Genomic DNA, 121,896 nt, shown 5'->3' with positions numbered 1-121,896 from the left:
ACATCTCCTGTAGATGTTCAGATTTCTCTGTGATTTTTTTTCATTTTTTCCTTCAGTTCTTATGAGTCATCTCTATTTCCTATCATCTCTTAATTATTAATTATTCTTCTTTCCCCTAACCTGAGCTGAACCATTGCTCTGGTCACAACCAATTTTAACAATAGATCCTTCAAAAGAACTAATGATCTCATAGTTTATCTTCATCTTTGCTGAATAACATCTAACCTGGACATGATAATAACTTCCTAATTGATCTTGCTCTTTCCAATACTTCTATTTTCCTTCTGAGCATTTTCTACCAAGCAGCTGGAGTATAAATCATGTCATGTCACTTTCCTGCTTAAAACTTTCCAGTAGCCTTTTGGTAAATTTAAAATAGTGCTCAAACTCTTTCTTGTGCACTACATGAATTAGATCTGTATTTTTCAATGTATTTCCTAATCTTTTTCTCACTACTGGTTCACTCTTGGATCTTTTTAATATGTGCCCTTTCCTCAACCACGACTACAATGATGATTTTCCACCCACCACCTTCCAACTCTATTTTTTAATAGTATCTATCAAGACCTGATATTATATTGTTTGTCTATTTTTATATTTCCACTTTTTCACCAGAATGTATGCTCGGGGGAGCCGAGAAAAGTGCACAGAATTATGGATAAAGCATAGTTGGTGCTCAGTAAGAATATTCTAACTGAACCAGGTATTTTACATACTTACTGTTTTTTGTTATAATTTCCTGGGTTTTTTTAAAGTTAAAAACTCACTTTACTCAGTTTACTTTAAATATATTGTCCATTTTGTTGCTGTTAGTTATTTAGTGCCAGTTGGTATGTCCAAGCCCCAGAGGAAATTTTTAAATACTTCTAAGTACAGTATAATATAAGCTCATGCAATTTTCCACTTGTTCTTAATGTGATTGCTTTATTAGAGTATATGGATCCTTACATACAGTTATTCTCCAACTCTTACATATACAGACAATGTTAGTTACTCTATACTCTTAAATTTACTTTTTAACAACTACCTAGAAACTTCATATTTATGATGTACTATGTCATATAAATAATCTATCCTATCCCGTACTTATTATTTCTCTATGGTGAAAACAGTCATACTCTCTCTAGCTTGTTGGAACTATACAGAATATTACTGTCTTCCATAGTTATACTACTATGCAAGAACACATCAGAACTTCTTACTTCTATCAAATTTGACACACTGACTCAATTCCAGTAAAGATATAACCAATGTTGAGACTGTTGTATTATGTGGAAGTTCTGGTTTAATTTTTTGAGGAACTTTCACACTGTTTTCCGTAAGAGCTGCACTAATGTACATTCCCACCAAAGGCTTACAAGGGTTTTCTCTTTTCCACATCTTCACCAAGACTTGTACTCTGCATTTTTTTTATAATCATCATTCTTATTGAACTGAGATGATGTCTCACTGTGGTTTTGATTTATGATGTTGAACATTTTTAGCTAATCTGTTGGTTATTTGTATGTTTTCTTTGAAAATGTGACTATTTAGACCTTTAATATGTCTTAAATCGGGTTATGTGATGTTTTGCTATTGAGTGTTTTAAGTTGTGTAGAAATTCTGGATATTAGCCCCTTGTCAGAACAAATATTTTCTCTCATTCTTTGGTTATTTCTTCACTGTGTTGTTTCTTTGCCAAACAGAACATTTCAAGTTGGATGTAAGCCTCTCTGTTTATTTTTGCTTTTCTTCCTGGGGTCTTGTGCAAATACTGCTGCCCATACAATTGCAGTGTCCTGAAGCATTTAGCCAGTATTTTCTTCTAGTAGTTTCATACTCTGATAACTCACATTTAAGTCTTTTACCCATTTGGGGTTGATTTTTGTAACTGGTGAGAGATAGAGAGGACCCATTTTATTTTGCATGTGGATATTCAATTTTTTCTGTCCAATTTATCCTTTTTCCAATGAGTGTACTTAGAAGTTTGTCAATAATCAATTGTTTATAGCTATGAGGGTTTACTTATAGGTCTCTACTTTGTTTCATTGGCATATGGGTCCCTTTTTATCATGAAGAAATTTTCTTTTTTTATTAATTGTATTGGTACATTTTAGATATACAATACAATGACAGTAATCATTGGAAATTTGTACTTTTACACAATATATCTTGGTTGTTATTTTTTCCCCATTGGCCTGGCCTCCCTTCAACCCCCCCCTCCCTATTTACAAAGACTTTGTTTCCATTTTTTCCTTATCTCATATTAATTCCATTTATGGGTCCCTTTTTATGTCAGTACTATACTTTTCTGATTTCCAACTCTTTGTGTTATATTTTGAAGTGAGGTGATGTAATGCCTTATGCTGCCCTGTGGAAACTTATAGAAGCAAAGGTGGAGAAGAGATTACAGCAGCCACTGCTGTTGTTTCTCTTGACACTATATCTAAAATACATTCTTTGTCTCCTCCTCAAATACCTCTTTTAGGTTCTTCTCATCCTAACCAACTATGGCACTTCTATACTATCCAAGTTTATTGAGGCTCTTCTGAAAACTTCTAGATCTACTCTTTTACTTGCCTTACTTCAGTTTAATTGAAAATCTATAAATAATTATTAACTTAATTTTATACAAGCATCGTGCTACTGTGCTAGATTCTGGAGAATTAATGAATCTTCTTTGTCATTTTATTATCAATTTTACTTTTATAATACTGCCTAACTAAACTGTCAACTTTAAAGCTACCAATACCAAATCTAATACTAATTTCCTTGAAACTCTTGCACTTCTTGCCCTTCGATTTTTATAAAATAATTATTGATAAAACAAATATGCATTCTATGTTTTTCACAGTAACCATTGAAAGCAATTTAATAAGAAGAATAAATAATAACAACAAAAAGCAGTATAGGAAATACATAATATAATGAGAGACGTGATTAGTACAAAATGATTAAGAAGAGGGAAAATAGAACAGATTAAAAATGCAATGTAGTGTGAAAGAGCTAGACATAAACAGGACATAGCAGATGATGTCAACTATAGGAAATTAAATTCAAACAGAGGCAAAACAAATCAATGATTTTGGTGGCAGGATAATAGTCCCCTCAGAGAAGTGGCCTGTATAGACTGGGTCCTCTGGAAGTGATATTCTTGAATATTGTGTTTTTTTCTCAGAGATGATTAGGTTGAGGTAAAAGCATGTAAAATTTATGTAGGTGGACATATAATGTTTGTATGCTTTCCTATCTATAATTACTTTACCATATTTGCTATGCTGAGACAGGTATTGGGCTTTTATTTACCTTTACAACACAAGTTTTTATCTGAAGGTCACAGTAGTGTTCCTTCAGTCAGTGTAATCACTTTTTTTTTAATTCATTAATTTTATTGGTACATTTTAGGTATACAGTATACTGATATTCATTATTGGGAATTTGTACCTTTATGTAATCTCTCTTGGTTCTTATTTTTTCCCTCATTCACCTGCCCTCCCTTCAACCCCTCCACCCCTCCCTATTTACAAAGACTTTGTTTCCATTTTTTCATTTTCTCATATTTATTCCTTTTCCTTTTTTCCTTTCCTCTACCCCTCCCACTTCCTTTTCCCCTTTGGACATTTTCTTCCCATTCCACATTATCTATTACACATTTTGACCCTTATTTACACTTTCAGTTTCTAACACTAGAGAAACTATTCAGTATTTACATATGTGTCCTATTTATTTCACTTAAGAGTATGGCTTCAATGTACTTCCATTTAGCTATAAATGTCTCTAATTTCTCATTCTTTATGGCTGAGTAGTACTCCACTTTATAAAAAATCACATTTTCTTTATCCAATCTCCAGTTGATGGGAAATTGGGCTGTTTCCAAGATTTAGGTATCACAAACTGTGCCATTATGAACATGGGTGCACATATATTGCTGTGATATGATCGTTTTAATTCTTTTGGGAACATACCCAGCAGGGGAATAGCTGGGTCAAATGGGACTTCCAGTCTTAGTACTTTGAAGTATTTCTATACTGATTTCCACAGTGGTCTCACCAGTCTACACTTCCAACAACAGTGGTTCCTTTTCCCCCACAGCCCTCTCAGCATTTATTAGTAGTTGATTTCTTGATAGCAACCATTCTTTCTGGGGTGAGGTGGAATCTAGCACAAAGAATTAACAAATGGGATCTCATCTTATTAAAAAGCTCTGCACAGCAAGAGAAACCAACAGCAGTGTGAAGAGACAACCCACAATGTGGGAAAAAATTTTACCAGGTGTTCCTCAGACAAAGGTCTGCAACGTAGAATATATAAAGAACTTCAAAAAATCAGACCTCCCAAATTTAAAGATCCCGTCCAAAAATGGGCATCTGAAATGAACAGACATTTCTCAAAGATGTAGAAAAAGCAAATAAACATATGAAAAAATGTTCTACATCACTGGTTACCCGAGAGACACAAATGAAAACAGCACTCAGATTCCACTGTAATCACTTTAACCTACTGCCCACTGCCAAGGGCAGTCATCCAGGAACACACCCCAAGGTGGAGCAGAAACTTCCTGGTGGACTGGTGGACGCCAGAGCTGCAGCAACCCATGAGCTTTGAAGGGCAGAGAAATCAACACTGCAGTGACACTTCACACTCATGAGATTGGCTGTTATCAAAATAAATAACAACTGCTGGCAATTACCTGAAGAAACTGGAACACTTATAAATTGCTAGAAGGAATGTCAAATAGTAGAGATGTAGAAAATACATGGTGCTTCCTCAAAAAACTAAATATTAAATGTCTACCTATTATATTTCTAGGATATACAAAAAAGCACTGAAATCAAGGCTACGACAAATCATCCTCAAAGTAACAACATTATTTAAAAGCAACCCAAGCATTCATCAGTAAGTGGATAGATAAGCAAAGTGAGGCATATATATATATATATATATATATATATATATATATGCAATTGAGTATCTCTGAGTCTTAAAAAGGAAGAAAATTCTGACACGTTACAACAGTGATAAACCTTAGAGACATTAAGCTAAGTGAAATAAACCAGTCACAAAAGAAAAAAAATACCGTATTGTTCTAGTGAAGTACCTGGAGTAGTCAGTTACACAGTTAGATAATAAAATGGCGGCTCTCTGGTAGGAATGAGGAATGAGGAATTACTATTTAATGGCTGTAAATTTCATGTAAGGAAGATGAAAAGTTCTGGATATAGATACTGGTGATGATTGTACAATATTGTGAATGTACTGGATCCCAATGTATTACACACTTAAAAATAATTAAATGGTTAATTTCAATATATATATTTACTACAATGGCAGAATTTCAAATTTTAAAAGTCTATGTTAGGATAATTTAGATCAGCTGCATCCCCCATGCATTCCAAAAATATTGTACTATTCTTAAATAAAAAGCAAGGAAAGAAGTGTATAGTAATTAATAAATATATTGGCACAGTTTAAAAAATTAACTTAATAAATCTAAAAAAAACCTGTCTCTTCTTCCCTAATCTCTTCAGCATTCCTCTTGGCAACATTTCTATTGCATATTATATCCAACAAGGGACCAGAATGTACTAGTGATTCAATAAGACTTTAATAAGAAACAGTTTCCTATGTGCTCAGTTTTGTGTTCTGTGCCTTGGATGATGCAAAGACCTAAAAATGATTGTCTGTAATGAGTGTTAAGCTTTCTACAAAATACTTAAGTATCACCATCCTGTACATGGTAGAGTTCACAATTCAAAGTGGACTAAACCTTTCCTGTTGCTTGTTAAAAGTTTCCCACAATTCATGTGCAAATCCTTTCTTCTGAGGATTGACAGCACATTTGACACAGTCCTGTAATGCTGTCATTCTTAATTGATTGCTTTCAGTACCTTTATAATTGAAGTTGATCCTAAACAAAATCAATTGAAATTTAAAATTGATGTTGTGATCAGGACTCTGGGTCATATGATCTAATGAAACAAAGACATTCTCAAGTTTATATTTATATTTAAATGATTATATTTACATTTAAATTATTAGAGTGACATACTATCAAATTCTTTAGTCTCTAAATCCAAACAGGAAATGTTATCTCTGGATATATGAATATATATATATATATGTGTGTACATTTATCTGCTTTCTGGATTTTTACCCTTAGGTGTCAAACGACAACATTTTAATTTATGTATGCTTCCAGTAGGAAAAGAAAATATCATCTAGGAAAAGGGTCTGAAAATTTTTTCACCTTAGTTGTCTCTCACCAGCCTACCAAACATACACTTCCTAATATTTCTTCTTAAAACAATCTTGATTCTGTCCATTCTGCATAGAAACTGTCCAGAGTTCCCAGCCACCTGCCAAATAAAGCTCCAGACCTCAATCTAACAGCCCAGGGTCCATCTAAGTCTGTAGTCTCAAATTACCCTGAAATGTCTGTATTCATCCTCCTCTCTAAACAGTACTGACAACTTGCCATTCCTGAATAAGCCCTAAAATGCCCTGGCTGTAGACCTGTGTTCATGCCGTTCTGGCTGACTGAAGTGCAATTCCACCCATTCTCTACTTTTCTATATCTAGGTAACTTAGAAGCTTCTTCATAACATTGCACTATGTGCTATGGGAAAATGATTCACACATACTGATGAGCTTCCCACCATTTGTTTTCACACTAATCCTAAAGGTCTCTTGCTATTTATTAAAACTGATAAAGAGAGATCCAGGCAGACATTTCAGCTTTCTAGGAATCTAGATATCTCTGTTCCACATGATTCTAACTAATTGTGTCTTTCTGGGAGTAAGGCACTTAATTAAAATTTAATTCTTTTCATTTCATTACTCCTTAGGTACTTCGACTCTCCAAGTGGACAAGAAAATTGTATATACAAATATTATTATTTTTACATTCCAGGAGCAGGTAGTAAATAACTTTTATGTACTTCAAATTATAGGCAGCAATCAGAAGTGATGGGAAAAATACGAGGTTAATAGTAATTTTCATTCTTTAAGGATAAAGAGGCATAACTATAACAAGAAGTAGAAAATGATACATTATGAAAACAGAGAAAGAGATGATTTTAGAGTTGAAAAGAAAGAAGAGATTATTTCCATTTGGGAGGATCCCAGGAACTTTCATGTTAAAATGAGATGTTTCCATTTGTCTTCAGCAAATGTCAACCACAATGGAAAAACATTAAGACAGCTAAGTACAAAATCCTTCAACATGGATCTTTTTCCATGGTGTCCGTTCTACATGTTTGTGAAGATATTTTTTGGTCTCATGAAGATTTTAATCAATGTACACACATATGCATTAAAAACCACATTTGCCACCAAATACCAAAGTTTTTAAATATTAGTGATTCTGAATAGGACTGGGTAGGTTCCTACCCTACACTACCAATATTTAAAGATTAGAATTGTTTTCAGACTATTCTGCCTTAGGAACTATTGCTGTTTCTTGCTTCAGCATGAAATAGTTTTCCTGACTAGGAATATAAGTGCTTATTTTGGCAGCTAAATTCTCTTTCACAGACTTGAGGGTTTAAAATTATGAATCAACATCTGTTTATCTCAGAACTACTCTTGGTTTCAATGTATCTCTGACAAGACATACTCTGAAAGCATGCTTTCCTTCTTTAAATGGATTCCTGTGGTGAAAGAAGCAATTAAAAAATCCTGCTCAATCAACTCTATGATGTTACTACTAATGAAGGATGAATAAAGCAAAATAGCAGTTAGAATGTGAAGGAAAGCAATAGATGTTTTAAATAACAAATATTTATTTAATTTTGACAAGCTGTCAAATTTCTAAGCATGATAGATATAGCCATTAAAAGGGAAACATCCATACTCTTAACGCATCTCATATTCTAGAGTTGTGCAATGAGGATTCTGGGGAAAGAAAAGGCTAGAGGTAGGCGAGAAGAGATCAAACACATATAACTAGCAAACTAATTTCAAAACATATTTTCAAACAATGTTAAGTGTGGGCCGGGGATTTAGCTCAGTAGTGCCGCCACCTGCCTCACAAGCATAAAGTCCTGAGTTCGATCCCTGGTACCAAAAAAAAAAAAGTGTTTAGTGTTATGAAGATAATAAGTTAGTGTGATTTGATAAAGATGAAATTGGCTGCAAACGTAGATTAGGTGAGCTGTGTGGCCTGAAATGTTGTGTCTCCCTAATATTTACATATTGGAATCCTAACACCAAGAGTAACGATATTCCGAGGTAGGGGCTTTTGACAAGTTATCAGGTCATAAGGGTGGAGCCTTCAGGAATGAGATTAGTGCTTTCATAAAATAGGCCCAAGGCCTCTCCTTCACCCTCCCCACCAGGTAAGGGCACAGCTCTCCACAAGACTACGAACCTGGAAACAGACTTTCATCAGACTCTAAATCTACGGGTGCCTGGATCTTGAAAGTCCCAGCTTCTGTAAGTGTGAGAAATAAATGTCTGTGTTTATGAGCCTCCCAGTCTTTTTCGCTAAAGCAGTCTGAGCTGACCGTGACAGTATGCAAAGGAAGGGACATAAAAAAAGTAACAGTTGATCACGTATCTATGGTACTAACGTATAAAACAGAAAATTATATGAAATTCAAGCAACAAAGCAGCAAGGACAAAGCCCCAAGGAAAAAAACAAAGAATATTCTAGAAAACAAAACAAAACAACCAAGAAGTCCACGCTTATAATAAGCCTGGTGACCGAAGAAGGAGAAGCTACAAAATTAAATTTTAAGGACTGAGATCATATTCCATTTGTTGTTGCTGTGACTTAATATCACAAACAGAGTAAATTATAAAGAAAAGAAATTTAATTTCGTATGGTTTTTGGAGGCAGGGAAGCCCAGGGTCAAGGGCTACATCTGGTGAGAATCTTCTTATTGGTGAGATTTTCTAAAGAACAAGGGGATACATGTGGTCATCATATGGCAAGACAGAGCAAGCTTTCCAGGGAGCTTGATTTTATAGCAAATCCATCCCTTAGATAACCCACTAATCTCTTAACTCATGAATGGATTAATTCATTCATCAGGGCAAAGGCCCACATACTAAAGGCTGCATTTCTCAAAGACAATTAACATAATTCTGAGAATAAGTTTCCGACACATGAAATTGAAACCAAGGCAGATTGTAAGATCATGTAAGGAAGATCACTGGCTTGTTTATATAAACAGTTTTCATTTTATTTCTTAAAGTCTGATTTAAAATGCTAGTATGGATTTCATTGCCATATATTATGAAATGAAACTTTATTTTTGTATTGATCCAGAAAGCAGTGATTGAGGAGCCACTGTGTGCTAGGATCTGGAGTACAGAGAGAAAGTAGACGGAGAGATAGACTTGGTGGTCCCCAGGGTCCCTAAATTATAATGGCTTTGAGTTAAACTTTCTGATAGAACAAAAGTGAGTTGTGTTCAGTAGAAACTTTACTTTGCATTTTCCCAGGGTAGTGATATGCAGTACAATGCTGTCATGATGATAGGTCATGGCAACAAGTCACAGGTCCTGATTGCTTCATAATCACAAGCGCAATCATGAATCTACAGTGTACTGTGCTGCTCAGCTGCAGTGGTACCCAGTAGGTTGGATATATTAAACACATTTTCAACTTACGATATTTTCAATTTACATTGGGTTTATCAGGACATATCCACTCATAAGTTAAAGAGTATCTTTATTTGTCCTTAAATTGGAAAATGATGCAAGAAAAAGTTGTAGATATCACAATGAAATTAAACTTGTAAAGTATTATAGGTATCTTGAGAACTGATACACCTTTTAGCAATAAGGTCTTTGTATATAATACAGTATGAAATGATACTTTCAATGGAAATATGATTTGAGGGTATGGAAATGGAAAGCATAGGGGCATTGAAAATGGATCAAAGACAGAAAGCAGCCCCCTCTCAAAGGCACATGTGTTGAAGGCTTGGTCCCCAGAAGGTGGCTCTATTGTGAAGTGTTGGAAACTAGGGAAAGTGGGGGCCAATTTGAGGAAGTAGGTTGCTGAAGGTGTTCATTGAAGAACATATTGGGGCCTTGGTCCCTCTCTCTCTCTCTCTCTCTCTCTCTCTCTCTCTCTCTCTCTCTCTCATGTTAGGTGAGCAGCTTTCCTCTGCCCTTCTGCCATGATTTTCTCCTTAATATAAGCCCAGAAACAACAGTGTCAAGTGACTATCCACTGAAGCCTCTGAATCTGTTAGCCAAAATAAACCTTTCATCTTATAAGTTGTTTTATCTCAAGTGTTTCATCATGGTCATGGACAGCTGACTAACACAGCAGTGATAGTCTTCTCATTCTACCTTTACATGGCTGAGAGCAGAGAAACCAACATGTTGTCTCCTCCTCTTTTCACCAGAGCATTAATGCTACCATGAGTCCTCATTGATGGAATCTAATTTTAATTACTCACCAAAGATGCTGCCTCTGAATGCCATGACGTTGAGAATTCGGATTTCAACAGATGAATTTTGAGGGGACACAGACATTCAATGTATGATGGACAGAGTAAGTTTGCGATGACAACGTATAATTAAGTGAAGAGTTTGAATAGACAACTGGATGCGTGAGTCCAGAATTCAAGAAAAATACATGGGCTGGAAATAAAAATCAAGAAATATCTGGAGATAGTGACATTTAATGCCTTAGGACTGGATTTTGTGAATTATATGGTAAGTCTGTTTAAAAAAAGAATACCCAAGATTGTGCCTTGAAACATTGCAAAATTTAGAGACCACAGAGGAGAGAAACACAAGAGAGAGGAGTGGCAGTGAAGAATAAAATAATAGGGTAGTCAAAAGAAATCAGTGTCCCCAAAACTAAGTGAAGTAGAGAATGACCAACTCTGACAAAGGCTTTTACATAATTTAAGGACTAAAAAGTAGACATCTGGTTAAGCAATAAGAACATCAGCAAGCTCAATTTGAATGGACAGGTAAAAAATAAAACCTTACAAAATCATAGTCAAGAGAGAAAAAGTGTAGATGAATTAGCAAAAGTTGACTCCTTTGATCTATAAAGGATGGCAAAGAAATGAGACAACAGCTGGAGGAGGAGACACAGTCAAGAAAAGACTTGCTTGAGTTGGAAATAATCTAATTGTAAGCTGTTGGCAATGGTATTGTGGAGACAGAAATTGGTGAGATGAGGAGACGCAGGAGTAGTGCATGCCTATAATCTCAGCACTGGAGAGGCAGAAGTACCAGGGTCACTATGATTTTGAGGCCAGCTTGGGCTACATAGTGAGTTCAAGGCCAACCTGAACTGCATAGTGAGACTTTCTGTCAAAAGGGGGGGATTGAAGAAGCAATGTATGAAAAAGTCACAAAGGTAGCAATTTAGAGCCTTAAAGATGTTGTCATATGAATAGGAAAGAAAGTAGAATATGTTTGTCAAGTAAGTAGATACATGACAAACTTGTAGAAAATCTTTTCTAACTGAAAGAGAAGGCAATTTCACCAGGTTAGAGTGAAGCTCTGAAGAAAGTAGTTGTCATTGTTTTCAGAGAGAGAATATTTTTAAAAGTCATTTAAAGAAGGAAAAAATGTACCTTTCCTTAGGTGGAATGTGGGTAAGTACAAAGTATCAGTTTGAGATTGACAAATGTTCATTTTAGGTGATATCATCAGGCATAATATTATAAAAACATTATGACAAAATAGCACATGGATGGATTCTAAGCTAATTAGATACATGTGGGACATAAACATATTGACCATTAGAGTTTGAGGATGTTACAATGATTAGTACTTGATAAAGTCTAGTATTTATCAAAATGGGTAGCCAAAAGAGGATAATATCATTTCATTGAGGAGGCAATACAAATAAGATAAAATTATTAAATAAATACCACCAGAAAAAATAAGGAACACAGACTTAATCGTACAGTGTTTGGGCTGATTTGAAACTCCTAATAAGGAAAATAGCATAAGCAACACTTAGAAATAAGTAGTTAGAGAGGATCATGCAGAATGAATAGAGTCAAGTAGAGACTAGAAGCAGAAGACAAATACTAGTCTGCCAACGTAATTCAAAGAAAAGAAGATGGAAACAAAAACCAAGGAGAAGTATAGGGATTGAATTGTGCTCCACTTGTGAAAAAAAAAATACAAGAACAGGATTCATTGCTCCAATAATTTGGCAATCAATTAGAGGAGATAGTCATGCAGGTCAATAATTTAATCAAACATGATAAAAGCAAATATGCAGAAAATATTCCGTAGACATAAAGAAAGAATTGAGGAAGTATAAATAAAAACATGACTAAAGACATTTTAAGTGAAAGATGAGTAATAAATTTATATATTAAGAAGATATATTTGAGTTTACTAAGTAGAGAGAATGGCCAGGTATGGTGACGCACGCCTGCAATCCCAGCACTAGGAGGTTGAGGCAAGAGGATTGCCACGAGTTCAAGGCCAGCCTGGGAGCCATAGTGAGTTCATAGCCAGCCTAAACTACTTGGCAAGAACCTGCCTCAAAAAAAAAAAAAAAATCCATTAAATAAATAAATAAATAAAATGATAAGTATAAAGTCAAAGAATTATAATATGACACGTCAAATAGATGGTGATATTTTGTGTTAGACTAAGCACTGGGGAAAGAAGGCCTGTGGTGGAACAGAAGGATGGATTCATAAGATGAAGACAGATATCATAAGCTGAATATTAAGTTAAGGAATCTGGACTTTTTTCTGTAGATAAGAGGGATTCACTGAAAATGCTACGTACTTTGAAAAGTTTGTGGGGGGGTAGTCAGCACGTGCACATGTATCTGTTTATGACAGTCATGATGTTTCTTTGTGTGAATATGTATGTGTTTATTTGCCCATATTTCCATTAAATGAGTGACAATAAAAGGATAGATTGGAGTTACAATAGTTTCCCATTTAACAGGGTAAAATGAACCATCTATAATAGTAATTCAATTGGAAACATTGGCCTTATTCCTATTACAATTAAACACTTGGAGATAATCAACAGTTCTGTGAAAAAACAAATCCATAGCCAATATGATTCAAAGTTCTCTTTGAACCCAATTCTGCTTCTCCACAATAACCAGCTTAACAGGGTCGACCCAATAGCTATCTTGAGGTTTCTTTCAATGTCTAAAATGTGAGGGCTTTGCTAAGGGGGGAAAGAAAATCATAAGTAAAATGTCATGATGAACAGTCACATGTTAAAAATTAAACACTGTTATCTATTTTTTTCCACCTCAAGAATAAAATGTAAAATTCCAGTTGCACAAGTCAGAAGTTGGCAAAAACACTAATAGGTCAGCATCCAGGAGGTAAACAGTTATACTGAATGCTGCTGAATCTATAGTGACTTTCAAGACTAGCAGGGGCCATTGCTGACTGGCCTAGGAAACCTAATTTTACTAATTTTCATTTCTTATTGAATGTATTTTATTTTAATTCAGAGGAATAAAACCAAAACTTCAAGACAAAGCCACCAAGTATTTCCTCTGTTTATATGTTTATGTAATTTTTGTGACAAAATATTGTGACAAAACCACAGCTTTCAGTGGGTGCATGAGGTTTAAGTGGTTTCAGCTCAAACTGGAACCACATGTGAGAAGTGGTGAAGTTACCAAATGTCACATTACAAAACCAAAACAAAACCACTATTCAATGTCTTCATCTTTGCAAAGCACCAGAATGATGTGTTTTGAGAGTCAACAGGATCTGATTGAAACTTGCCTTCATTGGGAATTAGGATTTGTGCCAGGATCTGGAAAGGATTAAATCCAGAGATTTAGGTGAAATATTTGCATCATAAAATTCACAGGAAACTCTGTTCAATGTTGGCAAACTGAGGGGCCAGATCATTAATCATATTGAGATATTTTCACTGTTCTAAAAACACCCTGGTCATAACCACTTTGACACCCAACTGCTTTTGTGTCTGCTTTTCCCTCTTCAGTTTCATTACTCCTCATGACTCACAGTCCAGCTCAAATTCACTTTTAGCACAATATTTTCCCATGCACCCTATATTCCTTCTTTGGAGATCAACTAATACACAATTTTTTCATATTATGAATGATAAAAATGTGTCACAGAAATTGAAAGGCTTCACAATGTCACACAGTACACTTGAAGTTTATAATTCTTTCATGTCTCTACGGTTTTAACTCTGTGTAGCACAATATCATAACTGGAAAAGGGAACCTTCCCTGTCAGTTTAGGAACATCAAATGTGTGAACAATAAAATTGTGTGTTAAGTATTGGAAGAGATAACCATTAAAAACTCTAACATGTGAGAAATATTTCTTCAGTGTCATAATCTTTTTTCTACGTTTACATTGTCTTCATAGACCCAGAAAAATGAAAATGAATAATCCTCATATATTTGTGATGCTTACCTGTTGATCCAATTTCTGTCATTTTTTTCTAACTAGATATAGTAAATCTTGTTGGAAGATGAGAGGTGTGTGTTGTTTATTTTTTTCTATCATGTAATTATTTGAATTTGATAATTTTCTCACTTTTGTGCCCCTGGTGATTTGAAATTTTCATATCCTATTTCAAACTTTCAATGATTGCAATGAAATGTAAACTTTTTTCTATTCTTATCCATATTGTATGTAAACTTTTTAATATTCTTATCCAGACTGTATATTAATATTTTATATTAATATAGAATAGAATATATTAATATAGTACATAATAATATATTAATATGTATGTAAATTTAGATAAATAAAGTAGTAATGGTGAACCTTCTAGAGACGAGGGCCCAAATCGCAGTTCAAAACCCACTGATTTATCGCAAAATGCCAACACTGCAATTAAACCTGAAAACTGAGGTTTTAGTTTAGAAAAAAACTATACATTCACATCTTCCATCTTAAAAAAAAATGCATGTCATAAGTTTACCACTATTGATATAGATCATTTAAAACAAAAAACAAATCTCAGCTCAATTTATTTTTCTCCTCCTTCTTCCTCTAACCTTAATTACTTCTTGCTTCAGAGCATTTGGAAACTTAACTGTACATTACTATTTGTATTTTGAAATAATATTTTTCAGCAATTTATGTGAGCTGTGGTTTTACTTAGATTTAGGATTTCCTTACCTCAGAGTAAAGACAAATAGATTTTATGAGATACTGGCTCTGAATCCTTACTAGCTTAAAATTCTCATTTCTCTATAAGGATCTAGATAAGAAAGAGTGAATCTGAAGAACAATTGAGAAGGACATGGGGAAAAAAAGGAACACAGTGCAAATCCATCCAAATAATGATTCAGAGATCATCTAGCAACCTACAAGTGTGAGGACCATGGGCTGAGGGAAGTGACAGAGGGACAGCATATAATTTATCAAGTCTGTGAGGGTCTTGAGCAATAATTCCAGGACAAGATCCCAAAACCTCATCAAAGCAAGATAAAATTGTAGTTGTATTTCTGTTTATTGGATTTAGTGTTTAACTTTGATCATGTCACTTCATCCTCATAAATATCATCAATTAAAGAAATAATCTCAAATATTCTTTGTCTAGAACGACTGCAAAACTCCAGCTCATGACAAAACTTTTTTTGAGCCTGTATTACTTTTGTCATCTGGAGCAACATGAACTGGAAATTCCCTTGGAAAGGAGGCCAGAAATTAGGCTATTCTATACTTGTTTCACTTTATTGTCACGCTGTCCTACATTTGAGAGGCCAGAAAAGTACCTGGAATAGTAGTCACCATGTCCCGTTCCCCTCAGGTGACTTTAAAATGATTGCACCAGACACAAGTCACAAATCCTGCACAAGTGTTCAAACAATACAGCTGTAATTTTAGAAACAGCACAGAAGTTGCCCTGTTCTTGTTTTTCAATTAGCTAGAATGTTTTGGGCTGCAGATCTACTTGGAACAATCCTTCATGCCTCATTAGTTTTGCTTGTCAAGTTTATATGACAAGTCTCTGAATGCCAGAAGAACATGTCAACCTTGGAAAGTGATTTTATGAGAAGCCCATTTAATCTTTATATTTTCATTATATTCAAAGATTTCTAAATTGGCTTATGGTGTCAAATGTTTCATTTAGTGTGCAAGAGTTTTGATGGTCTTAATACTGAATAAAAGGGGTTAAAAATAATGCTGTGTATACAACTGTCCATTGAGCTGACTGGCTTTTAAGCATGACATACCTTTAAATTTCAACTCAAACTTGGAAAAGTAACTTGGACTCTCAAACTCTTGGGTCTGTATAATAATTTATAGACATCAGATTAGAATTCCATAGAGTGCTTTGGAAATTTATTTATGGAGACTTTATTCCAGGAAAATCTCATCATGTTAATTTGATAGCTAAAACAGTATGTTCAATGTTCCAGGCCATTGCCTACTAACTTGAAATCTTGTACACCCAATATGAAAATTATGACCACTGAATTCTCAGGAAAAAGGACAAGGTTTTGTTTTCTTCTTGAAATTATATAGTATATTTGTACTCTAAGCTCCTAGTTACAAAGAATTAAGAACAATAGAGGGTTCGGATACCATCTGATTCATACTATTTTTCACATATGATAATTAGGTTTAAAGGGGGAGAAATGGCTATTATAGTTACACAGATATTTACTACAGAGCTAAGAATAGAATTCTACTTCCTCCAACCAGTGTCCTTTCAATTTCACCACAGATCTTACTGTGTCTAACTATGCATAAATGTGTTAATGTCCAAGATTGTAAAGCTTCAATCTCCAAGTCTGGCTTACTAACTATAAAATGAGACAAATTCTCTTTTCATTCAAATAAGGGTTAGACAAAGAAATAAATTGTGCATATAAAACTCTTAAAAAGTGGCTCATCACTACAAATCAATTAATCACTTGAATTCTAATAAAATTGGAGTTTTGAAAGGATGATTCTTAAGCACAAAAGGAAAATAACTGGAAAAGAGAGAAACCAAGTATCTGTCTTGAAATATTCATTAAAATGTAATTCGTCACTCTAACATGCCACATCCATGCAGTGAAAAACTAGAAATGACAGAAGAAAATTTGTAACAAGTGGCTTCCTCACTGAATCATTCATGTTATCTTATATACTCTTGTGTTTTATTTTAAATGCTGTGTTGTGCAATTTATTAGGTAATCAAATAATTTTTTTATCTTTTAGAGTTAAACAAATTAAATGTTCACTTTGGAACATTTACTTTGCCCACAAATCATTCGGTATGTCTTGGATTCAACTTTATTCAAAGTTAGATCCATTACTTTGATAGCAAGGGCTTGAATATAGAACAGTTTAAATGCCACAAAAGACGCTATATTTTACCTGTTAAATGTATAAATCAATATTTTATTTCATTTTATTTCATCTTTGTATTACAATAAAATGAACAATCATAAATGGTAAGCAGTTATAACAAATTTAATCTCTTCCTACAATTTAAAATTTGTGTGCAGGCTATCTTCATAGTTATAATTTTAAAGACAATCAGCCCAAAAGAAAGTTTCTATAGCTCAAAATACAAGTTTTCAGAGAAATTTTCAGAGAAAATTACATCTTCTTAAGAAAGTGTTGCATGAGGGAGAAAAAAGGGGCATCTCAAAGTAGTCCCTCAAAGACAGTGAAAGTTTCTGACCTGTAGCTGTGCTGAGTTTCAAATTGTATAGCTCTATTTTCTATAATAGATGATAGTAAGGAGCAAAATAAAGAAAAAAAACCATGTTTAAGTTTTCAGATTCCTTTATTTTATAGGAATTATTTTTACTACTTGAAGACCATTCAGCTTCAGACTTACTGAACTTCATTTGGCACATCAAATTGTGATACCTAAATTGAAGTGATTTACAAATCATTTGCATATTAATTTACAAAGAGCAGAGAACAAATTTCAAATGCGTTCCTCTCTTTTCCTTTGTCTTTGTCTTTCACCTAAGTCACACAACTGAGGTAGAACCTGGAATATAACTGTTGCTCAAAAAAGTATATCTGTGTATTTTCATAAAAGTAGGAAGAAATTTGTTTATTCTCAAATTTAATTTCAGAGACGATATTTTTAAAATAATCAGTTATTATTTTTGTCAGTGTCCCTTCTAAATTATTCTTTCACTTTATGCCGTATAACTCATTCTTTTCAACCTAGATTCCTACAAATCAATTATGTCAGAGAAACAGGTAGAGCTAAGAAAAGAGTAATATGTAGAAAAAATTTCTACCGGTATCAGAGTGGTCAAAAATACAACCAGTGATTTACTGCACATTTGTCCTGCATCAATTCCTTCTTAAAATCCTTCCAATTTCTCACACCAGAGAAACTATTCAGTATTTATACATGTGTGTCCTATTTATTTCACTTAAGAGTATCACTTCAATATGCATCCACTTAGCTATAAATGTCCCTAATTTCTCATGTTTTATGGCTGCGTAGTACTCCATTTTATTAAAAAACCACATTTTCTTTATCCAGTCTCCAGTTGATGGGCATTTGGGCTGTTTCCAAGTTTTACCTATCACAAACTGTGCTGTTAATGAAAATGGGCACACATATATCACTGTGGTATGATTCTTTTAATTCTTTGGGGAAGATCCCCAGCAGTGGAATAGCAGGGTCAAATGGGACTTCCAGTCCTAGTTCTTTGAGATATCTCCATACTGATTTCCACAGTGCTTGCACCAGTCTACACTCCCACCAGCAGTGGGGCAGGGTTCCTCTTTCCCCACAGCCTCACCAGCATTTGTTATTGATTGATTTCATGATAGCAGCCATTCTTCTGGGGTGAGGTGGAATCTCAGCGCTGTTTTCATTTGCATCTCTCGAATGGCCAGAGATGTTGAACAGTTTTTCATATATTTATTTGCTATTTCTACTTCTTTGTCTGAGAAATGTCTGTTCATTTCAGAGGCCCATTTTTGGATTGGGTCTTTAAATTTGGGAGGTCTGATCTTTTTAAGTTCTTTATAGATTCGGGATAGTAGATCTTTGTCTGAGGAAGAGCAGGTGAAGATTTTTTCCCACATTGTGGGTTGTCTCTTCACACTGCTGGTAGTTTCTCTTGCTGTGCAGAAGCTTTTTAATAAGAAGAGATCCTGCTTGTTGATTGTGCTAGTTCACGGGCAACTGAGGTTTTGTTCATAAAACCTTTTCCTACACCGATATCTTCAAGAGTTCTACCTAACCTCTGTTCCAACTGGTTCAGAGTTTCTATTTTAATATTTAGATCTCTAATCCATTTTGATTTTAGTTTAGTGCATGGCCAGAGATATAGGTCTAGTTTTAATCTTTGGTAAGTTGAAACCCAGTTTTTCCAGCCCCATTTATTAAAGAGGCTATCTTTCCTCCAATGAGGGTGTTTGGCTCCTTTATCGAAGATGAGATGGCTGAGTGTGTCTGGTGTTGTTTCTGCATCTTCTAATCTGTTCCACTGGTCCTCAGGTCTGTTTCTGAAAGTGGAAATAAGGACTAAAATGTATAATATGTAATGTGAAATAGGGACAAAAAGGGCAAAGGGGAAGGAAGTGGGAGGGTTGGGGAAAGGATAGAAGGGAATGGGATTAATATGAGATAATGGAAAAATAGGAACAAAATCTTTGTAAGTAGGGAGGAATGGAGAGGTTGAAGGGAGGGCTGGGCAAGGGTGAAAAATAAGAACCAAGAGAGATTATGTAAAGGTGCAAATTTCCAATGATGAATGTCATTATATTGTATACCTAAAATGTACCAATGATTAGAATGAATAATCGATTATGCAAAATAGGAAGAAAAGGTGCAAAGGGGTAGGGGTAGTGGGAGGGGCAGGGGAAAGGAAAGAAGGGAAAGGAAAAATGCTGAGAAATGGAAAAAATGGAAATAAAGTCTTTGTAAATAGGGAAGGGTGGAGGGGGTGAAGGGAGGGCTAGGAATGGGGAAAAAATAAGAACCAAGATGCATTATGTAAAGGTACAAGTTCCCAATGAGAAATGTAATTGTGTTGAATACTTACAATGTACCAATAAAAGAATTTAACAAAAAAAATCCTTCCATAGATGATTATAATTAATCATCAAAGCCACCTCAGTAGGTGAGTACTATTAAATCTATGCATTAAAAACAAACTGGGAGCATTCAAGTAACTTTACAAATACAGTGGTGCCTTGGTTTAATAACTTAATTTGTTTTACGGTTTGGGGGAAAATGACTGGGTTTGTGTGTGCATGAGGATGACTGTGGTCGTGTTTGTCACCTGATGCCGAGTTTACCTATGGAAGCAAAATTTTGCCAAATGCCTTTGTTTGCACACCAAATTGTTTGCAAACAGGAGTGTTCATGAACCAAGGTATTGCTGTACAAGCTTACAGAATTGGTGACATGTGTCACTGTTAAGTAGCATATCTGGAATTTACACTTAACTAATGGGACTCCAGGGCTGTGTGCTTGACAACCTCAGACTGGTTTAGTTCCGAGGACTCAGTCTATTTAGGGGTGGTGAGCAAGCACATTACAGCTCTAGGTAAATGCCCTTACATAATATTTTGAATGCTTTTACCTGCAACTAAGAGACCCATGCAGATCATACCAAAGTAGACTCTAATAATATTTAAAGAGGATTAGAAAATGATTGCAGTGTCTAGTTAAGGCAATTATGTGGTTCAATTTCATTTGCTTACCAATACAATCACAACACTCTTGCCTGGCATTTTAACTTCCGTTCCTGCCACCATGGAGTCCCCTGCCCACAGGGCAACAAAATGATCTTTTTTGGGGAAAAAAAATCATACAATTTTTTAAATCCTCAATGGTTTCAGTCACAGTTAGAGTAAATTGCACTTTTTACCAGGTTGTCCAAGGCCTTACTTGATCTGACCCTTGCCTGTCTTGGTGAGATCAGTGCATCCCATTTGCTCCTGCACTCACTCTGGTCACTGCTCTTTGACGAAATGCTTCATTCGTGCCCTGCACCATGCTCTTCCCACAAATAATTACATAGTTTAAGTCATCAGGTCATTCGGTCTCCTCATACAGTATGACAGCGCCTTAGCCAGGTCTCACTTATTAACATTGTGGGTGTGTGTGTCTGTGTGTGTGTGTGTGTGTGTGTGTGTGCATGCGTGAGCTTTACTGGGGCTCAGACCCAGTGGTGCCCTCCCCCATTGGACCCTGAGATACATCCCTGCCGCTTTTCATTTTACCTTAAGACGGGACAGGATATAGCTAAACTGACTAGGCAGGTCTCAAAACTGTGATCCTTTCAAAAGTGCATTGGGCCTCATTTTATTTTTTCTTTTCTTGTGGTACTGAGGATCATACCCATGGGCACTCAGCCACTGAGCCACAGACCCAACTCTTTTTATTTATTTTTATTTTTTGTTGTTGTTGTTTTAGTCAGAGTCGTCCCAGATGCACAGGTAGCACTGGAATTCAAGAACCTCCGGTCTCAGCCTCCTATAGTGAAAAGTACTGGGACTGATAACTGGGGTGACCCACCATGCCTACCTATCACTAATTCATTTATTTCTGAAAAATACCAGGATTAGCTGGCTGTGACAGCCCATGTCAGTACTCTTCGCACTGAGACAAGAGGCTCACAAGTTGGAGCCCAAATAGGGAAACACAGGAATTTAGCAAGACACTAAAATAAAAAGTAAAAAGGATTACAGATGTAGCTCAGTGTGAAGGCCCTCGATTCAATCCTCAGTACAAGAAAAAAATTTTTAAAACTTCCCAATCTTATTGCTTCCCTTTTTCTTTCTTTTGACTTTCAAGGCCTTCACTGCCTACTCATATTAAACCACTGTGTATTTACATCTTTTATCTGTAAATTCCAAGAGGGCAAGGAGTTGAGCATAACGCTGATTATACCTGTGTTCCCTGTATACTGTCAATGGCTGGGACTTAGGGATCATTTGCTCATAGCTAATGTTGAAGAGGAAAATGTATAACTCTGAATTATTTTAAAATTATATTTCTAAGGCTAGGCATGCTTATGAATTTTAAATCATATTGAATGAAATTTTGAAACAAACAAACCTTTAGAAGGTAAATTCTTACAAAAACACATTTAAATCACTCATTAGGTCAAACTTCACATTTTCATATATTTCTTCTGGTGTACAATTTTGTGTTCATTATGATATTTAAAGGAGGAAAAATAATGGATAGACAATTAGATAGTGTTTTGGCTTCTATCTAGAAAAATAACTATATAATACAGTATTATTAATTATACTCAGCATGCTGTCCATTAAGACTACAAAACTTATTCATCTTATAACTAAAAGTTTGTAACCTATTATCAGGATCTCCCCATTTTTTCATCCTTCCAGCTCACAGAAAGTTCACTCTATATCTATTACATTTTTTTTTTTAGGTTCCACATATAAATGATATCACACCATGTTTGCCCTTTTGTGTATGCTTTATTTTGTGTAGTATAATGTCCTTCCTATGTCAGGATATTCTTCCTTGTTAATGTCTGATAACATTCCCTTCTATAACTATATATCTATATGTACACTACTTTCATTTTCCATTTATGACTAATAATGCCATGGGCATGGAAATTCTTTTAGCTCTTTGGGATAGGGATTTTATTTCCTTGAGTATATATCCAGAATCAGGGTTGCTGTATCATATAGTGTCTTAGTTACTTTTCTCCTTGCTGAGACAAAATATCCAACACTCAAAGTTAAAGGAGGAATGGTTTATTTTGGCTCTTAGTTTGCAGAGGTTTCAGTCCATAGTTGGCTGGCTTCAAGGCAGAGCCACATGGCAGCGGAGCATTGCAGAGGAAAAACAGTCCATGTCGGAGCAGGCCAGGCAGAAAGCAGCAAGCAGCAGCAGCACCAGCAGCAGCACCAGCAGCAGCAGCAGCAGAAACAAGCAAGGTTGCCTTTATATTTTATCAGGCTACCTGCCCTTTGGGCAGTGTCACCCACACCCAGAGTGGGGTACCCTTAATCCCAGCATCACTCATCACTCCCTAGATCCAGCAAGCTTTGAAAAGCCCCACCTATGAGTCCATGAGGCTTTGGGGGAGACATCTAGATATCAACCATAATATATTACCATAATACCGTAATATATGGTAATTTAATTTTTAACTTTTGAGAAAGCCGTTTACTATTTCCTACAATGGCTGTACAATTACATTCCTATCGACAATGTATCAGGGTTTCTTTTTTCCACATCCTTACCAATACCAATCTTTTGACTTTTTGATAATAGCTACTTTAATAGGTGTGAGGTGATATCACATTGTGGTTTTCATTTGAATTTCCCTGATTAGTGAAATTAGCATATTCTCTTATACTGGGCCATTTAAATGTAATTTTGGAGAAATGTTTATTCAGTTCCTTTATGCATATTTTACTCAGATTACCTGGGATTTTCTTGTTTCTTTGTTTGCTATTTGAGTTTTCTTCAATTTTTGAATTATTTTTGGTAGTTTTCAGTCTAAAATATTTTAAATGTTTTCAGCATAATATCCTTCAGAATGAATTTTCACTTCCTTGGTTAAATTTATTTCTAAGAAGTGTATTCTTGTTGTACTAATTTCCTTTAGGAGAGTTAATTTTTGGTATAAATTACAACTGCTTTCTCAAAGTTGATTTTGTATTCTGCAAATACATGATATAAATTATTTAATTTCAATATGTACATAATAAAGCACTTGACTAAATTTAACATCCTTTGAAGATACAGTGTGTGTACACACAAGACTATAGATGACCAGTCCACAGCTAATGTGACACTCCATGTAGGAGGCTGAATGTTTTTCCTTTAAGATCAGGAGCAAATCAAAGATGTCCACTCTGGCCATTGCTATTCAATACAGTACTGGATGTCGCAGCCACAGCAGTTAGGTAACAAAAACTCCTATTTTGCTATCTAGCAGATATAAACAAATTATAGCGCTTGAAAAGAATGTAAACTTAGAAATTGATACAATATAAAAGCATCTCTAAGTAAAAATGTAGATGACAAAACCATCCACAGGAGGCAGGAAAACTCATATATACCAATTCTTCACCTTTTATAAACTCGAAGTAACTGATGATAGTCAAATGTATGAATTAGAAATGGTTTTAAATTAAAAATAAATGCAATGAGACTATATCCACACAAATTACCAGAAAAAAACCCCATAAAACAAAGCACCTAAAACAGAACAAATGCAAACTATAGAGAAGATCAAAAGAAGCATGGAAAATGAACTGAAATATAAAACTAATAGTCAGAAATATTGAAATTTTGCTAAATTTTCAAATCCTCTTGATGATATTTTTAAATATACTTTCTAATTTACATTGCTCATCCTTGAGACATGCTCTTCTTTACTGGCCTAGTATCTTGAGAGCTGGTTTAATGTTTAATTCAGTTTTGTGTCCAGTTCCATGTAATGGTAGCCACTAAAAAAATAAATCCCCAAGTTGTAATGAATGTATATATTTAGAAGCCTTGGAAGCAATGGCAAAAGACTTTAAAATTATCTTCAAAGTTGATTAAATTTTACTCTTGGTAACATTATTTTGAGCAAAGTTGAACAATAACTAAAAATAATATATCAACCTTTAATTTATGAGTTCAGAGTGTCATTAGAGAAAAATATGGCACATTAAAATTTATTAAAGGATTTCATAAAGGGATTTTTGATGATGTTGTGACTCAGGTAGGGAAATTTTAAGAAAAAGCTCAGTACCCAGGAGCACTAACACTGTAGTACTTTTGCCATCCCAAGACCTGTGTGCAACAAAGTAAGAGAGTGGTTTTAGGGAGAGAAGTTCACCTGATAGGAGCTGTGACCTTCTATCTACAGGGCCAGATAATAGCAAGTCTTGAGAATGATGGGCTGGGGAAAAGACCTGAGACTAACTTTCTTTTCCACCTAATCTCCTGGAAGTACCTCTCATTATTTAAAATCAACATAATGCTAGAGGACAAAGGAACTGGCTGCCGCAGTTCACAAGGTCTGCTTTGCTGACCAAAGGCCAGGTAAAGAAATTTAAGCAGAAGACAAACAGAAGCTATCCCATCACCTCACACAGAGCCTTCACTTCCAAATATTGTGAGGGCATGGCCCAGCTCAATGTTTTTCTATAGTAGACATATAAATATGTATTGTGTGTTGATTCTGAGCTTCAGTTTGATCCATAATTACAACTTACACCATGTGCATTGAAAATCTTCTGAAAAAAAAAAAAAAACCACCCTGAAAATGGTGCTCTAAACATTCAGATAAAGGATTCTCAGCCACAGGTCTTATTTTATTTTTTCTAGTTTAGAAAATTGGAACTGTGATCTAGTTTCTGGTCTATAAAACATAAGTCATGAGTGACTGAGATAGTTTTCTTTTCAGCAAGAATTTTCTAACCAGGCAATTCTCACTGTAGCAAAGATGGATTTATTTCTCTGCAAAGCAGACCCAAAGAAATACCTGAACAGGATCTTCTCTGCTGGCTTCTAGGGTATTCAGTCACTGCATGCCAAATATTACATGAAGCTTTCTCTTGTGTGGGTAATAAGTGCAGATGTTTTGAATTGAGGATCACACAAAGGACAAAATATGCTCTTGACCTTAAAAGACAGCATCAAACTACTGTACTGCAATGCTTCTTCATGGAGAGATATTTATTTTGCTATGCGTTCTTTATGTTATATTCATGTCAAGTGAATTGAAATGTTTTCTTAGTCCCTTTCTTTCTATTAAAGAAACCTATCATGTATGACAGACAATTTCCATTTAGTATATATTACTAATATATACAAAAGCTGAGGCTGTGCCTGCCAACATCTGCACTCTCCCTAAATGCAAACATCATTTCACAAATATCATTACATATTTGATATTTTATTTTATTGATGACTTCTTTTCTTGCTAAAAGCACGTTGTACAGTATAGTAGGAAGCTCCTGACAAAACAGGAAGACAAGAGAGGTGACAAAATGGCCTGCCACACAGGAAAGGAAGGTAGCCACATGTGCTGTCAGTGTGAGATGTATGCATGGAACATGAAGTTGTCATGTGTGAAGGCTGCCTTGGGTGTGACAACTGAAGTAAAGGTTATTTCTGTTGCAGAGTTTTATTAGTATTTTTTTTTTTTTTGGTACCGGGGATCGAACTCGGGTCCTTGCACTTCCGCAGCAGGCAGCGAAACCACTGGGCTAAATCCCCAGCCCTATATTAGTATTTTTATTGTAGTTCATATAGGAATTTATTTCTGATATTATCTTTTAAGTTTTGTAAGCAAGTACAGACTCAATGTGAAAATGTTGATTATTCTAAACACACGATACGTATAAATCATTTAATACTTTATGTCCCTATTAACTATACATTATATAATATAATAAGAACCTCCTGAAAAACCAACAAGACCAGTGAGATGTCAAGTATGTCCTACAAAAAGGCTAGGAAAGCAAAACACGTGCAGTTAGTGTAAGCAGTATATGTGTACGGAACATGCTGTTGTCATGTGTGAAAATCCCTTAGGTGTGATAATTGAAGAAAGATATTTTTTGTAGAGTTCTATTGGTATTTTCATTGTAGTTCACATAGGAATTTATTTCTATTGTTATTTTTTAGACTTTGTATACCAAAAAACAGTCAATATTGAAAACTTTTTATGCTTTTTTATAAACACTAAATAAATATTGAAAATTCAATATTTTATTTTTCCTGTTAAGTACTCATTGTTTAATGTAATAAAACTCAAAATTAAATTTAATAATTCATCAATAGAAATATTTACAAGAATAAGTGTAAATATACCCACAATAATGCACCTATATTGCAAAGTTGGCATTTTGCCAAGTCTTTATGCTTTTGTAATTTGGGGCTTTAAAATAAAAATAATCTATTTCACAAATAAAATTTGTGATATTTTATTAAGAACCTGTGTATGGAAATTATTATTTAAAGCAGCAGTCTGCATTCTATATCCTTAAGGACAAATCCAGCCAGATCTTGTTTTTATAAATAAAGTTTTACCAAAACACAACCTCTCCTATTCATTGTTGTATTATCTGAGGCTACTTTAGCAGAGTTGAATACTGCCAATAAGATTTGTGACCCACAAAGCCCAAGCCACTTACTTCAGGTCTCTTTATAGAGAGATTTTGCCAAACCTGTCATAAAGATCCCATTATTTTTCAACTATATACTGTATATTGTGTCCCCTGAATTTCCTAGATATCCAAATTTTAAAAGATACAATGGATTCTGATTTTATAATAAAAGGAGAAATTATTTTTATTTGTGATGCTAAATTTGTCATTTGGATATTTGTATATTACTTTGAAAATCATAAAAGAAAATGAAATATCTCCATGAGAGTCTAATTACAAGATTAAACACCATAATGTTTATGTACACAGACAAAACATAATATAGGAATATGAATTTTTACAAGCTAAGTAACTACAAAGGAAGTGAGAAAGAACTCCTAGGAAGTCTGGAAGTGGCAGGTGCAAAAAAAATAGCTACTACCGCTCAGCTGACAAAGAGCACACAGAAACGGAGGCAAGGATTTTCAGTAAGACCCTTCCAGGACTGAAATTCAGACCCCAACTGCATGGCACAGCATGACAACCAGAGGAAACACACAAGTCTGCCCTTGGCCAGCAAACGTGCCAGAGTGTTCAGCCTAGAGTTGCTCTGTAGAAGGAGTCTGCCACTGCAGAGAGTGTAGACTGGCCAGAGCTCATCGTTTGCAGCCCCGATTGGCTTGCAAGCAATTTGTTCTGGGGAAATCTGGTGTGAGAATGAAGGTGACTTCCACCACTGAGGATTAAAAATAGAAGACCAGCCAGAAGAAAAGAGACTTCTTTCTTCCCTCTATCACCTTGTAGTTTCACTTTTGTGCCCTTTATTGATGAAAACTTACATTTTTTATGTCAAGAACCACAAGATCCAACTCCAGCACCCTAAAACAGGGCACAAATGTGCACATATGGATGTAAGAAACAGTAAGTTGATAACTGGTACATGCATGGAAGAAGAAACTACAGAATATAAACAAATATATTGTATTTCTCTGTGGAAAAATGGTTTCCATTAACATTTCCTTCATAAGATTAACAGGCTAAATTTATGGATCTAAGTTGAAAATAGGATAGTGTTTAGAAAATAGAAAACAGTAAGATATAAGGATGTAGTTTAGAATAAAGGGTATAATTCTAGTTCATTTCTCTGTACAGAAAAATAATCTAAAATTAAAAATGAAAATGAGTGATATTCTAATAACAGTACCAAATAATGCTGTCTGTTCTGTTTTACCTAGCATTTTATTTATAGGCCCCTTCAAATTCTACCAACCTGTGTTTTTTGATGTTTGCAAAGCGTGGTCGTATGTGTGACTGAAGTATAGTGCTTCTCAGTGATCGTGTATTATCTCCCATTTTTTCCCTCTACTTCTCCAGATAAATGGAAAAAGATTGCTTACTGCTGAAGTTGCTAAAATTACCACCAAGCCACAAAGACACTGCCAAAGCATCCAGTGCTCTCAGTGCCCAGGCCAAAATTGCTGGTGACTATACAAATGATGAGACGATGCCGATGCTGTAATCAGAAGTGCTCATAATGCAAAAAGGATGGCATCTTCCCCCACTACCATTCGGGCCCAGTTGCTAGGAAGTGCTAGGGACTTATGTTACAGGAAACTTCTGTAGTAGGCTCCAGTCTCCTGACCAGTGTATGATGCAGGGCTGAGGAAAAAACTACAAGACAGGATTAAGAGAGACAGAAAGCAGGGTGCCAGGATGACCAATACCGGTGCAACTGACAAAGGCACTGGCCAGGATGGTAAACAATTGGGGTAAAGGTGAGCTACATGCAAGGGCAGTACTATGTGCTAGGATACCCAGTCATGCAGTTTCTATGGAAATTAATATAAGCAGCCTTGTAAAGGGCAAGACAAAGCATACTTGAATTAGGAACAGAATAGACAAAATATATGGTTGTAACTAGAACATTGTCCTTCTAGCTAGAAGGTTTTAGTTGTGGGACCAGAATTTGGGTGTTAGTTATTCTGACCTTGGCATATATGGGCTTCGGCTGGACTCACTTCTATAAATAAGCCAGTTGTGAAGTTAGCTCTTTACAGCCCGCACTGCTTACGGACTGCTTTGGATATAGTCTATATTGCAGTCTCCCACAGGAGGCAGGGGAGTGTTGCCACTTGGGCTGCTGTGTTTACTACTCCCATGAATTGTCCATCTGCAGTATACCTGTATATGTTTAGTGGGTATTTTACAATTCAGGTACTTGCTTTTCTTCTTGCCTTAGGCCCTAAGCACACTTTCAAGAGGAAAGCTAACTAAAAGTTTCCACTTTACCTGAGATATGGACTCATATTTCTGTACATTTCATCCCATTCTTCTACATGGAGTTCTCTCCCATACAACTTTTGGATCTCTCACTTAAAGAAATTCCAGATGAGTCTCCACTGTTGAATTTCCAGACATTTATGAACATCTAAAAATCCTTTAGTTTCTATTAATGTTTAAATCTGAGTCCCTAAGTTATACAAATAAAATTTTCTATCCTCAAAAAATGGAGATTTAACATCAAATCATGAATTCTTCTAGCGTCCTTATACAAATCACCTTTTCATGTGTTTCTTTAATTGGCAAATTTCTTGAGTAGAATTTTTGTTCTATTTTTTTCTAATCTTTTTCTAAGCACAGTGCCTTCAACAAATAAGCATTCAGTTAATGTTTATTATTCAAATGTGTATGAAAATGAAGTGGAATAGTAATCAAATCAAAAGACTGAAAGGGAAATCCAATGGGTGTTCATATTCATTTTGGCATATTTTATGCCAAGCAATCAAATAATTCGTTTTCTCACCTGATTTTCATGTACTAACTTATTGAAGAAGATTACTCCCATTAATATGTGTGGGAATATTTCTTTAAACTTTTACATTTGCAAGATTTGGTCCCAGATGGAACAGGAAGAGCGAGTAAAGCAGTTGCTAATAGTAACGTATCTTGAGTACAAACAGGAGGTAGCATGGAGAGAATTGTAGAGTGACAGGGAGGATATCAAAGTAAAAATAGAATAATTTAGAAATCACCATCTTTCTTTGACTGGATACTCTGGCAAAGTCCCCAAACAGAAGCTACTTGAGCCAAGACTTCCTTTGAAACCACTTCTATTTCATGGAAACTAATTTTTAAAATGCTCAGTGGTTTAGGAACATGAAGAGTCAGTTTACAAATCATCATCTACTTTGTGAAAAGAAAAGGAAAAAAAAAGTCATCGAGAACCCAAATTTTAAAACCATATAACAGAGTTAAACATTAAGTCATGTGACAAATTAGAGGGGTGTTGGAGTAATTTCAACACAGTCAAATCATCAGCCTTCAGTCCTCATAGTGATTATGCTCTCAACTTACATACATCTCTGCCTTACTGTGGTATCTTAATAACCTCTGTTAAAAATCCTGACATGTCAGTAATGTGAGTAGAGGACATCTTCCAATGTACCTATGCCAATAGGCAAAATTCTGTTCTCGTTACTGAGACTTTTAGTGTTTCTGACTGTATATGGTTCACATGTCTCTAATTTCCTTACTTCATAATGGGGTATATTTAATACCTCAGTGAAAATAAGCAAGTCATGATTATTAATTTCAACTGATTCATATGTTGTTTGAAACACCCATGTCTATAATAAAATGCTCTAATAATAGACATGAGGCCAGTATGTGTTAAATCTGGACATGGGAGGAGAGGTATATTAATTTTATCTGAAATATGAGGCACTCATCTTGTTACTTATTAATATAGTATTTTAAGTTTTGCTTTGTTTTTCCATTCCTAAGACTAAAAGATTATGTGTCCAATTATTTTATTTTCTGGCCCAAATGTAGAATGGCTCACTTCTAAAAAATGTACTTTCATTCAGGAAGGCCTTACACATAGAATTTATTCATCACTTATTATTTTTATGTAACCTTCAAATCTGAACTCAAGTTATCACATTCTTTATCTTGTTCCTCCAATTCCCTGGGCAGGACTTCCTCTATTTCTCCCTGAGCCAACTGCAGCCTTTGTACTTGTTAAAATACTGTGTTTACTTTTCCATCTCTTCACTGAACTCACAGGGCAGGAGTGGCAAAACTGCTCTCTTCACACTTTCAATGTTTACCACACTTGCGGAACGTAACAGAAAAATAGTGATTTGCTAAATGACTGAACCTCTCTTCCAGATTTTATACCGGCATGCCTCACTCCAGTGCCCCACACACCCTTTATTATGCTTCGGAGGCACAGAACCATTCATTATTTTAAAACCTTTCACATTTTTTTTACAATAGTTTTGGTTCAAACGTTAAACCAGTTTATTTTGCTCATTCCATGGCTGAGACAGAAGATATTCACAGTTACACAATAAAGGAGAGGTGTTCACTGCAGTATTTTAAGGAACTCCAGAAAAATACATTGGCTGTCAGCACCTCTACCAAACAAGTCTTCATTTGTATTACCACACAATTCTATTTGAACCTTCCAACATTCATTTCTCTGCCTGTGAGTGTATCTGATAGTTTCCACTGTGCAAATTATCAGAATAGGAAAGAACAATCTGTTCAAACCTCAAGATAATCCCTGCACTTTACTGGATGTGTAACTTGAAGCAGAACATTTCACTTTGTCTCAAAGTCCTCAACCGAAAATTTACCATAATAATAACTACCTCAGCACATTATTGTCTATTTTATAAGATTCAATTGAATGTGAAATTGTGATGATAGTCACCATTTCTTGAATACATATTATGTGTTTATATTTGATTTAAATAAATTGTTAAATTTAACTATACCTATAGTCTTACAAAATAAACATTGGTCTCTGCCTTGAATGAAAAATTTACCAAAAGTCATGATCCTGGGCAGGGGGGGGCTTGTACTAGAGTAGGATATTGTGGAAAACATGAATAGTAAATTAATCTAGTTGAAGAGAATTGAAATATAACAAATGAACACACTGCAATGTGAAAGGGAGATTGAGCCATTTGATTAATAGGGATTTTTGTCAATTGTGTAATCCTAAGTTTGTTAAGATAATAAACAAACAATGTATTCTCAAATAGGAGCTATTATCCTACTATATTTAACAAAATAATTACAACAATGAAGCTATTTCAGCAAATACCAACAAGGTAACCTCAAGACCAGGCCATATAGTCCTGAAAACTAAAATAAATCTGATCATTTCCCTGATCTTAAAATGGCTGCTATATATAATAGCTACCTTCTTCTTCCCATAATACCCTTCTTTCTACCTAAACCCAGTTCCGAGATGGCTCCTATCCTGCCCAAACTGGCCTTCTCCTTCCCATAATACCCTGCTCCCCACCTAAAACCCAACCCCAAGATGGCTTCTCCCAACAAAAGACAAACTTCTTCTTCCCAACATGCCCCTTTTCCTGCCAAAAGAGTAACCTGATACTTGCTGTCTTCCTAGCAACTTGTGATGTTACAGGCTCCTTCAATCCCTGGTCATGTGCCTTTCAAACCCTCCAATCCCTAACCATCACATCCCCAAACCCCACTGTAGCTCCCATAAAAGCTCTCCCTACCCCAGCCATGAGGCTGCATGCCTTCATTCAGAGACAGCCTGGCAGATTGTCCCTGCAATAAAGTAAAGGCTTGTTGTGGTTCTGGTCTGGTCTTGTTTTCAGCTTTTTACCTGATATGTCTGGTGTCGAAACCCAGTAGGTAGGCAGTTTATTAAGTGAGGATCCTCCTTGGGTCAGGGTCAATTGGCCTTTCGGCCATCTCCTCCCGACCTCATCTGCTGAGTCTGGACCTTCTCAGGCCTCTCTGCCTTTGCCATTGCTGTCACTACACATCCACACCAGTCACTGATCTCTGGGTGAGTGGGCAGTTCAGCCTCACTCTCTTCAGGTCCTCTGTTTCATTCTCATTCTCTCCCTTTCAGGACTTCTCAAAAATCCAATCACTTGGACAGAGAGACGCCTCAGCTGCTGGGCCCAGGACCATGCTCCTGGGGAGATGCCCCATCGGCCCAGCTCCTCTTGTTCTCTCCCTCTGGAGACTCATTCAGAAAGGAGAAGACACTCTTCCCTTTTGCCCTGCTCCTAGGAAACTGCCTCCTCCTCACCCATCCTAACATGGGAGACCAACAATCCAACCCCCCCCCCACACACACAGTGGCTCTAGGCTGCCTCCTGGCACAACTCAGGCCCCTTGGATTGTTGGGACCAGACTTTAAACCAAAAAGACTCATTTTCTATTGTAATCAGGTTTAGCCTCAATACCAATTAGATAATGGGTCTCAATGGCCCAAAAATGGCGCTTTCAATTTTAACATACTGTGCAATGTATGCAATTTCTGTCAATGCAATGGCATATGGTCAGAAATCCCCCCCTACAAGTCTTCTTCTACCTATGCTCTTGACCCTCTCTCTGACAAACCTGTTCACCTTCTCAGGTACTTTTAGCCCACACTCCACTATCCACCCCTCCTGACTCTGATATGTTTGACCCTGCTGATCACTCACCACTCGCACTTCCCCCACCCTATGACCCAGCCAGCTATTCTTCCATCTCCTAACATGCTTCTTCACCTCCATCATTTTGTGACCCTCCCTCATCTCTGCCGCCTTGCACCTCCCAGCCCTCCCCTCCTCAACACCCACCTTCACCCCCACACTCCCCACCCTACACCCATTCTCGCTACCCCACCCTAGCAACATCTGCCTGGGGCACACAGATGCCTCTCTGAGAGGTCACTGGGACTGAGGGCATTGTTAGAGTACATGTCCCCTTCTCTTTCTCCAATCTTTCTCAAATTGAAAAATGCTTAGGGTCTTTCTTTTCCGATCCTCATGTCTATATTAAAGAATTCAGCTACCTTACTCAGTCCTATGATATGACCTGGCAAGATATTTACATGATTCTCTCCACCACTCTCTCCTCAGAGTAGAGCCAGAGGGTCTGGAGGGAAGCCTAGGCAGCAGCAGATGATTTCCATGCCACAGACCCTACCAAGCTAGTGGGCACACAGGTAGTACCAGATACCCATCCTGATTGGACTTACCAAGATGATGACCCAGGCAGGGACCTCTGGGACTATATGATTGTCTGTCTTATAGAAGGCTTAAATAGGATTTCCCAAAAGACAGTTAATTTTGATAAGATCAGGGAGATAACTCAGGGACCTCAAGAAAATCCAGCACAGTTTCTTTCTCGATTGGCCGATGTGCTCCAAAAATACACCAAAATTGATCCTACATCTCAGGCAGGCATGATTGTTATTATCACTCATTTTATTTCACAGTCTGCCCTTGACATCAGAAAAAAATTTTAAAAGGTCAAGGAGGGCCCCCAGGCCACGCAAACTGAGTTCCTCAATGTTACCTTTAAGGTGTTCTATAACCATGAAGAACAGGCAAAACAACAAAAAGTGGCTAATTACCAGATGCTGGCAGCAGCCCTACAGGGTAAACCACCATCCTACAAGAGGACATTCACTGGTGATGGGCCTGCTTTAAATGTGATCAAACTGGGCACTGGGCTAAAGAATGTCCCAATCTCAAGCCACTACCTGGCCCTTTTCCTGACTGCAAGCCGATGGGTCACTGGAGGGTTGACTGTCCCCTTCGCTGAAAAGGTAAGAGGCCATCCCCTCCTCAAGCCCAGGCAGCAGGTAAGGAGATGTGTCTGTCAGAGCTCATCAGCCTGGCAATGGAGGATTGATGGTCCCCAGAGTTGTCTGCAGCCCCCATGGCCATCACTTCCAATGAGCCCAGGGTAACTGTCAGCATCTCAGGTAAGCCTATCTCATTCTTGCTTGATATGGGGGCTACATACTTGGCCTTACCACAATACTCAGGCCCCATTTGTCCCTCCACAGTAACCATCATGGGGTATCAGGGGATACCTTCAAACCCACTAATCTCCCCACCCCTAGCTTGTTCCCTGTTAGGCAGCACATTTTCACATAGCTTCTTGGTTATTCTTAGCTGATCTACCCCCATTTTAGGAAGAGACGTTCTAACTAAATTCAGGGCCTCACTCATTCTCCACCCGTCCAATTCAGACCCTACTGGGGTCCTGGTACTACTGGCTGTCCCCCTGACAGACTCAATCTCCAACCCAATCTCATGTCCTTCTAAGGCACCTTATATTGACCCCTTGGTCTGGGACACCTCCACCCTTTCTGTTGCTAAACATCATCCTCCCATTCAGATCTCTCTCAAGGATGTCACTCAATTCCCAAATGTCCCACAGTACCCTATAGTCTTAAGACACCTAAAAGGACTAAAGTCTATAATCACTGGCTTAATCGATAAGGGACTTCTCAGACCAGCTCACTCCCCCTACAACACTCCTGTCCTTCCAGTCCTAAAAATGAATGGCTCCTACCAATTGGTACAGAACCCGAGGGCCATCAATTCCACTGTACTTCCTATACACACTGTTGTTTCCAACCCCTACACTCCGTTGATCCACATCCTCTCCTCCTTGCACCATTTCACCATTCTAGACCTCAAAGACACCTTTCTCACCATCCCCTTACACCTCAACTCACAAGACCTCTTTGCATTTACGTGGACTGACCCCAATATGGGACACTCTCAACAACTTACTTGGACAGTTCTCCCATAGGGTTTTCAGGATAGCCCACATCTCTTTGGACAGGACTTGGCTGCTGATCTCTTAAAATTAAACCTGTCTCCCTCTAAGCTACTTCAGTATGTAGATGACTTGCACTTGTGCAATCCCACCCTTGAACTCTCCCAACAACACACAGCCTCACTGCTCAACTTCTTGTGTAAAAAGTGGTACCAGGTCTCAAGGGACAAAGCCCAACTCTCCCAACCCACAGTACAATATCTCAGGGTTGAGATCTCATATCAACAACAAGAGATCACCTTAGACTGTAAGCAGCTTATTCGGGACCTTCTGGTCTCTTTCTCTAAAGCCAAGATCCTGTCTTTCCTGGGGCTTGCAGAGTTTCTTCACTTGTGGATAGCCAATTTCAGTCTACTTGCTAAATTCCTGTATGCGGCTTCCAAGGGAAACCCAAATGAACCTATAGATGACACATCCATCAAAGGACTGTTTCTCAAACTTCAGGCTGCCATCCTCTCTGCCCCAGCACTAGCTCTTCCAGATCTCCAAAATCCATTCACTCTCTATGTCACTGCATGAGCAGGACTGACATTGGGGGTCCTGGGACAAAACATCAGGTCATATTTTGTCCTGGTTGCTCACCTATCTAAACAACTCGACCACACTGTTTGGGGCTGGCCCATGTATTTATGCACTTTGGCAGCCACCTTTCTCCTAGCCAAAGAAAGCTCTAAACTAACTTTTGGTCAACCAACAGCAGTAAAGTCACCCCATCACTTGCAAGACTTACTCACTCATTATAGCCTCTCACATCTGTACCTCTCTTGGCTACAACTCTTCCATGCTTTCATAGAAAACCTGTCCTTCTCTCTTCAGTCCTGCCCCTCTCTTAACTCAGCCACTCTCCTCCCCAAGGCCATTCAGACACTCTCCCACTCATGCACCAAAACAATTGAAAACCTACTTCCCTCCCTTCCTAATTTCTCCTCAGGGGCCATCCCAGATCCAGAATTTACATGGTTTATTAATGGCAGCTCAATTCCTACCCATATGCCTGGCCAGAAGAGGGCAGGATATGCCATAGTTTCTTTGACACAGACCTTTGAGGCTAACACACTCCCACACAATACTACCTCCCAAAAAGTAGAATTAATTGCTCTCACTTGATCTCTTACCTTGGCCCACAAGAGGCAGGGCAACATTTATACTGACTCCAAATATGCATACCACATCCTACACTCTCATAATTTCACATGGAAAGAAAGAGGGTTTATGACCACAAAGGAAACCCCCATCATCAATGGGCATCTGATACATGCCCTTCTCTAAGCAGACATCCTTCCAACACAAGTGAGGGTCATTCACTGTAAGGGATATCAATCTTCCTCTTCTTCCATAGCTCAGGGAAACAATAGGGCTGATCAAACTGCCCACAAAATGGCACAAAATCTTACTTCCCCAAACCAAAACCAAATGCTAATCATTCCACCTCTAAAACCTAGCTACACCCTTCAGGAAAAGGCCAATTACATAGAAAAACGTGCTACACTGAGGGATGATTGGCTTCTGTATCGGGGACACCATATAATACCCAATGACCAAATAATATCTCTTCTCACTGACCAACATAACTCACTCCACATAGGGATTCAACCCCTCCTGCACCTTCTCAGGCTGTTTCTATACCAACCATCTCTAACAACACACACGCAGGCAATAACACAGGCTTGATCCATCTGCTTAGCTTCCAGGCCCCAAGGTGGCCTTCAGACACATACAGAAACTCGCCAGTCCCAGGGACAGCTACCGGGGGAAGATTGGCAAATTGATTTTAATCACACACCCCCCATCAAAAAGGTCAAATATCTTCTGACCCTGGTAAATACCTTCACAGGGAGGATAGAGGCCTTTCCATGCACATCAGAAGGAGCGGCCGCTGTTGTTCATATACTCCTAAGGGAGATCATTCCTCAATTTGGCCTCCCATGCTTCATCCCGTCTGATAATGGACCTGCCTTTGTCTCCCAGATCATCTAACAGGTAACTGAGGCACTCAACATACAAGGGAAACTCCACATCCCCTATTGGCTTCAGCCATCAGGCAAGGTTGAGCGGGCTAATGGGCTAATTAAAACTCAGTTATCCAAACTTTCCTTGGAATTAAAACAAAGCTGGGTCATGCTCCCTTTCGCTCTCATGTGGCTTCACTCAACTCCTTGAAAACCATTAAATCTAACCCCCTCTGAGTTAATGTATGGGTGACCTCTCCTGTTTTCTAACTTACCTGATCCCTCACCACCTCTCACTGAGTATAGCCCAACACTCAACTATGCTCGTCATCTCCTTCAGACTCTAGCAGATCAAACTTTTCCCTCTCCCGACTCATCAGGCACTCTACATCCTCCTCCTCTTTCCCCAGGTGACCAGGTATATCTCAAGACCTTTTCCCCAAAAGCCCTCCAGCCGCCCTGGGAAGTACTTTTCACTGTCTCCTTAACCATTCTCACAGTGGTAAAGCTTCAGGAAAAGGTCCCCTGGATTCACCTCTCCAGAATAAAAAGAGCCCCTCCGGCTTTCCAGGTAGATCAGCCTAAACAACAACCTAAAACTCCCAGATACTCTTCTCTTTTAACAGGCCCCTTAAGACTCAAACTCTCCTGGATTCCTGAAGAATGTCCCCCAGACCAATGCCCCTCAGTGACCTGACTTTGTGGTTCATGACATTTCTCCAAGTGCTTCAAGATGACCTCATATACCTTTTTCTCAAAGACAACAAGGGGGCGCAAGAAGTCTGGGTCAAGATTTTCACTGAGTGGATCACTGATTGCTATTTTCAGGAAACTCTAACTGACTTCCACTAAGAAGAGGTTTCTTTATATTTCTTTCTCTTACTCTGCTGGTTCACTTTACCCACACCAGACTCCTCTTTCCTAGATCTTGCCTTAGACTAGATCCAAACAAATCTCCTGCTATCACATGGGATACTGCAACACTCTGTCCATGGGGACACCCGCTGACATCCTCTGTCTCCTCCTGCTTGTCCTCTTTGGGCTCCCTCTCGGGGTTGGACTCACTGCCACAGCCCGGCCCAACTGGACACTTCAACACAAGTGTTTCATTGCAGCGGCCTATTATTCCATCGTTATCCTCCTCAGCGCTCTCGGTTGCCTTCACTAACATGTACTTACCTGTCATTTTCCCCTTGCTGATAGGGTTTCACCTCTCCATCTCCCAGCCTGCCTGCCCTCAAGAATGCTGCTGGGGTGGAAAAGTTTGGACAATGGATTGGAGTGGGGCCAAACTCATAGGTTATGGTCCCAGGGCCTTTTGGTCTCTCTCCTCCATGCATGCTTCCTGCCATAGGACTGCCTCCCTCTGCACTTATGATAACCACAAATTCTGGACAGGTAAAATCATCCATTCAGCCATCTTCCTACTGTGGAGGCAGCCCCAGTGAGACTGCCTGCTGGAGCTGCTTCCCACTCATTGGGATGAGTGATGGAGGAGGGTCCAAAATACAGCCTATAAAGAGGCAGTCAATAAACAGACACAAGCAATTCTGAGGCTTTTTAGGCCCACCACTCCACCTCCCTATAAAGGGATAGATCTCCAAGTGGTGAAACAGATAACCTAGTCTCACCAAATGCTACAACATCTGTTTAATACCCCCCTCCACAATCTCCCTGTCAATATCTCAGACTGTTGGATGTGCATGTCCATTTCGCCCTGCCTGTTTACTCCAGTCCCTATCCCCCTAGGATTTAACCTTCTTGTCTCAAACATTGGCAATCTATCCACAGTCTGCGACCCTTGGCAGTGGGTCTCCTTCCCCCACACAAACCACCAACCTAACATGCATACGGCAACAAGACAACATCACTCACCTTGCTTACTCCCTTTTTATCTCAGAGGAACACCTGGTCTGCCTATCCAACAGCCTCTACTTCATATGTGACCAAGAGATGTTCAGATGCCTCAACCAATCTGACATTTTCTGTTACATAGCATTTCTCAGCCCTCCCCTGACCATCTACACTGAATCTCAGATCCTTGAAGTAATCCTCCCATGGTCAAAAAAACTCAACAAGAGAGCCACCCCCTTCCTGGTCCCCTTCTTAATGGGAGTGGGGATCCTCACTGGCATGGTGACAGGTATAGCAGGTATCTCTACCTCTGCACACTTCTATCAGGCATTATCAAAGGAGATCTGAGGACATGGACAAATATGTCAATCTCTAAACACAGTTGAGGACCAGATTAATTCTCTAGCAGCTGTCATACTCCAAAATAGGTGTGCCCTTGACATGTTAACAGCAGCCCAAGGGGGAACGTGCCTGTTTCTAGGTGAAGAGTGTTGTTATTTTGTTAACCAATCAGGCATAGTCAAGACAAAGGTTAAGGAATTACAAGAATGCACTGAAAACCGTAAAAGACAGTGGGGTACATGGGGAATGCCCCAAAACTACTCCTTGCTCCAACAGGTTATGCCATGGCTGCTTCCCTTGTTGGGCCTGCTGGCCTGAGTGTGTCTTCTGGCCATGGTAGTTCCTTGTCTGCTTCGCTGTTTTCAAAATTTCTTACAGGAACACATGAAGGGAACTGCCAACCAGACAGCCATGGAATTTGTTATGGCAGGATACAAACCACTGCAACAAGAGGACAACACTTCCATCTGCCTTCAGATCCAGGTCTAGCCCCAATCTTTGCCCCTTTGTCAGCTGGAAGCAACTCCAAAAGAAGAGACTTTCTCCCAACAACCATAAAACAAAAGCCCAGAATGATAGATTTCCCTCACCTTAAGATGGCTGCTATATATAATAGCTACCTTCTTCTTCCCATAATACCCTGCTTCCCATTTAAACCCAGTTCCAAGATGGCTCCTTTCCTGCCCAAATTGGCCTTCTTCTTCCCATAATACCCTGCTCCCCACCTAAAACCCAACCCCAAGATGGCTTCTCCAACAAAAGACAATCTTCTTCTTCCCAACATGCCTCTTTTCCTGCCAAAAGAATAACCTGTGTACTTACTCTCTTCCTAGCAACTTGTGATGTTACAGGCTCCTCTAATCCCTGGTTATGCGCCTTTCAAACCCTCCAATCCCTAACCATCACATCCCCAAACCCCACTGTAGCTCCCATAAAAGCTCTCCCTACCCTGGCCATGAGGTTGCACTCCTTCATTCAGAGACAGCCCAGCAGATTGTCCCTGCAATAAATGCTTGTTGTGGTTCTGGTCTGGTCTTGGTTTTTGGCTCTTTTACCTGACAAAATCATCAGTTCAGTTAGGGGAGAATTTACCATTACCCTAAAACAAGTCAAGGGTCAGGCAGGGGAATGGGGAAAAAAATAAGAACCAAGATACATCATGTAAAGGTACAAGATCCCAATGATTAATGTAACTGCATTGTATACCTAAAATGTACCAACAAACTAAATAGAAAAAAAAAAAAGAGTCAGGCTGTGCTGCTGAGACAGATACATTGAGTAAATTGTTTTCACTCAAATTCCATGCATGCTTTTCTTTCTGACTATAATTACTCACTTCGTCCACATATCCTACTTTATCTTGGTAAAGGAAATTAGTAATTTCTGTTCCCACTTCAGGTAGAGTATAACTGAGAGTCAATGTCATTTAAGGCATGTTGCCTGGGACTAAAGTAGATTGCAAAAGTGGAATTTTATCTTAGTAATTTAAGCACATAAAACAGATACCATAAGCAATGCACTTAGATTTAAGATCTAATAGCAATTACAAAATTAAAAATCAAACCAAATAGTAAGATGACTAGTAGCAGTCAGTAATAAAAACCAACTGATGTGAAAAACAAGAAAAATGAAGGAAATAATTATTAGACCAAAAAAAAAAAGTGATCTGGTGGTTGCCTACCATGGAATATCTTCAGCAGCCAACCCAAGCTAGGTATGAATTTTGTAGGTCAAAAGAACTTCATGGAACTCTTAAAGAATCAAGATTTTCTCTATGATCCAAGAAAAGATTGTCATGGAAGAGATAATGAAGGTTTTGAATAAAAGATGACAGCAATTTTTTGAAAAGGGCTAATCAGAAGAAGTGATAAAAAAGACATAAGACCTTCAATACTCTCGCATGTGAGCATGTAATTTAATATCTTATACCCAAGATCAGTGTCTTAAGGTCCACTAAAAATATTGAATTTAATTAATCTGCTTGCTGTTTATAAAGGCTTAATTTTAAGGTATTCGATATAGAAAAGCATTGCCTTTTAATTAGTATACACAAGCCTAAATATTGCATGGTTTCTTTTATATGAGAAACCCAAAATATAAATAAATAAAGAGCAAAATAGAAAAGCACTTCTAATGGATACTTATTTCAGGGTAGTTAGATATGTCAACAACACTTGCATTTTAAATCCCCAATAGTATAAAGAGCTTTGCCCCTGGGATTGTTAATTCCTTGAGCTAAGGTGGCAGTGAATCAGATTCCATGGCTATCCCTCTAACTTCTTTCCTACACAAAAACAGAATTTAATGTGTGCATATAATCAGCATATCCTCTTCTGTAGACTTTCTCTGAATTGTCCTAAATATCTTTTGGCACACTAACAAAGGGTTTCTGGAAAATAAGAAAAATGATAGATATCTAATTCTAGGTAACATGTACCAATGAGAAGAGAATAACTAAGGGCTGGGAACATAGTTCAGTGGTACAGCTGTTGTACAACATGAACAAAGCTCCAGAATTTCAAATTTTTTAAAAGGTGACTAGAAATTCCTGACATTTCAGAAGGATACAATATACGTAGACAGAAATGGGGGCTTTACGTATATCAGTTTTAAATCTTACCTCTACTTCTACTAAGCTGGGTTACCTTTAGTAATAGCGATACCTGGCTCTTATAATTATTGTGAGGATTAAATAAGATAATGTAACGTGTATACATAAGTAGGAGAATGTAATACAATTTCCAGAATGCGGGCTTTGAGTAAGCACTAAATAAAAGTCTGAAATTCTTGTCATCTTCATCTTTACTAGTAATAGTAATCAATTCTAAATTTCATATTTTGGAATTATGGAATAAAATAATCCATTCTATGTTTTGTTTCCAGAATCACACTACAGTTTACAGCAATAGTAGCTCATGAAGTTGTGTAGATCTCATAATCATAACCAAATACATAGATTTTTTGATTTAGTGAAATAAGGATCAGCACTTCATGATTATTTAATAGGTTTTTGCCAAAGGATCCATGAATAAAATAATTCAGAAATATATTTTCTTGAAAATTCTCTTGCTTACTGAAATCAGAATCTTTGAAAAGTATTTTAAAATCTTTAATAATTGAAGAATTAGATCCATTCTTTTAAATTGGAATTAAATAAGTCATTCTAATGCAATAATATTTAAACCTTAATATTCATTGTTTTGGGTAAATTTTTTTACTTCATTCTGTGCATTTGTTTTATGTCAATAATGAGGCATGTTCTCATTCCTCAATTTGGTAGGTGAGTAAACTTTCATAACTTGGCAGATGTAGAGGTGAAAGTTTATCTCAGGCAATATGCAAGGTCAGTGAGAAGGCTGAGACAAAGTCTCAATGTGAAGAGGGGGAGTTTGATTTTATATTCTAAGAAATAGAGAGGATCAAGGCTAGGCAGGTGTGATTTCTATTCAAGGAAACAGTTCATGGTGATAATTGCAGCTAAGAACATCTTAAACTTAAACTTTGATTTATAGCTTACTACTCTTGATGTATCTTTATAATAATGTGGCCATTTTAGTCTTGGCCTGTGGATGATAAGATGCATCCTTATTTAAAAAAAAAAAATGTGTGCTCATACTTAATGCTTGGGTGAGATCTGTCACCACTCAGGATCTCTGGCAGCTAAACTAATATGACAGAAGGTAAATCTCTCAAATCATATTTAAAATATGTATCCATAAAAATTTATATCATTTGTATAGCACCAATCCCATTGAAATCCCATTATTTTTAAAATTAATCTTTCTTCTTGCATTATTTGAAGGTAGTTATCCCTTACAAATTCTTTATCCTAATCCATGACTTTTCTGAGGACTGGTACACAAAAAAGTTCGGCAAAGTTTTTGTGGAAATGAAATTCACCATAGTGTAGTCATTGTAGACACAGTCTCAAATTAGCAATTGCTTGACCTAGTAAATCAGAGACTTGAACCATGGAAAGGGCTTTAGAGATTGTACAGATGTCTATCTTATTCACAAATGAGGAACTGGAAACCTTCTTGATCCTAATTACACCAGTCTTGGTCCACAAACACTCCAAAGATGCCTAGGAGTCATTGTTCTGCTGAAGGTCTTGTTTCAAATCCACAAAGGGAAAAAGTATGAGATACTCCTAAATTATCTTAGGGCTGGCAGCCAAAAGTCTAGTTCTGGAGAAACATGTGGAATATAAAATTTCTGCATGAAGTAAAGGGTACCTTGGTGCCTCTGTTAAATATCTACTTAGTTTTAGTGCACAGAGTCAAGTTAGTCTTTGGTGCACAAAGACTAAAAATCCTAGTACATCTCTAAGAGAAAGAAAGTAAGTGAGGGAGCAAGCTGGATAAGAAAGAATTCCCCCCAATTATATAAAAATCTAATAATAAATACAGTCAAATTTAATTATAAATATTGACTTTAAAAAAATAAAAAGAAACATTATCTTCACTAATTCCTGACACGTTTTATGATGGCCACTTACTGCTATTCCAGCTAATTATGATGCTGGTCACCACCTTGACACAATGCCCTTCTCTGTTAATAAAGATTGACACCTAGGTGTCAGACATCTGAACCAAAAACAATCCATTGACTGACCACTGCATAGCTATTTCCCTATTTCAAAATGAATAAAATGAAAGAATGCACCTCGTAATGTCACCGTGATGATTTGCTAGCCTGGTACATGTTTAATATTTTGAGTATAACAATACCGTCTGCAGTGAGGACTCAAGAAACTTTTCTGATATTAACGACTGTTTTTAGCAGTTGGGATTGAATTATGAATTCTTTAATATGCCTTCTAACTTGAACTGTGAAAGGAAAGTTAAAGTTTAAAGAAATGATTTGATCCCTTGCGAATCATTACTCCTTCCTTTCCTAACTTTTTATTATCAAGACAGATAAACAGAAAACTAAGCTTAAAATTTTTGTGAGATAAAACAATGAATAAAAAGTGAAATAACTATAGAGCCACTTGCCTATGATTTTAGTGAATCACTGTATTTTACAATGTGGAGGTAATACACTAGAGAAATAAATGAAATCTGACAGAGAACATGCCTGACTAGGAATTACATTTATACCTATATCATCATAGTCCAATTTAAAAGGAAAATATGTATGATTTTTGTGAGCAAATATAGTGTAATAATGGAAATAATTATGAAGCAAGAAAGATGAATGATCAAATCGCACAGTCCATTTACATTTATTCAGAGTATATTTGTTTTAGTAACAATATAAATGGAGTATACAGAAAAATAAGACTTACCAAATGGACACTTATTTTTTTATTTACCTGATAACTTTCTGCAATCATGTTAGGATATGTGGTTTGTGATTTAAAACATTTTAAAGTAATGATTTTGATCAACACACAAAGCATTATTAAAATAAGCCACTATCAATTTAACATAATTATGTAACTAATTTTCAGTTTTCTTTATAGGATTACAATGTGTAGAGGATCTCATTTGTTCCCTAATCTCATTGTCCGGATGGGACCACCCTCTCTTCAGCACATGTGACAGATCTACTTTCATATAAATACCCTTTGATGTAAAAGCTCATTGTTCTTTGAAACTATTCCATTATCAAAAACTAGTACATAAAGATATAATTGAAAAATGTCTTTTGTTCCTCTTGAATTCAAGCTTTTTTCTGAAATTTATAACATAATTACTATTAGGACTCTCCATAATTCTTTTCATGATAGACATATACACATTTTTAATGGTCTTTAGGTTGACTGGTTTCACATTCCTATCCTATTCTGGGACCTATCTTGAGCACTTTAATTTTTCTACATCTCCCTCTTAAACTACGATATTTGAACTATGTTCTCAGAGATGTTGAGGTGATCTCTCAGGATCATTGGTGTAGTATGTCTGAGAGTGAGATCTAATATGGTTTAGAGAAGAAGTTTTAGAGTAGACTTTCATGCACACAAATACTAGTTCCGGTCTTTACACCTACATGATTTTTAACATATTCCAAACCTAGTTCCCTGTGACTTCATCTTGGATAATACTTATGTTGTAAGATGGCTTCCAGAATTAGACAGAAAGATAATATAATGTAGGTATTTAAAACTGTCTCTAATATCAGAAAAAAATATTGAATTTAGCTAAGCTTTATCTAATTTCCTCTTCATCTTATAGAAATGAGGATTTACTAACATAATTTTGGCATTTGGAACATTTCGATAAGTAATGTTGATTATTATACTGAGTATTAAAATTTAATATACTGATACCTCATAGTAGGTAATTGATAAGTGGTTATTTATTACTACTAAGCTCCATAATTACAATTTATTATAATTGCAACTTAATACAAATAGTAGTTGTAGATACAATGATGTTAGAAAACTTTCTAGAGTATTAGGTGAGATCCTTTAGGGAAAGAAACCCTGTAAAAATAATGCAAGTTCAATTCAACATTGAGAGTTGAATTCTTCACAGAGTAAATATGAAAGTCTTCCTGGAGTTATTTGAACTTAAATTTTTACTTTCTCATTAAAATATAGACTACTAGAATTGTGCAAGACCACTATTTCCACACAAGAAACAAAAAACACATCAAGTGGAAAAAGTAAATATCATTCTCTAAACTTGTTTTTCATCTTTCTACTGGTGTTTAAGAGTATTCAATCAAGAAGAGAGCCATTGCTGTTGTAGTGATATAAATCTTAAAAAGATTTATAAATTTTGATCTGCTACATGCCAATAAATGATTAGTTTTATTATATAACTGATTCACTGTGGGTAACTGATTTCCTGGGAAGACTTTTGTGTATACTCATTAGATCATTCAATGTTTAGGGACAGAGAGAGAGAGAGAAAGAGAGAGAGAGAGAGAGAGAAGAAAATATTCTGGCATGTGTAAGTGTTATGCATAATGCAACTGGGGATATATGGCCGTGGCTTCTAGCGTCCCCAGAACTTTCATGTCCTGAAAGTCAGTGATAAGCTGTTAGAAGATAAGTGGTCAGAGTCTGTAGCCATCCTGACTTGGGGTGATCTGAATGAGGGAAAGGTGGAAAGGGTGTAGGTATCAGATGGCACAGGCATTCCATCAGGGTCAGCAAATGGTGTGGCTGTAAAAACATTCTTGAAATGAGGCCACCAAGACTAATTGAAGTTCTACCTACCCCTGTAAAAATAAAGGTGAACGTTAACACGCTTGGGCTCAAAGGACATCTATAAACCTCTAGTCTGTTGAAAAAACTTCACATCAGCAAGTACATAGATTTGCAACATGCCCAGAAATGGAATATAAGGAAAATCAGTGCAAAACAGGCTAAAGGGAAGAGTCCTGTAGTGGTCGAGTGGTAGAAATTACTTTGTGACCATGGAGGTCAGGAAGAAATAAAAATGTAGCCTCTTGGACTTCATTTCAGCAATAAATACAAGGGAAAAATGAGGAGGCATGTGAATAGAGTTCTCACACTTCTGAATTCCACCATTAGAGTGAAGGTTTATACAAATGGAAAATGAAGTGAAAAGGAAAGATTTCGCTAAAATGCATGGTTTACAAGTTAGTACATAAAAATAGTCAAAATGTACCAACTAAACTTTGAGTTTAGATTAGAAGAGAAAGCATGAACTAGTGGTGTGCTCACTTTAAGACTGTTAGCACGTAATTTCATATGTTGACTAAAAGTAAAAGCTTGGAAAAGGAAGATATATTATGCCAAAAAATAATCAAAAGAAAGCTATAGTGAACAAATCAATGTCAGACAGACTAAACTTCAAAACAGTGATTTGCATTAGGGATAGAAAGATAAATTTCATAATGATAAAAGGATAAGGACCTGATAAATAGCTTAAGCTTCATGAAGCAAAAGCTAAACTTAAAACAGAAAAAAAAAACCCAGAAAAACAATTTAATATTATAGTTGGAGATATCAATAATCTTTTTTTAGCAATTAAAAGAATAAGCAAACAAAAATAACTAAAGTATAGATTTCAACATTGCAGATCAATTTAACATAGTAGGGATATATAGAATACTCCAGTCAATAAAATGAGAACCCAGGTAAAAAAAAGTCCACATGGAACTTCACCAAGGCATGGTATATTGTCAACCAGAAAACAAATATAGACAAATTTAGAAAAAGTTAAATAATACAAGTTATGTTTACTAACAATAAAACAAACTAAAAGTTCAAAACAGAAATGGAGGATCACTAAATATTGGACAATTAAATTTCAAATGTCTAAATAACCAATAGCAAATAAATACTTATAGAAAGTGAGAAAATATTACAAATGAAATAAAAAGTGAAAAGCACAGCATATTAAAATATGTAGAGAATACCTACGGTGATATTTTAGAAGAAAATTTGTAACATTGAATACCTATAATAGACAAAAATATGTAATCAAAATTTCAGCATTTACCTTAAGAAAATAGAAAATTATGCACAAATGAAACCCAAAAGAGACAAAGAGAAATAATTTGAAGTCTTAGTTAGAAACTTTCCCACACAGGAACAAATGGTTTAGGTGGATCCACTAATGAATTTTCCAAACTTGTAAGAAAGAAATGATACAAATTCCACCCAAAATTTCCAAAAAAAAGGGTGAAGGTGTAATTCTTCCCAATCATTTTATAAGACCCAAACTGGAAAATATATTTAAAGGAAGTAGAAGGCCTACATCCATTGTGAATAAAGATTTTTTAAAATATTACAGTAGCAAAAACACATATAGCAATATAACAAAAAATAATACATTATGATCACATGGAGTTCACCTTGGGAAGGCAAAAACTATTATTGACAGTGTAAGAAAAGAGACTAAGCACAAAACCATCTCAAAATTTAAAAAAATATTTAAAATCATGGATAAATCTTAAAAACATTAGTCTGGATGAAAGAAACCAGGCACCAAACCCAGCCTACTGTATATCTAATTCCTGCAGTTTCTGAGGAAAGGCAGAATCCCAGGGTCAGACTAGATCAGTGGCTGCCTGGGCTTGGAGGGAACGTACACATGGACTGAAAGGGGGCTTGAGGGAAATTTGGAGAGCAATAGAAAATTTCTCGACCTTGATTGCAGTGGAAGTTACAAACTCCCATCAAATGGTACAATTTAAAAGGAGCAGAATTTGAATTCTGTGTGTTAATTATCCTTCAGTAAGCTGACTTGAAAAAAAGTTAGGAGGTATTACATTACAATACCGGTATCTGTGGCATCTGCAGTCATGGTGGTCTTTGCAGACTCCTCTTTGTTTCTCCGCAGTTTTGAGTTTAGACAATGCGCTGGGTCTCTTTTATTCCCCGCTCTCTTCATTAATTTGCCAGTCGGATTCCACCAAAGGGAAAAGGCACAGGAAAGAAGTACTGTACAGTGAAATTTTAGTGTTTGTTTTACCGGTTCCCTCCCTCTCTAGTTTGCTCTGGATAAACTTTATCTTTTGATAAAAGGTCACACTTGTGCAAGATAACTTTCTCCACCTGGATGCGTGTGTCCGTGGGTCCCTGGAAACCTCATTAGTCCCTCGGGACTACAGAGCTGGAAATTTCTGGAGCCTTCTCATGCACCATCCCCCTGGGTCCTATACCCTCTGCCCAAGTTGCTTATTCTTTGATTTACTAAGTTTGAAAGTGCCTCTTCTTTATCACCAGACTCCTGACTGACAGATACCAAGGTTCAATCCCTGATCCCAACACTTAAGCTATGAGGACCTGGACTATGTAGTTAACAGATTTGAACTTCTCATATAAGTAATGCCTTGTTGGCAAAAATTTTTTGGGAATTAAATAAAAATATGCTAAAATATGCTAAATGACAAAGCATTCATCAATATTTATCCCCTTTTCAGCTTAGTTTTCCCCTTCTATCACAGGATGCTTACTTTCCATTTCTTTTATTTCTCTGCATGCTTCCATTTCTCCCCTCTTTTTATAAATATTTGAATTTTTTTCTAGCATGTACAAATGCATCAGTAAATCACTTAGCAGTGTATAATGTACGGAAGCCTGTATAAGTGGCTTAAATTTATTTACCATGGTTATGTTCCTGGAATAAACTGTTGCTATTTCTACTGCAGCAGAACAGTTAAGTCAAAGTTTTGAATTAGGTCAACAAAATCCACAAATAGGGTGGAATCTTTGGACTGTCTAAGCAGGGACAGATCTGGAATAAATCAGCCACAGATATCACTTGTCAGCATGCTAAGGGAGGCATTTCAAATAAGGGTAGAAGGTACGTCAAGAATATTGGCTACAGTAGCATTGAGATGCATCAGTTAAATCTATATTGAGAGTTTTCCATCATGTGGATTCAGGATACATAATAGTTTCATGGCAGTAATGTCTAAACAAGGGTCCACAATGAGGATGTATTTTTATCTTGACTTGTGAGCTATAGCTGCCAACTACTCACATTTCAAGCTTGTGGGGACATATGTTATCCCTCAAACCCTTCTTAAATTGAAGCATTTTACTGTCCCACCAATTCAGTGTGCTTTAGTCGGTTCTCCTCTCACGTTCCAAATTCACCATGTAATCGTTCCTACACTAGTGAGTAGTATTTTAAATGGCTTTTAAGCAAAACCCAAAAGAACAAATTTATTTCTATTTGTGCAAAAGTATGATCTGGTTTGGATTCTCTTTTCTAGCTTTTTAAGTAGCAAGACAAAATGCAGGCATGTGCAAAAGACCACATACAGGATTAAGGAGCTCTGTATTTGAAATCAGGCTCTGTTTTTATCCCCTACCTGCATGATACTGAGAAGTCATTTCATTTATCTTAGCCTCAGGCTCTGTGTCTGTTAAATGGGAACCTGCTGCTGGATCAAATAAGCCAAAAGGATCTCATGCCATCACATATTCCCCTTAGAATGTAAGGGTTTATTTTTAATAATTTGTGAACGTAAAGATACAAAGGTAATTAGTAGACAATGAGAAGGAGGGAAACCTTCACAAAGAGGCAGGAATGTTTTAGTCGAAAGAAAATTAAAATAGTGGAAAACAGGAGCAAGATAAGAATGACTACAACATCTGCATTTATAGCCTGCATGTCACAGTTCAGTATTTATAGGTTTGTTAGTGACAAGCTTCCCAGTACAGCTTGTTAATTACCAAGTAGCTGTGGGTTTCACTGACACAGCGTTGTGCACCTGACCGAGGAGGAGACACTTCATGATATCCTTAGATGATCATTTAATTTAAGGCTCCAGGGCCAGGGATTTAGCTCAGTGGTTCTACCGCCTGCCTCTCAAGCACAAGGTCCTGAGTTCAATCCCCGGTACCAAAAAAAAAAAAGAAAAAAAAAATTTAAGGCTCCAAAAAAGGCACCAATAAATCAGTTTGGGTTTCTGGTTATAATCTCTTTAAATCTTACTTTGAAATTCCCTGGTGATTTTAGCCAATTTTAGGGCATTTTATTTTCCAAGCACGATTTGTAGTACTCAGAGCTGGAGTAAAACTTCAGGAAGAGGTGATGTGCCTGAAGCTGAACACAATACCTAATGCATACTTAAATTTTCCACAGTTAAACTCTCACTGCTCTTAAATGCCATAAAGTCATAGATAGGGGAGGAAGGATAGAGGAGAGGGAGAGAGGGAAGGAGGAGGGAGAAAAAAAGTGGCAAAGAGAGAGGGAGAGAAGGGGAGAGAGAGAGAGAGAAGACTGAAAAGAGGCTTGGTAAAATGTTCAGTGGAAAATCTGTAGAAATGATGTAAGAGAAAGCAGAGGCAGGGATTGGAGTAAGGGACTATAAAAACTTCGAGAGAAAACTCACTATGAAGACTGGGTTTTGGAGAAACTACACAGACAGGACTCTATAGTTAGAATCTCCTGATTTATTACAAGGTAAGTACAAACTGATAAAGATTTAAGGATATTTTTTTCCCTCTTTACTGGTATATTTACTTTCACATACTTTTAAAATATATTTTTATATCTTGGTTTTGAAAATTTAAAAAGAGGTTTTTAAAGTAATTTTCCCTCTCTAAAATGATTAGATTATCCAAGATGCTATTGTATTTCAAATTTAAGGTGGGGTTAATTGTTTGCTCAGACACTTCACACGTTTTACATTGTTTTGTGCTCTTTTTTAAAATTTCAAAACAAAGGGAAAGGGAACTAAGACAATTATTCTATATTATGTTAATGGTATTACTTTGCTTTTATCACAAATGTCAATGTCAGGAAATTACTTAATGTGCAACACTAGTCTAGCTTAAATAATCTGTGTAGAAAAGAAACTTTCTTTTATCTTTATTTCTATTAAAAAGGGAACATAAGATCACGCCTAAGGTAATCAAACTATATTCTATAAATCCTAAAACTTCCTTTTTGATTATTATAAAATATAATATGTAAATGTGATATTAAAATGTAGTTGAAGTAGTCTTAAACCATATCTGTTCTTCAGTATTTGAAGTATTCTTGCTACTTAGTGATTGAATTAAGAATTCAAACTCTAAAACACAGATTTGAGTTGTATGAGAACAGTTTTGTTTCAAGTTTTTATCTATAAACCTAAGTATGCATTCAATAAATTCCACTTGAACAATGCAAAATATTGTCCCTCTGAATTATAATAGACCATAGGTTTAGGAATGTGGTTATTTGTTTCAAAGTTATACTTTTAGAAATGGATTATAGTGATTTTTAAAGCCCATAAAAGTTACAGAATGACTACTATCATTTTGCTGATTATCTACCCAACGTCATTAGGCATGTTTTCCATCTTCTCTGCTTTGGTACTTCTCTGATACAACTGTTTAAAAGAGAGCCTTGTGCAGCTGTGAGCTGAAGTTTCCCTATCTATGAATTGCACTGTGATTTCATTCAAGAAGTTAAAGTACTTAATGTTGACATTTGTTTTCTCCTTATTTCCCAAGGTTTTTTTAACTAACTCCTATAATGAATCAAGGGCAGGAGAGAAGCAGATGTCTAGCTGACTAAAGGGTCAGCTCAACCTCAGGGTATCCCATATTCAAATACTCTTTATGATTTGTACTACTGGTTGATAAATTAGATTAATTGCACTTGCCTCAAAGGAAAATAATTCAAAGTAAGAAATCCTAAAATATTGTCCTAGCTCTGCCAGTATATCTCCGTACTTGAGACAAGCCTTAAGCACAAATTAGAGCTCAAAAGTACTATATTACTGAAAGAGACAAAAGGAATGAACAGTGCCAGGCATGAGGACGAAAGAATGATCTGGAGAAGCTCTCTTATGAGTCAATTTTCTCCATGCAGCAGAAAAGGGACTCAGCTTCACAGAATCTAGAGGCTAATCTTTCAATGTTATCTCATTTAACTTTCTGTCAACTTTTTATCTAAAATGATCCCTACCCACCAGACAATTTTTGCTTAGATTGTGTTCAAAAGAACACGAGCTTTGGAGTCAGAAAACCAGACTGATTTCCACAGCTTTTTGACCCTAGACTAATCATTCAGCTTCTCTGAGGCTTTTCTCTACTCTTGGTGAAGCTGAGGGTCCGGGAGTGTGAGTTAGGGACACACAATTTCCCTCATATCCGTGGAAACCTCTCTAACCAGCGCCCCCCTCCCCCAGGTTAGATGATGTCTCTGATGTAAGGCATTTTTAGCTGAGTTTGTCCTCTGATTTCTCCAAACAGGTATCAGGATATCTTTATGGAACAATGACAAGCATCACTTGCCACTGATTGCTTAGTGCCCTGGTTGGCTTAAAGTGGCTGTTGCTCGTTGTCACCCTTCAGGGACACCCCTGTCAGCTCCTCCACCCTGCAGTAATAATCCCTCTGCCCCAGCCTCAGCTCGCTCTCCTCCTGTTGTCACTGTAACCCTTCCTTACCTCCTTCCTGAGCCTCGCTTTCAAGCAAAGTCTTTCTGAGTCTCACTTTTTCTGTCTATTGAGAGTTCTAATATTGCCTCTGACTTTCCGTGGTTCTATATTCCTTTGACACATGGGCTCTACACATGTGAAAACTGCCTTTAAAATCACTGCATAAAGTGATATGAAAAATTCCCTCTAGTTAATATGATTTGGGCTTGAAGACTAATTATGTTTTGAATGTCACTGAGTTCTCTTTCCTTTCGCATTTTACCTAGAAGGATATTCTCTATGGTTTGTATGTTAATATTTTCACAGGGCTGAGAATAATAATACAGTAATGCATCAAATGACCCTTTCCCAGGACGCTCTTTAGTGAAATTACTTTCCCTCTAGACTTTAATTTTATTAATTTTATTTTTCAGATGGCAAGGACTAATTTTATTACTTAAAATTAAGGAAGAAAAAGATATTTTTCAGAAAAATAGAAAATATTAGTAAAAATATTGTGAAAAGCTGTCACATTTGGAAACAATAGCTGGATAATATAAATATTACTTCTTGACTAGCAGACTTGTATGAGTCATCTTACCAGTATTATTTCTAATCCTCAATAAGCCTGAAAAAAATCCTTGCCCCATTTTCTTGAAAAGAACAGAGACTTTTCTTTTCTAAAAAACAGAGGCTAAATAACATGTCTGATCAAGATTCAGACCTAGGTCTACACAAGTTCATAACTAATGTCTTTCTACTTATTCACTTTGTTGTGTTGGAAAGTGTACAGCCAATGCCAGGAGAAAGAAAATCAAGGTTCTAAAGGAACTCAGATTATCTGTTTATCAATTTTATACAAAATAGAATAATACTTTCTGTATTAGATTGAGCATGATTGTTGTGAGGATTAAGGAAATAAATTTATTTTAAATTAATTAACCACTACGCAAATGATTTTTTAAAAGGTTATTTATAATAATTATGCTTGAAGGGATGCAATCATTCCAGCAAGATCAGCTGATGCAGGAAGAAAGTCCTGTAAGTGAACAGCTTGGAGGACAAGAAGAGTCTTCCTGACTTTTACCACCCTGGTACCATCCTGTGCTTGACTATTATACAATTTATATTTTCCTTCCTTTATTTGCAGGTTAGAGAGTACTATTTTATTGATTACATAAGCTTGAATAATATAAATTAAATGTAGAATTTTTATTAAATATTATACATGCATTCAAAGTGGGACAAAGTGTGAAAGGCGTAATGACATTCCATATCATCCTGAAGCCTATGTATCTTATATTAAACTTCATTTATCCAATTTTACCCTCTAAAAACCTTTTGTGTACCATATTAAAATTACCTATGCATCAAATGGCCAGCCAGTATATTACTTGGAACTCATAATTTTCCCTATCCATAGTTTTAAAGGTTCTTTTTTTCCCCATTAGTGGGCATTGGAATTAAACAACAAATTTTAACATAATTGTATAAGGCCACATGCCAAACTTCGTTTTCATTTAGAGGTATCATAGTTTTATATAAGAAAATGTTTAGCTATTCAGAAATCTAAGTGCAGGTTACTGTTTAATGAGAAGAAATCTTAAAACTCTAGACGGGTGATGACTGGGAAATGGGGTCACGTGACACTTTCATTAGAATGAGAATGGATCATGTGCAACATTAATGAACATGCCAGGATTCTAGCATGACCTTCCTCACATTTCACTGTAGGTGTAAAAACCTAGATCCACCTCTTCTCTTTTCTAAATTTAGATCAGATGACTGATATGGATTAGTGTACGCATTGATGTAAGTGGCACTGCCCTCCTGCTTAAGTAGCACAGGAGGCTGCTTCATTCATTCATTCAGAACTTAGTGCTGGCTCTATGCCAGGCATTCTCTTAGGCGCTAAGATGAATTCACGAATGTGGCATAGTCCCTGCTCTCTCAGAAGTTCACAGCACAACTAAACTTTGTTAAACAGACACATCTGACCTTTAATGGGATCTTTCTTTTGGAAGGCAATAGTATCTGAAAAAGAATGGAAATAGTGCCAAATAGAATAAAAGACAATATACATGCACAGGTAAATTATTCTTCCTGCTTTGTAGTATTCAGGGAAAGTGACACAGTAAGATCTGCACTGCATTTAAAGTCATTTAAAATTCAGGTGTCTATCACATTAGTAACAACTCATCCAAAAATTTCTTACTTTACTTGAAATTTGTTTTGGAGATGGAAGCATGTTTTATATTTATACACATAGTTTATACTTGAAAGAGCATGAAACTGGAAACCTGAAAATATAAGTTGTTATTATGGCTCTTGTAACTGGCTTCATGACTTCAGAAAATTTACTACTGTCAATTAAAGAGCAATAAGAAGTAAGAAAGAACACATTCCCCTTACTTTAATTTTTTTTGTAAAAAATAAGGAAATGTTAAGTTTCACAGTATCAATTTGCACTTTATTTTCAAAATTATACCCAAATCATAAGGCATAATGGCCATCATGTAATTATTAAAAATTAAATTTCATAAGGTAATTTTTAAATAAATAGCTAAGTACCATAAGTATTTTTCAGATGTACTGAGGAGGATATGAAATATATATAATATATAATATATAGTATGTATTATACATTATACATGTATTTATTAGCCAAAGAAGCTACAAGCTACAGTTCAACTGTTCTTGATTCAATTATTCCTCATTTTGAGTTATGAGAATATTAAAATTATTCCCTGTTTCCAAGTACCAAAAGCCACAGCTACACTCCATTGCTGTGTAGAAAGCCAATTTCTCCAAAATTTGTGGCCTCACAGTTCCAATAAAGCAGTGAACCCAATGATCCAAAGCTTTAGGTTAATGTTTCTTGGTCACTTCACTCATCAAAGAAAACCAGAAACAACCTCATTCAAAGTTCCATTAAAATATTGCTACACATTGAAATATTGAGATTATCTGTAGAATGACAAACTACAACTTCTCCTCTTGATTTTTTAATGTAAGTTTTCATATTGTGTCTATGAATGGTTCTCGAGATGGCTGAGTGAGTGTGAACTTCATGTTTCCTGGGAGAAGTTGGCTTCAATGATCTTCCTTCAGCTCAGTAACTGTTTCTTTATAACATAATCAGTCTCTTACATTAAATTATAGTTCATGACATGTTTCATGCACCATTCTTGAGTTCCCATGGTAAATGTTTTAGCTATGCTAAAATAATGAAAAAAATTATGTAGTCAGTTTTTCCATATATTTGTCCTATTTTCAGTAAATAATATTAACTATACAATTAAATAGTTTTATTACCTTTACTTAGTAACCATAAGCCCTGCGTGACTTTTGCTATTTGTAAACTAATCAAATCCCTAAAATTAAAATAAATTAAATATTGTTAATTAATGAAATAAGTTTTATTATACAATAAAGTATTTAAAAGTCTTACACAAAGTGACCGGGCCAATGAGAAGCGCAGCAAGGATATTTATTTCTAGTTTTCAAATCTAATCCTGAGTTTTTTCCTTACTATCACACAAAGAGTCCACTAAAAAAATGTATGCACAGTTCAGTAAAAGAAAAACTTGATAGATATTTGAATATTAAATTTAATGAGATTAATACACTTTGCTTTTGGCCTCTAAATTACAAGAGGTGCTCAAAGCGGTGGCCATGAGCTTCCAGACATTTATTACTACAGCTGACTGCTGCTTGGGTAACCTTGATCATTGAGATTGCAGCACATGCATTTTCAGTTTCTTCTCTCAAGGCCGGCAGTGTAGTGGGTTTTCTGAGATATACGACATCCTCTAGGGTCCCACATATGAGAGTAACACATCTGTGGAAAAAATCATACTATTTTTCTTTTTCTGAATTGTATATACATTTCTTTGGAGAACTCTGTAGTTTTCTGATGTTATTGAGTACCTACATAGGGAGCCAACCTTTTATTTTTAAAATATTTATTAATTCATAGGCAAGATTTTGGAGTAGCATATAAAAATATGTAAACTGAGGGTGTAAGTGTGGAATATTTGTGGAGGTTTCAGGTATCTGAAAATTCTTATTATGAAAATCACTTACCTTACATCCATTAATTCTGTATCCACCAAGGTTTGTGTTTATTGAGAGTACATTCATGTGATCATCTTATTCTGATAAGCAAACTATGAATTCTAACCGTAAAGGAATAAGACACAGTCGATTCTTTAAAATCATTAATATTATCTGTTTTTAAAAATTTACATCTGAAAATCAAGTTCAATATCATAGCATCCTTTCCTTCTCAAAATCCAAAAGAGAATCCAAAAGAGAAGATGTAATTCTTCTCTTTGGCCTATGGAACTTCAGTTCTAACAATTTTTGTTTTGAAGCTGTAGGGCAAATGAATCTAGTGACTTTCAAATAAGAGGAAAAAAAAAAAGTCCCAAGTAAACACTTAAAAGTAAATGTATATACTACATTTCATCAATTCTCCCTTACATTTAACATGTCTGAAATTTAAATGTCTTGTACTTGATAGCATGTAACAACTTAATGGATAGCATTTTCTTCTTTCTTAAAACACCTTTTTTTTTTTTTTGGTACCAGGGATCAGACTCTGGTCCTTGCACTTGCGCAGCAGGTGGTGAAACCACTGAGCTAAATCCCCAGCCCCTCTTAAAACACATTTTTAAAAATAGAATCTATTGGCATAAATCTTAAAATTGAAGCTTTAGAGGCCGTCTTTTCAGCTAGAAATATACCTAAATTTATCAGGAGAATATTTATGTCACCGCTAAGGACAGTCTTGTGCATAGCGTCCAGCTGGTGTGAAGAACAGCAGAAAGATTTCTTAGCTAATTCTGTACCAAGTACTATCATTATCTATGGTGTTTGCACTTCCAGCAGGAAAAAGTCAGAGTCACCAACTGTCTTGAAAGGCCAGAAGCAACATCAGAGGTCAGTGAGGCCAACCCCAGTTTCATGGGTCTAGAGGAAAAGGGTTTGCTCGATACCACATTATTAAATAACAACAGAGCCAGTGACCAGTCTGAGTCCCACAAGGTCTGCACTACAAATCTTATTGCAGTGAACTGCACTGGGATTGTATTAAGCATTCACTTTTAAGCACTCTAGAAATTATTTTCACTCTGTTAGCTACTATTGCTAAAGTTCTTCTCCATTGGATGGGAAAGGAAAAACATTAATCTTTTATTTTTAATAAAGTCCTTTTTAAAAAATGTTTGTTGAAAAAGGGAAGGTGGAATAGAGTCTGCTTAAAATATTTCCAGGCAAGATACTAGAGAAAATAAAAAATTCTCAGATGATATGAAGATTCACACAAAAACCCAGTACTTTTCTGAGTTTCTAATGTTTTGATCAACTATCCATAAGGCAAATGTTAATTATAAAGTTTCAAATTGAAGAAAACGTTTTAATCACCCAAGTAATGGTTTTTCTTTAATATCAGAGTTCAAATGCACATAATTTAAGTTTTATTCATTAACAACGTGTTAAATCAGAAGCTGGCTCACCTTGCTTCTCTTAGATCTTTTCTTCACTCTAGCTTGCTTTCTCCTTTTTTTTTCCAAAATGATTCTCAGTCTTATCTTCTTCCAAGACCACTTGGAATGACTCATTGCTGCCCTGGTTCTGAATAATGAAAATATTTTTCTTCATATTAACAATCTTCTCACTACAGTCTAGTTTGAATATATTTGCACCGGTTTCTGTACTGCTGAGCTTTGACAGCAGTGTGGTACTATGAATTATGACAGTTCCAAAGGAATAAACAATATATGTTGTTTCCCTAATTTAAGCGACAAATCTCCATTCCTTTCTACCTGGATCAATCCACTATTATGCCAGTCTTAATTTGGAGAATTGTTGCAGGATAAAATGAGTTCATACATGCCCAAAGTCTTTGAATCAAAGCTTAAGATACAATATAAACACCAATAAACACTTTTTATTCAGCAGTATTATCTAAAAAGTGAAAATATATAATAGTCCTATTGCCTAAAAGTGAAAGAAGTACACACAAAATCTTCTAAGGAAAGTTCCACGCCCACGGTCTCTTTTGAAATGCCTCACTACTCTGTGGAATATTACTCAAAACTTAATAAAAATGAATTATGTGTTAAAAAGAGTGCAAATGCTTCAGTAAATTCACATAGTGAATCCTTTGAGGTTTCCTTCTGTGATCTGGAGTGTACATGGGCCAAGGAGATTTTTAAATCATGGGCTATATTTATCTACTATCAACAAAATAGGAAAAGGGGGATAAATGGAGTCTTTTCCTTTCCTCCCTATAATTTCCTCTGCTTCTAATTTTGTAGCAATCAAGTTTCAACTAGTTAATCAAATGTCTTTTGTGTGGCAGGTGCCAGGGTGGTGTTTGCATTAGTGTATCAAAGGCCGTATTTAGGAATTTGGCCTTTCAGTTAACTGGCTACGATGCATGGTTTTAAGCCATTAAATGCATGTATTTAAACTCAGCATTTATTTTTACACCTACTTATCCAAATAATCAGGCTGTGGTGATCTGTGAGATGATGCATTATGACTTTTTTCCAATATACACCCATGCACAAAAATATATGTCTCAGATTAATCGTCAATATTATAAAAACCCATCATCCTGTGCCATTTACAAGATTGCAGAGATGAAGAGAACTCTGGTTAGTAAAATTTATATAAAAATAGTTAAAGGAAATCCACATGGAAGGATTTATAAAATTGGGTGAATTCACACTTTGTAACCTATTTTTAACATACTTAAAAATGAAGAAGGAAAGTATTGCAATTGTAGTTTATCTTTGATTAAATGAGAGAGCTCTTTTATAAAAGAAGGTACATAAGAAATATGAGATCACTTTTTCTAAATGCAGCTATGTTCTTAATATATCTTCCTTTATGTGGAGGAAAGCCAAAGAAACATGAGAAAAATCAAGAGAAAGATGTGATTCAGTGGCTGACTTTCTAAAGGATGGTGAAGGCAGCGTTTGGTTGGTTATATTCAGTTATATTCAGTAAATAACTGTTAAATTTTCCCCCGTTTTATGTCTATTTTCTTAATTTAGAGACATATGACTCATTGTTTTCTGGTACTTACAGAAAAACTCAAATTAAATATCAATTTGACAAAAAGAGAACACAGAAAGAATTTATTGCTTCATTCCCCAAAATGATGGAGTACAAAGAAGCTAGTGATTAGCATTATCTGACAAGATTCCAAAATAGAATAATTGATGTCATAATGACATCAAATGAACAGTTTAAGCTAAATTATTTGAAAACCTATATTTGATCAAATAAATGCTGTAGGTCATATTAAAATATTTTAATCTCCATTTTAAGTGTAATCGGCATACTTCATAGAGACATTACTCTGTATAAAACATTTTTATTCGTATTCTAACCAATAACATTTATTAGTAAGATGTACACTATGGTTTCATAGCACAGCAATAATTTTCTTTTTTCTTTTTTTGGTACCGGGGATCGAGTTCGGGTCCTTGTGCCTGTGCAGCAGGCAGTGAAACCACTGAGCTAAATTCCTGGCCCCTACACAGCAATAATTTCTGAAGTGTCATAAATAAAATCTCAGTCATAGCAATAGGTATGGAGTTATTAAGGAAATACTTTGTACAACCGCATAAATGTTCCTTCATTTACAAATTACAAATACTACATGAGATAAAGGGATTATGGGTAAATCAACTCAATCATCTTGAAACTCTTTTGAGGTGAGAAACAAATCTTACACAAATATGGAAAATGAAATTCAAGTGGGCTACGTGATGGGTATCCAAGGTCATAATAATAATAATATAGCAAAATGGGACTCAAACCTATTCTTCAAATTTCATTCTAGCATCCAAATTCTCTTTGGCCCCAGCAGGGTTTCCACACGATTGATTTTTTTAAGGAAGTTTAAGAAGTTTTCTGAGGTGTTCGTTCATAAAGAATGACCTTCTGGAACTTTGCCAATGCCGTCTGTAAAGTGCCACAGCTTATACTCAAACTGGCTTCTTTCTAACCTATGTCTGTGCTCCTCCCTCAGTAGGTCAATGCCTCTTCATGGACTGGGCAGGATTAGGAGGTCCAGTGGTCAAACTGACAGCCATCAACCCTGACATAAAGCATAGATGAGATTTAGCTGGAGGTACAGTGGTGTGGTTTTTCATACAAAAGTCAGAAATTCAGAAATGACAGAGTTTTGTGCTCATTACTCAGAATAAACAAATCTATTTTTGCACATCTACTCTTTAAAATTATGGATTAAAAACTGAGTATCTTATGGTTCCTCCATAATCTTATTCATTTTTCTCCATCCTTGGAGGCAACCATAATCATCGATCAGGTTTCATTGGCTTATATTTTAATTACATGTATAGATTTCAAAATGTATCAAATTGCTTACACATTTCTAATTTTGGTAAATGATTTTATGCTGTATATACTGTTCTAACACTTCTCTATCCCCCCAAAGTGTTTTATTGAAATCCATACATATAGATACATATACATTTATAAAAATCATTTGTTATAACAGTAAGCATAAATACAGCTAAATCATAAGCTTTTCATCTATACTTTGAATGTCTTCATTAATAAATGTATATTCTCTTGAATGGAGCACATAGATTGATTCTAATTTTTTGATACTGAAAACAATGATGCTGAGAACTTTCAGACATATCTCCTTGTAAGATATAGGAGTTTCTCAGGGATTTGTAGTAGAAATGAAATAAATGTGTCATAGGACAGGACCATTTCACTCTTTCTATTTATTGCCAAAGTTTTTACATGGTTGGATCCATCTCCAACTCTGGCAGAATTTTTTGCCGTCTTCTGTTTCCCAGTACCATTTTAACATTTGACATAGTGACTTTAATTTTTTCTTGGCTTGATGTGTGTAAAAATCACTTCTCTTTATATTTACGTTAAATAAGTTGGATATATCTGGAAATGTTTATTTTCCTTTAAATTACCTCCTTTTCTATAAAATTTCCATTCATAACTTAAGCCTCTTTTTATTTGTCAATTTTCTTACATTTTATTGATAAGATTTTTTACATTTTCCAGGTACTAATTTTGCTTTTGTATATATGATGAAAATATCTTCAAATTTGCAATTTGTCTTTCAGTTGTGTTTATTGTATCTCGTCTTATAGATTTTTAAATTTTCATATTTTGAAATTTGATAATATTTTCTATAAGATGCCCTCCATTTAAATGGTGTTTAAGAAATCTGGACATAACACAAGAGTGTAAAGCTGTTCTCCTATTGAATGTGGGGTGTGTTTGAAATTTTGAATTTAAATTATTTTAGATCTACCACATTCTTTCTGCCTCAGACTCCTCTTGGTGTTTTTCTCTTATATCTTGCACATTTTCCAAATTTTCACTTAAGTGCATGAGCTTGTAATCTCTGGATTAGATGAAAAATAAAGTTATATGTACTGAATTTCTCAGATGCCGGATTAGTTTGAATTCTTTAAATTATAAATTATATCTCTACAAGCCCAATCTAAAAGACTCTATGAAAATGAAACATTTGTAGATTTTATTCTGAGAGATTGATAGCTTCTACTGAGCATTATTTAAGTTGGTAGAAATGCATTCCCTAGAAGTGAATAGTTTAACTTATTATTTTCCTCTAAAAGCTTTGGAGGAACTTTTATTTTCTATCTTTCTCTTTCAAACTAATTTATTAATGCTAACCCTGATGTATGTGACCCTCAGATGCTGGACTGGGGCCCGGCAGGTGCACACTTCATCCTGGCTCTCCTGGTGCTCTGGAGCTCAGGAAAAGTTCTCTCAGTGGATGCAACAACCGAGGTGATAAAAACCAGTGTACAGTGCCATGTCTTTATTTTTTAAAAACATCAACCACTTCTATTAGAGTCAGAAGGAGGTCTCCTTGACAAATAGGAAAATTATTTGATAGTATAAAATCAAAGACATATGTATTTCTCTATTATTTTATTTTTATTTCCAACATCATTCAAGATTGAAAGCTTTAAGTGCAAACAGCAATAATTATTGATCTTCTTTCCTCAGTGGATTCAGAACAAGTCACTTATATATATGTTAAGAGACATGAAATGATAAGAAAGATATGCATTCCTCAAACAGAAGAGCATTAAGAGAAAAGTTTTTATCATTTCAACCACACTTTTATTAATTCAGTTGCATAAAGATTAAGTACTGTATGTGCAATTTGAAATTTGCATGCCAAATTTTGTGTTGTTTTAGGTAAACCTTTTATTATAATATAAACAGTTTCTTGGTACCTTGAACAAATATGAGAAAAACATAAGAGAACATTTCCACACAGAGCAAAGTTACTCTGGCTCATTTTTATCTTATTAAAAACATACATTCTCTGTACTTCTTACATAACATGAAATGAGAGTCAGAAATGCATTTTCCAAAAGAATAACTTCTGCATGAATTCCATGATTTTTTCCTCTGAAGATTAAACATATCTTTAAAAAGAAACAAAATTGTATTTATGTATGTGTTAGTTAGAAGAATGAAAGCATAGTTTTCGGAAGATGCTTTGGGAAATCAAAGATCTTTGCCCATTAACATTTTGTCTTGGACACTTTGGGGTTTCTTTCTCCCTATTTTAGAATCTTTCCTTCTCTAGTTTCTATGCTGGGACCAAGAGTGTGGAAGTTGCAAGAATGTGATTAAGGGGAGGAAAGGAAAACAACCCACTAGTGCTAAAATTTCCTCCAATAAGGAGAATAGTTTCAGTCTGGTAGAAAAGATAGTGTTTCCTGGGCTACAGAATAACTCAGGATTGTTAACAGCAGCAAGGTTTTTTAATGGTGTACTTGGCCCTAACAAGGGACAAAGATTTCGCAGACTGGACCCTTATCCTTAGATGACTTGTGCAAAGTACAAAATGACAATAAAAAGGGAAAAAATTTACCTGGGGAACATAAATTTATTAGGATCACTCTGATGCACTGTAGATATTTGTGAGTATTTATTAACACATCTCATGGATGGAGATATTGTTTTCCCTGCCAACAGAAACTGGATTTTGTTCATTTTTTTTTAATCTCTTAAAGCTTATGCAGAACCTGATGACAATGGATTTTTAGTGGCTTATATCAAATAATGAATGAGTGGTAACAGAATATAGGAAAATAGAACGAAGCTTGGTTTTCTTTTCAGAATTCAGCCAATAAATATTCATCAGAAATGTGGGTGCTAGGAGATACCTCAAAGAACTAGGACTAGAGGTCCCATTTGACCCAGCTATTCCCCTACTGGGTATCTTCTCCAAAGAATTAAAAGAATCATACCACAGCGATATATGTGCACCTCTGTTTATAGCGGCACAATTTGTAGTAGCTAAGGTTGGAAAACAGCCCAAGTGTCCATCAACTGGAAACTGGATAAAGAAGATGTGGTTTTTTTATAAAATGGAGTACTACTCAGCCATAAAGAACAAGAAACTAGAGTCATTTATAGCTAAATGGATGCATATTGAGGCCATACTCAAGTGAAATAAATAGGACACACATGTGTAAATACAGAATAGTTTCTCTAGTGTGAGAGACTGAAAGTGTAAATAAGGACAAAAATGATTAAAATGAATAAATGATAATTTGAAATAGGAAAAGGTCCAAAGGTGTAGGAGTGGCGGGAGGGGAAGGGGAAAGGGAAGAAAGGAAAGGAAAAATTATGAGAAAGAAAAAAATGGAAACAAAGTCTATGTAAATAGGGAAGGGTGGTGGAGGTGAAGGACACATAGGTAATGGGGAAAAAAATAAGAACTAAGATACATCATGTTCAGGCACAAGTACCCAATGATAAATGTAAATGAATTGTATACCTAAAATGTACCGATAAAATGTACCAAAAAAAAAAAAAAAAAGAAATGTGAGTGCTAACTATGAACAAAATGCTGAGCAAATAAAACAGTAATCAGATACTCATTGTCCTCATGTTATTTATAATCTAATAAAGAGGACAACTATATTGTAATTAATCTAAGGTAAAATATAATAAGTGCTTTGATGAAATAGGTATAGATAAAGTGCTACACGAAAAGTAAGAAAGGATTCAGTTGTTCCTTAAAGATCTGAATGAATGATCAGTATTAAATTTTACAGATAAATCTGAAATTTTGTTTTGTTTTCTGTTGAATTTATTTCCGTGTGTGTGGTTCATTCTCCCCCCTCCAAAAAATTGCTTAGGCCTTTCCTTTGAAACACAATTCCATGAGGAACTGTAAAACGTTATGCAATGGACATCTCAGGTAAAGGTAGAAAATGCCTATGTAGACGGCTGTGCATAACTGATGTTCCTTCATCTGAATCAGTGGAATCACCTTTCTCTGTCTGCCCTCCAGGCCTTTGATTCTGTAATCACAGATGTACAGTCACCACCCACAGCCAGGAGAGAGAAATCAGCCACCGACCTGGCAGCAAAGCTCTTGCTTCTTGATGAACTGGTTTCCTTGGAGAATGATGTGATTGAGACCAAGAAGAAAAGGAGCTTTCCCGGCTTTGGGTCTCCCATAGACAGACTCTCAGCTGGCTCTGTGGACCATAAGAGCAAACAGAGGTAAGTAAACTTTGGGAAAGGAAAGTTTTCATTTTCTAATTCTTCCATTATAGGTTCTAAAATAGAGAATTCCACATGTAAAAGATACAGTGAAAAATGTGTTGGGAACAGGTTTGACAGTGTGTTGGCTAACTTGTGGCATTTGCAGAATTACTTGGAAGTAATTGTTCAGGGTGCCAAAGGACTGCGACAGTATGCATTGGTCATTTTTCATAATGTATCCTAAGGAAAATCCTGCCACATGGAGATGTACGATGGCTACTCTAAGATATCACTGCATTTAGGAGGTGAGGGAGAATGTGTGCAGAATGGAATAAGTAATCAAACCATTTGGGTTTTCTATTTAATAGAGATAATGAGAATGCTATTTTGTACGTGTTGGTAGTACATAATGTTTACATTTCTTGTGTGCAGTTGATACATGTACATAAGATGTCCCAATTCCTTTGTTTCATCCCTTGTCTCCTTCCTCCCTCCTTCCTCCCTTCATCTCTCGGTCCTCTTCCTCTGGCAACCAAAGTGATTGGAGAGCTAACATTATGAGAACTAGTTGTAAGCACTGCCTTTAAAACTAAATTGTGAAGTGATCTTTTTTAAGGAAGAACATGATGTGGCTAGATAAGACACATAACTACTTGCCATAGAAATTGACAATACAGATGCAACACGATTATCAAATATTCAAGGACAAGGATGAGAGCATGTAAAATTTAGAATGAATTTTTGTATTGATTCATGATCATTAACTGGGTAACAAAAGATACTACAGGTAGATACTTGGGGACATGAAAAAGAGAGAAATGAAAAGATTACAGATTTAATTTAATGAATCTTATACTAAAGACAGGAAAAACTGAAAACATAGATTATCCTATAAAAGTATTAATATAAAGATAACTGTAAGAATAAAAATTACAACTTTCTTATTAAAAAGACCACACAAAGAATATAATGAAAACCTTTACATAATTAAAAATGATCTCTAAATTGTGAATTAAAAATCATTATCAACAAATATAAATGGACAAGAGAATGATGGTGGCAAACATCTGTAATCTCAGCCTTCTAGGAGGCTGGGGCAGGAGTCACCGATTCAGCCTGGACAATTTGAGAATTTAGTGAAACTTGTCTCAAAATTTAAAAAAAACAAGAAGAAGAATTGGGGCTGTAGGTCAGAGTGAAGACCCTGGTTTCAATTCCCAGTACCACAGGGGAAAAAATACATATATACAAATGGATGTAAATTGTCTATTAAAGTATGATGTTTTCATTTTGACTGGCTAAGGAAAATCCAATACTTTTCCATACTTCAGAAATATAACTAACAATAAAGCAACTTAGAAAGATTGACAATAAAATAATACACAAATTAAGATTATACCAGGAAAAAGTATAGATCAAAAATGAAAACATTGCAACAAAATTTATAAAAGAAAGACCAGAAGGAATCCTAGGAAATACAAAGAAACAGGAGATATAACCCCTTTTTAAAATCTAAGACAAATTATTCATTAAAAATTCATAGACTTACACAACATAGCCCATAAAATGCATCTTATAAATATTTTTGAAACTTGAACCATAATAATGAAGAATATAACTACTTTTCAAGTAAATGTGCAGCATTCATAAGTAACTTTAAAGTAACAAAAACTTATAAAATTCTGGTGAATAGTTATGTCAAAAACACATCCACTAACTGAAATGTAAAAAAAACCCCTAATTTATAAAAACAAAAACAGAAAACCAAAAGGCACCCTTACCTAAAAGTATAAACTATATCAATAATGAACCATTTATACAAAGAGAAACACAAAATGAATGTACACACTCTATGAAAAATATAATATTATGGGCATTTAAAGCAAATATCAGATAAAAATCAGCATTCTGATAATTAAAATAATGCAAACATTGCACTAAAAAAAGCTAGAAGGAACAGCAAAATATGTATACCAACAAAATCAGGGAAGAAGGGGACATAAGGTAGAAATTTAAAATAACAAAAACTGAAACCAATAAGGTTGTTGAGAACAACATAAGATGTAACAAATACACCCAAAATTGATTTTCTTATGTTAACAAAAATACAAACCAGACTAATTTTTTAAGTAGAAAGCAAATTCATGAAATTGAAAATGACCAAATGGGACTACTGAAGTAGAAAATCTTTTCAAAAGAGTAAGAAACTACTGAAGACCAAAGAAAAAGGATAAATTTTGGAAGAAAAAAAACACAACTTAGAAACGTTGACCCCTCCCCAACCCAGTCCAACTACAATAATTTTTTATTTTAAAAGAGCTTCCTGATAAAAAGTGGTCTGTCCAGAAATTTCCACAAGAGAATTTTATCAAATCTTAAGGTATCAGATAATACTAAAATTAATTTACCTTGTCATATTACAATTAAAAAACAGTTCATGGGCTGGGGATTTAGCTCAGTGGTTCTGGTGCCTGCCTTGCAAGTGTAAGGTCCCAAGTTCGATCTCCAATAACAAAAAAAAAGTTCAAATTTATTTTCTGTAATAAATATAATTTGGAGTCCCAAATCGCAAATATTGTTTTAAAATGAAAATTTAGACTTATTTCACATGTGAATATTAATGCAAAAATTATAGGTAAATCTTAGTGATGAAAATTCAACATTTTAAAAGCATAGTAAATCTTGACTGAGTGAAATGTTTTCCAGAAAAGTGAGATTCGATATTCAAAATTTATTTCATGTAATCTATCATACTAATAGAACAATGAAAAAATAATAGAACAATGAATTAAAAGTCTATGATTATATTCATAGATGATAGAAGATATATTTAATAATATTTAACACATTTATATCTTTTAAAAGTAACATTATAAGAAACAATAGATACTTCCTTAAAGTGTGTGTGTGTGTGTGTGTGTGTGTGTGTGTGTATGTACCTCAAAAAACTGTATCTTACTTATGGCAAGTCATACTAGAAGTTTTATTAAACTGAGAAACAAGAAAAGAATGCTCATTATTTCTGCTATGATTTAAAAATTCCTTTATGCAAGAGACAATAGAATTTCACAATTAGAAAAGGAGAATTAAAACTGTAAAACTATGTTTACTCATAAATGACTTGGGAAACCAAGATAATAAATTAAAAAATCACTAAAACAAAACCCTTTTAATAGAAGTAATGATGAAAATAAGCATAAAAAAGTTAATACAGCTCTTCTACCTACAAATATAAATCAGATACTCTATATAAAAGAAGACTACATTTATAAAAGAATGTTATAGTGCTCACCCTGCAGCGGAAAAGCTGAAGTTTCAATCCCCAGCACCACAAAACATAAAAGAAGAAAGAAAAAAAGAAAAGAAAATACATAGGCATAAAGTTAACTATATTCAAAAAACATGTAAGGTAACCTATGAAAATAATGCTAAAATACAAAAAGTAGATCTAAATAAATGGAACGTATATTATGGAGGCACCTGCTACGTTCTTAGGTCAAAAGACTCAAAGCACAATGGTATAAGCTTCCTGAGTTAAATTACAAATCAACACAATTCCAATTTAAAAACTACCAGGTTTTTTGGGAGCTAAGACAGTTAATCATAACATTCTTTTGAAAATATAAAAGCTAGTGTAATTAGGAAACCCCCATAAAACAAGAAAGAAGATACCTATCAGGTCTTCTTAAATAATTTACAGTCTTACTTTTCAGTATTCAGCCTCTGAATAGACAAACAAATAAATAAGTTAGAAATCAAAGAAATAGACCCAATTATACATGCAGCTTTAATATGTATAAGGGTGTGGAAGTATAACTCAGTGTAGAGTGCCATATTCAGTATGTGAGAAGCATTGGAATATATGTGATATATAATACATTATATATTTTATATATTTACATGAAGCACATTTATATATTACATATAACATATATGCATTTTATCATATAAATTTTCAGTGAGTTAAAGGATATATTTTAAATAAATGATAAATTGATTCAGTCTCAAACTACGCATGATGATAAATTTTAAATGGGCCACAGACTTAACTAAAAAAATAAACAAATCATTGTAGGAACTAGAATAAAACATTGGTGAAGTTCTACATAGAGAAGGAATAGACAAACTCTTCTAAATTCTGAAGTAAAATCTAGAAAGTATCAGGAAAAAGAATAAGTAGCAGATCCACTTTATTACATATTTTTAAAACATTTCCATGACAAAAGATACCACAAAGCAAAGTAAAAAGACAAAGGATAAGTTAGAAAGAATATTTGCAATTTATATAAGACAAAGGTTAAAGAGTTTAATATATAAAGAATTTTGAGTTTAATATATAAAGAATTCTGAAAAATAAAGAAGGCAAATAATATACCTACAGAATAAAAGGGGAGAAAAGAAATAGAAATTGCCCTTAACCATGTGAAAAGATACCAATTATTGTCATTACAGAAAAAAACCACACTTTTCATTGAAATAGAAATTCTCACCAGTTAGATTGGCCAAAAAATTCACTTAGAAAATAGTAAGGTTTTCAGAAAAGGCACTCCCATATATTGTCGATTGGAGCACACTGGAACCCATTCACAGATGAATATGGCAATATTCGTTGTATCATGCATGTACTTCCTTTTTGGCTCAGCATTCCTTTTGTAATCTCTCCCAAAGATACACTAGTAAATGTGGGTTGTAGTTTGGCGGAAAAATATACACAAGTTTATTCATTATAGAACTATTTGTAAACACACATATACACAAATGTTAATCAAAAGAGCTAGTTTATCTTAGTTTGGTGAAAGGAAAGATTTGTTATTATGTTTCTTTTTTGTAAGAATCTTTTTGGTTTCTGTTTTATACTTTGAATAACCACTTTGAAGATAAAAATACACAGTATAACAACTATTGTTATTCTCCTACTATTTGATTACAAAATATTGGTTTTTTTATAAAATAAAAAACAGTCAAATTTAAGGGGCTTTGTTTGAATAAACTGATGTCCACACAGTGGAGCACAAAGTAGCTCTACAGTTATAAAAAGGTGTGAGGGCGATGTCTATATTCTACTTCAGAATAAGAGTCATAACATTGTCAGTTAGTTATTACTAAGTGGATAAACACAAGTATAGTACACAGCTTAAAATGACCTTGGAGGTTAAAACTTATCTTTTCCTTTTTTCTTTGTTTTACCTTCACCTCCAACTCTTTCCAGAGGTCAGCAGTGTCGAGGACACCCGAGGCATTTGAACACAGTGACTGATGGGCTGGAAAAGTTGAGTTTGCTTCTAAGTTAGAGAAGTTTTATATTGCATTTTAGTTGTTTATGTTTTAACCTTTTCATTTTATTATCATATATTGGCAGTACATAAGGATTACATTCTTGTGTGGACCGGCATACGCACATAACTCTTTGTCATTCCCTTCTCAGTTGCCTTCCTCTTCCCTCCAACTTTCTCTTTCTTTTTCCCTCTTCTTACTGTATCTATCATTCATTTACTTCCTTATTTATATTTGATTTCTCACATAAGAAAAAACATGCAATTTTTAAGCTTGCATTTCTGATTAATTTCACTGAACATGGTCTCAAGTTGCATCTACTTTCCTAAAAATGACTCAGATTTATCTTTTTTTATGGCAAAGTCATATTCCATTATGTAACAATGCCACTTTTTATTTATCCACCTATCCTTTATTGGACATATAGGCTGCTTCCTAGATTTAGCTATTGTGAATTATGGTGCTATGAAGATGTGTACACGTGATCACTGTAATAAGATGTCCTTCAGGAAAACACCTAGAAGGAGAATAGCTGGGTCAAATGGAATTTCGAGTTTTAGCTTTTTAACGAATCTCCATACTGATTGTACTAGTTCACACCCCCACCAACAATGTAGAAGGTTTCCTTTTTCTCCTGCAGCCTAGCAAGAATTTGCTATTATTTGATTTTTTGAGGATAACCACTGTTTCTAGAGTAAAAAGTTATCTCAGTATTGTTTTAATTTGAATTTCTTTAATGGCCAGCAATGTTGAACATTTTTTCATGCATTTATTGGCCATTTGCACTTCTTCTGAGAAGTGTTTTTTTCATCTCTGCAACCCATTTTTTTATTGGGTCTTTCATTTGGGGAGGTCTAATTTTTTTTGAGTTCTTTATATATTTTAGATATTATCATAGTCCTCTAAACAGCTGCTGGCAAATTTTTTCTCATTCTGTGGGTTGTCTCTTTACTCTGTTGATTGTTTCTTTTGCTGTGCAGAAGCTTTTTAATTTGATAAGACCCCACTTGTTGTATCTGGGTATTATTTCTTGTGCAATTTGGGTTTCTCTACAGAAAGCCTTGCCGATGCTTACGTCTTCAAGAGATTTACCTTTTTCTATCATTCAGCAGATTGTTTCTGTTTTAATATTGAGACCTTTGAACCATTTTGATGTTTGTTTAGTACACAGTAAGAAACAGAGTTCTCAGTTCAGTTTTCTGCATGTGTATAGCAAGTTTTCTCAGCACCATTTGTCAAAGACATCATCTTTCCTTCAATAAAGTTTTCAGCCCTCTTGTCAAAGACCAGGTAGCTGCATGTGCCTGGAGTTGTTTCTGCATCCTCTCTGTATTTTATCTTTTATAGAAGCATTATGCACTGAAATTAAATTCCAAAGACATTCCCTATGAGATTTATCTGAAGCATTCATTTTAATACAAGAATTCATGTTCTTAAACCATACATTAAATGTGGATTGTATATTGTGCAAAAACTGTTACATAAAATATTTCCATTAACTTTAAGTCTTAATCAATTAAAACAATTTTCAATTTGTTTTGAATTATAATTCAAACAAGAAGCTAGGTTAAATTTTTGCCACCTGGTACACAGATACTTTAACATCACACACACACACACACACAGTAATTTTACCATGGCGATCTGTACCAAAGGGTACTTGCTGTTCTTTTATCATGTTATATGAGTCAACAGCTTCCATCCATTATATATTTTGGGGTTTTTTCACAAGGCCAGCCATTATTTGTTACTGTAGTGTGTGTGAATGCACACAAATACTTTGAGTTGTTTATAAACACCTGCAGTTTTCATGTACATGTCATCAACATTCTCCTTCTCTAGAACACATTCTCTTTTCCTACTCACTGAGGGAAGGTAACAGTCTGAGATCCGTAGTCCAAAAGTTAGCATCAGCCATTTAATCCAGGGCACTTGGTTAGCTAAACTAATGATACTACCTTTTCACACCCATAAAGATCCTTTAAGTATATTATTACATTATCCAGATTAAAATTTCTGAATCTTAATCATATAAAATACGTGACTTTGGTCACAATTAGTATAAAATATTTAAGAGAGAAAAATTTTGGATCTTCTTTTTAGAAAAGACAACCAACAGATAAAACTAGAAGGATGAATAGCTGGAGGAATAAAACCAACAAACATGAAAACTAAACAGGGCAAAGTTTATACCAGATCATATTAAAATGAACTGAAGAACCATCTGTTTTTTCCTACTTTGTATTATCATATTTTTTCATCTGAATATAACACTAGCTTTATTTTTAAAGACGTGCAAATTATTTTAATTCTCAGGACAAAATGAACTCAACTGCTTTGAAGTCTAAAATACGTTCCTTGGTTCAGTTCACTTGCTTGATACTTGAAGTTAATAAATGTCTATGCTATTAATTCAAGTAAAATGAAGCAGATACAAAGGTATTATATATCTAGCAAAATCTACTTTCTGAATGATTCTTCAATATTAGAAGATATTGATGATTGGCCTATCATTTTTCTAAAGACTGGTTTCCCTCAACCCTTCACACAATACTAAAATATCTTTCAAGTGATAATAATAGTGCTTTATATTTGAATTTAATTATGGTTAAACATTTTTTCAACTGTGATTGCTTTAACTCTTCCAGCAATATTTTGAAGTCAGCATAGCACATAGAGTTACTGTGTCAGTCAAAGATGCAGTGCAAGACAGGTGATGCCTTTGAAATGGCTAATTTGAAGGTGGTGTATTCACCAGAAGGCTGTTTACAGAAGTCTGGGTACAGCCCGGTGGTAATGATTAGCACAAAAGCCTAGGACACTGACCTAAACAGCCAGAGTTGTAAAGTCAGGTGCTTTGAGAAAAGCCCTGCATCTCATTTAGAGTCAACTCTCTGGAAAGGGTCTTGCGAGGGAGTGTGGAGAATAGAAAATTATCCTAACATATCTCCCAGTCTCCCTTGCCAGAGCTTCAGAGTGCTTGACCTAAACCAAAGCAAGGGACACAGGGAATTTTATGTGATCCAAAAACGTTAGCCTCCTGAGGCTATCAGTAGGGTGCAAAGAGATGAAGAATTAAATCTGGAGTGCCAATGGAAGATGCCCAGGGCATTTTTAAACTTCTATAGACCAAGGACAGTAAACACTTTGAGGATATGGTTATTATGACCACTTAATTAGAAGAGAAAACTCCCCAGGACACAATCAGGAAAAGCACGTTATACCCGACTCACATGCACTGAAGCCCATTCCCAGGGTGATGTTGTTCCCTATCTTTTAGATAAAGCCAAAGGCAAGTACTCTAGTTCCACTGGTCATACTTAAATACTAAGAATCCTTCTACTCACTGTTACTTGAAAAAAACCAGATTTCAGTAATGAAAATACCCATCCATATGTCTTAGTCCCAACCACAACTATTATTGAAGCTTTCTTTTCCCCAGCTTGAGCCTACTCAGGCTGGGAAGCTGCCGTAGAAAAGGGTTGAGATCAGTTTATCTTTATCCTCCCCTTCTACTGTAGCAGGCTGCCTTTTATTTCCTCAAAAATTGAGGCTCGAAGTGCAGAGGGGTACAGTCTTACCTGATAGATGCCATCGTGACCTAGTTTTAGTGCTCTCTGGCTATGGCTAATACCCAAAGCTGACTCATTATCATGGAGCGTTTGTTCAAGTCCACCCTTAACCCCTATTGGGAATGTTGTTATACACAACCTGGGTTACAGCAGTGTGCCTCTTCTGACAGGCCAGTTACGTCCATAATCTTCATCCTATCCTCTCAGCTTCTCTGTGGGACACCACCACCATTATCCTGCTGAATTTGCTTCATCTCCACCCCTGGCAGAAAACTCATGGGGCAAGGTCCATTTTATAATTAACTCTCTCCACATGCTACACACTTTTGACCTTGGTTAAAAAAAGTCGAGCTCTTCCTTGTGCAGTCATCCCTTCACTCTGGCATGAAGCCCATCCTCTATAGGAAACCTCTGCAGTAGGTTTTGGTCTCCTACATAGTGCTACGGTGCAAGGCTGAGAAAAAAACCCTAAAAAACAGAAATAAAGAGACAGAGAGACTGGGGAGCCAGGATGACCAATGCAAGTGCAACCAGCAAAGGCATTGGTCAGTCCAAGCCACTGATTTTTATTGGTAATCAACTGGGGTAAAGGCAAACTATGTGCTAAAGGGGAACTACGTGTGAGAATGTGCAGTTGTGCAGTTACTATGTATATTAATGCAAGGCTTGTAAAGGACAAGACAAAGCATTCTTGAATTACGAACAGAATAGAAAAAGTATAGGGTTGTAATTAGAGCCTTGTCCTTCTAGTTAGGATGGTTTTAATGGAATTTGGGTGCAAGTTACTTAGACCTTGGCAAGTAGGCTGCCGGACTCACTCCTCAAAACAAGCCAGTTGAGTGAGGGGTTAACTCTACATCCTGCTTTGGGCATAACCAATATCATGCTCCCCTACAATCCTTACATCTTCTTGCTGTTTAGATTTTGCAGACGCTATTCTACTGGGTCTGCTGCATTCTTCTGTACATCCCAAGCTCTCTGGGTACTTTTCTTGAAGCTCTTACTCTATTTGAACATACAAGGAGAATGGAGTTGCAATCCAGCAACTTGCTCCCAAGGAATTCTTTCATGCTGACCTGCTCAACAGCTACTCTTTTGGATTAAGATTGCAAATAATCAGTTCATACCAACCTCTTTTGCAAATACTACATGAGTCTAACACCTTACTTTAGAATTCAAGAGGAAATACTTTTTTTCTCAACATTTTTGACTCATAGCTAAAAATTGAAATTGAATCCCAATTTAACATTCTGGTACATCCTCTTAAATTTCATAATACCTTAAGAAAGATATGATTCTTACATTTTTGGTGTATATTCTGAGATTTAAAATGATTTCCCTGAGATTCCCTAGCTATAAACTATACATCAAGTTATTAAACTCCAGGTCTGATGGCTTTCTATTTCTTCATAGGAAATAAAGAAACTAAAGTATCATGTGAATAAAATGTTTGTCCAAGGCTAGGAATCATGAATTTCACTTGGACTATATGCATTGAATAAATACACTTACAATTACCATATCAATGACACATGAGTTTCTATATTAAGCTAGACATAGTTTGAGGCTGAAGTTGAGAACAGTGGAGACAGTCTCAATTAGTTAGATATTATTGTTCATATTAATGACAGTCCCATAAACCATGATAAAAATCCTAACACTTTACTTTCTAATGTATTGTGAAGCAATGTGACACACTTTGTCAACCAAGGCATCTCTTAGTTATTGCTAATATTTTCCTGCTTTTACTTGGTGGCAGCCAAAGGGGGCAGTTAAAATGGGCTGCTTTTTCAGATGGAAAAAACACCAAGAAGAGATTCAGAGTGTGGTACCCTTATTAAGTGCTCCCTTCCTCCTACTTAAAACACCTGCCTTCACAATGGGAAATGCCCTGGAGCATAGCAATCTCAGAGCCATTCTTGCTTGTAACTGCTTTTTATTGCCTTTTTCTTCTCAACTCTTTTCAACACTACAAAGTGACAAAGTTCTTTTACTTTTTTGCCCTACCTAATTTATATATGAAGATTTAAAATTTTTCCCCAAATGAATAATACTTAATTCTATATAGAGGCTTTAAATGTATATTACCCATGGGTCAACAAAGAAAGTTCTTAAGACTTTTTGTATAAATTCACATGGTAGATAAATTTTTTTTTTTAAATCATATCCTCAAGGAGCTTCATGAGCTCTCTCCCTTATCCTGTAACTCTGTAGCCCTTTTCAAATTAATCATATCTGTTACTTTACAGATACTTAAACCTCATTATTTAATTCCAGGGCTCATGGTTTCTGAATGGCTATTCATATGGCCTGTTCCTTGCAACTACCACAGAGATTAACACTATGTCTCATTAGCACTATGATCATAAATTTAACAGAATCTGTTCAAAGTTGAATTATCACCATTGAGAGCAAATTTTAAAAGTAAGGGCAGGTATAGCAGCATACACCTGTAATCCCTGCTATTCCGAGTCTGATGCAGAAGGACCACAAGTTCCAGGCCAGCTTGGTCAATTTAATGAAAACCTAGTCTCAAAATAAGATTTCAAAGAGAACTTGGCATACAGTTCAGTGGCAGAGCCTTTGTCTAGCATTTGCAAAGCCCTGAGTTCAATCCCTGGTAATGCACATGAAAATTACTTAATGTCAAAAGTAACCTTTCTGCTAAGCAAAAGAGCACTTGCTTTCATCATTCTAAACTTGTCAGGAGGAAACCATCTTCTCTCCTCCAGGATCAGGGATTCCTGTTAGAGAAAGACTGACCCCCTGATACCACCCTTTATTCCCTCCTTCCCACAGCTTCTTATCTGATTGGTCATTTTGGGAGGAGTCATTGAGTAAGTTTAGCTCATCCACTTCTTTCCCCTTTCTACTGCATAACAATGTCTAGTTATATAAATCTGTCTAATTTAGGGAAAAGATATTAATAAACTCTTTGAAAGACAGATACAAAGGCATATTCTACATTCAGTTTGAGCAATAAAAAAATAGCATCTTGATTTATATGCACTGGTCACTTATATCATATTTCTATATTATTTCTGAATGAGGACCTAAAACAAAGAGGTATTATATATCGGTTACTTAAAAACCACATCATCACTCAGATTTCATGTAGTCTAGCATCCTGACATTCTGGAATTTTAACCTAAAACTCTAATGGTTTAACTGCAATTTAAACATGATTCCATGGACTATGATTATTTCATTCTAATCCTTCACAGGGCCTTGGCGGGTGCTTCTTTGTAGTCTATCTTTACACATCATCCTTCTAATATTTGTAGTTACATATCAGCATTATTGTTACCATTTTTAAATTCTGTACTTTAATTTTAAATTACAGTAACCAAGACTGCAGGGTTCATGGGTGACTATCTGTTTTACTGCTTTACGTGCTCCCCATATTTTTCCTGGGAACCCCAAATTGGGTGAGATCTCCTCCCTCGTGAATCTCGAGGTATTAGATATAAATTGCTATGTCACAAATTACCAAAAATTGAACATCTTAAGACAAAAATAAGAACTTTTGTTCTCATACAGTTTCTGTACACTAGAAACTAAATCAAACAAACAAACAAAAAAAAAAACAAAGCTTGCCTGGTTGGTTCTGGCTCAGGATCTCTCCAAGATTGCAGTGAAGCCATTTATCAGGGCTGCAGTCATCTGAAAGCTCTGCTGGGGTTGGAGTATCCACTTCCAAAATAGGCCTCACCCTTAGCTGACAGTTCCTCACTGGCTGTGGACGAAGGCCTTCGCTCTTTGCCATGTGAACTTTTCCATGGGACAACTAGAAAACGGAGGCTGGCTCCACGCTCAACCAGTGAACCAACAAAGCAAGGTGGAAGCTGTGGTCACTTGCCATACTTCACACAGCATCGTTTCCACATTATTCTTGGCTACAGAAGTCAGCTCTGTCATGGAAGGAGGTAAAATTATTGGAGGCCATCTTGGAGCCTGGCTATTTAACTCATATAAGTTTATATTATAATTTGTTTCCCTGTTTTACTAATCTAAGTTACTGAACTATTTAAGGAACATCTTATATTAGCTATTGCTATATCTTCATCTTTTAGGCTAGAACTCAATAAATGCTTGCCTTTCTTGGGGTGGGGGCGGTAACCATTTTGTTGCCCTTTTAAGATGTAGCAGTATATCAGACTATTGTTTTTAAGGAACATTCTCCATACCCTGATTCTAAATTTATCGTTTTGGAACTCACAAATAGGAAAGATTAAAAGTTTTATCCAACTACTGGGGGGTGAGGTGGGAGGAGTTTTGAGTACCTGTGAATCAACATTTACAAATGAATTTAATGAAATACTATTCTGCCAGACAAGCCTGGCAAATTTAGAGGATAATTTTCATTAAGAACATGTTCTCAAACCATGATGCAATTAAATAAATAACGAAAGAAAAACCAAAAAAAGAAGGTATAATCCTCAACTCATTTAATGAGTCTATATCTACACAATAGAACCATATAAGGAGAGAACAATAAAATAAAAATACATGAAAACCTGCATAATGAACACAAATACAAAATTCCTATAAAAAATAGAAAAACAATTCTAATAATTATTAAAAAGACAATGTACCATTATCATGTTGAGTTTACCACACAAATACCTTATAAGTTTGGTTTAGTTTAGAAAATCAATTAATGGAATTAACAAATCAGTGAAAACTATACCACCTCAAAAGATGCATAAAGAGTATCTCATAAAATTAAATATCCACTCATGAGTAAAATCACCAGTCAATGAATAATAAAAGGAAACTTTTTTCTATCCAAGTAAGGGTCACCATGGAAAACTCCAAAAACACATATTCTTAACTGATATGTCTAAACAATAACAAATCTAGCAAACTGTGGAAGCTCTTTAGGAAAAGCAATTATAACAGTTTATTTTAACTAAAGATCACATAAACAATACATGATTTGGGATAGTAAGACCCAAAATTGCAAGGATTTCAATTCTCTCCAAGTTGACATATACTTTAGACTCTATAAAATTTCAGTCACAACTGCAATAGGATTTCCATGAATCTATTATTAGAGCTGAATCTGTTATTAGGATAGAGATAAGAGATTGATAAATATTAAAACCACATTAAAGATTTTCACAAAATACAAATCATAAATGGGAGAAGATAGTTGAATATGTTTATATCTGACAAAAATCTAATACTCAGTGTTTCCATCCCTTGCTCAAATCAATATTTAAAAGAAACAGCAAAGTAATAGAACAACAATAGCCTGAAACAGGTGCTCCCAAAAGAGGAGATCCAAGGGGCCAATAAACAAACAAAAAGGTGAGAGATTTCATTAAAATTCAGGGCAAGTCAATTAAAAGCAAAATAAGGCATGCTTAGCAATCTATTAGACTGGTGAGACTTAAAAATCCACAGTACAAGGTGTGGCATAGATTTGAAATAATAGAAGTGTCATACACTATACTAACCTGTGTAATTGGGCACAATTTTGGAAAACAGTCTGGGACTATGTATGTTATAATATTATGTATAGCTGGAAGCTATATTTCTGAAAACATATCATACAGAAATCCTTAAGTGAAGACAAAAGGCATGTACAAGAAAATTAAATTTTTCGATAATAGTTACATAAAAACAAAAAAGAGTCTCTCAAATTTTCTTTCACAATAGAATGGATAAACAAGCTGCTGTACATTCATACAATGTAACATCAAACAACAATGAAAGGAAAGCAACTGTAGCTACTCCTGTCAACATGCATAAATCTCAAACTACATATTTGCTGAGAGATAATTTATACTTGATTCCTTTTCATCCAGCTTTACTGAAGTGTGATTGACAAAACTTATTTATATTTAGGGTCTATAACATTGCATTTTTATATATGTGTACATTTTAAAATGAGTGTCACAATCAACTTATTAACATATCTACAATCTCACATAGTTATCTGCATTTTTTGTAGTTATAGCACTTGAGATCTATTCTAGCAAATTTCAAGTATAAAATTTATTACATAGGCATACTTAATAACATAGCTATCAATATTAATATATTAGTACTACTAATAATATTTACTTATTAAATACAGTCATTTATTAAATATGGCACAAGTATTAACAATTAAACATATATTAGGTCTGTAGTAAAAGATTCATTGTAGATACAATTCTAGAACTGTCTGAATTATATAATGGATTCTTTAAGGAAACGTGTAGATTATAAGGAGAAACACAAGAAATAATTAAACCAAGCTTCAGTCTATAATGACCTCTGGAACAGAGTTATGAGAGGCATGAAGTCTGGAAGGAAGTTACCAGGATGCACAAAGTGCTGATAATACTTGATTTCTTACGCTGATGTTACAAATAGGGATGTTTCTTTTCATTTTTTTAACTGAGTAGAAAAATTTATGGGCTCCTGTGTTAAGCAATTCTAAATACCTTTAAATATATTTTTAACTACCTCTTGAGAATGTTCAAATAGGATTATTCAAGGATATAAATATTTTTAAATCCTATTTAACACAGAAAGTCTATACTTTAACTTGAATATTAAAGTTGTACTTGAAATAAACAATCTATCTTTCTCTTTATATCAGTTGGATACCCTTAAACATGGTATTTCAAATGAAAATGGTGAATTGTTTTAAATTCATATAAGCCATGTCATATCATCATTTTGTCACAAGAGGGACTAGATATTCAAAGAGTGTAGCTTTTCCTTTTGGTTTTAAGACTATTTCTCTATCACTTGTTCTTTTCCATATTTTGTGTTTCTGTCACTCCATGTGTCACAGAGTATTGTACTTTTATATATATTTCATATCCGTAGAAATGTTAACTACAGTACCAGGTTGCCATTTAACTTCTGAATGAATAATGAATGCGGAGAAATATTTGAGCTTGGTGAACTATAATAATTTCTGTTTATGTACTATTTGAAAAGAATTCTTTTTATATAATATGCTTTATTTTTATATTTTTAAATTCTGAGTGGAAGATATATATAGTATATATTATATACATAAATTTGTTTTATTGTCTTAAATTTAAATTCAATTTCTAGACACCTGTGAACATTTGGAACCAATCTCAAATTTAATAGAATAAGTCAAAGTAACTATGAATCTTTTACTGGAGTAAAAGCATGTGCAGACGAGATGTTACCCACTTGACCTTTCCCCTTCTTCTAAAGAAAATTGTTTCTGGAAGTTCTTTCAGGGGCCATTTTGTAGAGAGGGGAGGCACCTTTCTGCTGACATGATTTGCTTAACTGATTAGATATTGCACTTTTTTAAAACTTGTATTTGTGGACAAAGTAGGCTACATGTAATATGAAAACCAGTGGACTAAACTGGTAGAATAATATCTGTTAAAATGTATGAAATGTTTTTATGTGTTATCTCTTTAGATATTTTCAATGTAAACTGTACACTCTGAAGGTAAAATATGCGTTATTTGCTACTGTATTGCCATTGCATAGAACAAATACTGTTTAAACAAATAGAATTAAATGGTTTTAACAAGTATGATAAATAAACAAAATCAGAAGACAGAAAAAGCAAGTATATTGAATATTTGTCAGAAAAGAAAAAGAAGCTTAGAATGGCAGACTTATAGAAGATCACACTAACAGTAAGTAAAATAATCAAATGAGCCCAAGTCCTCATTTTTTGGTTCTAATAATTTTGGGGTCATATCTAGGAGAAAGAAGGGAAGGAAAAATGGGTGGAAAGAGAGAAGGTTGGAAGGAAGGAAAAGGGAGGGAAAGGGAAAGAGGGAAGGAGAGAGAAAGGAAGGAGAAGGGAAGGAGGAAAGGAGGGAGGGAGGAAGAAAGGAAGGAAGGTAAGAAGGGGAAAATGTTTATTTTATTTTCAATGGTATCACAGCAGCTTCTCATTTATTTGAGCAGCAAAAGATAAACTATAGTAAAGTAAGAAAACAAAATGTTACTTTCTTTTCTTTTAACTTCATTTTTTAAAACCTAAATTGATAATAAGAACCAGTAAACATTCTATTTTAATGTAAATAGTTTATGAAAACATCACATTTCTCTTTTAGAAAGGAAAGGGATGTTTTTTATGACATCAACTCTTTGGGAAACCCATGCCCATGTCATGTGGCTCTTTATCCCTGCTGCTAGTTCCTTCCCCTTTTCACAGTCCTTTAAATACCTGAAGGGTTGGTTTTTCAGTTCCTCTTTCTTTTTGTCTGAGACTACCCCTGAGCATGCTCCTCCATCTTGAGCTGGCTCTTCTTACCCATTTCCTGGAGGTAAAATGGTGGAAGAGTCAGTAGAGGAATTTAAGGATACAAGGGGAAAAATCATACCAGTTTAACATTTCCTATATATCAACACTCTACACTTAGACATAAGCCCTAAGAGACACAGAGGGAATCCAGTCAGTAGGTTGTGAGCCTTCCTGGAGACTCTTGGAGAGAATTTATTTTCTGCTCATTCAACTTGTTTGTAGAATTCACTCCCTTATGTTTGTCAGACTGAGGTCCCTATTTCTTTCAAGAACTTCTGGGGACCACAGTATTCCTTAATTCAAGACTTTTTTCTTCATCATCAAAGATGGCAACAGTAGGGCGGGTGAAGTCCTTCCTTATCAGTTACTGTTCTTGTATTACCTACTCTGTTTTAGTATCATCTACTTTTTTTTTTTTCTTCTGGTACTGGGGATCGAACTTGGGTCCTTGGGCTTGAGAGGCAGGCAGCAGAACCACTGAGCTAAATCCCCGGCCCATGGATCATCTACTTTTAAAGACTTCAGTGGCTAGATTGGGACCAATCAGTACAAGACAATCTTCTCACCTCAAGGTCTTAAATCTTAACTGTTTCTGCAAAAATTTCTTTACACATTCTGGGAATTATGAGGTGAACATCTGTGGGAAACCATTGTTCTAACTATCACAAGGAAAATATTTGTTTAATCGATGACTATAAATTTACTCGTGTAGATTAAAGATAATTTGAAACGTAAAGGAGAGCTTTTTCTTTTTAAGCAGTCATTATTTATAATTATAACAAAATATGATGGCTAATAGTTTCCCATTTGATTAACAAATTGGAAATTGTGTAGTCACTTTGTAATCAGAAAGTCCAAAAGTGCAGAAAATAGATAACACTGAAGAGGGTATGTTTTTCCAAAAATCTGAAAGAAGGCAGTGGTGTGGATATGGTAAGATTAAGCAATAAATATTTTTCTCCCAAATTTTTCCTTATCTAATTAACTGATCAAATTGCTATATAGGAAACAAATTCTTATAAACTCATACATTTATTCAATCAGACAATAAAACCAAAAGCCAGACTAAAAAAATAAGATGGATATAAATCAGCAAGATGGAGAAATGAACATGACACTATTCTTAAATGTTATAGGATAAACATCATGTCAGAATGCACAGCATTGTGAACCGCACCAGGCACATAGAAGAAACTACGTAGATATTAATATTCCTCATTTCATTATTTTAAAAAAGCAAAGATTAGAGATTTTTATGTGCAAGGTACACTAATGAAAATGTAATATATACCTATTGTTTCCATAGTTTTCAGAGCCTTTCAATAAATTATTTATTTAATTATAGTATCAGGAGCATTGTGTAAGGAAAAAATTGGTCTCAGTCAAAGTGACAGATTTTTTTCTGTACTATTTGCATTACATCATATTACTCCTGAGAGTAATTAATGGGTTTTGAAAGCAAAAACTATTTGTGATTCATCTATACAAGGAAAGCCACAACAAGAATCTCATACAGAGCTAGTAGGTATGTGGTAAATTACAGTATAATAAGAAAAATGATTAAATGATAGTACAAAAATTCTCAAAAAATTTGGATTTTAATTCATTTTTAGTGTTTAAATTGTTTAGTGGAGATTAACAGTATGCTGCAAATAATTAGTTTTCTAACTAAGTAAAGGAGCTATTGAAAATGTGCTGAAGGAAATTTTTTTTATTTTACCTCTATGCTGTTGAAAACTAAGTTGTAAGGTAATAAATCCTCATCGCTGAGATTTTCAAACAAGGAACTGCATCATTACCATTCATTTGCAAAAACTTGAAACAGAATAACTGTCAACAGTCTTTCCTGTACTGAAACTGCTTGATTACTGATAATTTTGTGTTTCTGGCACTGGGTGATTATTCCACTTACAATCTGTATATCCCTATCGTTTGTTTATATGTAGTATTTCCTTTCTACATGAGTGAGCCAATGAAAAACTCAACATATCCGGAAGTCAGTTACCTGGTGGTGTGAGAAAAGTCACTTTCATTTCCTTCTTAGCTTATCCCGCCTATTTCTGTCATCAACACAGAATCAAATTCCTCTTCACTCCAAAGCCAGACCATGAAAGTTACACACTTTACATTCTTAGACATCCTCTGGATTTTGATTTGAAAGTATTACATAATGGTAATAACAAATCAAATAACAATTTTTTTTTTATTTTTAAAGAGTCAATATATAAAAGTGTAAACTGGAAGATAGCATTCTTGCATTTTTGTGTGGATTTCTTTCAAGTTTCAGTTTAATAATGAACCTGTTTAAGAGTTATTAAACAATATTTAACATAAAGACGATATAAGTGAGCCCAGACCAGCACACACAAGGCTTACCTGGGTGAACTGCAAGTGACATTCAGAGATGCAGGACAAGCTCAGTCTTAGCATCTATACCACTTTCTCTTCTCCCATTTTCCTTTGCCAGAAGGCAGCTTGGGAAAAACCACTACTCCAATCCAATTTTCCACAATTAACAAAGGAAGAAAATCTAAAGTAGAAGCCAGGCATGGTAGTCCAAGTCTGTAATCCCAGCACTCAGGAGGCTGAGGCAGGAAGATGGCTGCCAGTTCAAGACCAGCATGGGCTCCATAGCAAGCTCAAGGCCAGACTGAACTACATAGCAAGACCCTATCTCAAAACCAAAACAAAATAACCACAACAAAAAAATCAAAAGAGGGGAAAAGATTTATCCACAAAAACATTCAGTTAGATTAGTATGCTGATAAAACCTACTTTTTCACCTGATCTATTTGAATTTTCATAAATTAGATTTTCTAAACTTCAAGTTTCTTGTATACGAAATGGCAGGGGTCATGCTTACTTCAACAGATGTTCAGAAATGCGAGAATGGTAGCTGATAAATGATAACTATCTTTTTTATTCCAACTCCCAATGTTCCCAGATCGCATGTAATAAAGAAAAAAAGTAATGATGAACAAATTCAATTTTAGCTTAAGTATATTCTCCTTGATTTGTTCCAGGAAGGCAGCACATCATTCAAAAAGGCGATTTGGTATCCCTGTGGATCGAATTGGTAGAAACCGGCTTTCAAACTCCAGAGGTTAACTGATTCCAATAGTGAGTAAAATTTCAATAAGTAGCAAGGTGTGCAGGTATTTGATTAAACATTTCCACAATGGACTAATTTATACTTTCTGGCTTACAAATCATCCTTTTGACTTCTTAGCTCATAGATACATTTTTGCAAATGTTTCTGTATTCGATTAGTATACTGATGATAAATAATTTAAGAGATTTTCAGAAAGCAAATGAATGTCCTAGATCTACTTCAAGCTAAGAAAATAGATGATTTGGGTATTTTCACAATCCTCTATATAGTTATAAATATTAATATGCAACTGAGGATTGAAATTCTAATTAACACACTAAATAGCCTTCACAAATCTATATAAGTATATGAAAATCCCTTTGTTATAAAGAATACACATTCTAGGCATATGCATCAATTTGCTATCAATGAATATATTATGGATTTATGATGGTATGGTACTTCAGAGAGAAAATGGTATAGTAATAGAATATTAGACAAGAATCAAACACCTCATCCAAATCCTGGTTTCATCACTCATTCATGCATTATTTTGTTTCTGTCAAGACAGAAAGTTATACAGAATTAAAATCCAGAAAGTTTAATTTCTGAGTTTATATGTCAACTACTTTAATCATGAATATTATTCATTTTTGTATTTCTTGACTGAAATCCAGGTGAGATATTTTCTGTCAAGTTTCAGGCTAGAGAAGAAGAAATGCTGTCCTCCACTTCTCTCACAGGCACCCTCAGACCATCGATGCAGAAACCCAAAATTACCACTTTAACTCTGACCCTTTCATAATTTAGATCACTCCATTTTCCCTTCTCCTCAAAGCCTTTAAAGACACAAGAAAGGATCCATGTTTTTTATCAGAATTATTTAATGAAAAAATGTTGTTCTATGGGGTCCTGCTGATTAATGATGTCTTGCAGTTACTGAGTGCTCACAAACACAGGAGCATATATTGAACACAGGCAAGAATGCTGCCTTTCGAATAGCACCATCTTCAAAACTCAGATTGAAATATTTTTCTTCACACCTAGAGATAGACCAAATGTGGTCATTCCTTGGGCTTGCTAATAATCGTTACTCTGTATTTGAGTAAGGATAAGCTAAGTACTATGAAAAAACAAATGTCGACTTCCTGTCCTCCAGTTTCTGGGTGTGTAAACTTTGTGACACTGAGATTAAAAGAATTAAGGTTGGTTGTTTTCTACATGCATTTTTGCTACTTTTGATTATCACTCATCTTAATATTTTGCAATTCAACCAAAGCAAGCATGATAAAACTATTAAGGAAACTCATTTTCATATGAATATTCAAATGAAGTCTTAGACCACAGAAACTTTGGGCAGTCACTAAATTATAAAGAAAGTTGAGGTAGTTTCCTAAATTATGTTGGGTGAAGTCCAAATCAATACATTGTCTTTTTCTTAACAGACTTTGACCATCTTGATAATGACTATCATTGTTATTAAATCTTAATAAGATTTGCTACCATCAAATCTTAAGAGCAATATCACAAAAGAATAGATTTAGAAAATAACTTAATGTCACATATTTTCTCTTTCTCTTCTGTTATCACTAAGGGTGTACCTGCTCAACCATTACATTTCTATTTATTACTTACCACAATCATCACAAGATTTTGAAGGTATTATTTTACTTCCTTGTGTGAAATTGCAGGCTTTTACATGAAGAACAAAACCCATACATTACTAATATATTTATAATTTTCATTCAAATTTTCATGGTTATTTTTGATATATTCATTCCTACTGTTACTGTATCACCTGAGTCAGACAGGGTATGTAATATGCATATCATTTAATAGGTAAAATTTAATAATTATGAAATAATGCTCATATACTTACACCACTAAGTAGTTAGATTCAAGAACTTAAAATCTTATTTCATCCAATCCTAGTTTATAAAATACCTCAGCAAATAGGGGGTGTAAAAGAAAATTGATTTATCCAAAACTTTTTACCCTCTTGCCCACAGTGAGCTGTAAGACCCAGATCATTGGCCTTGTAGGTCACTCCTCTCTTCATGACCCATCAAGGCTGCTTGGGACTACATTGTCCTGGTTGGATGCTAACTTCACTGGTTGACATTTCTAAAAAATAAAGAAACAGTGTTTCGAAAATCCTTGTTTCGTTTCTGTGGGTGCTGAAGAATTCTCTTTTGAAGCAGGTTTAGTTGTGGGTTTTCACCTTCTGGCCTTTATTTTACGTCTTCACCCTAAAACTGAAACTGGTGCTTAACTGTGGAAGTTCTGCTTGGTTTGAGGTCAACTCTAGATACAGCAGCTGTATGTTACCCTGTTTCCTTCCAACCAGATTCCAATGTCTTCTCTGATACAGGTTTTGGAAAGAAACATGGTCTGATATTTTCACAAATCTTTTTTCAAATCTTTTATTAGTACATGATGGCAGTATATGAAGTTTATATTCATCTTGGGAAATAGGTGCATGTACATAGTACAGCTTGTTTCTTAATCCCTTTCCCCTTCCCACCCTCCCTCTGCCTCTGAATTCCCTTTCTACATTTTTATTCCTGTTCTTATTATGATTCTTAGCTAGTGTTTATGGCATAATGTTTACATTCATTGAGGTTATTAGGTTCTTGCTCATGGCATGTCTTTATTCATCTTACTTCCCCTTTCGCTCTCCTTTTCTCCCCTCTCCCTTGATCTCCTGAATCCCTTCCCATTTGCAAGAGATCCTCTCCCTTGTTTTCTTCTACCCATCATATATTATGCTCTTTGTACTTTGTCTTACTCAAATGAGAGCTACCGTATAGTATTTAAGTTTGTGTGTCCGATTTCTTTCACTTAACATTATATATTCTAGATGCATCCATTTCCTACAAATGTCTTGAATTTATTTTTTGTAGCTGAATAGTTTTCCATTGTGTATAAATAACATGTTTTCTTTATCCATTTGTCTGTTGATGGGCGTACAGGGTGCTTTCAAGATTTAGCTATTATGATTTAGCTATTATGCGTACCAATGTTTACAGAAACACAAATCTTTAATATATTGCACCAAAGTTCGAATTTTTAATATGCTTTATTGAAATTCAAAGTGGCATTGTGGTCTAAGTTCTCATAATTGCTCTTGATGCAATTAGTAAGTTTTCTATCTCTGCATTGGCATCAGGATACCTATCTGGTGAAATCAGATATATGATGATTAATTATCCTGCCATTTAATACCATAGGTATTATGACAATTCTTTTAATAATAGGAGATTTTTTATAATGGCAATTTTTGTCTAAGAGAAATATTGATATACCATCATTTAAACAAATTAATATAACTCTCAAATGTAGCAGGAATATTATGTGTAAATACGAGCATATTGTTGGATCTTCTTTTTTTTTTTTTTTTTTTGGTACCTGGGATCGAATTTAGAACCTTGCGCTTGCAAGTGGCGGAACCACTGAGTTAAATTGCCGGCCTCGTTGGATCCTCCTAACATGAGCAAAGTATACAAGTGTCAATATGCTACTTTAACAATAAACAGAACATTATAGCTTGCTTTTCTTTATCTATCTTTTGTCATCGTAATATCTTTTGAATCAAGATTAAAAACTCAAAAAAATAGATAGTAGATATCTGAAGAAAGGAGTTGGACCAAAGACATTTTATAATTCTATTAAAACTTGAACATAAACACCTCGATCACACATTAAAAATGCTTGTTTTAATACATTTTAATCTGAAATTATAATGTTTTACTAGCTTCAAAATAAAAACTTGCCGTGGAAATAAAAACTACAATGAAACATCATGTACTTATTGGTTTAGCTCTTCTCTATTAAAGCAAATGTATTTTTCCTGATCTACAGAGTTCTAGTTAGCTTTAACAACTCCAGCTTTCATTTTTGCAGATCCAGATGTCTCATGTGAAATGTCACAGAAAATAGAAGATGCTTCAGTGAAGTCCTTCATACTCTTTAATGATTAAACTTTTAATTAACTGATTTCTGCAAATCCTTCCAAAGCTTGAACTTTAGAACATCACAGCATAGTATTGTTTAGGTTTTATTAAATTGTGCTGATTGTTTCAATGTGTGTATATTTTAAAAATATATTTAATTATTCAGAAATGATTACCTGCCCTCTAAATCATACTTTAAAAAATAACAGTCAAAATATATAATAAAGTGCCTTCTCCATATATTTACCATTCTTTTTTATTCACAGTTAAAGAATAATAATGAAAGATTCATTTCTGTAAAATTAGCTACAACCTATTTGTTTATTATTTGGAAATAAGGAATGACAATTTTGTGTGTTTTCTCTTGAGTGCTTTTACCTCTTTCTTTCTCTACAAATCTGTTGATTTGCATTAATGAAATTGGGTTTTTCTTGTTATAGTCAAGTTTCAGTGAAGTTTAACCAAATAAAACATGATTCTAGTGAACTGTGAAGCTTCAGTGAGTTAGAATTCAGGAAATGAAGGATATTACTTTTTGTTAAACTTCAAGATCTCTTATCCTATGTGAAATTTCTCTGAATTTTAACTAATAGTTAATTAAGACCAGTAATGTTTCATTATGAAGGGATTAACCTCACACAGAAGTAGCAGATGAAAGTAGAGGAGAAGTTAAAGAATCATGAAGTAGCAAATGAACCCCTAGAGCAATCTGGAGCCAGAAAAATATAAAACAAGTTCCGCTTAAACTAATACAGTTCATTTAAGTTAAAATGCGATATTTTTCAAGTTACTAGCTCTTCTAGTAAATTATTTAATATTTCATACACTGTACTTAATAAGCATTGAAGAGGATTAAGTATTTGGATGTGGTTTCCTTTAAATAAATCAGAAGCCTTGAATTAAACTATCAAAGCATAAGATTAATAGTTTAGAAAGCTCAACTGTCAGCAGTAACTAATTTTAGTGTAGTCTAGGCACATAAGCCCTTTGTGCATCAGAAAAGCTTTCAAAACACACACAAAAAACAACTTAGGACATGCATTAGAGATTCAGCACTAGTTATTTAGCAGAAGCTCATGGAGACCCTGGAATGTGTTTCTTCTTTAAAAACCAGCAATCACTGCCAGAAAAACCTGATGTGGGAAGGAAAGAAGTTTTGTCTAGAAAAGGAAAGGTTTATTTCAACATAAAAAGAAAGAATGTTGCAAGAATATGTCTTCATATTAAGAGAAATGGGTACCTGACAATCTAAACTAAAGATTAACTAACATACAACTCAAAGAATAAACTCAAACATCGTGGTGACAAAAATACATTAGAAAGGAATTTAACTTAATAATTGACTTTTATAAAAGATTAATCATTGTTGTCCAAAATGTCTTTTAAAAATCCAGTTTAAAATATCTAAAATGGTGAAATAAATGAACATGAGTACTTGACACACATAGAGATTTTAATATATAATTTCTTAGTTTCCCTGAAAATTTTCAAACCGCTAAAAATCTTCTAATTAAAGTTTAGGAAACAAAATAGTAAATGAGTGTATATTTTAATTATAGTAGAAGACTGTAATAAAGAGAGATATTTTAGAGAAAACTAAATAATCATATTCTTCATAAATGTGTATTAGAAAGCTACCAACAGTCCATGGATATATACTGGCAGAAATCACAGCTTGAACAAATTATTTTAGAAGTAACAATCTTTCTTGTTCACCTTTTTTTCCAGACTTTTGATAAACTACAAAACTGTTTCCTATTTCTCAGGAGATATTTCTTTCCTTTCTTTCCCAGTTGAATATTTGCAAGCTTCTAATCCAACCAGGTGTTTCTTTGTGCTTTGACAAAAGCTACCAAAACTCACTTTAGCCTAAAAATTTCTCATGGTAAAGATTTTAAGTTGTATTTAACAGATTGATTCTCTGTATTCTTTTTTATTCAAAATAAGACTATGATATCCATTCTAACCAAATGAAGAGATAACAGTGTTTTGATTTTTGTTCCATTCTAATGTGTAGTATGTTTGTTTCATAATATATACACAAGACTTTCATGAAGAAAAAAGAAAAAAATGTTTTCGCCACTTACAACTGTTTCATTTCATATTTTAATTTTTACCACCACGTTATACAGAATAGAAAATGAGTCAACAATATACTAGCTTAAGTAGGGTCTTTTTAACATAATTGTAAATTAAGACTTCATTTCTGTTAAGAATGTGACGACTCATCTCATTTATTCGTTCAATGCATTGCATGTCTCTACATCTAACTATATTTCATTGGAAGCTCCCAACTTGAAGGATTTTGTTACATTTCAAAATGATGCATTACCTTTTTTTCTCTGTGTTCCTGTGTAGAGCTTCATGGAGAAAATGAATATGTGGATATGGATTTCTGAGTTCCAGTGTCAGTTACATAACCAACTTTTTGGAGGGAGCATTAATTCCTGGCTACATTGTTTTATACTATATAAAGTCTGTCAAATTGAACTTTTAATTTATACATACTTCCAGAGAATTAAATTTCTTAAAGTGAATTGTTTAAAAACAAAATCTTCCCAAAAGAAAAGCCAGCAACAGCTTTTTGAATAGCATTCTGCTTTATATCTAAATGTTTAGCATGCATGAATACTGTTCAGCCTTTCCAGAGTTAATAAACATGAGATGAAAGTAGCCATTTCTCCCCTTTCTTTATGGCAATATTGTGTTTGTGTACACAACAGTTGTAAATACATGGGAGCATCTTTAGGGGCATCACTGTGCAGCTTTTACTAGTGTGCACTTGAGTAACTCTTATGTGCTCTCTATAGGTGCTCAAGATGGTCTATTTTATGGTATTTTTCTACCTTTTTTAGTTAAAGCAATATTGTTCATTCTATCTTATAAGATAGTTTATCTTCAAAACATTATACATTTCATACTATACAGATAAACCTGCATTTCTTCCCCATACTATGAAGTAGAAGAATGTGTGTTTGTTCATCTGTTCAGCCATCACACACTTGTCTAGTCTCTATCATTTACTCATTGATGTTACTTTGACAATGTGTCTGTGCCAACATGAGCGGCAGGCTGAATTAAGGTTAAACTCCCAGATTTGGGTTGATTAAATAAGCTTTACGGATGTAAGCAAGATCAGTGGAACAAAAACCCAGCAAGAGAAAGCCAATATGTTGGTTACACAAAGAGGGTGACCAGTACAATCACGAAAAAGAGAAAGAACAATCATCCATATTTTTCATACTAATTGAGACAATAGAAATTATTGTAAGTTTCCAAGATGCTTTTTAAAATATTTTAATTGATAGCTCAACAGCACAGTCATCACAAGACAAAACTATGTATAGGCAATGAATTTATGGAAAGCATAAACAGATAACAGCACTCTGAACTTTAGCTCAAAATTCATTTTGCCAGTCTCATGTCACTCAACAGTGCAATTGATTAGTCATTATTCACAATATAAACATTAACGATATCATAACACATTTTATAATAAATTAGCAGAGAAAGAAAATAATATGCAGAAAAAGTGCCACCGTGTCCTTATGTTTAAAAGAGCTATTCTCTTTAAGTAGTAGAATATATATTGATATCTTTTAATAGTGTTCTTATCTTTCAGCATCCAGAGAAAAGGCCTTAGACACAGTATTTCCAAAAGCAAGCTAATGGAGAAAACAAAAGAAATTCTTTATTAGAAAGGTATTTTATGAAACCTTATATTTGAATGAAACAGTCTACTAAGGAGTTTCATAAAAATGTGTGTTCAATATAGTACCTACTCCTTTTACATGAACATTTACATTAATTAAACTTAAAGCAATAAAAAGTTCAGCTTCTCCATCATGTGATCATCATGTGTCATGTGACTGGCAGTGACTTTTAGCCAGTGACTACCAGAATGGGCATTGCTAATTAGAGAATGGCACTGTCAAAGAGCGACCCATCAGACAGTGGTTACCATACATCACGAGTTCCAGACACAGTAGGCTGGCCTAGGAGACTCACATGTCTGTCACACAAAGAGGAAGTCCCATAAGTAAAAGGGCTAAACGTGCTTCTATTTATTGAGGAAAGAGGAAGGAAAAGAGCTTAAATATCACTTTGCAAACCATCTAATAAATTTAAGTAGATTCACTCTTTACCACATTAAGTTTCCATACTCTGACCATAAAATGATGCTTCACACAAACCAAATTTAGTGCCTCTTCAATCTCCAGCTGCATAAATGAATCGTTATAAATGTCCTGTAGGCCATTCCCAATTGATTGCCTTACAACAGCTTTGTCTAACTTATTATAAATGGTCTCTAATTTCCTTTTGTCTAAATGGCTTACAAAACTAAGACCTTTGGAGATGAGTCTTCGATTTACTGTTAGTTAACAAGGTGCACAATGAAAAAGAGCTTTTCAAAAACCTCATAGACTAATTTCAGCCACTGGTTAAGATAAATGATAGAAGCCTATCTGCTTGCCCAGCTTTCTGTCCCCAGCTAGATTCACTTTCCAAGCTGGGACCCTTGTACTCTTCACCACATAAGCACAAAGCATTACGATGGCACTCAGCCTCTACTTCTCTTTTCTACAAGAGCCACTGCTTTTCTTAAGGAAAACCACATTCAGACCCTGTGAAAGCAGAAGTCTATTTTCAGACATAGAACTGAGGACCTTGGTCCATTAATCTCGTCTTCTTTTATAGTATGCTTTGGAAAGTTGTCATCACTGCTCTGTCTGTCCTTTCGGATATCTTTGAATATCTCTGTCTGGCAGAAAAATATAAACCTACACTTAGCCAAGACTTGTACCACATGAGCAACTCAATTAAGTATGCAATGGAATAGAGTTTAGAGGATTTTTTGGACCCAGTTGAAAGGAACAGCTACGAATAGTACTGCCAGAGAAGCCAACTCCCTGGTGCGCATATATCATTTAGCACTTACATGAAGTAGAACTCCAGCCAGTGTTCTGGTGTCTCTTGATATCTGTCTAATTCTCTCTTGCATTCCCTGTTTTTAGCATGATTCTAGGTATTAGGCAGCTATGTTTGTTGTAGGCGTTTATCAACTGTACTATATATTAAATGATTCAAGAAAATTATAACATTTCACAGTAAATGTAAATCCTTCTTACCTTAGGATGGATTTATGGGCTCATTTCACTTTAATAATTGGTTTTTGTTGTAGTCAGTGTCTAGTTATGCCAACAGCAGTGACTTCACACAAAGTGCAGGGTAAGTTTTAGTGACTAACTTGGGCATCTGTTTCATACATTCATCACCACAAATACTTACTTAGTTATTATCATGTACGGGCATGTTTCAATGTTTCCTTACTTAAAAACAAAACAACGAAAAAAGCTTCCCTGACACTCAAACCATTCTAGCTTTTGTCCCCATATTTTCTACCCTTTAGAAGAAAATTCTTCAAAGAGGTCGTCTACTGTCAGTGATGCCAGTTTTTAGTCATGGTCTCTTTCATCAAAAATTCATCAAACAATTCTTGACAAAGCAATTAAGGACCCTTTTTGTCTCCTTCTTCCTGGTACTAGGGGTACAATCAAGAGCCTCACACAAACAGGGCAAGTGCTGCAGCCCTGACTCCACTTCTCCAGGCCCTTGAACTTCTCCAGACTAGCCATGAACCTATAATTCTTCTATCTCATCCTCTCAGGTAGCTGGAATTGAGTAACTAGGACTAGAGACATGTGCTACCATGCCCAACAAATGATATTTTATTGCTGAATTCAGTTGGAATGTCTCAGTTGTCATCTTATGGGATGTAGCATAACTTTCCAGAGCTCCTTTCAGGAAACAGTTCTCTTACTGAACTTCTGGATATTATTTTCTTTGTTGCCTCCTTCATTGCTGGCTCCTTCTACTCAGTCATTTTGCTAATATTCTTTTATCTACCCAGTCTCTAACTTTAGAGTAGAGTATCAGTCACTGGATATATTTTCTCTGTATCTGGAGTCGCTACTTAGTCTCATGACAATGTTAAACGTGGATATGCTGGTAATCATTAATTTCTATCTCCAATCGGGGTTGCTTTCCTAAATTCCAAATTGATATTGTCTACATAAATCACTATTGGGGAGATTTGTGAAAGACTACATGGCATAATAAGTCCAAAATACTCATGGTAGAAAAAGCATTAATTCTTCCTCCTCTCTACATTGACCATATGCCCCAAAACTCATCACATTGGAGGTGGATCCTGCACCTAATTCTAGCAGTTATAGCATATTTACCTCCTTGGAACTCCTCCTATCCTGCCATGGTGACTTTGGACACCTTGTGTTCTTCGTAGTGTAGACATAAAGCAGAAGAAAAATGACCAGCATACATAAAGTTTTGTGTAATCTCACAATAAAATTGATAGAAAGCTATACCACTGAAATTTTTTGGTTATTTTGTTAAAGCAGTTTGCCAAGCACCTCCCAGTATACTTAGCTCATTGTATCACTTGAAGTGGGATGTAATCCAAGAAGAGATTAAACTATAACGCTCTCATCAACTCATTAATGGATGCCAGGGAAACTGATATCATAGGTTGAAAAATTGAAGAGCCATCTTGTTAAATAGCAAAACATGTGGTAAAACTTGCATCTGAAACATCTTAGAATTTAGATCATGTGTCTCTTAAACTTCTAGAAGAAAAGGTTGGAAGATAGAAAACTGGCATTATGTTTGTGTTGCTTTTGGATACACTGAGCCAAAAATAAGAAAGTATTTCTGAGATCAGGAAGGAACTGGTATCTTTAAAAAAAAAAAATGAAAACGGAATAAAGAGAGTTCAAAAATGTCTTGAAATGTTGAGTGAGTTAACTGTTTCAAGATCCCAAACACTGAATAAAATTTTAAAATGACTTTTAGAGACAAAGGCTCAGTATATACCAGCTGGCTTAAAGAGTTCAGGAAAAATAATCAGACAGCATGTGCCCTTTAGAGGATGTTCCAAATACCTTCAAATACTTTCAAAGTAACTGCTATTAAGCAGGGGGTGAGAATGTAAAATAATTAAAATATTTTAAGAAAATATTTGCACATAGAGAACAATTGATATCCTTTCTAAATTTTTGAAAAATGTTACTGCCAAAGAAACCATGAACCCTAGAATTTTCAAAAGTCTTTGGTAATTTAAAACAAAATAAGTACCACCACACTTGCAAAAGTTCAGAGACCTAAGAAAATTCTAATTCATGAGAAGGGAATATTCCCCCAGGTAGGATGTATGTTCAAGGATATTGATGGAAAAGCAAATCCTCAGAAACAATACAATGAGCAAAGGAATCATCCAAGAAACTAGCAGGTCTTATTCGAGAAACCCTTCTCCATCCCCAGAGTAAGGAGGCATTCACATTTCAGAACTGACAGAGGCTCCCATTCCTGGGGTTTTTTCCTGTTCTTCTCCATTATGAATGGTCTTATTGAGTGTGGTTTTCTTTTTCCCTGTTCCTTTACCAACTGTGGATTTGTGTGGGGTGAATAGCTTGTCTTTTTAGTTAAAAGTTCTATAAATGAAGAGCCACATTGTATCTGATGAAGACTAATGAGCCTATTTTGGAAAGCCCGTTCTTTGTGTGTATGCTCTCAGTGAAAGGGATTTACAATTGTCTCTAATTGCAATGGGATGAGTGTGGTCTATGTTTTTAGATGAGAACTAAGATTGACTGTGATAGTGACAGTGCTCCTGAAATAACAGAAGTACTTCCTTACATTTATCAGCTGGTCCTGCCAGTATGTTGGTGGACTTCCCAAGTGACTAATTCTATACAATGGACTTCAGTAGAAGTGGACATGTGTCACTTCTGAACTGAGGCAATTGAGAGCTAGAACATGTGGTCTATGTTTCCTCTCTGCCTTGGCAATCATGGAAGTAATTAAGATATATCAACATTCTGGATAGCGTAGCTACAAAACAGAAATGTACTCTGCTACATCCACTGGACTTTACTACACTAAGGTTCTGAGATTTGGATTAAAATTTCTAATACATCATAGTTTGGAGTCATTGTTTGATAGTCCTCATTCTTTTACACTATATATGTAATTTGACAGCAAATTTTGCTGATGCTTTGTTCAAAATATACCCAGAATCAGAACCCTTCTCAACTTGGTACTGTCACTCCAATTCAAGCTGCCACCATTTATCTTTTAAACCATTAAAATAACTTCATTAAATAAGACTCTGCTTCCATCTTTTGCAGTATATTCTGCACAAACAATCAAGAGTGATTCTGGTAAAATTTATTTTATAGTGATCATTGATTTGTTTATAACTTTCCAGTGGTTTCCCAAGGACATGAAATGCTAAAATCTTTCAACAGACTCAAAATCCCTTCTACTTCATCTTGTACATCTTTCTCCTTCAGATTCATTAGGTAAACCATTTAGCAGTTGGATTATATGGGATATATAATGTCATCCCTCTAAAATATAGTGTTCTATTCTGGAAAATAACCACTATATAACTATGATAGAGAATAAATAATTACAGTAGTAATTATCAAACAATTCTAAGGAGTTAAGCTTACATAATACAATATATCAGGGAACGTTCTACAGTAAACTAACTCATGTAATCCTAACAATCCCATGAAAATTATTTTAATTATATGCATTTGGGATAATGAACAAGAAAGCATAAGAAAGTTAAAAATTCCCTAGGGTCATATGGTCAGGAAATCTCAAAGTCAAGATATGAACCCAGGCAATCTAGTTCTAGACTCAGTGCTGAACAACTGTATCTTGAAATTTTAAAAAAAGAAATGTTTGGTATATGTTCAATTTTTAATGCTAGTTTATCCTCTCTCCTCTTAAGAGTATTGTAAATTATAATTACATTTTTACAATGTTTAAGGTAAATCTGCGATGGATGACAAGTAAAAATAAATATGCCTTAAGAAGCACACCCCTGATGAATAAAGAAACATAGGGTAGATATAATTTTTTCAAAATTAAGAACTAAGTTGGCAAGAAACATGAATATCTTGGAAGAGTTATGAAAATTTAGGCAATCCAAAAGGATCGTCTTCCCAAAATTGAATGTTCTAAATCAAACCTTGAGTTCGTAACCAGTATCACAGCAATGAGAATTTCCTTCATGTCAAGCAACAGGCCCTAAACATCTTACTTAATTTAAAGCTTGATTATGTCTACTTTTTATCCTACTGATATCAATGTTTAAGCCAAAAGAGTAGAGGTACAGCTGAGTTTAAAGCAATAAGAAACTATTTCATTTAAGCTTGGAAAGTGTGACTTTTCTATTTAATGTGACAAGCATGACAAAGCTCATGGACAGACCTATAGGAACACTGTCATGGGAATCGATTTTTTTAAAATATGAGCCTTGATCTTGATAACCACCACTGGATAAAAAAATCAATTTGATCTCTTCCCAATCAGGAATCATTGAAAAACTAATCTTTTGGAAGTCAATTTTGGAACTTTGAAATGAAAGCTTACCTCATTTGTTAAGATGGGAGGGGGGTGGACCATTTATAGCATAGGATATCTCAGCATGCTTTGCTTTTGAAAGTTGTCCTTTTAGCTTTTCTAGCTGTTAAAAATTAAAAATGATACTTAATTAATCTTTAATATCACCCGTGCTGTTCTCTACGGAAGGATACAGGAAAAGTAAAAGCAAGAGAGAAAAAAAAGAAGGAAATGTGAAAGAAATGAAGGAAAAAGAATGAATAGGAATATAAGAAAATAAACAAAATGAAATAAAAAATAAAACAGGAAATTTACATCTACAAGCTGGTTGAAAAAGATACATGAATCAAGCAGAGATCAAAAAGAAAGAGATTTTGGCAAAGGAAGTCATGTCTGGACAAAAATTAATGGGAACCTTATAAATGTAGCCTGAGCAGCTAGACTTGATTTTATGTCACCTATAATGAGCAGTCCTTTTCAAGAAGCACTAGGGAGCTATGTAAATGCTTGGATTTCCTGAAGTCCTTTTTAGCAGGAAGGGTGAAGTACTTTGAGACCCTAAGATTTCCACCCAGAATTCAACCCACTTTAAGTTTTAACTAGCTCTCTAATTGCCCAAACCCCGAAGACCTAACTTACCAAAGATGCACTAACATGTACCACTGCATGTCTCCGTCTTTGCTGCTCAGAAGAGAACATGGCGATAATTCTTTCTTCTGATTGGCCATAGAATTTGAAGAATAATGGAATAGTACCTGATTGTATTTGCAGTATTGCAAACATGTCATCCAATGACTTTCAAATGTTCTTCACAGCATATGAAGGAGTAGAGAAGATGGAATTGAAGGAGGCTCCCTATCAAAAGAGAAGCACTGCAGCCCCTCCAAACCAGCTGCTAGAAGTGGGGTAGCTCCACTCTTATCATGTATTTAGTTTGCAGAGGCCACATGATATTTTGCTTTGGGAGAAAAGATTCACACTGTTTAAAAAAATAGTAACTTCAGAAAACATCAATCTATAGCTTTGCCTTTTACAAATGAGCTTTTTAGAGAATAGAGCCCAAGATCTCATAGTTAGGTAATAGAGAGCTAACTAGAATACAGATTGCTGTACACTTATGCTGTGATCACATCAGCCATAGTTTTGTTTTCTATACATTAGTTCAGCATAATTTGCTTTTATTCCTAGTGAATTACTTTACTCTCTCTAGCAGGAGTAAAAGTTTCAGGTTGCAGTATTAATAGTTTTTTTTAAAACACCATTCTTATAGTAGGCATGTAGCTTAGTGGTAGAGTACCTGCCCAGTATGCATGAGGCCCTGAGTTGAATTCCCAGCACAAAAAACAACACATAAACAAACAAAAGAAAAGTAATTGTGTTAAAAAGAAATGGCCATATAATTATTATAAAAAATTGAACATTTAAGTATTTCACACCTCACCCGGTTAAGTTCTTCTAATTCGTTATCCAGTTCTACATCTGCAAGAAACATTTGTCATATGAAAATCATACATTGCAAGTAATATTTAATTTACTTTAGGATACTCATTCAAGATTTTATGTGAAAGTAAACTTTCTCATATAATTTGAGGTAACCCATCCATTGGTATTATAAAACCCTTAATACATCTTTCGGTGCCCATAATATTGAAATGTATTCAGTCATATCATGTGAAAATAATTATTTCTAACAAAAATAACAATAAAATTTTCTAAAGTAGATCATAGTTCTGACATGGACTATTATTATAAATTACCTACCATGTTTTTCATGATATGAGGAGATCATCATGAAGCAATATTAAATGAAATAAAGCACTACACAAATTTTATGTATAATTTGATACAGAAGGAAATTTTTCCAAAATGTTAATGTTAAAGTGAAGTTTCCAAGTTTTATGATTTGAGGATGAGCTTTTCTTTTTATAAATTCATTTATTTCTCCAATAAAAATATCTTACTTCTAATTTTAAGGTATTATAAAAGTATTTATTTTAAAGGTATTTATTTATTTATTTCTTAGTGCCAGCAATGAAACGTGGAACTCAAAATAATGGGAAAGCACTCTACCACTGAGCTACATCTCCACAATTCTAAGGTTTTCCTTGAATTAATATTTTGTCCTGTAAATATAAATATTTTTTAAAATACTTCAAAAATTGTCTGATGGTACCACATTTTCATATTGTCACATTTTTTTGTAAGCTAGACTTGCTAAATTTCTGACAAAATCTCAGATTTCTTAGAGAACAGTCTGGTACATGTGTGCCACTCAGATTCTCCTGTTCTTCAAATGAAAGAAATCTCCCTTGGTGTGGGTTTAATTTCCAATTCACTGTCTCTTCTACAGTGTTGCCCAAAGTGGAAGAATTTGATTGAAAAAGTCAGTAAATTCTGCACGAAACTGTAGTTAATTTGTGAAATTTCTAGTGGCAATCTAGCAATTTCTAGATGAAATATTGAATGAAAGGAAATATTGTGTCAGCGAAGAGTTTCATCAATGAAAGGAAAACATGAATAAAGGTAACTTTTTAAAAGTAGATGGTCACAAATCCAATTAGGACCCTCAAATGAAGCAATATAAACTTTCCATATTTTTGATGACTCCATGGATTGCAGTTATAAATATGACAACACCTAAGCCTTCCATGTGGCATATAAGGGAGATGATGTTATTTAATTTAATTTAATTTAATTTAACATCTAGAAAGCAGGTCCAAAGATAGTCTAGATCATGTTATTTTTAAATAGAAAAAGGTTGATTTTATTCTTAACTCACCCATCTTGGAAGGCCTTTGGAAATCAAAATCTTTGTTCAGTAGACCCAGCAATAGTTCTTCGTGATTTGTGTCTTCTTTATTTGAAAACAGTTCATTTCCTGTAGTGATCACATACCAGGATTTTCAATCCTGACTCATTGAAAGTATTTCTATTTAAATGGCTTACATTCATCAATGAAAGAAGTGTAGACAGGTGTAGATTCAAATGACCAACTTAAAAATTAGTGAAAAGTTAGGAACAAAGAGAGATTGTGACAATTCATGTAAGGCTATACCTTAAAATTTTACCTGTAACTTTCTGGTAGTAGAAGTTCAGGTAAATTTTACTTTCTTCTTTATAGTTTGTGTTTTTGAAATGAGAAATAAAATCCAAAAATTGTTTTTAAACCAAAAAAAATTAACATTCTTTTTGTGGTTTGATTTGCTATATACATTTAAATATGAGCCAATTTGTTTCCAGGGATTTTCTTTAAACCTTCCAGTGAATCCTTGGGGAAGAACTGGAATGCTAGCTGCTACTTCCATATTGGCCTCTTTCAGCTTTTTTAATTTATCTATGGCCATTTATTGCCCAGGACACTTAACTCTCTCAGCACTAAAAATGTCTTTATTCTGCAGCAAAAACTGCAATAATAGACTGACTCAAGCTATGAAACATGGACATATAAGATTTCTCTGAATAATGCCATTGAAGTAATAATTAGTATAATGCAATAACCTTAGGAAAGTAGCTAAAAAATAAAACATTTGTCATATAACCTCTATGAGATCATTTTCTCCCTCCATCTTTCTTCATATTAACTGTTATAATGTGGGCAGATGGTAGATTGATAAAGTTGATGCTGAGGAGTAAGAGCTACAGGAATGGCTCAAAACCTGACTAGAGTCTTTCTTTAAATCATTTGTCTTCTCTTTGTCTAAAAAACGTCAGTTGCTGAACTAAATTAAATGACTAACTGAAAAGAGGAATATTATATGGAAAAGATGACAACATCAGTGTTTTCTACAATGACAAAAGTTAGCACACCCTACCGAGGTCCCCAGTCGCGCTGAATATGCGGAATCCGCCCGCTGCAGACAGGCAGGTCTGTGCACGCCCTACCAAGGTCCTGAGTAGCGGAAGACGCCCAATCACCCCGCGGCAGACAGGCAGGTCTGTGCAGGCCCTACTGAGGTCTTGAGTCACACGGAGGACGCCGAATCACCCCGCTGCAGACAGGCAGGTCTGCCCACACCCTACCGAGGTCCTGAGTCGAACGGAAGACGCCGAATCACCCCGCTGTAGACAGGCAGCCACCTGGTTCCACACTACAAAGACACAGAGGACACCAGACCACCAGACCAAGGTACTGCGTCCCACTGCTCCCGGCCCAGAGGCAGGGGCTTCTGAGCCACCGTCCCACTGCTCCTGGTCCAGAGGAAGGGGCTTCCCAGTCATCATCCCTCCCGCTGCTCCCAGCCCACAGGAAAGGGCTTTTGGGTCACCATCCCTACTGCTGCTCCCGGCCCCTGTCCCGCCTCTCCCAGCTCAGAGGAGGTAATCCATGCAGGCGCTAACAGCCCCCCACCCAGGTGGAAATGAGAAAACAAGTAAATAAGTCTCAAAACCAGACTTTCAGATCATCTACAGCAACCCCAAAGGGAAATGAGATGGAACACTCTGATACTCAACCACCTGGACCCACTGAACTGGCAACAAAAGGGGATCTGGAAAAAATGAAATCAGAAATAATTTCTCAGATAAGAGGAGAAATTGTGCCCCTACTGCAAGACATGATTAATAAATCTAGAGAGGAGCTCAGGAATATGATGGAATCCCAACATAAGAAACAAATGGAATCCATAAAACAGATGCAAATAGATTTCCAGGACATGAAAAACTCCACTGAAAGTCTACACAGCAGAATGAGCCAATGTGAGGACAGAATTTCAGATATAGAAGATAAGATTGCAATTAGTGACCAGGAAAAGAAAAATTGCTTCAAAATTATAAGGGAACATGAGAAATCAATCCAGCAGCTGCTAGATAAGGCAAAGAAGACTAACATAAGACTGATTGGGCTCAATGAAGAAACAGGAGAGAGTGGAGATGACATAAAAAATCTCTTCACAGAAATAATGGCAGAAAACTTCCCAAGCAGGGGAAAAGAGCTTAACATACAGATAAGTGAGGCATATAGGACTCCAAATAGCCTTGATCAAAAAACACCTACACATAGGCATATAATTGTTAAGATTCCAGAAACACAACAGAAGAACAAAGTTCTCCAAGCAGTCAGAGAAAAGAAACAAATCCCATACAAAGGAAAGCCCATCAGAATCACAGCAGACTTCTCAACACAAACCATCAAGGCAAGAAGAACTTGGAGTGACATATTCCAAGCCCTAAAAGAAAACAGCCTCCAACCCAGATTGATGTACCCTGCAAAACTATCTTTCAAAATGGATGGAGAAATAAGATGCAGGGATGGTTCAATATACAAAAATCAATTAATATAATACACTACATCAATAGAGCCAAGGACAAAAACCATATGATTATCTCCATAGATGCAGAAAAAGCACTGGACAAAATCCAACATGCATTTATAATAAAAACCCTACAAAAAATTGGAATAGATGGTCTCTACCTCAAACTGATAGAAGCTATCTATGAAAAACCAACAGCCAGTATCACACTAAATGATCAAAAACTGAAATCCTTCACACTAAAATCAGGAACAAGACAAGGATGTCCACCATCACCACTCTTGTTCAATATAGTTCTGGAAACATTAGCCATGGTAATTAGACAAGAGAAAGAAATAAAAGGAATAAAGATAGGTAATGAAGAAGTCAATTTGTCATTCTTTGCAGCTGACATGATACTCTATATAGAAGACCCCAAGAACTCCACCAAAAGTCTTCTAGACTTAATAACCAAATTCAGTCAAGTAGCTGGTTACAAGGTCAACACAGAAAAATCAATAGCTTTCCTCTACACAAATGACAGACTCACTGAGAGAGAAATAGGGCAAATAATTCCTTTCACAATAGCATCCAAAAAACTGAATTACCTAGGAATCATCCTAACGAAAGAAATCAAAGACCTCTTCTCTGAAAACTATGACACTCTGAAAAGAGAGATTGAAGATGATATCAGAAAATGGACAGACATTCCCTGCTCCTGGATAGGAAGGATTAATAGAGTACAAATGGTCATACTTCCAAAACTGCTGTATAGATCTAATGCAATTCCAATTGAGATCCCAGCAGCATACTTCACAGACCTTGAGAAAACAATCCAAAAATTCATTTGGAACAAGAAGAGACCCAGAATAGCAAAAGCAATTCTAGGTAACAGAGACATGGCAGGGGGTATCACAATCCCCAACCTGCAACTATACTACAAAGCTACTGTGACAAAAACAGCATGGTACTGGCAAAGAAACAGACCTGAGGACCAGTGGAACAGATTAGAAGATGCAGAAACCACACCAGACACACTCAGCCATCTCATCTTCAACAAAGCAGCCAAACATCCTCACTGGAGGAAAGATAGCCTCTTTAATAAATGGTGCTGGAAAAATTGGGCTTCAACTTGCCAAAGATTAAAACTAGACCTATATCTCTCACCATGCACTAAACTAAAATCAAAATGAATTAAAGATCTAAATATTAAAATAGAAACTCTGAACCATTTGGAACAAAGGTTAGATAGAACACTTGAAGACATTGGTGTAGGAAAAGATTTTATGAACAAAACCTCAGTTGTCTGTGAACTAGCACAAACAATCAACAAATGGGATCTCTTCTTATTAAAAGGCCTCTGCACAGCAAGAAAAACCACCAGCAGTGTGAAGAGATAACCCACAAAGTAGGAAAAAATCTTCACCTGCTCTTCCTCAGACAAAGGTCTACTATCTCGAATCTATAAAGAACTTAAAAAGATCAGACCTCCCAAATTTAAGGACCCAATCCAAAAATGGGCATCTGAAATGAACAGACATTTTTCAGACAAAGAAGTAGAAATAGCAAATAAATACATGCAAAAATGTTCAACATCACTGGTCATTCGAGAGATGCAAATGAAAACAATGCTGAGATTCCACTTCACTCCAGAAAGAATGGCTGCTATCATGAAATCCACCAATAACAAATTCTGGTGGGGCTGTGGGGAAAGAGGAACACTGCTCCACTGCTGGTGGGAGTGTAGACTGGTGCAATCACTGTGGAAATCAGTATGGAGATACCTCAAAGAACTAGGACTGGAAGTCCCATTTGACCCCGCTATTCCACTGCTGGGGATCTTCCCCAAAGAATTAAAAGAATCATACCACAGTGATATATGTGCACTCATTTTCATAGCAGCACAGTTTGTAATAGCTAAAACTTGCAAACAGCCCAAATGCCCATCAACTGGAGACTGGATCAAGAAAATGTGGTTTTTTAATAAAATGGAGTACTACTCAGCCATAAAAAATGAGAAATTAGAGACATTTATAGCTAAGTGGATGCACATTGAGGCAATACTCTTAAGTGAAATAAATAAGACACACATGTGTAAATACCGAATAGTTTCTCTGGTGTGAGAAACTGTAAGTGTAAATAAGGGCTAAATGTATAATAGGTAATGTGAAATAAGAAGAAAAAGGGCAAAGGGGAAGGAAGTGGGAGGGCTAGGGGAAAGGATAGAAGGGAATGGGATTAATATGAGAAAATGGAAAAAGAGGAACAAAATCTTTGTAAATAGGGAGGACTGGAGGGGTTGAAGGGAGGGCTGGGCAAGGGTGAAAAATAAGAACCAAGAGAGATTATGTAAAGGTGCAAATTTCCAATGATGAATGTCATTATATTGTATACCTAAAATATACCAATGATTAGAATGAATAATCGATAATGTAAAATAGGAAGAAAAGGTCCAAAGGGGTAGGGGTAGTGGGAGGGGCAGGGGAAAGGAATGAAGGGAAAGAAAAAATGCTGAGAAATGGAAAAAATGGAAATAAAGTCTTTGTAAATAGGGCAGGGTGGAGGGGATGAAGGTAGGGCTAGGAAAGGGGAAAAAATAAGAACCAAGATGCATTATGTAAAGGTACAATTCCCAATGAGAAATGTAATTGTGTTGTATACCTATAATGTACCAATAAAAGAATTTAATACAAAAAAAACAAAAAAAAAAAACCAAAAGTTAATTTATTTTTGTTCAGTTCTTCAATTTTCTTTGCCTCATGGACATAGAAATGATCTGTGTGGAGCTTTTTTTTCATTTTGAACATGTGAAATATTAATACAATATTTTTGCTTCAATCAATTATACAAAAATACTCAATAAAGTTTAGTTTAAGGGAAAGACATGATTTATAATATAATTTTATTTTAATCATCAAAATGTTAAACCACAATCTTTAGGATATTTTCATCTGGAGGAAAACAAGGTATATTTTAAAGCCAGAATTTGTTTCAGAAACAGAACTATGACATTCTTATAAGAGAAAGAGTTTTGTTGCTTTCAACTTAGAGAATTTTTATAGACTAAAGTTAACTGGAAAAGTACAGAAAGATCATAAGCTGTCATCGGTTTAATCGACTGTTCATTTTTCTGCATATGTAAGTGGAATGCTTTAAACAAAAAAGAGTGTCCTTTTACTTCCAGTGACTATACCTGCCTAACTTCCACTGATTATACTACATAAATATTTGCCCTCAGAATTCTTGTCAGCTTGAATATAAAATATCCACATATTTGTACATTTGGCAAAAGGATGGTAATTCTGCTCAGACCCCAGAGTGAGCACTTTGACAAACACACAGAAAGCACTGAAGCTTAAAGTACTTAGTTGTTCCTTTTCTTTTCATTCATATGTGTAGCTTTTAAGTGAAGAGAGACTAGAAATTTTACCAGAAAGAAAATTGGAAATTCCCCAAATGATAATATAACAAAAAATACATTATCCACAGTCTTCTTCATTATGATATTCTTTTTTTCCACTTTTTGGGTAAGCAATTTTCCATGTTTTAGGCTTATCATTGAGAGGCCCTTTTATATGACTCCCACCACATAAAAGTTGGCCGGGTTGCATCATTCATACTGAATATTCTCTCCCACACAGAAAGAAGGCTGGGAGCCCAACTTCATAGTCTATGTCAGCAGAGAAATGCTTATTAGGATAATGTTGAATACTTGTTTGCTTTGAAATATGTGCACAATGGAGAGAAGATTCTCATGTTGGAGAATTTAGATCAGAAAGTAATCTTAATAATAATTTCTTTTCTTATTTACATATGATCACATTGAGATCAAATGGGATCCTGGGAGTGAAATATTTCCACTACATTGCTAGTGATACAAGCAAATAACTGTGTGGAATTCTGAAGTCAGAAGTATTCACTGTAATCTAGTAAATGCTTTAGTTAGTTTTTTTTATATTTCATATACATATAAAATCAGAAGCTAGAGTTACCACTGACACATACTAATTTGTTGTGAAATCCTCAACAAATGACCACATTTTTCCTCATTTGCATGCTGTTAAACATTAGAAATCTCACTTTTGCACAGAAGGAGTAGTGAGGGCTATCAAGCACAATGATTTTGACTGTACAGACAAAGATAAAATATGAGTACTCTGGCTAAACCCAGAATCTTTGATTCCCAGACCTATATTTGTGTTTCTGATATTATTTGGTTTTCAATGTTAAAACATTTATAAATAAATAATAAAGTTTTTTGAATTTTATTTCCACTGCCAGAAGAACTGCTCTAATTAATTTGATCCTTTTTTTTATCAACAGTGTCACATAAATAAAACATATTCCATTCTGTCTTGTTTTCCTGGCTCTAAGAGAGGGTAAATGGATATGTGTTTCTTGACAAGAGCATCAATTAGATGAAAGAAAACTCCAGAATTTCAAACTGGAAGGAACATTACTTTAAAAACATTATTTTAAGCCATTGTATTTTTAAAAAACAAAGAAATATATAAAAGTTTCAATGTGGTTAAATTTGTTTTACCTAAGAAATCAGTACTAAAACCTAGCTCTACTAATTCTCAGAGTTAGTGCTTCTTCTACTATAGAATGTATTCAAAAATTTTTAAAAGATCAAAAAGTGATAAGGGCAGAAATCTATTTTCATAAATTTTATCATCATACAGATTTTTTGTAGATGTAATTATTTCATTTAACATAAGTACCATAAATTTGATAGAAATCTTATAAATACAGTCAATTCAAAAAAATGCATTTCCATCCTACAAGTTCTGTGGAGATTTCCCTATGAATTAATATCTTCAAATCTCTGCAATTTTCACCTTGATGTATTTTTCTCTGAGACGCTCTCTTTCACAGGTAATTTACTAATAATATGAGGCAAGGAAAATCTACTTCTTTCTCTAAGATACAGTTTTGGAAAGTGTGCTGATTATGTTTCTGTAATATTATGGTGTATTACTATTTAAGGATTCCTGATCATTGGTCACACAGTGCAAATAAAAAACAAATGCCCCATAATTAGAAAAAATAAAGTGTAGTTGAAATTAATTTAGTACAATTTATTTGGCAGGAAAGTCATATATTATATTCAATTCAGAATAGCAACTATTTTAAGGAGGTTTGGTCATTTACTTATGACTGTCTTTAAACCTTATTTCATTAATGGCAGAAAAAAATCAAAGTGATGCACACAGGAAATAAGGAATATTTACCCACCTGTCTGACAGAGTCATGAGCACATACCTTGGGCAAGAAATGGCCGTCCATGCACAGATTCTGAAAGGATCATCACACAGAACAAAGTTAGAAATCCAAAGCAAAGAGGAGTTGTAAAGGTCTTCTTCATGTTAAAAATCTGTGTCAGCAGATAAACTCATGATCAGGGTCAAGACAGATAATTCAATGTCTGTGTAATACAGCACAGCTCCCTTTAAGGAGAAGCATGCTTCAATTACAAAGCTTCTAGATGAAGAAAAACTTCATGAAATGTAATGCATCCTATCAACATGATTCACAACTTGGAGAAGTGACAGGTGGTTACAAAATCAATGGCAGCAGGGCAGGGGATTTATCTCAGTGGTTCTGGTGCCTGCCGCCTAAGCACAAGGTCCGGAGTTTGATCCCAGGTACCTACCAAAAAACAAAAAACTCAATGGCAGGAAGAAGCCAATCAATATATCTCACACCAGCCCTTTTCACTAAAAGCAGGCATCTCTACACATGGCCATGTACTCAAACAGATGCAAAAAGCAGAAAGCACAAACTTGGAATTCTGTTGGCTGGATTGTCATAATTTATTGTGTAATATTCTGATTCCAGGACGAATTCACCCTAAAAACCTATTAATACTAAGGACAAGGACATAGAAGGCAAGTAAAAGTGGAAACAATTTCTGTTTGACTAATTTAGAACAAAGGAATGGTTTTCCTGATAGCAATGCAAACATTATTTCATTCTTTTAAAAAAATTATTATAGTAATTTTAACACATGTACTTACATTCATTTTGCAGAATTAGTACAAAAACATATTGCATTTTGATCATTTTAGCTTTACCCCTGCAAATAGATTAAAGTTGGGAAGAGCTGAAATGCGAAATGAATGATAGTGGAATAACATTACTGTCTCACTGTGTTGGAGAAGAATGGTTCCATTTTGCTGCAACCAGCACTTTTATAAATTAAATCTTCCTTGAATTAATTCAGAGTTGGCAAACATCTCATCAATTACTCTCTTTAATACTTTCTTTAATTGTGATGGTTTTCTTTTTAAGTCAAAGTCTTTCAGCATATTTTCAATGCCAGTTTTATGGCTCCAGAGATGCTCTAATGACCTCTAGTCTTGGTTCTTATTTCTTCCAAGGACTTAAGATGCATCAACTCTAAGGCTAATTCAGTTCCAAGTGCACACACTGAAGGCCAGGATGATACTGAGCAGGGGCAATAACCAAATTTTTCATTAGCGTTTTGATTTAACAATTTTTTTTGGTACCGGGGTACAGGTACATTTTCCTGAATAAAGTCTAAACTATTCAGCTTGATATTTAGCCTTGTTTTGCTTTTATGGGTTCACTTACCACTCCTAATTCCTAAATATATACCATATACCATACTTTCTCCAGTCCAGTACTTTGCTGACATAATTCTATCTGCTGGGAATCTTTTTTATCCTATGACCATTTTACCTGCCTAATCAAATGCCACAAGCTCTGTTTAGACTTTTGTTGTGTGTGTGTGTATGTATGTATGTATGTATGTATGTATGTATGTATGTTTTCAGACATAAATTTTCCCTCCTTTGGACTGTCATAGCATGTTGCTTATATATATCATGCTCAAAAATCCATTCTCCTTTTTATTACAGTCATGCATTTGTGTCTGCCTCCACTACTAAATTGGAAATTATTTCCAGGCGATCAGTCTTTTCTGTCCCTGGTCCCACGCTTCACAGTGATGAGAAGGAAAATTAAGTGCAAGCATGTTGTACATGTGAAAAATAATAACTTAAATTTCTGGTAATTGAAAGGTAAAAATAGAATAATATCTTTAAAACTTTTAAATTTTGTTATAATAGCAAATGAGTTGAAAGAATAATTTGAATACTTAATTGTCTGCTTTTTCTTATCTCAAAATACAATAATCAACAATGTCTTAGAACTTAATCCTAGAAGGTTACTGTACCATAGTGTTTTAAAACCTGTCATTCAAATCCTTCCTGATGGTATCTGTCATCCACTTAGTAAGATATTTAGATGATGTCAAGATGAACAGTAAGAAATTGGTATTACTTAATGTGCAGAGAATAGGCAAACATGATGAATTTAGTGTAATTCACATATTAAAGGAAAAAGTAAAAGATAATATGTAAAATAGATGCATAATCCATCAAACTAATAATCCAAAATTAAGACCCAATAATAAATTTCCCAATGAAATAGGCAAGTTAAATATGTGATATATTCAGTTTGTGTATCCTCAAATTAAAAGAAAAAATTTAAATATAAGATTTTAAAAATATAAAGCAGATTTTAAATATAAATTAAGGTATCAAATTTAAATAAGATTTACTTATATGTACATTTAAATATAAATAGGGTTTTATTTGAAGTTTTAATGTAAAATGCACAAGGAACCCCAATTCTCATAGATGTTTGTGTAACTTCTGGGATTTTTGGGGAAGGTTTTGTTATGTTAGGAATGGAACCTACCGCCTTGTGGATGCTAGGCAAGCACTCTACTCGCTACATTACACTCCAGCCCTGATGTTTTTATGAAAGTAGCAAAGTAATTTAACTGTCCTCTGATAAGGCTGAATACTATTCATTTGTAAACAAAATAATACTTATGACATTTTATTCATAAATTTTCTTCCACAAATTTCAGTTGTAGGAAATCTAATACAATCTCGTCAATCTTTCCTTCTGTCATATTTTGAGGAATATTGACCAAAAAAATGATGAAAGAAAAGTATCTGTCCTTCAGAAATGAAGGAGAAAAACAAAGTGTTCCAGACAAATAAAATATAAGGGAGTTGATCACCATCAGACTTCTTTTACAAGAAATCCTAAATGAAATTCTCCATGCTAAAGAAAAGGACACTAGCATATAATGGATGAAATATAAAACTCCCTCATAAAAATCAGAATGCAGTCAAATTCAGAACACTCCCAGTACAGTAATGGTGGTTGTAAATCCCTCAAATCTTTAGTATAAATGTTAAAAGACAAAACTATTAAAAATAATACCTACAATAATTTGTTAAAGAGCATAGATATAAAAGGACATAAATATGGATAGGAAAAGTATAAAATATGTATGGGATAAAGTCACAATATAGTTTTTATGCAATCAATGTTAAATTAATATCTTAGAATACTCTGCTTTAACTATGAGATATTTTATGTAAATCTCTTCATAACCACAAAGCCAAAATCTGCCGAAAATGTACAAGTACAAAGTAAGCAGGCAAAGTGTTCTACTAGAGAAAATTTCCAATCACAAAGGAAAACAAGAGAGGAAGAAAGAACCCACAAAACAAGAAAACAATTTAAGAAATACCTGTAGTGAGTCTTTACCTATCAATAATTACCATGACTGTAGGCAGATTAAATTCTCTGATCAACAGACATACATAAATATATTTGAAAAGTGAGACCCAATTCTATGTTACCTACAAGATACTCATTTCCCTTGTAAGGTCATGCATAGATTAAAAGCTGAAGGATGGAAAATACTTTCATGTCAATCCAAACCAAAAGAGAACAGAGTAAATTTATATTGGGTAAAATAGACTTTAAGTATAAACTACAAAATAAGACAAGTATGGTAATTATATAATAATAAATAGATCATGCATCAAAAGGATTGTCACAAATATAAATATATATGTCTCAAACATCACAGCACCTAATTACATGTTTATAAAGCAAGTACAAATTAACTGAAGGGAGAGACAGACTGCAATACAATAATAATAGGTGATTTCACATCTCGCTTTCAACAATGCCAGGTCACACAGACAGATCAATAAGAAAGTACCAGATTGTGCTTGCTTCGGCAGCACATATACTAAAAAGAAAGTACCAGACTTACTCTATAACAAATGGACCTAACAGATATACACAGAACATTTCACCCAACAGCATCAGCACTTACAGGATGTAATAAAAAATGTTATTTGAATGCTTATTTTAAAAATGTGTACAGTAAAAGACATATTATCATTAATCTCCTTCAAAACACTCCTCATTCCAAACACACTTATCCCATCATCTTGCTACTTTCTGAAGAAGTTCTGAATGTATTCTTTCCTGAGTCTCTTTACAAGCTAGAACAACAAATACAAATACAGTGACTGCTGCTATCAAATGTCATCCAACAAAAAAGCAGGCTCATAAAAACATTATGGTATGTCCTCATTTACTTTTTTCACTATATCTAGCACTATGACACTTCTAGCTCCTCCTCAAAGTCAAAATGCCCATGAAAGGTAAAGGTTCTGAAATGATTCCAGACTTTGAGGCTACCACAACAGCACAACTAAAGATATTCAAGAAAGACCACTTTGAGAACTATCCCAAAATGTGGCAAGATTGGTGGGATATGTATATTCAAAGCAAGAGGGGAGTAATCAGAGGGGGATTCGTGGCAATAGGTCTTTTAATGTAAGAATTTTTAACAGGCATATTTTTCAATCATACCTTGTACATTCTTCTCAAGTGTGTATACCATTCTCCATGATATGTTAAACCACAAAATAAATCTCAACAAGTTTGAAGTTTAAAATCATTTCAGATATCTTTTAAAACAATGATATTAAATCATAAATCAATGACAAAGAATTTTGGAAAACTCATCAATACACGGAAATTAAATGATGTGCTCTTGAACAACCAGTGAAAAAAGTAGAAATTAAAAGAAAAATTTAAAAATATCCAGAGAAAAGCAGAAATAAATATAAATCATACCAAAACTTGTTGAATGAAGCAAAAGCAATTCTAAGAGGGAAGTTTATGTCAATAAATACCTACATCCCAAAAGAAAGATCTCAAACAGCCTACAGTTATGCCTCAAAAAACAAGAATAAACTAAGCCCAAAGTTAATAGGAAGAAGGAAATAATAAAGACCAGAGCAGAAATAAATAAAATAGAGGATAGAAATACAATTAAAACTCAATGAAAGTAAGACTTGTTCTTTTTAGAAGATAAACAAAGTCCACAATTCATTCTCTTGACTAAGAAAAAAGAGAGGAGACCCAAGTAAAACTGGAAATGTGATGGGAGTTATTAAAACCGATTCTACAGAAACACAAAGCATCTGAGCCTTCATAATCAAGCATATATCAGCAAATTGGATAGCCTAAAAGGCCTTTCTAGATCCATACAACATGACAAGATAGACTTATTATGAAATAGAAAATCTGAACAGATCAGTAATGACTAAAGAAGGTTAAATCAATAATAAAAAGTCTCTCATCAAAGAAAAGCTCAGAAGCTGGTGACTTTAGCACTGAATTCTACCAAATATTTAAAGAACTAGTATCTATTCTTCTTAGAATCTTCCATAAAATTGAGTAAAATGGAATACCTTCAAATGCACATCAAAATATGTAGAAAATTTTTGACAAAATTCAGCACCCTTTCATAATAAAATCATTCAAAATTAGGTATAGAACAAATGCACTGCAAGAAAATAAAGGTCATGTATGTAACATGTTAAAAATATAAAACACTGATGAAAGATATTGACAATGACACATATGTTCATGGTTTGGAAGAATATTGTTAAAACTATCCATACTACCCACAGAAACCTACAGGCAAAATATAATCCCTATCTAATTTCAATGACATTTTCACAGAAAAGATAAACCCAGTAGCTCAGTGGTAAAATGTTTGCCCACTATGTACAAGGATCTGGATTATAGTGTTGGCTCCCCAACACTATAGAAAAAGAAACAAAAAATTTTAAAAAATAAATAGATAAAGCAGTTCTAAAATTCTTACAGAACTTCAAAAGATCCCAAATGGCCAAAGCAATTTTGAGCAACAAGGACAAAGCTGTAGGCATCACACATAACCCCACACAAAATATACTGCAAAACTATAGCAATAATAACAGCCTGGTACTGTCATAATAGACTAATACAGCAGGATAGACAACCTAGAAACAAATGGATGCATTTCAGGTCAACTCATTTTCTGCAAAGCTGCCAAGAATGCATGATGGAGTAAGGTCAGTTTCAACAAGTAATGTTAGGAGAATTGGATATTCCCATGCAAAAGAATAAAGTTCCTTATTTCATACCATTTATAAAAGTTAACTGAAAATGGATTAAAGACTTAAACATAGGCCTGAAACTAGAAAAAAAAAACATAGGAGAAAACTCCTTAACTTTGAACTGGGCAATTTATTTTATATATTAGCCCCCAAAACACAAGCTTCAAAAGATCTATTGTATAACCCAGTGACTATAGTTAATAATAATGTATTTTATTTGTAAAAATCACTGAGAGTATATTTTAAGTGTTCTACACTTACATTAAAAAACACTGCAAAAATGATAAGTATATAAATAGTGTATATTCTAATGAACCTGCCTTAGCTATCTCATAATATATACATATTTCAATAAATCATTTTCTACATGATAAATATATAGACTTTTCATTTGCTGATTTAAAATCATAAATTTTTCAATGAAAAATAAAAATAAGTCCCTTATCCATGAGCATTCCCAAATAATTTGGGGAAAAGCCTGAAAAGCCCTTTCACTTAATTTTATCTCCTTAGTAAAGTATTTCACCAAATTTCTGTTATTAGTGACCATTCAAATTGTTAAAAAAAAAATTTTACTCTTAGTTGTATTGAATGGATAAATGAGGTTAGAATATGTGTTTCTGGGAGCCTTGGTAGACACAATATTAAGACATAGCAGTAATATTGCAGTAATATTGTTGCCATTTATTCAATCTAAGCACTTCACAAATAGTGTTTCATATAATTTCCACAGTAATCCCTCAATAATTATGAAACTGTTACTATTTTTGATCAGTTACAGCAAAGGAAGTCAGCTATGAAGCCAAAAGTGAAATCCAGATGTATGCAATTGGAGAGCCACATGCTTAACCCAAGTGGTCACTTGTGCACATATCACAAATGAGAAGCACAAAAATGAAAGACAATTGACTGCTTCATAGCAGAGTCTCCCATTTTAAAGAAAACTTACAAATATTGTCACTTTGTGCTTTTAATTATTTGATCGTAGTCTATATATTACGACATATAGTATAAATACATTTTCATTTTGTCAATGAAGATATTGTCAAGTTATATTTTAATTTATAGTGCACATACAGCTCTAAGTTTCACTGTGATTCTGATTATTTCTCATAGTGAATGGCAAAAAAAGTACAGATGATGATACCTGTATGGTGACTCAAGCTAATTTGAATAATTACTTTCAGACTCTATTAAAATCCTTGATCTTTTGCATAAACAGAAATATTGAATAATTTCACTTCAACCTTTCCAATTGCTATTTCTTTATAGCATGCCTAACATAAATTTAAATGAATGAATAAAAGCAACATACAAAGAGAAAGAACCAAAGTCCAGATCCTAGCAATCTGATAAGATAGAACTCGGATTTCTTTTTTCATTTTAAAGAGTTCAGAATATCTTATATTCGTCAAAACAAAATAGAAATATCTTCTCAAGTCCATTCCCACTTTTAAATTGGATAATTTGTCCTTTTGTTAAGCTTTTATTAAATTCTTGGCTCTATTTCCTCAGAAGATACAAAACTTGGGAAACTTTTTTTCATATTCCATGGGCTTTTTTTGTACTATCTGAATAGTGTCCTTTGAAACACAAATATTTTTTATTGGATAAAGTCTATCTATTTTTCCTTGTTTCATACAATTTCAGTAACAGAGCTAAGAAACCAGTCCCCTAGTGCAAAGATGAGAAATTATTCCCATTTTTGTAAAAGTTTTATAAACCTAAAATGCAGATTCTTGATAGATTTTGAGTTTTGTATGTGGTGTGAGGTAGGGTTTAAACTTTTCAATTTTGCATATGGATATCCAGTTTTCCTGGGACCATTTATTTAAGGCTATTCTTTCCCCCATCAAATGGTCTTAACATCTTGCTAAAATCAACTGACCATAGATACCTGATTTTATTTCTAGACTCCAAGTTCTATGCTATTGAACAATTTATTTTTAGGCCAATAAGCACACTTTCTTGATTAATGTAGTTTTGTCATAAGTGTTGAAATTGAGAAATGTGAGGATTCAAACTTTGTCCCTCTTTTGTAAGACTGTTTTTGCTTTTCTAGATTCCTTTTGCATCTCTATATAAATTTTGAGATCAGCTTGTCAATTTTTGCAAAAATATAACAAAAGTATGAAATAAAAATTTGGTATTTTGACAGTTATGATAATGATTTAGTAGATCAATTGAGGGAATACTGGCATGTTAACAATATTAAGCCTTCCAACTCATGAATTGAGGTTCTTCTGAATTACATGTAAATTTAATTTCTTTTAATATTTGTTTGAGAATGAGTCAGTATTTCACTTCATTTGATTCACATACTTCTAAATATTTTATGTTTCTAATGCTATTATAAGTCGAGGTTTTTCTTAAATTCATCTTACATGCTTCATTGCTGGGATATGAAAATATAATTGATTATTGTATATTGATCTTATATCTTCCAATATCGCTGAACATTTTATTAGCTCTAATATATTTTTTACTTGATTTTATATTCCTTTTATTTTTTTTAAAAAATTTTCCTTTCCAATATGAGTTCCTTTTATTTTTTCCTACCTAATTAAAATGACTATCACCTTCAGTACAATGTTGAGTAGAACTGATGAGAGTAGGCCTTCTTATCTTGTTCCTGACCTTAGGGGGAAAGCTTTAACTTTTTGCTGTTAAGTGTAGTATTAGTTCTGGGATTTTGTAGATCTCTTTTTCCAGATTGAAGAAGTTCCTTTCAAAAAATAGTTTGTCAAGTGTTGTCATTGTGAAAGAGTAATGGCTTTTATTAAATGCTTTTCCTTCATTTATTGAGATGACCATAGAATGAATTTTGCTCTTTATTCTATTAATATGGTACATTGTGTTGATTTTTGTTTCTTAAATAAACCTTGTATTACTGGAAAAAATTCCATTTGGTCCTGATATATGATCTTTTTATATAACATTGGGTTTGGTTTTATACTATTTTATTAGGTTTTTGCATCTATGTTTATTATTCACTAGTTTTCTTATATTGTTCAATTTTAGTATCAGGGTAATACTGGCCTCATAGAATGAATTGAAAATGGTTCTCTCTGCTTCTATATTTTTGAAGAGTTTGTGAAGGATTGATATTCATTCTTGAAATATCTGGTAGAATTCAACAGAAGTTATCTACTTTTTCTTTGTATGAAGTAATTTTGAAATACTAATTCAATCTTTTTACTTTTTATAGTTACATTTTATTTCTTCTTGATTTGGTTTTGATAGTTTCTTTCTTTCTCAGAATTTGTCAATTTCATGTAGGTTTTCCAATTTTTGGTATGTGATTATTTACAGTATGTCTTTATAGTCTTGGTTCCATAAGATTATCAGTAATATCCCCAAAGTTTGGAATTGTATTATAATATTTAAATCTAGAAATAAGACATTATAAGGCATTTTATCATAATTTTACTAAGAAGAGTCAAGAAACATAAATACCTCTCTAGCAGAGTATAGATGGGGTTAATATTAATAATAACATTTACATTAGCTAGTGAATACCAATCGTCATTAACACCCAGAATGGGCTTTCCTCCAATGGGTAGGAAAAATGGCAAGAATTATCAGGCACAGACACATTGGAATTTGGAATTTTAGTCTGTTTAACTAGAAGCTTAACTAGAAGCAAAGGGGAAGCATAGATTCTGATCTAGACTGAGAACTTCAAGTCAAGGATAAAACATAGTTTCCTGTTTATAGCACAGGATAGAAAAAAATAGAATCATAACAAAGAAGAGATCACTGAGCAATAATTCATCTGAAATATAAAGTCCTCAGAAACAGGAAAAGAGCAAAACCTGTATTCAAAAATTCTTAATCTATTAGAACAGTGATCCCCAATATTTTTGGCATTGTCATGGAAGATAATTTTTCCACAGACCTGGAAAGGGAGGAAGAGGGGAGTATGATGGATTGGGAATGGTTCAAACATGTATACATCCCTTGAATGCACAGATCACAGTAGGGTTCAAGCTCCTATGAGAATCTAATACTTGTCTATGGACCTGGGGTTGGGGACCCCTGCATTAGAAGATACAAACTTAAATTAGCAGTGTCTGTATAAGATAAAAATCCTTTAATCCCAAGGTGATGTAAGCAGCAGGAGAACAGACTCTTAAGAGTTGATAGCAGAGGAAGAAATTTTAAATATAAAAGGGTTGTGATCTATACAAAGGGTAAACTCCTTGCTTTGGGATAGAATAAATGTCCTTATTCTTGCCTTTCTTTAGTTACCATGGTTCTAGAAGTTGAAAAGGACTATTCTCTCTAGGACCAGGATCTGTATATGTGGTGCTCCTCCAATTTTCTCAGGAGTTTTATGTAATTAATGATTATTTTATAGCTGTACTGTTATCTTTAATATCCCACTCTAAAATTTTCTCAATTATCACTTAAACAAAAGCTAGTCTCTCTCATCTGAGAAAAACAAACTTACAATGTCACCTTCTTTCTCAAGTCTTTCTATGCCAGCAAGGACAAATTTCCTAGAATGATTGCCTATCTCCAGTTCTTTCCTATAGGTGTACTCTTTGGTCCATTTCAATCTTGCTTTGATCTTTCCTTCACAACTCCACTGAAACAGCCTTTCCAAAAAGATTTTATGGCAAAATCCAACACATCTCTGCCTTTATTTTCTTGGATATCTCTGTGGAGACTCCATAGTTGACCTCATCTATCTGCTTGGAAAAACTCTACTGCTTCTCAGTTTCTTCTACCACTTCTGCTATAAAAAGTGAATTTCTTAATGTTTGAATCTATATTCTCTTTTATTATCATTCTTCAATCTGTTCTTAGGACATATATGGCTTTCGTTACAAGCTATCTGTCAGTGACACTAGAATTTACATCCCTTTTATCATTTCTCTTTTGAGTACTGTACCTGTGTATGCAAAGATATTTTCCCACCTGGATTTCTTATAAGCTTCTCATGTCCAAAACCTTATCCTAATTCATCTTTATCCTAATGTTTCACATCTCTTTCCGTATATACTGTCTTGGAAAATGGTACGGTCATTTACATAGTAACTTATTCAATAACCCCCTTTTTCTCTCTCACCCCTCCTCCAATCAATTACAAAATTTATAATTAAACCTTCTAAATATTTCTTGAATCTATCAATTCCATTTTTTTTCTCAACAGCTCTCTAGACCAGGAAGATAATCATTTAAATACACATTACTGAAATACTCTCACTAGTAAGTCTCTTCATATAATCTGTCAGTCCCTTTCAATCCATTTCTCAAAAGTTATTAGAATAAACTTTTTGAAATGTAAATACCTATGTGTAATGCTCCTGCTTAATACCCTTCAACTACTTTTCATTACCCTTAAAATAAAAATTGAAAGTCATAGGGTCGGGGATTTAGCTCAATGGTTCCACCACCTGCCTCGCAAGCACAAGGTCCAGAGTTCAAAAACAACAACAACAACAAAATAAAATAAAATAAAATAAATTGAAAGTCATACATGGTCTAGAAATCCTGGCTCAAACTTCTTCTCCAGTTTCATCCTCCTCTTACCATAATTCAGCCCAATGGCCTTCTCTCAGTTCTTCTAAAGTATCAAGCTACTTTCTACTACAGGAACTTTGTACCTGTATGGAGGTACACACACACACACGCGCACACACACACACACTCCATTTGAAGCTTCAGTTTGTTACCCAGCAGGGTCCTAGGACATTTCCAAAGCTTAAATATGGAATCTAACCATCCT

At 34.9% G+C, this 121,896-nt stretch overlaps 2 protein-coding genes and 1 long non-coding RNA gene across 5 annotated transcripts; 1 reads left to right on the top strand and 2 right to left on the bottom strand.

Moving 5' to 3' along the window:
- Positions 1-14,682: 14,682 nt before the first annotated feature.
- Positions 14,683-75,451, bottom strand: LOC106009370 (uncharacterized). 3 transcript variants are annotated; one of them, XR_002393732.2, is made up of 7 exons: positions 75,050-75,203; positions 70,555-70,737; positions 69,737-69,787; positions 69,357-69,371; positions 65,937-66,057; positions 59,023-59,140; positions 56,745-57,344 (listed from the first exon to the last, which is right to left on the bottom strand). It is a non-coding gene; the product is annotated as an uncharacterized LOC106009370 (long non-coding RNA). The 3 variants fall into 3 exon arrangements; XR_015441024.1 differs by lacking the exons at positions 56,745-57,344; positions 69,357-69,371; positions 69,737-69,787; positions 70,555-70,737 and adding exons at positions 14,683-19,367; positions 48,918-56,722 and having other exon boundaries at positions 75,050-75,451; XR_015441023.1 differs by lacking the exons at positions 69,357-69,371; positions 69,737-69,787; positions 70,555-70,737 and having other exon boundaries at positions 75,050-75,194.
- Positions 51,374-98,927, top strand: Ostn (osteocrin). Its single transcript, XM_004834776.3, has 5 exons — positions 51,374-51,555; positions 63,239-63,334; positions 65,868-66,082; positions 86,182-86,278; positions 90,153-98,927. The coding sequence occupies exons 2-4, from the start codon at positions 63,239-63,241 to the stop codon at positions 86,264-86,266; spliced, it is 396 nt and encodes a 131-aa protein (XP_004834833.1). The 5' UTR covers positions 51,374-51,555; the 3' UTR covers positions 86,267-86,278; positions 90,153-98,927.
- Positions 98,928-99,552: 625 nt separating this feature from the next.
- Positions 99,553-110,230, bottom strand: Uts2b (urotensin 2B). Its single transcript, XM_021252640.2, has 4 exons — positions 110,128-110,230; positions 102,414-102,512; positions 101,076-101,113; positions 99,553-99,758 (listed from the first exon to the last, which is right to left on the bottom strand). The coding sequence occupies exons 1-4, from the start codon at positions 110,228-110,230 to the stop codon at positions 99,666-99,668; spliced, it is 333 nt and encodes a 110-aa protein (XP_021108299.1). The 3' UTR covers positions 99,553-99,665.
- Positions 110,231-121,896: the final 11,666 nt, after the last annotated feature.

This window comes from Heterocephalus glaber, unplaced genomic scaffold (genome assembly GCF_053883595.1).
Source record: "Heterocephalus glaber isolate CG9 unplaced genomic scaffold, H.glaber_assembly_v1.0 deba00001504, whole genome shotgun sequence".
Lineage (NCBI taxonomy): Eukaryota > Metazoa > Chordata > Mammalia > Rodentia > Bathyergidae > Heterocephalus > Heterocephalus glaber.
The sequence above is the reverse complement of the archived record's forward strand: the minus strand, read 5'-3'. Positions and strand labels throughout refer to the sequence as shown.

Excerpts from the sequence above, each read along its gene's own strand:
- Uts2b (XM_021252640.2), bottom strand. The coding sequence starts at position 110,230 with ATGAAGAAGACCTTTACAACTCCTCTTTGCTTTGGATTTCTAACTTTG. Across the intron at positions 102,513-110,127 it reads ACGGCCATTTCTTGCCCAAG|GAAATGAACTGTTTTCAAAT; the intron begins GTATGTGCTCAT and ends TGATCACTACAG. Across the intron at positions 101,114-102,413 it reads CCAAAGGCCTTCCAAGATGG|ATGTAGAACTGGATAACGAA; the intron begins GTGAGTTAAGAA and ends TGTTTCTTGCAG.
- Ostn (XM_004834776.3), top strand. The coding sequence starts at position 63,239 with ATGCTGGACTGGGGCCCGGCAGGTGCACACTTCATCCTGGCTCTCCTG. Across the intron at positions 63,335-65,867 it reads CAGTGGATGCAACAACCGAG|GCCTTTGATTCTGTAATCAC; the intron begins GTGATAAAAACC and ends TCTGCCCTCCAG. Across the intron at positions 66,083-86,181 it reads GACCATAAGAGCAAACAGAG|GAAGGCAGCACATCATTCAA; the intron begins GTAAGTAAACTT and ends GATTTGTTCCAG.